At 43.6% G+C, this 144179-nt stretch overlaps 1 protein-coding gene across 5 annotated transcripts; it reads left to right on the forward strand.

Annotated features, from left to right (window-relative positions):
• Window positions 1-10868: 10868 nt before the first annotated feature.
• LOC140688319 (trafficking protein particle complex subunit 9-like) lies at window positions 10869-114787 on the forward strand. 5 transcript variants are annotated; one of them, XM_072946944.1, is made up of 3 exons: window positions 10869-11238; window positions 90421-90554; window positions 114261-114787. In XM_072946944.1, the coding sequence occupies exons 1-3, from the start codon at window positions 11148-11150 to the stop codon at window positions 114507-114509; spliced, it is 474 nt and encodes a 157-aa protein (XP_072803045.1). In that variant the 5' UTR covers window positions 10869-11147; the 3' UTR covers window positions 114510-114787. The 5 variants fall into 5 exon arrangements, with proteins under 5 accessions (XP_072803045.1, XP_072803049.1, XP_072803048.1 ...); XM_072946948.1 differs by lacking the exons at window positions 10869-11238; window positions 90421-90554 and adding exons at window positions 43455-43506; window positions 46661-46731; XM_072946946.1 differs by lacking the exons at window positions 10869-11238; window positions 90421-90554 and adding exons at window positions 97052-97301; window positions 101020-101090.
• Window positions 114788-144179: the final 29392 nt, after the last annotated feature.

Below are 144179 nucleotides of genomic sequence, written 5' to 3' on the forward strand. Positions count from 1 at the left end.
GGCTTCTTCTTAATTACTTTTAAACAACCCTTTCAGTGTATTTAGTCAGATACATTAAGATTATGCCCTTTTGATGTGCGGAGTAGCTAAGACTATAATTTTCAAATAAATTCTAGTGAGAGTGTTGTACTTGAAACCTAATTTGCATCAATCTTTGAAGATTTATGTTTCAGGAGCTTTGACTAAAGAACAACTGTCTTTATTCTATAATGAGAACTAAACGCTCAAGCAAAATGTAAGAGTTTGAGCAAACTGCCCCCGCCCCGTAGTGCTGGGTGGCTGCAGCTGTAACTGGAGTCAGCACTTACCTCTCCCAGTATGCTTGTGCTGATCTGCTCAAAGTGGTTCGTCCAACAGTTTGTCAGTAGTCTGTTGGACAAAGTCATAAAACATTGATTGAATGTTGCTAGAATGCAATATATTCTTATTAATATTAAGTAAGCACATATTGAATGCTTACTGTATGATGGAATTGTCCCTCAGCCTCACATGAATATTATTTCTCTTGAAACCTCACATATTTCCTTGTTATTCTCACTTTACAGATAAGGAGACTGAGAATTAGGTCTTCTCTCTTTTGGGGGGAGCTCATTATTAATGATGGGCAGTTGTAAGGAAAAAGATATTGATTCATCATGAGAAAACATTTTTGTGAGAGTCAGCAATGAAGAAAATGAACACTGAAGAAGGTGATCATTGTTCGAGTGAGACAAGCCCTGGGTTGTGCGGAGTCAGCATCCCTGTCCTAGACACCCCACGTGTAGAGCTGCGTGGTGGGTGAGGCGGCTCGGCCGTGCAGGGAAAGCGGATGCTGGGGCCTTAGGCTGTGCTCAGGCCTGGTTGGGCTTTCTCCTAAGGGGAGTGAACCATCATTGACAGATTTTAAGTAGGAGAGTGGGGTGCTCTCATAGTTCATATTTGTCTTCTAGAATGTTTGGAAACATTTAGAAGGCTTGGCAGGAGATGATGTGATGAGTCAGAGTAGGGTGGCTGCGAGGTGTAGCAGTGTCCAATTTTCAAGTGGTTTTCAGGCCCAGGCTTGTGGCTTAGTAGCCGTGTCAGTTTGAATGACGCACGCAAGGAAGTGAAACAATTTATCTAATCAATTGAAACAGTGATGTACCCAATTCCCAGGACTATTGTGGAGATCCAGTGAGATACACTGTGCAGTGTGCAGCGTGGTCTCCAGCACAGAGTCAGTGCTGAGTGAGTGCCAGTGAGTATCTGGTAGGTCAGTTGAGGGTAGTGGGACTCGGTGTCTGAGGATATCTGGTCCCTGAAGGAGGGGTCCATTCACATCTGTGAGTGATGGGCCTGAGTTGGGAGACGCAGGGAGACCTTACCCTCCGACCAGGGGCCCTGGTAAGGACGGCTATGGGAGGAACACCGTGAAGTCAGCTCTTTGCATGTGGAGTTGGAGCTGCCTTTGAGACAACTAACTGTAGTGTCACGAGCTTAAAGAGGAGATCTGGGCCCAGGTTGTGCATTTTCCTAAAATCTCAACTCCTAAGGACGCCGAAGTATTGATCACTGAACTTGAAGTCATACTTTAAAGGACAAACGAATAGTAGTATTATCTCTGTCATCAAAGCTCACGTCTATTTATTCATCACTCAGTTTGCTAATTGGGTACTTACAGAGCTCACTTCACCGTCCTCCCGTGGGCTCAGGCTCCACAGAAAAGAGCTGGTGAGACTCCCTCTTTTCTAGAATAAGACACATTTAGCTTGTAGACTTCTGTACCTCGCCAGACTTAGGAAATTAGTTTGTTGGTTTAATTGTATTTTCTGTTGGCCATGTCCTGACAGGAGAGAAATTTTACCTCATGGTCATGTTTCAATTAGCTGTTACTGAGAATTGCTGATCTGATACATAGTGTATGTATTACATTAACTTTGTAGAGTAGTTATCATTTTTCTCTCTTTGCCCTTTAATTCTGTTTGCCCCTTCAGTGTTCTATTCTTTTTGGGGTCTTACTTTTTTTTAATTAAAAAATGTCTGTTAGCAGTTAAGAAAAAAAAAGCAAAGAAAAAATGCACATGAGAACTAAATTTAGAAAATGTCTAGTGTGTTTTCTGTCTCGGCAATGGAGGGTTCTAGAAACTCCTGAAAACCTTCATTACACAAGTTCCTTAAAATGCTGATTGAGAAATAAAACCTTCCTTCCTCATCTTTCAAGCTGCACAACAAATTGTCAAGAAAGTGAGGGAAAATTCTCAGAAGCCAAGACAAACGAGAAAGCAGGGTTTCTGAGAGATACGTGAGCGTTAGAAGCCGTGGTGTGCTGGTTGGCTCCTGAACTGATTTTCAGTTGCCTTGACAGGAGGGAAGGATGTGAGCCCCAGACCTCTCACACTAGGAGTTGGATGGGTGATCATATAATGGGCCAAGCCCATCCTGAGAATCTTGCTTTACTAAAGGGTGAAATAGGAAAAAAAATTCCTCAAGACAAGAAAGTAAGAAAAGTCAATTTTGTTGGAAGAGGGGAAAAATAACAAATCCAAAGTAAGGATATAGTTTAAAGCTGTTCTGGCATGAGAGTGACCACAAACTCCTGGCAGAAAAGCACAGCTACTCCTTGATTGATAAGTTGTGTTTTGAATGAATCAGTGAACAGCTATTCCGAAAAAGGCCTCCAGAGTCTTGTGGATCAAGATACTGGACAGCAAACACCTCTCTTCCAAGGTCTCATTCAAATAACCAGAAAGGTTTTAAAGGAAACTAACAATAATCTGAGTTGTATTTATTGACATTACTATATGCTAAGAATTCAGAGGTGACTATGGAGTTGTCTCCTCTTTTATGGACCTTATTTTCTCTTTGGGGAGAAAAATGACATAGTTGGGTATCTTGGTGGAGGGAGGTGTTAGTCTGTTGCAATTAGCCAGGAGAGGAGATTAAGAAAACAGTGAAGGGTGGGTGAACTTTTTAGCTGAGGACAGTCTTGTTCACTTGGCTTTTAATTGCAGGCTCAATGAGCTGTCACTGGAGGGACTAGATCTTACGGAGGATGGACTTAGCTCAGGCCTCATTGGAATGGACAAATGAACCTGGAGAAAGACAGTCAAATCTGTGCAGACATTAAAGTTCACTTGAACGTGCTGCATCCCTGAGCCAAAGATAGGACAAATATGCAGCAATTCTTGAGGACAGAAGAGTGGTTTTTAAGGTTCTCCAAGAATGAATCCCATGGAACCGAGATGGCCAGTGGTCAAACTGAGACTTTGTTCTTTGGACGGTGTACCCAGCAAGGGTATTGGCCTTTTATATGTTTCCATTTGTCTTTAATACATGTCTGTTGATGAGGACATGGGCACAAATGTTTGACACCTCGTCGAGGCGATTTTGGATACCTGCCTAGAAGCACGGGCACAGTTGCGGCTGCTTCATACATCTTGCAGCCCGTCCCTTTCCCCGGCTCCGTGATCACGGCAGAGTGGTTCCTTGTTGACCTGTCCGTTTCCTCTGTGACATCATAACCCATGAAAAGACCGGAGCATATTAACTTGGCTTTGTTAAAGTCAAAGAAACAGATCAAATATGGAGTCAGATTTGTTCTTTCCTATTTCAGTAGTACCATGGAGATGGCAGTTTGGGCAGCTTTTTGTAGTGTCCTGGAGGCTTTCTCTCTCAGCTTCTGGGCGCCTCTATTGAAAACCCTTCATTGCTGTCTGGCCTGCTGGTAATGCACACTGCCTGTTTTGCCCTGAAGATGTGTTCTGTTTATAAATTCATCTCTACTCCTTGGAAAACAACTCAAGAAAAACTCAGTTGGTTTTCCACCAGCCATGGGCAGGGGTGAGGTAAACTGTGTTATTATTTCATAAAATAATAGTAATAATAGTAATAGTCATAGTAGTAGTACTTGTAGTAATAGTAATAATAATAATAATAATAATAATAATAATAATAATAATAATAATAATAATAATATTAATAGAAGTCTTAAAACAGGACAGAGCACATTGGAGAGAGTCAAAAAATGCTTTCTGGCTTAAATCAAAAGTGATGACTAGTGATTCCATGGCTGCTGTATTTGCTAAGCTAATTACTCCTTTGCTCCATTACACATTTCTTTTATCTGAAAAAGAAATACAAGGAAATGGTTTAAAAAAAACTCAAACAGAGCACAAAAATACACAAGTGAAAGAAGTTTTCCCTCATCCTCTGTTCTTTCAGCCCTCTCTGGAGATGCCTCTGTTTACTATCCTTTGGGTGCTTTTCCAGATATGCTTTGCACATTCCCACCTATGTATGTAAATTCCTTTAAAATTTTAGTTATTTTTAACTTAAAGGGATTTAAATCCTCAAGTGGCTTCTGGCCGGGTAATATAACAGAACAAATCTGACTCCATATTAGATTTGTTCCTTTGAATTTAACCCTGTGCTCTGTCACCTAGGTTTCATCTTGCTTGTAAAACAATGTTGCCAAGAGCCTGAAATAAACAGGAGACCCTATTCTGAAGGCTCTGACCTTTAAGGATATTTAACACTTTTTCATTCATTAAAAGATAGCAAATTGCAGAATAGAAAATAACGTTTCTTTTGTTGGAGGTTTACAGGGATCTGACCCACGCAGATAGCTGCAAGAACAAAGGATTCTAACAAGAAGGAATTCCTACACTAAGAAGTTTGCACTAACCAAGCACATAGGAAAGGAGCCTGAAATGTGACTTGGGGTGATGGTTTTCCAGGACATTAGTTTGCCATCTAGGTCTACAGAAACTTGCTATTCCATGCCCCAACATCTGGTCTCCCAACTTATTGTCCTGTCCTGCACTGAGGAGAATGAATTTGGACTTGGTAACACTCCTATCTACCTAGAAAGCTGGGCACTGGAGCTGAGTGTTATGGAAACAGGCCAGCCAAGAAAAAAGCACCAATCGGAGTGTTGGAGTACTCAGAATTATTATGCCGGTGGGCTCAGAGGGGCTTCGGCTCCGAAGTTTTGAGTACCTCCAAGACGTGCACATGAGGTTTTAAAGGCTTAATTACAAGTAAGGGGGGATTAGCCAATAAGGCTCAAAGAACAAAAAGCAAGGAATAAGTACACTGGAGCTTATCAATTTGTAACAGATCACATTACTGACACTTGTTGAGCTTGGAATTACGAGTTAGGTTGTTAGGCCAATAAACTGACACTAAACTTCATATTTACGAGATAGCCCAGCAGAATTTAGATCAGTAAACCGACACTTATCACACTTAGATTTGTGACTTAGCTTGTTAGCCCAGCTGGACTTTTCCTTCACATGAGGACAGCTCTCCCACACCCAGGGAACTACTGTGAGCCCTTGATGTTTCCACTAGGGTGGGGTATGGTTTACCCAGGAGGGATGGGGACTATGCACCAACACTCAGGCAGTCTGCTCTGTCTGGGGCTCTGATCTTGTACCATCCCGCTCCCCGCCAGCCCAACACCTGGGACAGTGGAGCTAAGGCAGAGATCCTGCCTGCCTGTTTCCCAGCGTGTAAAAGGGGAATATGTGCTCTTCCCAAGGTAGTTCTGAGCGACAACACCTGCGGGTGCTTGGTTCTCAGAGCAACAGAAAACCCAGCTCCGCGTGGGGGCAACGGGTGTGATCTCCCTAGGGTTTCTGCAGAAGCATCGGACGGAGGGTTGGATCACGGTGGTAAAATTGAGCTGCGGGGCTTGAAGGGTAACAGAAGGGTACAGAGGCAGGTCTGCCGCCTAGGGGTGCCCCAAAGGTAAAGCTTTTTTTCTCCAACTCCGCTAAGACCCTCCCTTCTCCAGAGCCCTTCCTTCTCTCTGCTCATCCTGTCCATCTGTATCCCTCCAATTTTCCCGTCCTCTCCACCCGCTCCCATCTTCTCCCTCCCTCGCTGTCCCACCTTCTCTCACAGAACCAAGAGAGGATCGCTGGCCCTCCTGCGCATGCGCAGTCAGTGCCAAGTGGTCCGCTGGTTGGGAGTTCCATATCCTAGCCGGGGATCGGGCCCAAAGGCTTCTCAACTACGTCGCCCGGTAGGCCTTTGGTTCCTGCCTGGGGCCGGGGCCTCTGACTGTGGAAGTGCAAGGTGGGGGGCTCCCAGGAAAGGGGTCAGGCGGCTGCGGGAGGGCGGTCCGCCTGTCACAGACCCCAAGGGCGCCAGGCAGCCCGTGTTCAGATGAATTGCTCAGGCCAGACCCCTCTGCCAGCGCCACCTGCCCCGGCGCCCCGGCCACAGTGTCCAGGGCCTGGTGTGCACCTGCCACCTCTCACGCAGCCGGGATCCCCTCAGTCCGCGGCTGGCGTCCCATTCCCCTCTCCCTCCCGCTAGTCCTCTCCTCCCGGGCTTCCTCTCCTCGTCCGCCTGCCCGTCCCCGCCCCTGGGCGGGCTGTGTCCCGGGCGGGCGGGGTCTGCGGACCCGGACGCGGGCGGGCGCCTGGGACTGGGGCTGGGGCTGTCCTCCGAGCGAGGCTGCAGCCCGCGTCCCCCTCCCCGCTTTCCCTGCCCCGCGACCCCGGGGCTGCCCTGCTCTCCCTTTCCCGCTCCCTGAGGACCAGCTCTGTGGCGTGGGCGCTGCTACCTGGGCTGAAAGCCTCCGGCTCTAACGCCCAGCTTCTCCTGGTGGAGTTGGGAAAAGGGAGCGTCACTGCTAAGCGAGGTTCTGTCTCCCCCCTCCATGTTTCTGCCGCAGGTAAGTACCTTGAACACTTTCAGGTGTTATGATGGAGGTGCTTGTTGATGTCACGTGTTTTTATAGTGAGAGGGATTACAGTGGTGAAAGCAGGGCTTGGTTCTGTTAAAAATGTGCTGAAGGCATGAGGCTGTGACATCCTCCTTCCTTCCCTCTCCCAGGGTGAAAGGAGTGATCCTCGATTTTCATAAGATAGTTACAGTCCCTAGCTAGCCCAGCCCAGCTAGTGTGTGTTAACAGGAACAGCACCACCAGAGGCCTTGGAGACCCAGGGATATTGCAGTCCTAAAGTGCTCCTGGCATAGTTTGGCTTGTTTAGGTTTTTTGTTTTTCTTAAATTGTGGGACAGACTAGTGTATAAACTGAAAAATAATTGTCAAGAAATAATTTTCATAGGACAGTTTTATTGTGATATAGTTCACACACCATGAATTCCATCCATTTAAATGGTACAATTCAGCAGGTTTTTGCATATTCACAGTGGTGCATGCATTATTATTCCAGAACGTTTTCATCACTTCAGAAAGAGCAGTGGAAATGAATGACCTATCCACCCCTCCCAAGTGGTGGTTCTAAAGAAATTTCTTGGCTATTCCTGACCATAAATTAACTTGTTATATTCCAAGAAAAATCTGGTAGGAATTCTAACCAGAATTGAAATGAATCTGTCTATCAAAACAGGAAGAATTTATACCTTTATGGCATAAACTTCTTCTACCCATGAATATATCTGGGACCCTATCTTTTCATCTGACCAGAGCCTGGCCCATGTGAAGTCCTCACTACTTTTTGGGCTTGTGAATGATGAGATTCTATACATCGTTAGTTGCAACTGTAGCCTTTCACAGAAGAGAAAATTAACCTCAGTGAAGCAAGTGACTCTCTGATGGTCAGAAAGAGTGACAGCCAGTGCTGGAGTGATCCAGTGGACTTGGTGCTTGCAACCAGAATTCTCCACCACATACAGTTAAGGGGATTAGAGAGTTCTTTTATTTTTTCTTAATGGCGTTGCATTTATTTTTACTTATTTTTTAAAATTATTTTTTATTTAAGTGTAGTCAATTTACAATGTTATTTTCAAGTGTGCAGCAGAGATTCAGTTATAAACATATACATATGTATATATATATGTTTTAGATTGTTTTTAGTATAAATCACTACAAGAAATTGAATATAGTTCCCTGTGTTATATAGCAGGTCCTTGTCATTTATTTTATATTTACTAATTTGTATCTGTTAATCCCCCCTTTCCTGCCTGCTAAACACAGTTTGCATTCTATGTCCATGTGTCCATTACTAGGAGCACCGTTTTTCCTAGTAATATATGCTCTTTTGCTGCTTTCAGTTTCAGTAATTCCATCTTATCTGTGGGCGCTTTTCTTCTGGTGGCCTTTATGTGGTTTGCACACGTGGTAATAGAGATCTTTATTTGGGAGAACTCCAGGTCTCGTGTAGTCCCTGGTACAGAATGCCCACTGAATTGATGATTGAACTGGGAAAAAAGCACAGTAAATGCTGGAATTTCCACTATGGTTGAGAATTCCAGGTTTCAATAACCTGTTTAGACAACCTTAATATTGGCTGCACCCATACTGGGTAATTTGGTGGAAATTCATGGTATGGTGGTGTAGAGACAGGGAATTGTATGCTTATTCTCTTTCTGTTTTATTACACTCATTCTCCTGGGCCTCCCAGATCCTCCCCCAGAAGGGCCCAGGGCTGGCTTGGTGCTGCGCTGAGGCAATATTTGTTAATAAGGCCCTTTCCTCTACTCATCTGAGCCTCCGGTTCTTTCTCTGCACAATGAGGGCTAAGACTTGATAACTACTTTTCAGTTTCTTTTAAAGCCATGTTTCCTTTGAGAAACAGAAAATGCAAATCTCTCCTCTCAAACCAACCCTTTAGATTTTGAAAAGTCCTCCAAGGAGTGACATAGCTCTTTGTGGAAAATGAATGTGATTGTGATTCCAGGTGACACAGAAAAGACTCTTCAGAGATTGATTGCAGGGAGAGGGCAGGAAAGGGGCAGTATGTCACACGTTCTAGTGTGAGCACTGGAGCAGGGGCTTGGATTTAAATATGGTGTCTGACGTGGCCTCTCTCTAATCTTGTAGAATGTGATAAACTACTCTACCTCAGTTTCTTGATGTGTCAAGTTGGGGTGATAATATTTTAAGGCTTTTGTGAAACATTATGCACATAAGCCATTTGTGTATGGGTAGAAACAAGACCTGCTAGGGATTCAGGGATTTGTTTAAAAAAAAATCTTGTCCATAGCACTCTGTCTGTGTGTATTTAGTAGTTCCTGAAGGGTGAGGGTGAGTCTAAAGTCCATCGTGGGACAGGTGGCCCATGATTCTCTGTGCCCCTGAATGCCCCCTCCTCCCCAGTCCTCTTCCTCAGTCCAGGATGAAGTTCCCTAGTAGATTTACTCAGAGGTCTTGTGAAAATGGCTATTCATTTTATTGTTTCACCAAGAAGGGCTGCCATCATGATCTCTGTGGTCAGGTTTTGAAGGGCTGCCATCATATCTGGTAAGAATTCTATGGAATTGGGTGTTTCTATTTAATGAAAAGAAAAAAATTACAAATAGAAAATTTGAACAAGGATGGTCACATGGGCTCTTGGAAGTGGACACCATTAGAAGTTGGAGGGACTAGTGGGCTCAGTGGGAATGTTAACTGAGTGTATCTCATGGGCTGGGCATTGTCCTATTTGTACCGTGTGTTCCTTATTTGAGACAGTGAGCTCACCTAACCTCGAAAACCTCTTTAAAAAATTAGACTTTTTATTTTGAGATGTAATGTAGATTCCCATGTGGTAGTAAGAGATAATATGGAGAGAGCCTATGGACTCTTTGCCCAGTTTTCCTTAATGGTTCCATCTTGCAATATTGGGGTACAATTCATTACTGACTCACTAACAATTTGAGGTTTGTGTTGTTGCCCTCATTTCTATCCATGATTAAATTGGGGCTTAGAGAAGCACACAGGCCTGCCCAGGTCACCCACATTGTTAGTGCAGAGTCTGGTGAACGTGGGCTTGGGATTCCCAGGAAGTATCATTATGATGGTCTTTGGCAGGGAGCAGCATTCACTTTGCTTGTTTATTCATTCATTCAAAAAACATTTATTGAGTAAATTCTGTGGGTCAGATGCTTTCTTAGGGTTATCTGATTCTTCAGCAGTACTGAGAACCAGGTAATGTTTATATTTATTAAACTGAGAAAATTAGCTCTGAGAGGTTATAACTCCCCCAAAGGAAGAATAGCTCATAAAGGGGGGATAGTACATTTGTACAGTCACCACTTTTTATGCAGGTGGTACCCTAGGCATTTTACATTTGCAAACATCCGTAATCCAGATATATTCTTGCAAGGCAAGGATTTTTTTTTAATTGATGTATAGTCAAGTTTTCAATGTTGTGTCAATTGCAAGGTGATTTTTGACTTTTGAATTAAAAAATACTTTTTCAGGAGGGAAATTAGGTGTATTTATTTGTTTGATTTTTTAAAATGAGGTACTGGGGTTTGAACCCAGGACCTCGTACATGCTAAGCATGTGCTCCACCAATGAACAGTACCCTCTACCCCAAGGCAAGTTTTCTTATCCATTACTATGAAGCTAAGGGGTTCAAATAAATTGAATAGAATTCCAGATCTTTTGATCCTACTGTGATCCTTTTCTTTATATTCTGCTGAAGGGGTTTGGGGAAAGCATATCCTTTGTTCATTTCTTTATTCAGCATTTTTGAGTAGTGACTTTATATCAGAGCCTTGCTAGGTGCTTGGAAATATAAAATAAGAAATGACCCTTCTCTGCAGGGGCAGGAAGCCTAGACCAAAAGCTGGGTAATGTGATCGAGCTGCAGTAGCCATGTGCAGACTATGAGGACAAGCTGTACCCCCGGATTTGCTTTGGCTTCCCTTGCCTTCTGTCTGGTACACACCAGGTCACCGCAACCCAGATGGGCTCATAGCACACAGCAGAGTATGTACCTCGATCTCCTCTCCTGTCTCGGCAGGGCCTGCAACATGAGCATCCCTGACTACGTGCAGTGTGCTGAGGACCACCAGACTCTTCCCGTTGTAGTCCAAACCATGGAGATCATCTCAGAGGAGAATTTCTTTTGCATCTATCAGCTACTCACCTCGGTGAGCCATATCAGCCCATGTGGCTCCCAGTGGACACTCTGTATCCACTACAGGCACCGCTATGTGCCCGAGAATGGGTGGAGCGTCTTCCAGAAACACTGCAAGGTCGTGGGCCTTGTCACCATTACCGACTGTCTCTCTGCCAAGGCCTTGGAGAAGCTCCACGTGCAGAGGAGCTGTATGGCACCTCGATAATGACTCTCAGCTCTTTGTCTTTGTACTGCATGTGGAGGAAGTCGAGCAGCCGCGCACCGACGTTGCCTTCAAATTTAGAGGACTGCAGGGTGGTGGAGAAGAGGATCGAGGACTTCACTGAGTCACTCTTCATCTTGCTCAAGTCCAAGTGGCTGGATGGTGGCCACAAGAATTCTGGGGACAAGATCCCCCTCCCCTGCATCCCGTTTGAGAAGGAGGACTTCATGGGACTGGACACAGACAGCAGGTAAGTTTACCTGGAGGCCAGTCCACCCTGGCTTTGTGCCGGATTGCTTCCCTACATCCAGAAAGGGATCAGCAAGGAAGAAGTCTGTCTTGTAGCCAAGGGGGGATGGAGATGCAGCCCGCCGGTTTACAGACATTTCAAAGTGAATCCGCCTTTGTTTCAGAGAGATCCTTTTAGGGTTAGTGTGGACACTTACTCCCGCTTTACAGCCAGGAACATGGTGGGACCCCTGGGGTTGCTGTCCAATAAAGTAGCCAAAGCCACTGATGCTAGGAGCACTGGGGAGGAGGCTGGACTGAGCTGAGATGTGCTGTAGGTCAAATGCACATCAGACACTGAGGCTTGTCTAGTAAAAGTATATAAACTATCTCTTTACTTCCTATATTGATTACATGTCAAAATGATAGTATTTTACATACAGTAGATTAAGTAAGATCTGTTCTTAAAATCAGTTTCTAGTATTTGTTTTTTGTTTGTTGGTTTGTTTCTTTGTTTACCATTTTAAACGTGGCAAATGGGAAACGTTATTTACATGGCTCTCATTTCATTTCTGTTGGGCAGCCTGTCCTGGGACAGTCTAATCCCTTTGCTTATAGATGAGATGCTTAACCCCGAGAGGCGGAACGAGGAGCTGGTTGAGCTGGGGCTGGAGCCGGTGTCTCCTGCCTCCCAGGCCCAGCACCTATTCTGCTCAGGCCCTTTCTTCTTGCCCGACAGCCACCATGCCAAGTTCGGACATCAGAAACACCGCCGGGGACTTCCGAATGAACTCCTTATGCAGGGAAAGGCGTATAACGGTGTATGGGACAGAGCAGGGAAATGTTCATTCTCACTTTTTCCCTGTGATTAAGTCAACGGCCCCACATTGCCTCGGAAGTACAGACGAGCTCTTCTGGGCTGCCTACCCCCCCAACTTCAGCTCTGTTTCCCGGTGTATCTGTTGTGCTGTCCCTCAGGCAGAAGAGGGTGAGATGCGTTTTCCGAGACGTGGAAACCTTTGCTGGGGAGAGTGAGGGAAGCTGTGTCCCCCCGGCCTACGGCCTCTGTCCTTGAGTCTGGAGAGGGCTCATGGTGGTCCCACAGGTGACGGTCGGAGAACCTGGCACATGTTTCTGGGCCCGCTGTGAAGGAAGTGCTCTGTGACTCTTGAACATAGCTAAGATCAGATCCTACTCTCTGGTTGTTGGTAAGTTGGAGGAGAAGATGCTAGAGAATTGATAAAAAGAATGTCTAGACCAGCCCTGTGAGTGAGAAGCACAGGGGACACGAGTCCCACCTGCGAGAGACAATGTAGCGGGCTCTGGATGAATTTTCTGTTCCTCCCAGACATACCTCTATGACTTAAGGAAGGGGAGAGGCATGCTGTAGCCATGATCTGTACTTGTCCTCTCAGGGCCCTGTGATCTACATGCCCGCACTCCCCATCTGCTTCTTAAGATGAGCTGGCATGTATAGGAGCCTGGGCACTGCTGAGGGCATAGCTGCCAGCACCGTGCTACACCAAGTCTGGCTCCGTTCACCTCTCCTGTCAACACCTGCTGAGGCCCCAGGCATTAGTCAAGGTAGGTGCATCGGTGCAACATAAGCAGGGACCACTTCTCCCCCTGGACAGACTGGTGAGTGAGCAGTGGAAGCCTGGAGCCCTGCCCCAGCCCCCACGCCAGTGCCTCCTCTTTTGTCATAGGAGGCACTGGTGATATTTTTGCTCAACAAATGCTTGTCTCTGAGTCTGCAGCCCGACCAGAGAATGCCAGATTGTTTTTGTCTTTTGAAGTCTGCCCTTGGGACTTGGCGGAGTATCCGGATGTGTAATTAGCCCACAGTGGTTGACACTGTCCCCATTGTTTACCCAGAACCTCGTGTACCAGGCATGGCTCCCAGTATCGAAATACAGCAGCGCATTAAACCTCCCTCCTTTTGGGTCTGTCTGTTCTGGTACCATAAGGGCTCAGCCAGCTTCTGAACGTCAGTGAGATAACGCGGCCAGTGAGCTCGGGTCAAGCACATTCTCCTCCAGTCACTTTTACCCCATTGTTGCTTTTAGTATTCCACAGTCATTAATTATTTAAACAATTCTTTGCTACAGGAGCAGAGCCTAATTCTCTCCTGCTACTCTTGGTGGAAGTGAGTAAAACGGTCCAGACTGAAATGCGACCACAATTTGTAGCTCAAAAGCTGCCTTGAAGCTTGTAGGTGGAATTTTGGTTAGGGGCGCTGACCACGTTGGGGTCCCCCGGCAGCGCCGCTCCCCTCAGCTCCCTGCTTTCCCTGGAGCAGGGGGTGAGGGTGGGTCTCACCATCCCCTCGTCCCTGGCCTCACACACTCACGTAAATTCTTGTACATGCTGTCAAAATCATTTTTGTTCTTGTGTGTTTCTAATTTTCTCTTGTTCCTCTTTTCCTTTTTCTTTATTCATTTTTCATTTGTACTGCCCAGTGAGCATGTTGTTGCATCTGAAAATGTGGGCTGTGCACACCCTGCATTGGAAATAGCCAGATTGCCCTCCATACTGTCTCCATCGCTTTAAAAAGCAAAATCTTAATATCTGTCTTGATCCATGTATTATCCTAGTCATTTTGTATTTTCTAACGTTTTGGAATATTTGCTTTGTTAGCACATTACCCACTGGTGTTAGATACCTGTTAAAATCCTTGCTTTGAGGGACCTGTTTGGTCCTCCTTTTATTTGGTGACAAATGCGCCCTTATTAAATTTGTTTGATTGTTTTGAAGAAGTAAGATGCGAATTGATTTTGTCGGCTGCTCAGGGATTCTTTTCATGGAGTATTTAAACTTGTAAGGTCAAACTCTGCAGCATTTTGCTCGATTCCTGCTTTTACACAAACGTGCTCGGCACGCGGTTCCTGGCTGTCGCTGTGTGACGTGCGTGACGGCGCTTCCTGGCCGGCGGTCACTGGTGAGGAAGTGGCCGCCATGGAGGTGACAGCTGCAGGGGACGCTGTTGGAGGAAGCGGTCACCGTTTGGTTCTTTAATTTTTTTTTTTTGCATTCAACTTCCCCGTGCCATTTACTTTACTTTGCCTTCATAAAGGGGCAGAATTGGGTCTAAAATCCATGACACTATTTGTTCCCTTTACGAGGCTGGTTTTTCTGGGTATCAGGACAACATGACCTTCTCCTAAGTAGCTGGCTCACCTGGATCTGTTGGACACAGGGACAGCTAAAAGGGCCGTAGCTTCCTCTCTGCTCCAGCCAGTGGGCATTCAGAGCTGGGTCTGTGGTTTGCCTCAGCAGCCGTGCAGACCTCCCTGCCCCGGCCTTTACTTTTAACCCATGTTGGCAGTAAAGAGTTGAATCCGTTTCTGTTGCAGCTGACATCCACCACTGACAGCCGTGTCGTTAGTTTGTGGTAGTCAGTCTCCAACACCCCAGACAACCGTGAAGGAAGATGATTTGGCCGACCTAGGACCCTGGATTCTCACCCTCACCATGGTTCATCTCACCCGGTGGAAGGGTGTGGCCACCACCATCATGCTGACCATGAGGTCTTGTTTCTCCTTTCATGCTCTGGTCCAAATGTGGACACTTCATTTTTCACTGAATTTGTCTCGCTTGAGACAGGCCAGAATATCTGAATGAGTCCATCACATTCTGGGTGGGGAACAGAACAGAAGTAAGTGTCGCAAGTAGATGGAGTCTAGGCTGTCCGGGTTGGCAAATGCAGGCTGGGATCTGTGATGGCTGGGCTGTACACTGGACACAGGTCTTTCCCGTGGCTCCCGAGAGCCCAGGAGTTGGAGTGATAACAGCCTTGCGTGGGTTCCCCCATCCTCATCTGCTCACTGGCAAGTGTGTCTGCTAATTAGGAGCTCCCCCAGACATCGGGCCCTCAAAGCTCAGACCACGGGAAAATCTTGAGTCCCTTCTCCTGGGCCTCCTGTGTGAGAATCCAGTGCCTTCTGAGGTGACCAGCGGCAGGAGATGCCTCCCCCTCCAGGGAGCACCCTACGGCGGACTGTTAGTGAACCATGCTGTGAGCTTGTGTGTTTCCGGCCATGGTCCCTGCAAAACCACACTTGAGATCAGCTTATTGGCGAAAATAACAGGACTGATTCCAGGGCAGGGCCGGGGGGAGGGAACAGTGGAAATTGAATGTGACCTGAGACAACTAGGTGGGTGCTGAGGCTGTTACTAAAATGGGGAGTCTGGGAGCTACCTGCCAGGAATCGAATTCCAGAGTAAATGGTGGACATGAGGCATTTTTAAGATGCCATTTTTCATCCAAGTTAGGACTTCAAAGAGGCACTCGGCTCTATGAGACTGGGGCTCAGGTGAAGGAGCTGGACTAGAGATACAAGTTGGGAGTCCTCATTCTTAGCTGGTGTTCACAGCCTTGCATGTGCATTAGATCATCTCGAGAGCTGCAGACTGAGGCTGAGGGAGGGGAGGGCTGTGCCTCGGTTGGAGGAAAGCCCAGACCATGCAGCTTTGGTGTGTCAGCCAGCGGCGTTTGTCATTTTCAGAGCAATCCCATTTATCCTTAAGGGGCCTGGGGGTCAGCAGGGTCAGCCAGAAAGAAATCCAAAGGGACAGTCTTGGCCACGTGTGCGTCTTAGGAAGGTGCAGAGGCTGCAGGATACCGAAGGTTAGAATCCTCAGAAGCTGGAGTTGGAGTGGGGAGAAGGTATTCACAGTCACCTGTGAGGGAGGGAGGGAGGCCTAGGGAGTCCCCACCCTACCGGACTCGCTTTCCCATGAACAGGAGGCAGTCAGACAGAGGATCTGAGGTAAGAAGGATGGGCACTGGGAGGGGAGCCAACCTGGAGAATGGTGCTTGGAAAGTTCTGGAATAGTCTCCCTGAAAAATAGAGTTAAAAATACCCAGACTCTTAAGAATATTGTTAGTGACTTGGGAGGAGGCAGTTGTTTTTCTGGCCTCCTAAGTGTAAGTCATGTATCCAGGGATACACAGAAGATACGGGCAGTCTGTTCCGGGGACTTGATCCTTACCAGGGGGATCAGTGCAAGTTTAAAGGGGCAGAAGGGCAGCGGAGCGAAACTAGCCAGGCCCCGTGTCAGGTAGCAGTCGGCCGCCCTACTTGCGTGTTTCATTCACATCCATGACTCCCAGGTGGGCGCTGACAGCCCCCTTTTGGGGATTGGGAAGCCTTCTCAGAGGGGTTAAGGAATTGGTTTGTTTAGCGGTTGATAAATGCTGTAGCAGGATTCAAGCAGAGCCTTGTCAGACTTCAAGGTCATGTTCTCTCTACTGTTTCCAGTACTTCCCTGTTATACCTGGAATGGTGAAGTGGGTCAGATTTGGAGCCTTTCAGAAAAAGTATGATTTAAGTGCCTCAGGACTGTTTCACAAAGCTCAGCGTTCTTTGATGGTTCTGAAGCATGCAGTGCTTTTCGCCCCACAGAGGTAACGTCTAACTCCATTGTCGATGATGTGGTTGCAAATGATATACAGGTGTAAAACCACACTTCGCAGCTTCTAAAGGGAAACTCTCCAATTCTCCCTTGGTCGGCTTTCTTCCACGGAGTGTAACTGTGCTGCAGCATAGGCCTGAGCTTCCGTAAGGAGTGAGGATTTAATATCCGATGTTAGCATAAAATGGTCAGATGAAGAAAACCGACATTGACAATTTATTTTTGGGTTTCATTTGTCAAGATATACTATCAGTTAATGGCCCATATAGCAAATGAAATTCAGTATAGGACATTGCATTTCTTCCTTTCTATTTAGAGTTCTCTTACCGAATAAGGTTGCCTGCTTTGGAACATCAGTTTCACCACCACGGCACCTATCAGTGTGTTGGTGTGATTGCATTTACAGAGTGAATCTAATCTGGTCTTCCTCAGCCCCAAACACTCCAGTGCAGAATCACGGGCTGTAGCCATCTGTTAGTCACGCAAATACTTCTAAAATTATATGATGCCAGAAAAGAAAGAAGAGAGAGAGAGAGAGATTGCCTTTATCAAAGTTCCTTTCAGTTCTAACTGCAAACTGTTGTTGAGCAGCTCTTGTTTCCTTTGGATACGAATATATACATTTCTTTGCATGTAACCTAGGTTTTGGACTAGAACACCAAGTTCTTGCTGTCCCCAAGCCACAAAAATAGTAGCCAAATTGCACACGTGTGAAATAGTTTATACTTTTTTCTGAGAAAGTATCCTTGAATTTGGGACTTGGACTGTGATTTCTGCTTTTTGCTTCCCTCAACCGTCTTGTAATCTCTCACTCCTTCCCACGTGGTTCCCAAGTGTTCGTGGTCTCAAAGGAGCGGGCAAACACCCAGTTGGTCACCATGTACTGCTGCTATAGATAGAGACCAGACAAGACCTAAAGGACATTATCAGAGAGGAATTCCTGGAAGAAATGGGCTCTACATTCAGTTGTGAGGACAGAGTAAGAGTCAGCCAGGAGAAGGAGTCAAGAATGTGGCTCAGATCGCAGGTGCAGCCCGGGCAGAGGCCTGGAGGCTTTTGGCGTGGGCACCCGTGGAGAGTGCCCTGTGTGGTCCAGGGTGGAGGGAGCCCCTGCTGGGGAGGACACTGGAGAGAGTCCGGGATGTAGGGCTTTGGAAGAAGTTGAGTTTTACTAGAACTGACACAGTAGGCAGTGAAGGGTGTCAACAGAAGTGACCCTCAGGAAAGGTACTTCTGGTTTTGCTTCTGATATTCTACAGACCGAAGGATCGGGACGGGCGAGAGCAGGTATGTCTGTCCCTTTGAGACCCAACCGGTCATTCATTTGTTCATTACACGTGCACTTCTGTGAGTCTAGGGGAGAGAGCGTGTAGCCACATTAGTAAGCAAAATTTATTTGCTTCTTGAGAGCTTAGCATTGTCAGAAGTTGACTTAGCCTAGAATGTTCTAGGAAGAGAGGAACAAATTGTGGAGGTTGGAGGGAGGGAAGGCTTCCTTGGGAAACAGTCAAAATGAGACTGGAGCAAGTGGGAAGTAGGAGCATGTCAGGGGCCCCTGTGGTCACTGGGGACCTGTGTACTTAGGTGAGGATGGGCGAGCAGGGTCTGGGGTGGGGCTAGAACTCTAACAGGGAGCCTCTAAAGTGTTTGAAGTGGGGGTTGATGTAATCAAATTTGTGCTTTGGGAAGGCTGTCGTGGCTTTGTGTGTGTGTGTAGCGGGAAAGAGGTGGAGGGTGCCACCAACTGGGGGATCATTAGAAGACCATTCACAGGCTGGGATATGGGCATCGGGGCTACTTGGGGATGGCAGGGGCAGTGTGGATGCCGGCTTTCCTTATTGGGGGACTTGTTAGCGGGCCGACCTAGAGGTATTTTGTGGCTGGAAGAAAGCTGATGGAGGCCGCCAGGTGGATTTTCCTCTTCTCTCCTTCCCTGCCTAGTGTGATGATCTTAGCTCAGCCAACATTTGGAACAAAAGAGCTAATTTCCAGGGTTGCCCAGGACTTTGTAGAGCTCCTTCGAGTGAGATCTGATCGGATTTAGGTTTGTGTTCAGATCTGGATGTTCACTTAGCTAGAAACGTCCTGTCATTTCGATTTCCATAGGGGTTTTTTACTTCATAAAGATTGCTTTCTTGGTGAGAGGAAATTTAATACAGCTGTTGTCTTTTTCAAAAAAATCATATCATTTAAGAACTTTTATATTCAAAAGAATAGAAATATATAAAATATTTAAGGAAGTCTTTGGTGTAGTTTCTTTGCTTTCTGAGCTAATGTGGAGTTAGAGCCTTTGCATTACTTAATAGCACATCCTTGTCAGTATTTAAAGAGCTGATAGTGGGCGCCCCAGGCCCCACCTCTCAAAGAATCGTTAAAGTTTTCTCTGAAATAGTGAGGTCATAAAGGTCTTGTTTTCAGAAATCAAACGGTTTATAATACGCAGCATAGCCACATTTATAAAATAATAATTAGTTCAAAATTAAGAAAGTGGAGGATAATTGATTTTTTTCAAGCCTATACATAAACTTTCTTGTGCTAATGTTGCAACTGGAAATTTTGAAAAGAAAAATCCTACTGCAATATCATCTACATGGAATACATATATGAGTTTTATGCTTGAAAAGTAACTGCGCAGTGGTTTTCAAAGTCAGGAGCATTCCAGCTCAGATACTGGCAGTGATGGTTGCTGGTTTTCAATGAAAGAGCCTAAATTTGCCTTCTTAGCTTTTTATTTTTGTATTGAGAAGGTTGATTAGTGCTTTGCGAGCATGATTTTGGGGCAAATTGAGGGCAGATGTCGTGTTCCAGCAGTGAGATATTTCCATGCATTTTATTTTCTGGACATCACCAGGGCACATGTGGGGTTTGTGCCTGCAGGCTGGAATGCTGCAGGACTCCCTAATCCATCACCATTATGTCCTGGAGCTGCTCAGGTCATTGAATGCTTTTCTGTTGCTTGGAGGAAAGGTGGTCTGATGGAGATGATCAGATGTGCAGTTAAAGTGCTATTACTTGAAATAAGAGTAACCTAGAAACATTGCTCTAACAATACAGGATGAGGGAGGAGAATTGTCTGAGCTACTTGCAGTGGGGAGTCTTCTCATGTTTCTCCCACACCGTGAATCCTGCCAATATCCGCCACAGTCCTGCACGGTAGTCCTGCCGAAGCAAGCAAGCACTTTGCTCAGAAACGCACTGAATTTCCTTGTGCCTCTGTTTGTTGGCTTTTTTTTGAAAGCACATTTTGCCCTTTGCTTAAATGCCATCCATGCTAGTCAACTCTTACACTCATTTTTCTGGAACTCGTCCATAAATAGCTGCTGAATGGATGAACAGAATGTAGTATCTCCATGTAGTGGAAGATTATTCACACGTAAGAGTGAATAAAAAAGAAAAAAAAAAGAGGAAAATGAAAAGGGCCACCTGTTTTTGGAAGTCCACCCTGACTGTTCAACCCACACTTTTCCCTTTGAAACCCAATCACTTATGCTCCACTCTACTCTTTTTGATAGTGCTTACCACCTTCTAATAATCTTTAACGTTTTCAAAAAAAAAAAAGAAAGAGATGCTGATACCACTTCAAAATATACAAGCCTTGATAACAGCTTGTTAATTGAAAGGAAGCAGACACAAACGGTCAAATATTGTTGATTTCAGTGATCTGAAATGCCCAGAAAAGGCACATGCAGAGGCAGAGAGCAGGTGATGGCTGGAAGGGGCTGGTTGGAGGGGGATTAGGGAGTGACTGCTAGTGATAGGCGGATTATTTAGGGGTGATGAAGTGTTCTGGAAATATAAGGTGATGGGTGCTACACAACCGTGAGTTTGCAGAAGACTGCTGAGCGCTGTGTCTGGGAGTGCCTGTTGTTGGGGCATCTTTATTTTGTTCTCATCCTGCAATGTGAAGAGCCATCTTCTTCTGTGGCTGTTCTACTCCTGTGAGTGGTGAGGGTCAGAGACTTTGCAGAGTCATGTTTCTTTTTTCCCCCTGGGTGAGTGTAGGCAAAAAAAGATTTAAACCTAAGAAAGTGCTCCATCTGCAGAAATGTCTTTTTGTTTTGCATGGTGTAAAAACCTTGAGAGCTTTTAATCGTTGAGGCCAGTCTGTGGGAGGAAATAGCCCGTGAAGCCTGTTTGAGCCCGGGAAGCACCGTGCATCTCTCCCAGACACGGGTGGGGATTTCACCCCCGTTCAGGCAGTGAAGGGCCCAGACCCGTGAGCAGACTTGACAATCGTGAATATTTACGTGTATCCGCTGCTTCATCTTGGATATTAATTTCAAGCTGAGTCAGTTTGTGGCGGCAGCCTCATCCTACATCAGGAATTTATAGTATCTGCTCTTTGAGGTGAAGACCTGACAGACTTGATTATTTAACAGTCTGCCTTGAATTGATATCTCAGATTCCTTTGTCAAAAGCAAAACAGCAGAAATACAGACGTCCTTTAATGCCAATGTGACCTGGAACGGGATTAGCCTCTGTGCCTCAGTCGCCTTATCTGTGAGTGGGTAAGATGATAACAGTGCTTCCCTCAGAGGAGCTGGTGAGGGGAGAGTCAGAAGCACAAATGGAGGACTTACACGAGGTGCTCATGAATGACCTAATTTAGTGCTGTCAGTCTGGTGAGGCCTCAGGGGCAGAGATGTCAGAACAGAGCAGTCCTAGCCGGAGCTCGATCCGTGATGGCAGCTGTTATGATCAGTATCACCACTGTTGATTATCAGGTAGTTTATGACTTGGTAATATGAATTCATGAATAATGTTAAAGAACTAGATATCTCAGATCCAGTTTACATAGTCCTCAAAATTTCCTCTGAGAATTAGATGGTATCTTCCCCATCTTAAATCTGAGATGAGTCTCTAAAAAAGTCTGTATTCCTCCATCTTTTTGCTTTAATTCCCCATTTCTTAAAAAACAAAGTTTTTAAATGGAGTTACTGGGGACTGAACTGAGTGCCTCATGCATGCTAAGCACATAGTCTCCCACATGAGGTATAACCTCCTCCCTGATTTTTTTTTAATTTACTTTCTTAATTTACGGAGTTTAGAGGCCTCTAATTCTTTTTCTGGAGACTTGTCCATGAACCTGTAAATCTATAATTAATGGACAAAATTTGGTTTATTAAAAAAATCAATAGAATATTGTGCAATCCATCCAAAAAGAAATGCTCATTGACTTAAAATGTTTCTCCTTTAAGGTGATTTCTCCTTTGTGGTCTAGCTTAATTTATTAACAGGCATCCTCATCATCATAATGACCAAAGTCGCTGTGAGTGGACACCTACCTAAGGCTAAAATGTTTTCCTCATGTTTTAGTTCATAGCAGGTGTTTGATTGTAGGTATCAGTGTCTCCTTTTTTGCAGCTGAGGGATTGAGAGGTGGAGCAGCTTGTCCCAAATTACACGCAGCAGGCTGTGGCTAGCTCGGTGCTGGAACCCAGGCTGCACAGGATGCTTTCTCAATTGCTCCTCTAATCAGCCTCCCGTTAAGTGGTTACCCAAACACCTGTGACTCCATAAATGGCCGAGTTTAGTGATCTCAGCTTGATGATGCCTTCAAAGGAGAGACACCATTGAGAAGGTGAGACAGAGTGGCAGAAATTACAATTGTTTATTTTCACAAATTTATAATTCTCAGGTAATTACTTAAAAAGTTAATTTTATATTTTAGTGCTCTGTAAGCACTAAAAACATAACATTAAAAATAATTATAGTGCAAAAGAGAAGTGGGCTCTGAAAGTCCAACCACTGCTATTGATGTTACTTGTTTTTCTCTAGTGGCCCTTATTGACAGAAATACTTACAAAGACTGAATTGGTTTTATGTAGTCTTAATATGGAAGAAAAGATTGTCAGTGAATATTGTAAGTAAAGTCTTTACTCTTTTCTTTCCTGTTGATGAATATGTAAGTTGTTTTCATGGCTTAAGTACATTTCCTCATTTGTGAAATTTTAGTAATATTGTTTAATTTGTCTGACTATGAGAGTTAGACGCCTTGTATACAAAGAACACAAGAGGTGCTTAATAAAAGTGCTGTCACAATGACAGATATTTTAGATTGATCAACTCTGAATACTAAAGAGTGTCGCTTATTTCTGATGCATATTTAATATGTATATGTATGATATATTTGAATATGGTTTAAAGTAACAAGGATTCATTTTTTTTTTGGTGTAGTATGAAGTTTTAATGAAATCTGTATCATTCTAGTGAGACAGGGACTAGTTAAATTGCCTTAATCAGATGACCTTGAAGATTATTTACACAGAATATGTATTGTTACAAATCAGAATTTATGTTGCCGTGTAACCGTCCACTCAGATATTTAAATTCGTGGGATTCTGACCAGATCAATTAAGTTTAGTAAAATCCACATTGATCATTTTCAGGGAATAAGCTCCTCTCTTTTGGGATTAAAGAAAATTTTGATTTTTTTCTACACTCTTAACAGGTTTAAAATATCAAAACATTGTTTTGACACATTACTTTTTTAATAGAGAGAATAAAGCTCATGCTGTTTTATTATGTAAATAAATATTTTTGTATGTCGACAAACTTATATGATATCCTGGATCTTTGAGAAGTATTTTGCAAGATATTAGATAACCTACTGTTGGAAAAATACAAACGTGACTTTTATGAACATAGGCGTAGTACAGATCTGTTGGTTTTTGCTACAGTGCAAGACATGAGGCCTAGGATGCCTTTGCTGCCGATTACCAGGAGGACACAATCCATGTCTCAGTTTCCCCTCCTGTAAAATGAAGTGGCTGAACTGGATTCTTTCCTCTTCTAAGATGAGTTTCCATGAGCCTATGTCTTCTGTTTATATTCAGGAGTATTAGCAGTATCAAATTAAATACTGAATATCCCTCCCTTCCCCCGAATCAAAGTGCAGTATATGCTACATAAGCTTTTAGTTATCTGATTCTCCTTTCTGATCCTACAGGCAGTTTTTGTGTTGCATCTTTCCCGGCAACCTGGAAGGTCATTTTAGCCATAGGTGGCACTGTTGCACCTTCTTACAGTCTTAACATTCCTGTTTGTAAAAGAAGGCTTAAATAACTTTATTTTATTTTGATTTCTTTACTTAATGCTTCAGAAGAGCCCAATGTCTTTTATGTGTGTCTACCTGGAAAAGTTATTCTGCTTATATCTTAGATTTATTCTGTCATCTCACTGTGAACATTTCAGACTTGCTGTGCAAGCAATGGGAAAATCGGGCTTTTCTTCTAGTGTTAGAAACCAGTGAGCCGGGATTTTATAAAACAGCTAGAAGCGGCATCTGGACGACCTTAAAGGTGAAAAGTGTATTGAGTTCCCTGAGTTTTGACCCCGCCGCTGTGTGTTAATTGGTGGTAGGAGATTTGGTACATATACGAAGGGTTGTAGTTTTTTGACTTGGGTTTGGTTGCACGTGCTGCCACTGAGCCACGTGAGCCTGAGACAGTTCGTTTTGAGTTTTTCCCTCGTCTGTGAGATGGGGACATTCATATATGAATTGTAGAATTGTGAGAATTAGAAATTATGTGCAGTGTTTACCACAGTGAGTATGTCAAGAGGGCTCTTAAACTTTAGCTGCTGTTTTGTGTGAAGCCATCATTTGAGAGTCTTTGGCAATTACTAAGAAACAGGAAAATAAGAAGAGCTGATTTTATGATGAAAGATATTTGAGGAGGTTCCATAGTTCCTATACCCATAATTTAGCATCAGCAGAGTCAGGACAGTTACACAGTCGCCCTGAACCAATGTTAAGCCACAGAATTATTTGTTGCTTCATATATTTTGGGGCTTAAGGAGATCCAATACTTATACACATGTTGTCTCCAGCAGCCAACTGAGAGATGACACAAAAGAGTAGACAGGCGATAAATGTCTTCTTTGTTACTGATGAAGCCACGTTCTTCATGAACTTCAAGGCTGTGGGAAAATGCGTGTCATGATACTGTGTCCCAGAAATACAGACTCACCCTGTCCCATGTAGCTCTGGGCCACAGCAAGCCTTCCCTTGAGAGGACCTGCCCCTTCATGCACAGGGCTTTCCTGCCATGGAGCTGAGCATCCCAGGTGCTTCCCAATGGTGACCAACACTGGAGTGAAAGGAAGGGTTTCACATGCCCCGCTTGTCTCCCCGGACTCACACCTCACTCTGTTAGTGTGATGAGTGCTAGCTGTGGGCCAGGGGCCAGGGGTGTGAAGGGAGAAGCACTCTCCATGGCCCAAAAGAGTGGTTAGGAGGCATCCCCTCCCTCAGTTTAAACAGGTGGTGGGATGGAACATAAGGGTACTCCCCAATTGTTTATAAAAGGAGAAATAAGGATGTTCTTTGGGACTTAGGCTAGCCAGGAAACACATAAGATGATTAGAGGGGAGACTTGTAAATCACTTTGATATTAAGTTGACATTTGTTGAACACCCAAAATGTGCTACATACTTTTCTGAGCATTTTACAGAAATGAATCCTTCAATCTTCTCAACAAGCGAGTAAGGAAGGTTTCATTGTTATCCCAGTTTTACAGTGTGGAAATTGAGGCACACAGAGGGTAATTAAGTTGGCAAAATCACAGAACTAGTAATTGGCAGAGCTGGTATTTAAACCCTGGCTGTCTGGTTTTGAGGCTCCCAGAGATGGGCTTTTTGTGTTTAGCGTTATCAGCATCCCTGAATCTTTGTACCTCTGTGCATCATTTAGCCTATAAAGGACAGGGAAAGGAGAGTTACATGGGTGCTCATAGTCATGTCTTGCCGCTGTCCACGGAGAGTGCACCGTGATTGGCGTTAATTGTCTTCTGGGCAGTAGATCTGTTCGTATAATAGAAATTTAGTTCATTGAGTTAATCTAGAAACCCTTCCTGCTCCGTTTCTGTCCATGCTTGCCATGTGACTGCCTGCCCGTTATTGGGCAGTGGAGGAGAAAATGTACTCATGGTTGAACTCTGATATTTCAGTCTGGTTCATAGATTCACGTCTTCTGTTACATTAATAAGCTAAGTTTCTGGTTTTCTTGCATCAGTGTCTCATGACTTTGGTTAATGTGAAACCAGTCCATGGGAGCCCAGGGGTGATGATGGTATAATTTCTGAGCACGCTGTGGCACTTCTACCCATGCAGACGTGGCTGAAGGATGTCCACCTTCCTCACTGATTTCCCCCAACAGCAGGGTCCTCTCCCACCCCTGGATGTGAGGTTGGGAGCTCTCTGAGTAGGCCAGTCAGAGACCCAGTTAACCAATCAGAAAATGATGAAGTACCTGGAAGTGGGTTTAATAGAAGAAAAGGGCTTCCAGGTAGTCAGATGGGCTGTTCGAGTCCATTTGGTGAAAAGCTGTCCACTGTCTGTGGTTTAGCTGCTTCTTTGCTATTGAAAAGTCTGGAGTAGATGAAGGGATTTTAAAAAGCAGAAAGGAGTGATTTCAGGTGGTACGTCCACACTGGTGAGAAGTGATGGATGACCACCAGTGTGAGGCATAGACAGAGTCTTACAAACTTCATAAAACAGCATTAAAAGCTCTGCCATCTGAGTGCACTTCATATGGGGTCCAGATCATCACTGGTGACGCAGTGAGGGCAAGTAACTGATGATGGCAGAAAGAACATGGGCGCATCAAAAAGGTCTCGTTCACGTTCCCTGTTTAAGGGATGCGGCACAGTGTAATATATTTGAGCTGGTTTTTCACTGAAAAATTTTTAGTGTTTTCTGGGACTCCCCAGTACCCCAAGGGTCCATGCAGCTGGGTGTCCCCTCAGTGCAGCTCTGTCAGCGCTTGCCCTGGGCTGACGCGGTGTCACACGGAGTAGGACGGTCAGCGTCCCCGGCTCCTCTGAGCTCCGTCTCCTCATCCGCAGAGCCGGGTTTCTCATCCGTGTCTACTTAGTAGGGTTGTTGTGAATCACACGTGAAGCTTCAGGGGTGACTTGTGGTTGTCTCTGTGATTGGCATATAGTGAATATTTGATAGAAACACTTGTTTTTTTAGTATAATTGTAGTACCTAGGTTGCAGTGGTTTTTAGTCTGCGTTTTTTTATAACTTTATTCTTATTTTTTTTGTTTTGCAACTTTGTTTATTTATTTTTATTTTTATTTTTTAACATTTTTTTTTGATTTATAATCATTTTACAGTGTTGTGTCAAATTCCAGTGTTCAGCACAATTTTTCAGTCATTCATGGAAATATACACACTCATTGTCACATTTTTTTCTCTGTGATTTATCATAACATTTTGTGTATATTTCCCTGTGTTTATTCTTTTTTTTTTACATTTTTTATTGATTCATAATCATTTTGCAGTGCTGTGTCAAATTCCAGTGTTCAGCACAATTTTTCAGTCATTCATGGACATATACACACTCATTGTCACATTTTTTTCTCTGTGATTTATCATAACATTTTGTGTATATTTCCCAGTGCTATACAGTGTAATCTTGTTTATTTATTCTACAATTTTGAAATCCCAGTCTATCCCTTCCCACCCTCTACCCCCCCCCCGGTAACCACAAGTCTGTATTCTCGGTCCATGAGTCTAATTCTGTCCTGTATTTATGCTTTGTTTTTGTTTGTTTTTGTTTTTTAGATTCCGCATATGAGCGATCTCATATGGTATTTTTATTTCTCTTTCTGGCTTACTTCACTTAGAATGACATTCTCTAGGAGCATCCATGTTGCTGCAAATGGCATTATGTTGTCGGTTTTTATGGCTGAGAAGTATTCCATTGTATAAATATACCACATCTTCTTTATCCAGTCACCTGTTGATGGACATTTAGGTAGTTTCCATGTTTTGGCTATTGTAAATAGTGCTGCTATGAACATTGGGGTGCAGGTGTCATCCTGAAGTAGTTTTCCTTCTGGGTACAAGCCCAGGAGTGGGATTCCTGGGTCATATGGTAAGTCTATTCCTAGTCTTTTGAGGAATCTCCACACTGTCTTCCATGGTGGCTGCACTATTCTTATTTTTAAATATGCACTTAGTTTATTTATTTTTTTGGAGGTACTGGGGACTGAAGCCCGGACATTGTGCATGCTAAGCAGGTGCTCTACAACTGAGTAAAACACACCCTCCTTTTCTGCACTTGAATATAAATATTGCTATACACAAAATAGCTCTTAAACACCATCATGGGACCTAGTCACTGTATAGACAATTGAACACGTATGCTATTTCAATAGGAATAAATGTTGATGAGACATACATTTCTGAATCTGTTAATGTGCTTAAAAACGATCATAGGTAGTGATAAACACGAATCTTTGATCCAGTACTTCTTAGGGTCTGTTTTGCCATCAAGGGAAATTACATTCTACAGAGAAGGCTAATTGGGTCTCTTTGATATTTGGATGGTTTAGCAGATGATGAAGACTTTCAAAAGCTGAAAGTTTTGTATTTTAAATTAACTACAAAGTTATCTTCTACAAGTTGTAAGTACTAAGCTTGTGAAGTGCTCAGTAATCCAGGGGGTATGTGTCTGTGTCTGTGTGAACGTTTGTGTGTGTGATATCAGGAAGATAGAAAGAAGTTCCATATAGACTTCTGATAACTTTCTCCTCCATTTCAAGGTGTAGGCATATATTTACATAAATAAATTGATATTCTTTTGTCATTTGGCATGTTGGGAATAAGACTTTCTCATACTTGTTTCAGAAGCGTTAGGGAGGTTGAGCTTAGGAAATGGGAGGATATAGAGACAGGGAGGTTCTTTAAACTGTGCAGAATGAGAAATAGTAACTTTTCTCTTTTCTTCTAGAGCAAACTGGCACTGAATTGTAACATAATATTACTCAGAATTGCTTTTCTGATCAGATACAAGTACCTCAGATTTTTTAAGGCAACATGAAAGATGAAATATGTTTTAGCATTTATCTTTAAAAGAAGTTTTATTTTTCAAGTAAAAGGTTATAGCCTGTTCTTTCTTCCAGCGGTACAAGAAATTCTCATTGATCTATCTAAATGACCTCTGTGCTTAGATTCTTTGTGTTTTTTTTTTCTTTAAGTGCTTGTTTCATTGTGGTTTGAATGAATGTTTAAAATTTCTGGATTTTGATCTTTAGAACATGCTGATTTATCAAAACTGTTAAAAACCTGATTGTTCTCTGCTCCTGGTTTGGTGGGACAACCTACTGATTTCTGTTGTCTGTTCAAGAGGGAAATTCTTCCTCTAGCCTGCAGATCATTAAGTGAATGGTTTGCAGTGTGCCTTTAAAATTATTTGTATGCATTGAGAATGTTTGTCCAGTGAAATTTAAATTCACTCATTGTAATGACTTTGCTTTGATTCTGTGGTTTTGATCCTCTCCACAAGAATTTGAATTCTCTGTTGCATTTTGTATACGTGTTCTTAACAGGGGAAGAAATTTTACATTTTTTACAGAGGTGGGTTTTCCTATCCCCTCTGAATGCCTTCTAAAATTGATACATTAAAAATCTGTTATTGCAGTGCATAATTATTTCATAAACTATTTTTTGGCATAATCAGAAACAATGACCAAGAATGATAATAAAAAATACGAAAATCTTCCTTCCTTTGAAGAATAGAAATCAGGTAGTCAGGCTCCCTCATGCTTTGTGCCTGACACAATTACTCTCATGTCATTGTGTATCGTGATTCGGAGATGGAGTTGCTTCAGGTTTATAGATTTTTGTTTTAAAATTTGTGTTGAATACTTTCTCCAGACTGATGTTTCCTGTTGTGTTTGTGGAAAGAGTAGAAGGGAAAAAAATACTTTGTTTTGTTTTCAGGAGGCCTGAGTTGATGAGAAAAGTGTTGAGGGTGGGCTGAGGAAAAGAGTGACACTCCCTCTCCTCCTGGCTGTAATTGATGAACAAAGAAATCAATTAAGTATATCGATATTTGACCAATAGAATTTAGCGAGCCCAAACTGGCTAGAAATGCACAACGGAAATTACTGAATTCAGCTGCAGAATGAGGTGCTTTACCAAGTAGAAGCAGCAGAGAGCAATCAGAAAAATCAGTAATATGATGAGATATAAAAGGAATATTATATCTTTTATTTCTGAAACTTTTCTACGGAAAGTTGTGTAGAGCTAAAATTAAGTTTCAAGCATCAGGAGTTAAGAGAGTGGGTGGTTCCGTAGGATCGTTATTCTCGGATGTGCGTAGACCCTGCTAGAGTGGCTGAAGATGGCAGGAAGAGACCCACATCCAGGATTAGTCATCCTAGGGTGTCCTCCATAATGGTTCCATGTGGGAGCCCATGATTGGGTTAACAAATTATAACACAGCACAGTCGCCTCTGAACTTTAAGAGGAAAAAATATGCTTTGATACTGCTTTGCAAGCAAGTTCCTGTGCATCTTCACTCCAGTCTCCTTTCCTTAAAAAGCAGAGACAATGCTTTGCTTGTGTAGTTGAGGTTTTAGGTAGCACTCTGCTGGTTGCAAAGCAAGGACCGAGACCCTCAGCTATAAACGCTGGGCTTGTGTGTTGTTAGTCTATTATCCCCAAAACAAAGACCTGGCTGGTCTGGTGGTGTGCTTTGTAATGAACATATCTAAAAGTGTATCTTGTTCCCCTCACCCCATGACTTCCCTAAACATACACTAATCCTTTGTACTCATTGTATATTCTACAATCTCTGCCTCATCCTGTCTTTCCCGAATTTCCTCCTTACTATCTCACAACTGTTAACGAATTTTTCCTTTGATTATACACAATAAATATGGGAACATTTGAGAGGCTCATGGAGATGGCTCCCTAATCCCTCTCGATTTCTTGACTTTTTCCACAGAGTCTTGAATAATCATTCCGTGTCGGTAAGACTTCTACCAGCCAGAACCCACAGTTCCAGGTGAGAAGGATGCAGGCTTTATCTCTCCTACCGGAGGGAGAGACAGAAGAGAATTGAGATATGCTCCCCCGTGATCCCTTCCTGCCCCAGGTCTACTGCAGTTCACCTGCAGCCTTCTGGCCTCTGCTCACACTGCCTCTGTCCCAGGACTAAACTCATCCTTTTCTTCCCTTGTCAACATTTCCGGTACCTTTCAGAACTTGGTCTCTTCCCTGCAATTCAACCCTGGCAGATGTGATGGTGGTCAGCGTGCTGGTGGGCAGTCCTTTGGGGACCCCCAGGAGCCATGCTGATTCTCCTGAGTCTATCAATCTGGGTTACAGAATAGTCGAGCACCGAAGGAAGCCCATTCATGTGATGTCAACACAGCATTTCATCACTTTCATTTTATTTTTAAATTTTCGGTGGAGAAAATATTTGTAGCAAACTCTTCCAGATATTCGCCGCCTGCTTTCCTCACCACCATTTCCTTGTTGGCTCTGGTGCTAGTTTTATGAATCAGGATTCTTCTCTGCTCATTTCTGGCAGCAGGGCTTGCCGAATCCTTGATCTGCATTTGAAGCAGAATGCTTCTTCGTGATGTCAAGGTGATTCTCCTATTTCTGAATATTTCGTGTACACTCAGCAACTGTTTCAAGTGAAATGCTCTTGTCCAATTTCGGTTAACTCACATTTGCTGATCTCCTGCTTTCATGCTGAGGGCAGTTTCTTTTTCCTCTAATAAAAGTTAGCAATTTGCATTTACTCTGGAAGGTACTGCCCCGAGATGCTTTTGTTCTTAACAGTTTTAATACAATTCACCCATTAAAATGTACATCGGTTTTTACTCTATGCCCAGAATTGTGCATCCCATTCAATCTTAGAACATTTTCATCCCCCCAACAGAATGCCCCGTATGCATAAGCAGACATTCCCATCTTCCCCATCCTCCCCCAGCCCCAAGGAGCCACTTTTCTCTCTGTGGATTTGCCTGTGCTGGACATTTAATGTAAATCGAGTCACTTCATGTAAGTGGAACCGTCTATTGTGACCGACTACTTTCACACTGAGTAACGTTTTCAATGTTTGTCCATGTTGTGGCCTGAGTCACTATTCTATGCTTTGCTATTGCTGAATAACATTCCACTGTATGGCTGGGCCCCTCTGTTTACCCATTCACCAGGTGATAGGCATTTGGGTTGTTTCTGCTTTTTGGCTGTGATGAGTAATGTCGCCGTGGACACTCATGTGGGATTTTTTATGTGGATATCTGTTTTCAGTTCTCTTTCGTGTGTGCCCAGAGAGCAGAATTGCTGGGTAAGTCAGAAACGAAATGTTCAACTCTCTGAGGCCCTGCCAGGCTGTTTTCCAAAGTGGCCACGCTGTGTTACGTCCTCACCAGCAAGGGCTGTGCGCGCCACTTCCTCTGTGTCCTCATTAGTGCTTGTTACCATTTTTTTTATTGTAACCTATTGTTGTGAGTGTGAAGCGGCTTCTCCTAGTGGTTTTGACTTGATTTTCCTTACAGCTAATGCTATTGAACATCATTTCATTGTGCTTATTGGACATTTCTATGTTTTTCTTGAAAAATACCTTTTCAGAACATTTATTAATTTTTTAATTGAGTTGCCTTTTTATTGTTGAGTTGTAGGGGGTTTTTTTCTTCATTTGGAGATACAAATTCCTTATGAGATAAATGATTTGAAAAAATTTTCTCTAGTGTGTTGTTTTTTCACTTTCTGAATGGTGCCCTTTGAAGCAAAGTTTTAAATTTTGATGAACTCCAATTTATCTCTGTTTTCTTTGTTCCATGTGTTTTGGGGTATTATTTTAAATCTGAAGTATTTTATTTAAGCTTTTATGTATAAAATATCTAAATTTGTAGAAACAGTCTAGGAGATGGGTGCGGTTGTTTTCCCCCGTCTTTGGATAGGAGACTGAGGTGCAGAAAATTTCACTGAAATATCAGTGTCACAGCTACCCAGTGCTGTGGGAGTTCAGACCCCTCATGTTTTTCCCCAGAATATGTGATCTTCACCACCATGCTCCACTACTGCCTGGAATCATTAATGAAAACATCTTTCCTTTTTTGATTTCTTGTTAGTTTGTTTTCTCATTGGGGACCTCATCTCCTTATTTTCCTTTCGGATGTCAGTGTAGATTTATTATAGGGCTCATGTAGGCAGAAGCATTGCTATCAGTTAACTTCTATATTACTCACTCTCCAGTGATGATTGTTGCTAGTTGACCTAACCAAGTCATGCTTAAGTCTTTCCTGCTCATGACACTAAAAACAGTCATGACTTACAGAACGCTCAAAGAAGAAAGTACTTGATTGATTTTATTTTGCTACCCAATCAAACCAATCAAGTAAAAACCCCAGTGTTGACACAGACTATAAGCCCTCCAGAATAGGGTCACTGTCTTCCTTGTGTTTCATTTATTTGGTCACAGTGTCTGGATAGTGCTTTGCTGTCCAGCAGTTTTGTGAGGATACTGTGCTCGTGAATATTTGTAAGCACAGAATTTTGACAACAGACTGTGTTGTTCATTTCACAAGGGAAAAGATAATATAGAAATACTGCTCAGATCTATTTTAAAATTAAGCTTGGAAATTTGACAAGAATTCAAGAAGCCATACAAAGCTCTTTTTCACTAATTTTAGATCTATCTTAGACACTTTATGGTTACATAGCAGAGTAACTTATCAAGTAGTTTTGACAAGAGGAGTGTTATATTGATTATTTGATTTAGTTGAAATATTCTACCAGGGATAAAGTCATAAGTGCCCATAAATGAACAAATATGTTTGTATTTCTATGCAACATGGGAGCAGACTACATATGTTTCTATATAATATATATGACTGTGTGTTTTAATCTGCCTGTCAGTGCTTTTTATAGTTTTTCAGCAATGTTATAACTTCAGAATTCTTCTAAGTTATTCACTCCCGATATTACTGCAGTTTGTACTGTGTATTCTATCTTATGGATGGGATTCCACTGTCCCCTCAGTGAGGAATTTCCTCTCCTATTCCGTTAGTAGCAGAGTTAAAGGAACTGTGATTTCTAGGCCTTTGCTTTCCATGTGTTTGCAGTTGGCTGTAAATCACGAATTTCCCTTTCTTGAGTTTTCATTTTTCAATAAGAATTTTTAAAATAATTGTTAATATGTTTCACCAGTCTCCCTAGAAACTTGATGTGTTTGTGCTTTTCAGTTTTCAATTTATGAAAATTGTAAATGCACACTTGTTTTTAAGTAGTCCTTTTTCACTAGATATTTGTTTACTTCTTTAGAGTTAAAATAATTTTTTCCCAATGAATGAATCGGTGTTCATGTTTTAAAAGATAACTTACTTTTTATTTTTCTTATTCTAACAGGTATATTTGTTGTACAGAATTTAGAAAATAAGGATAAACAAAATAATAACTTAAAAATGGCCTCTAATCTCACTTGGAGATACAGATGTAAGGTTTGAAATTGAGAATTACAAGTCCTCTCACGTTGTACTTCTCTTTCAAGTACGTTTTGGTTACTGAGACCCTCGAATTCCCATATGAATTGTAGCAGCAGCTAGTCAGTTACTGCAGAGGAGCCCGCTGGGATTGTGATCGAGACCACGTTGTATGTATGCATCGCTCTGGAGAGCACTGCCATCCCAAGAATGCTGTCATCTGATCCAGGAATCTGCGTGGTGTGTCTTTCCAGGTATTTAGGTATTCTTTAATTTTTTTCAGCAATGTGTATGGTTTACATAGTATTATTTTATTTATTTTTTGCCTTTATACTGAGGACAAGTGTGCAAGGTACCAGGATTAGAATTGTATTATAGCCCCGCAACTTGCTGCCACCATGGACGCTGCGGTCTCTCTTTGCCCTTTGTAAAATCTCGCACAAAATAGGACCTAAGTAACTCTCTCTTGAAAGAATGATTATATGATTGCTGGATGATGCTTGAGAGTCCTTGTGATGATGTCTTTTTCCCAGACTTTCGTCTCTTCTTAACTATGCCCTTTCCCTTCCTTTCTTCCAGCCTGTGTTTCAGCGTGCCTGTGGCATTGATTTTTCTTGTCTGTGGACTCATCCTTTCACTAGTTCATGATAATGTTACATGTGGGCTGTGGAAACTTGCTAGATGTCAAGAAAGAGCAAATCCATTGCATGCTAGATTTTTTAGAGTGTGTTATTGTATTATCGATTGAAATGAAATCAGGCTGACCCATTGAGCCATCCCCTGAGCTCTTTTCGCCTTCCTACAGGTGATACTGCTCTCGTTGCTGCATGTGCCCTTCCCTCAGACTCGGTTTTGGAGTTGAGTAAGTCACCATCACTGGAGCCCTCTCATTAAAAGATGAAGAAAACCTTTGCTCCTTCTCCCTGGTTGGGGACTTGGATGAGATGAGGTAACAGATAAAGAATGGAGCCCCACCTCATTCTGACCACCGCTCTTTCCGTTCATTTCTCCAGGGGAAGGGTACAATTCAAAAATATAAAGATTGTGAGCTAATGAGATAGACAAGACAACCGATCATTTATTAAATATCCTTTCATGCCAGAAACAAATGTATTATACACACAAAAAGCACATAAATTACGGTAGTACTGTGGTTACAAACGTGGGTCCGAGTTCGATTCCTGCTCTGGAGTGACAAGTCCTGTGAGATGGAGAAATGGTAGATCGGCTTAGCCTCTCTTGGACTTGTTTTCTGTCCTGCAGAGATGGGGTTCGCTAGGCATCCCTACCCCGTAGAGGTGCTGTGGGGTGTAAATGACGTGAGTGGGCATCCCGAGCACACCTGCTCGTTCCTCGTAAGTGCAGGATAGCACAGCTTTTGCGGTGATGCCTTTATGACCACACCGTGTAGACTCTCAGTGCTCCGAAGGGATGCCTTGTGGATTGGAGATGGGATTCTCACTTCTGTAAATACCCAAGAATTGGGTTATTGGGCCTTGCTGATTTGAATCTATTCTTTAGAAAGTACATAATGTAGATATATTTTTCAAACATGCATGCTTTTTTTCTTTTATTATTTATACTTCTACCCTCTCATCTCTTGGTGTGACATTTCATGGAATCCAGGAAACAGTCCTAAGCCACCTGCCTCTTCACACTTCTTTGTGGTGGTTTTCTTCCCTGACTAGAAGAGGGTTTTGCATAGGAAATTTTGTTTGCTCCCCTTCTCTTGGAGTCTCCCTGTTTGTCTGCCCATCTCTCACCTGTCCATCTGTCCATTTCTCTACCCACTCATTCTTCTGACTTGTTCCAAGAAGCATTTCAGGCAGCTTACAGAAGAACAGATACCAAATAAACAGGTGAGAAAATGGGGCCAATTTCAGACAGTGAGGCTTGCAGTTGAGCCTGTGTGAGATTTGCAGGCATGAGACACACGCCTCTGCCTTGTGCCTTAGAAGATAGACAGCATCAATATGCCTGAGGCTCCCAGCAGACACAGGGAAACAGGGTTTGTGGGAGATGCTTACTGTCTGTGAAATAAATAAGTGGCTTAGGAGAAGCCCAGACTTTCCAACTACTAAGGCTTAGGAGAATATATTGAGTGTCTTCCAAAATCAGATTATTGCATCTTTTCTTTTTCAGAGTTTTATGTATAGTTGGTTTACATTCTATACCTGGAAATTTCTCCAAAACTGCTGCCCACGTGAGTCCCATGACTCGGGAATGGGGTGGTTCTGCTCATTGACGGGTGTTGGCCAGAAACGGAAAATGACAGCCTCCAAGGAGCCTGGGATTAAGCAGTTATGTTTTGTCAGTGCTGTAGATTTCAGAAAATACTTTTACCATTTCTCTCCGCCTGAGGAAGCAGCGTGCTCTCTTCCCAGCATCAGGAGCTCAGGGCCACGTGATGGTGGGGGCTGACTGCACTGCCGTCCAAACAGCTGTGCTAGTCACTGCAGGTGTGGTGCTTTCACGTAGTGCATTTCATGTTCTTTAATAGGTTTCAACAGGTAGTTAATTAACTGAGTTAATTAACATTTAATAAATATAATGCTTTGTTGAAAAGACAGTTATAGGCAGAATATAAGTTGTGAACAATATAAAAACTGTTTCAATACTGAAATTTCAGTAGGGAAGATTCAGTTTATCTTATTTCCGCCTCTCTTTAAAAGAGAAAAGAAACAAGACAGAAAAAGCAGAGGATGATTTCTGTTCTTCCTCTCGGCTTGCAGGTGCCTTCACCTCCAGTGGCATCCATCCAGACACCAGCACTGACACTGGCCGTGCTCAGAACTGCCTCAGCCCTGAAGACACAACTGACAAATGGAAGGGGGACGCGCCCTGTTACAGCGGGTGCTTTCAATTTTTGGGTCCTTATGTAACTGCGCGGTGTTATTCAGGATCACCCATTCTGCACTGTGTGACGGTGCTTCGGTGTCTCCTAGTTATTTGTTTCTGTAAGTACTCATGTATTTTTTCCAATGTGTGTTACTAGACATCTAAAAATGCATTTTTCAGATGAAAAATAATGTGTATTTAATATAAAATTCTGAAAAAAGGGTCAAAAGGGTCTATCCTGTTCCCAGTATTCAGAGATAATAATTAACACTTTAAAATCTATTTTCTGTTCTTTTCATCAGTGTGTATTACCTCTGTCATAAAAACCAGCAAGCACTGCGTGCCTGTTTGCTGTGTGGAGACCTCCATTTTCCATTCGGCTTATGACAATTTTTTTTACAGTATTCTATCTCCGCTGGCATGATTTTTAATGACCATTATAGCATTCTGTCTTGTGGAGTCCTCGTCCATTTTACGTTGGACTTAAGTAAACTTTTATATTCCAAGTAAACTTAACTGGAATACTGAAAAGAGAACTGTGGTGGTACCGAAAGTCCCCTACTTCCCTTCCCCTTTTTTCCTGAGAGTAAAAACTGCTGACAATGTGGAGTATATATTTCATGACCTTTATGCCTATGTCATATATATATACACATACATAAACGTATATGAGAAATCTATGTATATGTGTGTGTATATATGCTTTATTGAAAAATAAGGCCATACTATATGTTTTCTGCAGCTCGGTTTATTCACTCAGGTATATATCACAGACGTCCTCTCCCTCCAGACTCACCCGGTCCTTTCAGATAGAGTAGAGTGGTCTCCTGATGTGCAGGTTTGGTCTCTTGTGTAAGGACACCTTTCGTGGGAGAGAACTGTGGACAAGGCCTTGGACCACTCCGAAACACCAGAACTTTAGTGGCCACAGCTCACCGTGATTTACCGCATCATTGTCTTGATGGTGGACACTTAAGTTTTCTCCATTTTCCACTGTCAGGAAGGGTGTCTGACTGGCATCCTTCTTGTACAAACTTTCCTGTGATCTTGTATAAGTATTCCTTTAGTTAAGGTTTCTGGAAATTTAGTCCTTGGATGTGACAACTACATAAATCACAGGCTCCTTTCAAGTGAATCTAGAAATTCCTTCTCCTGTGGGGAATGAAAAGATGTAGAATAACTTATGTAACCAATTCTCTATCCGTGGGTATGATTCCACTTCAGCTTTTCTTCCCACCAATGTAAACAGTGCTGTGTAAATTCTCTGATGAGTACATCTATTTGAACTGATTCTTTTTGTAAATGAAACGATTCCTAAAAGTGAAGTTCAGCCTGTGTGTACACACGTTTTCCAGGGTTTACATATCCATTGACATGTCGTCCTCCAAAATATCGCTCACAGTTTGTTGTCTCAAAGATGGACACTAGCTAGAATATCTTTTAAAAATATTTGCCAATATGATGAGCAAAATGATTTTCATTGTTTTAGTTTGCACTTTATGACCAGTGTGGTATTCAGCATTTTTCACTCATTAGCCATCTGACTTTTAAAAAGTGAATGATCCCTTTTGTCCTTTGCAAATATTTAAGTGAGGCAGCTTCTTGTTGCTTTGTGACAGCTCTATGTATATTATGAACATTAGCCCCTTGTCTTCATCAACATGTATCACAGAGCTTTCCCTTGTCATTTTTTGCCTTTCATTTTGTTCAGTAGGTTCATTTTTGTTATGGCCCAAAATAAACTTTAGATAGTAAATGTCTTCTTTTTCGGTTTTATTCTTGATATTATTCTTAGAAATGCTTTCTTATAATGGTATAAATTTCTTCTGTAGGTTTTCTTAATCTCTAAGATGGAGATGATAATAGTGCTTGTCATAGTGAGGAGAAGCTGAATTGATATGAGCAAAGAGTTGTATTTGCTCTTATTAGTACTTTCTAATATTTACATCACTTTCTGTAATTTTTCTTGCGGTCATTTTGACCGGAATAGAATTTGTTTTTTCAAGGGGATTCTGTGATTGTCCCAAGACAATTATTGAATTCCTACTTTGCTCTTTAATTTGAAATCCCACCTGTAAAAATACTTATGTACACTAGAGTCTCTTTTTGAGCTCATGATTTATTTCTGTCAATCTTACTTTCCTACACTAGCACTATAACTTACATATTGTAAAAATTTATTTAATATCTGACAGTGCAAATTTTTTGATTTGCTTTTCGATCCCTATTTTTCTTTGCTAGTATTATCACTTCATTTTTCCTGAAGAATTCTAATATAATTTTTTCAAGTTAAAAAAAAGGATAATTGTTGTCATGGGATTTTTTAGTAATTTTGAATTATCTTTAGGAGAACGTACATCTTTACAAAACTGTTTTCCTCCATACAAAGGTTGATGTCTCTACTTTCACACTTCTTACTTTACCCCTCAGTACAGTCCTGTACTTCCTCCATATACAACATGGGCATTGTTTTTGAGTTTATTCCAGATTATTGTTGATGTTTTTGTTAATTTTTTAAGTGAGAAATTTTTGCTATTATATTTTTTAACTGTTAAAACTGACACCTAGGAAGGCAGATTCGGTATGTAAATACTCACTTTGTAACTTCTCATTTAAAATTGTAAGTATTAAGTACTCGATACACAATCCTTTCTTTTCTGTTTTTAAAAATTTGTTTCCAAGATTCTCAAAATGGTCATAGCTAAGTAGTATAGGTGGGGAGAGAGATGGAGAGAGGTAGTGTGGCTCATGTACAAACTGTGAGCACTTTCATGGCTGCCTTTATGCTGGAAAAGCTGCTGAAGAGTCCAGGTTAGACCAGGGGTGGCTTTGTATGCACTTGAAAGCCAGCTTTCCTGCCTGTATGGTGAAGCCTGGTGGGCGTGGCAGGTAGATGATCAAGGTCGAATGGAGGTTATTGGCTGCACAGAGCGCTGTGTCTGAGAACTGGAGGCCATCGCCATGGGAAATGCTTGGTGCCAGGAACAATGCAGAGGCGCTGGGGACCCTGTGTGTTAAGGATTTTCCAGCCCTCGGAGTGGGAAGTTCAGACTCTGCATTCAGATCTGAGTTTGAATTCATCCTCTTTAGTTTACTTGTCCTCTGACTTTGGTCAAGCTATATACCCTCTTTCACTTCCTGTTTCCTTGTCTCTCAAAGTAGGAGAATTACAGCCTGCTGCTAGAGTGTTTGATCAGGTTAAATAATTTGTGTCTATAAGATGTCACGTACAGTCACAAGCTCAGTGAGAAAAGGGCTGTTGCCTGTTCTTCTGCAACTCAGTGCTTGACAAGACATGGGGGAAAGCCAGTCCGTAATTTGTGTGTGATGCAAGTAGGAACAAAAATAATGTCTTGCCTTTCCCTAGCAGTACTCTTACAGCTTTGCTTCATTTACATCTTTCCTCCTTTCCTTTCCTCTTTCCCATCCTCCACCAAAAGAGCCTGAGACTCTCTCAGAATAATAGATTCAAATTAATTTAAAGGTAGGCTCATTCTCACGAAATAATAGTAACATAAAAAAAAATCTGTGCACATCCCAGAATACGTTGTATTTGATTTACACACACACACGTGTGCACACACACACACACACACACAATCAGGCTACCTCCCACTTGCAGAGGGAGAAGGACCACTTTTTCTGAGTTTTCACTCACTGAGCGTGAGAACAATGTCTCTTACACAGACTTTCACCAGGCTTCGTGCATGGTGTTTTTAATTGAATTTCGGCTTTGTAGCCATAGATATAGTCTCCTAATAGAAGAGAGAAAGTGGAGACATAGACATTCTGCTGAGATATTGGTGTTATCATATTTTAGTTGGAACGGACTTAAGACAGCATAGAGTCATAACATTTCATGGGTGAGAATCCATGATGTTGTCACTTGGACAAGAACCTGGATCTTCTGCCATCTTGTCCACGTGGTTGAAGAGGCAACTGGGCAGGGGATGGCAGGCATCCTTCTTGCTTGAGTTCCATGTTCTTGCTAGTTTTCATTGCTCAGCTGCCTTTAGTTTATGTCCATGAGGCCTCACATGGGAAGGTCACTCTGTCCTGATAGAATGAGTTTCTTATCAGCAAAAAGCTCTGGACCCACTCATATTTCCCAGAGTTTTCTGCTGATCTGCTGACACTTTATATAATTGAGACTTAAGAAAATACTGAATATAAAATCCTTATTGTTATTGTTTGCCCTCGAGTTCCATGGGAATGAGGTGCTCTCTCAGGCTGTCTAAAGTTAGATCTGAACAATGATAGGGTGATAGGTTGTGCTGCTTTACCTCCAAAGTCAAAGGGGATTTCCACCTTAGCTTTTAGAATCAGGCAGATTAGTTCAAATCTTGCCTTTACCAATTATTATCTTTGTGTCTTGGGGGAGAAACTGTACTTTTTTGTGTCCAAATTTGTTTATCTGTAAATAAGTTCAGTATTTATTTTAAGGTTTCTGTTTCAGAATTGAATGAGCTAATACTCTCATTTATACCTAAAATAGTGATTGCATGGTTCTATGCTGGTGCCTTGGTAGTTGATTACTAAGGGACTCCGCAGTGAGAATGGGGGTGGGGGACTCCGGGGTAATAGAGCTTATATTCCAGGATATGCTTGTAAAAGACTGGATGTGCAGTGGATTTTTAGTAAATATCTACTCCTTTCCTAATCTGCATTGATTGTATATATATCTTTATACTAATATATGAACAATTTTTATTGCAATTTAAATATCTTTGTAGTACTTACAATATGTAGCTTTAAAAAATACGTGAAATAAAAAGATTTGACTTTTATTTTCTTTTCAATAAGCATAACAAAACAAAATAAAAAGAAGAAAATGTTTGAAGGAGTAGAAATAATTTTATTTCTTGGAATCAGTTCCGTATAATAGGTTTTTTGTTCGTGTTGTTAAACATCATAGAAAACTGATAAGTTGTGACATTCTGGAAATGAGGAAACAGTGGAGACATACTACCTCTAATGCAGTCACTTTGTTACCAAGTCCAAACTCGTTCTGCTTGCTGCATGACAGGCCAATAAATGGGGAGATGAGATGTTGGAGTAAGGAATAGTGACTTTATTTGAAAAGACGGCAGACCCAGAAAATGGCATATTGTTATCCAGTAGAACTCTCTTCCCCAAGGCAGAATTCAGTCTCCTTTTATACTAAAAAGCGGCGGGGATGTGGCTGGTTGTTGCAAACTTCTTGCTGTACGAATTGTTTCTATTTGAAACCTTTTGTTCCTGCAGCTGTTCATGTGGGTCAAATTATGGTGCCCCCGTATAACCTCCAAAAAAAAAGAATTTTTTGCAACTTGCCATCTGTACATAAGTGTAGAAGAGCTAATATCCTTAAAGATCAGAGCCCGGAGAATAGGCCCTCCTGGGTATTTCAGGCTAAAGGCAACATTCTTTTACAAAAGGTGCAGAAACAGCAAGTCTGAGCCTAGAAAACAAGGTACAGGTTTAAAGTCAGACGAACACATCTAACATGGAGTGAAATTTGTTCTTTTCTATTAGAATTACTTTTTCTACCTCATAAATAATTTTAGTAAGAAACATGAGCAATTTTTTTTATTTTTGCTTCTTAATAAAGGACTAAAACTACACTTTAGTGAGCAGGGATGCTGTGCGTGCTTTGGGGTCACAGCAAACTCTTGTTGGGGGTGCTCGACCCTGCAACATGTCTGATGCCCCGTGAGTGTTGGTGAGGGTCGCCCTAACCAGGGGCTCTCTTCAGGAACCACCATATGGGCATTGACCTCTGGAGACCTGTTTTTCAGCTGCAGGAAAATTTTTCAGAATCTGTGATGGGAAAATCACTCCAGCTGGGGATAATCAGGGAATAAAGGAAGAGGAAAAGGGCTTGAATTAGAGTAGAAGAGAAAGACAGAAGATCAGGGAGCCTGGGGGCTTGGCAGCGGGGCCTCGGGAGAGAGAGTAGCAGAGAAATGGAAGTGACCGTCTACGGAACCAGCTCCTGCACCTTTCCCCGCACCCAAGCCACACAGCTCTTAATTGGACCCAGGAATCTCTCCTGTCTGGATGTCACCCTGGGCAGAACCTTGAGAATTGAAGGTAAGGGGTGGGCAGCACTCACCTAGCGAGTCACTGAGGACTTTGATCAAGCCCACATTGACATTCCCAGTCATATGCCTTCACCTGTTCTTTATCTCAGGATCTGAGAAGCAGGAGCAAGGAACACAGGGAGAGATCCAGGAAGACATCTGACTGTGTTAAGAGACGACAGTCACAGCGACACTGGGAGTGAAAACACTTGTAGCAAAATAAAATAAATTCAAAACTATTGCATCAGAGCTGCATGTGTGAGAGAGCCTAAGCCTGTCTCAGAGTGCAGGGGACAAGAGGAAAGGAATGGTAAAATTAACACTGATAATTGAAATTTTGTTAAATAGCCTGCTACAGTTAATTTTATCACGTGAATGTATGCAGGTTTATTTCTATGAGCATTTATAGGTTCACAAAACCCCACCAGCCCGTCTTGCCCCCATCGGGGATGGGATTTCTCAAGCACAGTGCCCCTCCTGCTTGCGTGGACCACGCTGCGGGTCCTCGCCTGGGGCCGCACTGCTACAGGACACTGAGTCCCCGAGGCACGATCTGGGATACATGACAGGAACATCTGTGCTCTTGGCTGAGGGCCTCCGTTTCACCCTGCTGTGTAAGAACGCCGGTGACTCAGTTAGAAGCATGCATCCAAGCCGTCCTTCCGTGTCATCACCATGTAGAAGCAGTGTCTGAATCTTCTGAATTTCTGCAGAATGCGGTTTACAGTCACCTTCAACAAGTGAGTGTGTGTCCTCTTTCAAGTGGAGGAATTACTGCCATTTTCCTGGAACTTACTCACCACTAGTCCATCTGATTTTTCTGTGCTAGGATTCAGTATGGCCTGCTAATAACTCTGCAGTCAGATCTAGAAACCCTGATGAAGAGGATTATTTATTTTCTTTCTTTAGATGATAGAATTTTATTTTCAAAATTGTGAGTTTTCTGTTCTTGGAGGAATTTTTTCGGGGGTTGGAGAAACAACTTTGCTCTTACCATCTTTGTGACCTGTTGCTATATGCGTCTCACCTGTCTTCTGTCACTTGTGAGGCGGTTCCATTTGTGACCCTGTCCTGGTTGTTCATATAATAAAACATAAAATCTGTAAAAGTACAGTCCCTTTTACTCCGAAGACATTCCACAAATACTCCTTTAATCTGTGTGTGGTTTTAACAAGACACAATCATTAGAACATATACTTGCAGGTTGCCAGTGCAAAATCCCCAAATCAGTTGTCTAGCTCAACATCTAAAATCTTTCTAATCTACGTTGGATTTGTATGGATAAGTGAAGTTGTTTGCTAAGAACTCAAGACCAGGTTTATAATACAGGCTGATTTAGCTCAGCAGGTCCTCCCAAGCTGAAGCTCTGCCAGAGTGCAGGGCCAAGGGGAGAGGGCGGGTCCTGCCCTCCCTGAGCTGACAGTTTCATGGCAAAGACCTTCACCAGGTGAAGAAATTGAAGTTTCTTCTAAGAAAATTGGGTCTGAAGAGTCCAAAAAGCGCGGGATTGACACAATCCCATTTGTCTAAAGTAGGGAAGAGTGGCTGTGGGGCCACTTGGGAGACTCATGGGTCCAGGTGCGCAGTGTTGGTGGCTTCCACTTGAGTGGTAGGACAGTCAGTGGGTAAAAGCGAACAGATTGAAGGCATGTTTTGATGGTTAAAATGAAAGGATCAATGCTGTCTGTGAAGGTAGGATGGAGTAAGGCCCAGGTTTCTGGGTGGATTAATGAGTTAAATAATGGTCCTGCTGTGTTCTGAGGACGGAAAGCTGCAGAGGGAGTTCTGGGGGAAAACTGATGAGTTCAGCTGTGGTTAAAGTGAAAAGGTATTAGATGTGTGATCTGGGAGCTCTGGTGAGAGCCAGTAGTGAGTAGGGGGCGGGGAGAGAGACTTTCAAATCATTTTGTCTTCTGAACATACATATAAGAATGAGTAATGACATAACCCCTCTATATTCTGGATTTAAAACCCAGTAACATTTTGCTATATAGGCTGCAGTGGTTCTCAATTTTTTAATAGAAATAAAATAAATTGAAACAAAACAGTGGAGTTAATGAACATCTTAGAGTTGATGTGTGTCCTTGTATGTATTTTCATACCTCATCTGTTTATAAACATAATCTACAAAAAGTTAACTTGCTTAGCATAACTGTTAAATAGAGGGACGTGACACACTCTGTTGGTGGCTCAAGGTGATTTCTTGGGCAAATTATGTAGCCTCTCTGTGCCTTAGTTGCATCTTCTGTGACTGCCCCCGGGCCCCTCATCACAGCTGATTCCCTAGAATAGATGTTGGGAGGGAGGCTGCTGAAGGGAGTAAGAGGTGGCAACTGCTAGGGACACTGAAGAGAGAGACAAAAACAGATTAAAGCCAAGAAACTGAGTGCTAATACACTCAAAGGAGAAAGAATCCCGCAGTGTTTTGAGCCCCTTAGCATAAGGGAAACAAAATCACGTGGATCCAAACTCTTGAGCATATGAGTATTGTGGGTGGGAGGGTGTTATCAGAAAAGGGTTGAAAGAGGCCTTTTGGTTTCCCTTAACGTTTCCAGTAAGGATGGGGCACAGAAGCGAAAACCACCCGCTTCACAGTAGAAGGTGCTGTTTTGTGCAAAACTGACGAAGGTTGGAGACCAGTGATCAGTTGTGCTGGCAAATGAAGAGACTTCTGGATTGGGGCACTTGCTGTGACTTCCAGGTGACCTCCTGGCTGGGGGCTGTGAGGCGGGCAGTAGGTTTGCAGTGTGACCTGGGCATAATCCCTGGCTCTGAGGCCCCTGCAAGTTTCTGCAGCAGCTGCTCTTGCCCTGCGATGGGAGGGCATAAAAGGGCATTGTAGCACACGAGGGCAGGAAGGGGCTGCTTTAAAAGCAGACATGTAGCCTCCTGCAGCTGCAGACCTACAGGCAGTTTGGTTCATTGTCGTGGAGTGGACTTTGGAGGCCTTAGTGTCGTCTTAAGACTTGTTTTCCCTTGGGGACCGGGTTTGCCTTTGCATATTAATATTGAAGGTTTGGGCTTCTGGCAAAGCTGTTTTCACAGATGGGTATATACGTAACATATCGTATAAAATAAAACGTTTTTATTTAATATGTGGGACTTTGCAGTTTTTGGGAACAGCTCTTTTGACCTGGTCTCCACGGAGGACACTAGCGGTCGGCAGAGCGTGCGGGAGGGCAGGCAGCCTGCAGTGCTGCTGCGGGGGGTTCTCCCCAGCATGGTGCTCTGCTGAGTTCACTCTTCTATGAGTTTGGTTGCCAGAGGAGCAGACAGCATAGTAATGAGTTCTGGTGGGATTGTATAATGACAGGAAGAAAGAGGGAGCCGTAGTTCTTCGGGACTACTACACTCTTTTGGTTCCTGATCCAGTGTGTCCCATTACAGAATTGATGAGTTGTGTCTATTTTGGGACTTGATTGAAATAAACGTGCAGCCTGAATGTTAAGAGTTATGTTTTATTTGTCAGGAGGACTCGAGCCAGGATGACCGCCTCTCGGAACACTCTGAGGGACTGCTCCCAAGAGTAGGGGAGAAGCTAGGATTATATAGGAGCTTTACAACAAAGACCAGGTAGTTAGAACAATAAAACATTGCTTGTTATCTAAAGAAAGCCAGGTATCTCACGTTCAAGAATTTAGTGCTTTTCAATATATGGGAGGAAGCCAACATTTGGGCTCACTGAATATATTCTTTAGACAATCACCTAGCTATCTAGGGCCAGTAATCTGTCCTTTCTTATTCTGAGTCTGCTCAGAGGGCACCGTTGTGAGTGGCTGCAGGCCTGTTTTCACTGGGGTGCGGCAGCAGTCGCTGATGACTTGTTTTCAGCATTCTTTGTTTAGTGACATGGTTGCAGTATTTTCATTCACATTGTAGTATTTTCGTTCACAGAAAATTATGATATTACCCTGATTATGGATAATCTGGAACCTTGGAAAGGAACCGAGATGGAATTACTGCAGGTAACTTCTACTTTAATAAGCCGTGTGCAAACATGAACACGGAGGAAGCATACAAAAGGATTCGGTGGTGAATGGGAAGGGTTTCTGCACGTTACAGGAGAAGGCAAGGCAGAATTCCTCTTCTTTGTGGGCAGGGACGTGAGTCCAACTTTCCTTTCTGAAGTGCGTTCTGAGAACAGTTTATGGTAATTAAGGAACATAGACAAACGGTGGCACACATTGCATTTAAGAGCTGGCCGGTTTCAAACTTGGGTATTGGACAGGTGGATTTCATAGGCAAGTGGTCAGGTGGATGGGACAGAGATGGAGCCCAGGCCTGGGGCCATATTCACGTTGAAATCGCCATTACCTCACCATAGCACCTTGGACTAGAATGTAACCACTCTTAACCTGTTGGTGAATCTGTGAAATGGGCATGAAAATATTCGTTACTTTCTGGGATTGTTGTAAGTTCTAAAGGGTATTATAGCACACATGAAACACTTAACACACTGGCACTTAGCAGTTGACACTTTGTGCGGCCACCAAGCTTGGCGTGTGTCAGAGCCGTAAAGGCAGTATTTATCTGTTGAGGATGCACTGGTAGCCCCTTGGCTAGGTTGTGAATTTGGTGATTTCCTTTAATACTTGTAACTCTGTGTTCCATGGGCAGTTATTTTCATAGACAGATGAGGAATCTCAGGGTAAAAAAGACTGTAATTTGCCCAAAGTCAGACCATAATTTTGGGTGCAGGGGCCTCGGTTCAGCATGGGCCCCTGGGACTTGTGCCTTCTCCGTTCAGCACCAGAGCCAGATGTGGGCTCGGCTGTTTCCCTGCCCAAAATATCCGGCAGGCCGCAAGACACAACTGGCCCCGTGCTGCTTGAGCAAAATCTCCGGAGGAGAGGCAGTTACAAAAGGGATAAACATAAAAACAGACGACAGCAAACTGTGATCAGCTCTGAGAAGGAAAGGAACACGTCTCGCCGTGCAGAGCTGGGAGCTTTCCCGTCTGGGCTGCTCTGGGGGTGTTCATCTCAGCTAAACAAGTTCTGCTGTTGCACCAAGGCAGGAAGGCAGGGCGCGTGTGGGCAGGTAGACAGGGCCTCATTGATCGTACTCATTCCCCATTAAGCGACAGCTCTCACGGGCACTTAACTAATAAACAGATGTTGGCCATAATCGTCACGCATTTTGACTGGTAGCTTTATTGGCGCCAACTTTGAGAGGAGGTCATTGAAGCTGGGGAGTTTGCTGCATGCCCGTGATTACTATGGAAATATTCCCACTGGTCTTTCAACCTAGACTGGTGTGGCTGTCATGTCCCGGCCCTGTGAATGGCATCGTGTAGCTTCTCCCAATTGCCCCAAATAACTTACATTGATATGCTTAATTCGTAGGAAATGGTATGTGGTAATAAGGGAAAAAAGGCAGTAAGAAATTGTTTGGAAAACTAGAAAAATACCTATTCTTTCCCAGCTGGGGGAGCGTACCCTGTATCACCCACCCTAATCACTGCCTGTCACCTCCTTCCTGCCGACTCCATGTTCAGAAGCCACTCTGAGCCTTGGGAGAACATTTTGCCTCATGAAACTTTTGACTAGGACCCGTGACTTCTCTGTCCCTGGTTAACTCTCTCTTCAAAACCATGTAAATTTTTTGCAGGCTCCTCCACTCAGATGTAAGAATAGCCTCTTTAAACTTCTTGATGCAGCTCCTTAATGAAGATCTTGCGATGGAAACCTAGCCAAAACCTGGGAGGTATGCACATAGTGACTGCAACCACAGCACTTTGTGAGTTCAGAATCAGTGGGGTGGGTGACTCAGGAAAGGCTTTTTTAAGGTAATAAGGGGAAAGAGAAAGGACGCAGGCTATGTGAGAAAGAAACATCTTGGGCACAGCCAGCAAGACACCTGTGTTCAGGATGGGGTGTGGCGAGTGCAGAGTTCTCACAAAAAAAGAACTGATGTGATGGGAGGGAGGACAGTTGGGTACTTTATTGGGGAGGAAAAAAGTGGGCTGAACATTTCCTGGTTGAACAAGAGGATTGTGACATGATGTGCTTGTATTTTGGAGAGAAGGGTTTTGTGGGGACAGGCCTAGGAGTACGCTGTCTGGCTGGGGAGTCAGCACAACAGAGAAACACAGAGAACCGGGCAGACCCCAAGACCCATGCTGGGGGAGAGGCTGCCTGCAAGCTGGAGCCCTGGAGGCTGCTTCTGTCCCTTAGCTGGGGTCTCAGACCTCCCTTCACAGACCAGTCCTGTTGATAGAAGAATAAAAAAACGTTGGGCATGAGAAGGGCTGTGTCCCAGGCTTTTGTTGAGTCCCTGGGATGTGCCCCACCAGATTTTGTTCCTTGACTTCATGCAGTAAAGAATTCAAGAGCAAGCCAGTGTTGAGTAAAGGTATATTTATTCAGAGAGATACATTGATAGGCAAGAGAAACTTCACGAGCTGTGGGGGTTTGATGCTCAGATTAGAAGTAGGTACACACTCCACACATTGTGGGCCTTCCCCAAAGAGGGAAAGAGTGGTGACCGCGAGGTGGCGCTGTGTTGCTTGTTTTCTTGGGCTTGGTGGTTTCATATGCTAATAAGTAGAAGGACCAGCCTTAGGGCAAGGGGCTGGGATTTCCAAGGAGTTGGCCATTTCCCAGGAGTTGGCCATTTCCCACCCTTTGACCTTTTGCGGCTATCATTGGGACTGCCATGGTGCCTGGGGCATGTTATTCACCACGTTACTATTACAGTGGGTGTTTACTGAATCTCAAGATCTGCTAGAAGTTAAATCTCTTCATCCTGAGCCTCAAGACCTATTGGGGTTTGAATCCTTCACCATTTCTATGTTAATTGCGGTGGCCTTCCTTGAATGGCTGTGCTCTTCCCCCTTCCATCCTGTCTCACTGTGATGACACAGAGACAGCAAAGGCCAGGCCCTACCTGTGCTCCTGCATTTAAAGGCTGCAGGTTTGGGGTGGGCTTATGATGACTCTGAGTGTTGAGAAGGATATTTCAGATTTTCCCACGTGAGACATGGGGACCTGCCAGCAGCCACTGCAGATTAATCCCACGGGCATTATCCCTTGTGTTGTTATGGAAACAACAGGCCAGCCAAGAAACAAGAATCACTCAGAGGGTTGGAGTATTGAGATTTATTACATTGGCGGGCTCTGAGGGGCTTCTTTTCCAAAGCTCTGAGCCCCTCCAAGATGTGCAAATGATGTTTTATACGGTTAATTACAAGTATGGGACTATTAGCCAATAAGGCTCAAACAACAAAAAGCAAGGTATCAGTACACTGAAGCTTATCAATTTGGAACAGATCCCGTTACTGACAATTGTTCACCTTGGATTTTCGGGTTAGCTTATTTGCCCAGTAAACTGAAACTAAACTTCAGATTTACCAGGTATCCCAGCAAAACTTAGATCAGTAAACCGACACTTATCACACTTAGATTTGTGACTTAGCTTGTTAGACCAGCTGTGGTTTTCCTTCACAGTGTCACTTATCTTTTCTATTTTTCTTTTTTGCTTTTTTTAAGTATTTAATCCAAATTTAATATCAGGGTTTTTTGGGAAAGAAATTTCTCTTTTTCTTTTCTTTGGTGATCTTTTATGGGGGCAGGTAATTAGACGTATTTATCTGTTAGTGGAAGCCCTGGGGCTTGAACCCAGGACCCCGTGCACGCTAAGCACACGCTCTACCACCCACCCCATCATCTTTTCTTTTTGGTTTAGCTGCCAAGAATCCTACAGCTGAATTTCTAGTCAGCCTTTAACACTTGCTCTGACTTCATGGAATCCATTTTTATGAGTTTATCTCCCCCTGGTTTCATTTAAGTATTGAATCTCCATTTTCTCTTCATTCTCAGGTTTGCCTTTTCGTTGTTAAGGTTGTTAAGCTGTTTTTAAAAGAATTGTTTAAATTCTCTTTAGCAAGAGGCTGAATGTGAATAAATATGTAAACAAACAGCACAATTAAATGCTTTTATACATTCTAAACTATTTAGTAGTTACTTAAAAACCGAATTGAATATTAAAGTGATAACATTTTAGAAATATTTTTTAATTTTTTAGAAAGATATAGCTGATTTAAAATATGATATTAGTTTCAGGTGTACAATAGATGCTCCATTTATAGTTACTGTAAAACATTGTCTGTATTCCCTGTGTTGTAAGGTACATCCCTCTAGCGTGTTTACATTACATGTTGCAGTTTGTGTAAGAAAGTTGGGTAATGCAGAGTCTGGGACGTGGCTGTGTCTGACCCAGGTTCACGCTCACCCTGCCTGTCAGAGCTCAGGCCTTCACTCCTGTCTGCAGGGGAGCGAGTGGAAGCAGCTCTCATCAGTGCTGGCACCACCCTCTGAGTGGCAGTGACAGCAGTCACTGTGTGTGGACGTGCAAAGTGTTTTTCCAAGAGCTTTATATGCGTTTCTGAATTTAATAATAAAAGCCCTCCTGTGAGGAAGCGTTTTAAGCTTTTAATGTATAATACATCTTATTTTGATATTGATAGATTTCAAACCACCAGAAAATTTAAAGGAGTAGTAAAATAAAACCTTAAATACAGTTCACCTTAAAGGGCACTATTTGACTTTTTGTGTCTGGCTTTTTAGCATAAAGTTTCAAGGTTCATCCATATTGTAGCCTGAATTAGTACTTTATTCTTTTTGTTTGATAATATCATTTTCCTTTTTTTCGTTTTTGGTCTATTTAAAAATATTTTCATTGAAGTCTAGTCAGTTTATAATTTTGTGTCAGTTTTTTGTGTGCAGCACAACATTTCAGTTAATTAGGAACATACCTGTATTCATTTTCATACTCTTTTTAAACACAAGATACTATGAGATATTAAATATATTCTCCTGTGCTATACAGTATAAACTTGCTGCTTATTTGTTACATACTCAGTATCTGCAAATCTTGAACTCCCAATTTATTCCTTCCCACACCCTCTCCCCTCTGGTAACCATAGTTTGGTTTCTATGACTCTGTGTCTGTTTCTGTTCTGTAGATAAGTTTATCTTTTTGTTTCTTTCTTTTTTTTTTAGATTCCACCTGTGAGCAATCTCATATGGTATTTTCCTTTCTCTTTATAGCTTACTTCACTTAGAATGACATTCTCCACGTCCATTGATGTTGCTGCAAATTGCATTATTTTATTATTATTTTATGGCTGAATAGTAGTCTATTGGACAAATATGCTACAACCTTTTTATCCAGTCATCTCTCAGTGGACATTTCGGTTTTTTCCATGTCTTGCTATTGTAAATAGTGCTGCTGTGAAAATTGGGGTGTAGGTGTCTTTTTGAATTAGGGTTCCTTCTGGATATATGCCCAGGAGTGGCATTGCTAGTTCATATGGGAGGTCAATTTTTTGTCTTTAGAGGAACATCTATACACTTTTCCACAATGGCTCCACCAAACTGAATTCCCTCCACAGTGTAGGAGTGTTCCCAATTCTCCGCAGCCTCTCCAGTATTTATTGTCAGTGAACTTCTGAATGATGCCTATTCTGACTGGTGAGAGGTGATACTTGATTGCAGTTTTGATTTGCATTTCTCTGATAATGATATTGAACATTTTTTCATGTGGCTACTGGCCATTTGTACGTCTTCATTGGAGAAATGTTTCTTTAGGACTTCTGCCAATTTTTGAATTGATTGTTTGTTTTTTTTCATATTAACTGTAACAGCTGCTTACATATTCTGGGAATTAAGCCCCTAGCAGTTTCATTTATTGCAAATATTTTCTCCCATTCCATAGGTTGGTTGTCTTTTTGTTTTGCTTACTGTTTCCATAGCTGTGCAAAAGCTTGTAAGTTTAATTAGATCCCTCTTGTATATTTTTGGTTGTTTTTCTATTGCTTGAGTAGACTGATCTAGGAGAACATTGCTGAGATGTATGTCAGATGTTTTGCCTATGGTTGCTTCTAAGAGGTTTATAGTGTCTTGTTTACATGTTTAAGTCTTTAACAGATTTTAATTCTTTTCTGTGTATGCTGTGTGGCAGTAGTCTAGCTTCAATGATTAACATGCAGCTGTTCAGTTTTCCCTACACCATTTGCTGAAGAGGCTGTCTTTACTCCATTGTATGTTGTCACCTCCTTTGTCAAAGTTTCAATGACCAAAAGTTTGTGGGCCTATTCTTGGTAATTTTGTTTATCCGTTCATTGATGGATGGATATTGTTAGTAACTTTTGGCTACTCTGAATGATACTGCTATGAATATTGATGTGAAATTTTTTATGAGAATATGTTTTCATTCTTTTGGCTGTACATTTGGCCCGCCATATCTGTAGTTTCCACTACATGGATCTAGATGGCTGATTGTAAAGGGACTCAAACATCCTTGGATTATGGTATCCAGGGTGTGGGGTTCCTGAAACCAACCACCCAAGGGTATTGAGGGATGACTCTACATATAGGAGTGGAATTGCTGAGCCATACAACTCTAAGCTTTTGAGGAAATACCAGACTTCTCCAAAGAAGCTGCAGCATTGTCCCTTTCCCCTGGCCGCATATGAGGTTTCTCTGCCTCCTGAACGACATTTGTTATTGTCCATGTTTTGGTTATAACCATCCTAGTGGGTGTAAAATGACATCTCATTTTGTTCTTGATTTCGCTAGTGATGCTGAGCATCGTTTCATATGCTTATTGGCCATTTGTATATCTATTTAAATTCATGGTAAATTTAAAAATTGTGTCTATTTTCTTGTATTGCTCAGTTGAAAGCATTCGTTATATATCCTGGATACTACTCTCTTATTAGATACATGCTTTGCAAAATTTTTCTTCTATTCTGCAAACTGTCTTTTCACTATATTTTTTTAAACATTAAAACAATTTCTTTACAGGGGAGGTAGATAGATGAAACGATTTATTTTATTTTTCTTACTAAGCACGTCCTCTCTGACTTGAGATAACCATTTCCCCTGTCATTTCACTTTCTTGATGATGTCCTTTGTAATAAAAAGATTTTAATTTTGGTGAAGTCCAGTTTATCTGCTTTTTTCTTCTATCACTTGTGCTCTTGGTTTTGTATCTAGGAAACCAAAGCCTATCCTAGGCCCACAAAGATTTATACTGTGTCTTCTTTTAGAAATTTTATGTTTAAATTTTACATTTCTGTCTGTGATCTATTTTGAATTAATTTTATTTGTTATATAAAATATGGGTGTTCAGATTCCAGATTGATTCTTTTGCCTGCAGATACCCAGCTGTCCCTGCACCATTTGTTGAATAGTCTATTCTTTCAATGGAGTGTTTTTGGCCCCCAGGTGGAAAACTGTCTGTAAATGAAAGTTTTCCCCGTGGGTTTTTATTGTGTCTCTTAAATTTATTTATCCAAACTTATGCCAGTTTCATACTGACTTAGTGCTATAGCATTTTAGTACACTTTAAAGTGAGTCCTCCAACTTTACTCTTCTTTTTCAAGGTTGTTTTTGCTGTCCTGGGCCCCTTGCACGTCCATATGAATTTTGGGTTCAGTTTTTCAATTTTTGCAATGAAGTTGGCTGGAATTTTGATAGGGATTCCACTGAATATATAGATCACTTTGAGGAGTCTTAACATTTTTAATAATATTGTCAATCATTCCATGAAAATGGAATGTCTTCCATATATGTAGATCTTTTAAAATTTATTTTGTTGATACTTCAAAAAGTTCAATGTACAAATCTTGTAAATTTTTGTTAAATGTATCTCTCACTTTATTTTTAATGCTGTTGTAAAAGGAAAGGCTGAGTTTCTTATGGGTGGTACTATATATCAATCTTCTTATTTCTAGAATTCCTTCACAGCAAATACCCTAGGTATATATTTGCTACATAAATCTATCCACAACTATTCCCCGCCCCGTGTTATAAGAAACCAAGACCCAAGGTAAGCTACTTGAAAACACCTATGTGGAAGTGAGAAATGAGACCCATGGTTGGGGCTTTGTGCAGATGATACTGAGAGCTTATTCAGAATGGCTTCTTCTTAATTACTTTTAAACAACCCTTTCAGTGTATTTAGTCAGATACATTAAGATTATGCCCTTTTGATGTGCGGAGTAGCTAAGACTATAATTTTCAAATAAATTCTAGTGAGAGTGTTGTACTTGAAACCTAATTTGCATCAATCTTTGAAGATTTATGTTTCAGGAGATTTGACTAAAGAACACCTATCTTTATTCTATAACGAGGACTAAATGCTCAAGCAACATGTAAGAGTTTGAGCAAACTGCCCCCGCCCCGTAGTGCTGGGTGGCTGCAGCTGTAACTGGAGTCAGTGCTTACCTCTCCCAGTACGCTAGTGCTGATCTGCTCAAAGTGGTTCATCCAACAGTTTGTCAGTAGCCTGTTGGACAAAGTCATAAAACATTGATTGAAGATTGCTAGAATGCAATATATTCTTACTAATATTAAGTAAGCACACAATGAGTGCTTACTGTATGATGGAATTGTCCCTCAGCCTCACATGAATATTATTTCTCTTAAAACCTCATATATTTCCTTGTTATTCTCACTTTACAGATAAGGAGACTGAGAATTAGGTCTTCTCTCTTTTGGGGGGAGCTCATTATCAATGATGGGAAGTTGTAAGGAAAAAGATATTGATTCATCATGAGAAAACATTTTTGTGAGAGTCAGCAATGAAGAAGATGAACACTGAAGAATGTGATCATTGTTCGAGTGAGACAAGCCCTGGGTTGTGCGGAGTCAGCATCCCTGTCCTGGACACGGCACGTGTAGAGCTGCGTGCTGGGTGAGGCAGCGCGGCCACGCAGGGAACGCGGATGCTGGGGTCTTAGGCTGTGCTCAAGCCCGGTGGGGCTTTCTCCTAAGGGCAGTGCACCATCATTGACAGATTTTAAGTAGGAGAATAGGCTGCTCTCGTAGTTCACATTTGTCTTGTAGAATGCTTGGAAAAGTTTAGAAGGCTTGGCAGGAGGTGATGTGCTGAGTCAGAGTAGGGTGGCTGCGAGGTGTAGCAGTGTTCAATTTTCAAGTGGTTTTCAGGCCCAGGCTTGTGGCTTAGTAGCCGTGTCAGTTTGAATGACACACACAAGGAATTGAAACAATTTATCTAATCAATTGAAGCAGTGATGTACCCAATTCCCAGGACTGTTGTGGAGATCCAGTGAGATACACTGTGCAGTGTGCAGCGTGGTCTCCAGCACAGAGTCAGTGCTGAGTGAGTGCCAGTGAGTATCTGGTAGGTCAGTTGAGGGTGGTGGTACTCTGTGACTGAGGATATCTGGTCCCTGAAGGAGGGGTCCATTCACATCTGTGAGTAATGGGCCTGAGTTGGGAGACGCAGGGAGACCTTACCCTCCGACCAGGAGCCCTGGGCAGGACGGCTATGGGAGGAGCACCATGAAGTCAGCTCTTTGCAGGTTGAGTTGGGAGTGCCCTTGAGATATCTACGCAGAGTCACGAGCTTAAAGAGGAGGTCTGGGCCCAGGCTGTGCATTTTCCTAAAATCTCAACTCCTGAGGACACCGATGTATTGATCACTGAAAGTGAAGTCATACTTTAAAGGACAAATGAATAGTAGTATCATCACTGTCTACAAAGCTCACGTCTATTTATTCATCACTCACTTTGCTAATTGGGTACTTACAGAGCTCACTTCACCGTCCTCCCGTGGGCTCCGGCTCCACAGAGAAGAGCTTGTGTGTCTCCTTCTCTTCCAGAAGAAGACACATTTAGCTTGTAGCCTTCTGTACCTTGCCAGACTTAGGATATTAGTTTGTTGGTTTAATTGTATTTTCTGTTGGCCATGTCCTGACAGGAGAGAAATTTTACCTCATGGTCATGTTTCAATTAGCTGTTACTGAGAATTGCTGATCTGATACATAGTGTATGTATTATATTAACTTTGTAGAGTAGTTATCATTTTTCTGTCTTTGCCCTTTAATTTTGTTTGCCCCTTCAGTGTTCTATCCTTTTTGGGGCCTTATTTTTTTTTAATTAAATAATGTCTGTTAGCAGTTAAGAAAACAAAAGCAAAGAAAAATGCACATGAGAGCTAAATTTAGAAAATGTCTAGTGTGTTTTCTGTCTCGGCAATGGAGGGTTGTATAACCTCTTGGAAACCTTCATTAGACAAGTTTCTTAAAATGCTGATTGAGAAATAAAACCTTCCTTCCTCATCTTTCAAGCTGCACAACTCATTGTCAAGAAATGGGAAATCCTCAGAAGCCAAGACAAACGAGAACACAGGTATTCTGGGAGATAAGTGAGCGTTAGAATCCGTGGTGTGCTGGTTGGCTCCTGAACTGATTTTCAGTTGCCTTGACAGGAGGGCAGGAGTTTAGCCCCAGGCCTCTCACACTAGGAGTTGGATGGGTGATCATATAATGGGCCTTGCCCATCCTGAGAATCTTGGTTTACTAAAGGGTGAAAGAGGAAAAAGAAAATTCCTCAAGACAAGAAAGTAAGGAAAGTCAATTTTTTGGAAGAGGGGGAAAATAACAAATCCAAAGTAAGGATATAGTTTAAAGCTGTTCTGGCATGAGAGTGACCACAAACTCCTGGCAGAAAAGCACAGCTACTCCTTGATTGATAAGTTGTGTTTTGAATGAATCAGTGAACAGCTATTCCGAAAAATGCCTCCAGAGTCTTGTGGATCAATATACTGGACAGCAAACACCTCTCTTCCAAGGTCTCATTCAAATAACCAGAAAGGTTTTAAAGGAAAGTAGCAATAATCTGAGTTCTATTTATTGACATTACTATATGCTAAGAATTCAGAGGTGACTATGTAGTTTTCTCCTCTTTTATGGACCTTACTTTCTCTTTGGGGAGACAAAATGACATAGTTGGGTATCTTGGTGGAGGGAGGTGTTAGTCTGTTGCAATTAGCCAGGAGAGGAGATTAAGAAAACAGTGAAGGGTGGGTGAACTTTTTAGCTGAGGACCGTCTTGTTCACTTGGCTTTTAATTGCAGGCTCAATGAGCTGTCACTGGAGGGAATAGATCTTACGGAGGATGGGCTTAGCTCAGGCCTCTTTGGAATGGACAAGTGAACCTGGAGAAAGACAGTCAAATCTGTGCAGACATTAAAGTTCACTTGAACGTGTTCCATCCCTGAGCCAAAGATAGGACAAATATGGAGCACTTCTTGAGGGCAGAGGAGTGGTTTTTAAGGTTCTTCAAGAATGAATCCCAGGGAACCGAGATGGCCAGTTGTCAAATTGAGACTTTGTTCTTTGGACGGTGTACCCAGCAAGGGTATTGGCCTTTTATATGGTTCCATTTGTCTTTAATACATGTCTTTTGATGAGGACGTGGGCACAAGTGTTTGACACCTTGTCGAGGCGATTTTGGATACCTGCCTAGAAGCACGGGCACAGTTGCGGCTGCGTCATACATCTTGCAGCCCATCCCTTTCTCCGGCTCTGTAATCACGGCAGAGTGGTTCCTTGTTGACCTGTCCATCTCCTCTGTCACATCATAACCCATGAAAAGACCGGAGCATATTAACTTGGCTTTGTTAAAGTCAAAGGTACAGATCAAATATGGAGTCAGATTTGTTCTTTCCTATTTCAGTAGTGCCATGGAGAAGGCAGTTTGGGCAGCTTTTTGTAGTGTCCTGGAGGCTTTCTCTCTCAGCTTCTGGGCGCCTCTGTTGAAAACCCTTCATAGCTGTCTGGCCTGCTGGAAAAGCACTCTGCCTGTTTTACCCTGAAGATGTGTTCTGTTTATAAACTCATCTCTACTCCTTGGAAAACAACTCAAGAAAAACTCAGTTGGTTTTTCACCAGCCATGGGCAGGGGTGAGATAAACCATGTTATTATTTCATAAAATAATAGTAATAATAGTTATATTAATAGTAGTAGCAGTAGTAGTAGTAGTAATAATAATAATAGTAATAATTATATTAAAAGAATTCTTAAAACACGACTGCACATTGGAGAGAGTCATAAATGCTTTCTGGCTTAAATCAAAAGTGATGACTTAGTGATTCCATGGCTGCTGTATTTGCTATGCTAGTTACTCCTTTGTTCCATTACACAGTTTTTTTAACTGAAAAAGAAATACAAGCAAATGGTTAAAAAAAAAACTCAAACAGAGCACAAAAATACACAAGTGAAAGAAGTTTTCCCTCATCTTCTGTTCTTTCAGCCCTCTCTGGAGATGCCACTGTTTGCTATCCTTTGGGTGCTGTTCCAGATATGCTTTGCACATTCCCACCTATGTATGTAAATTCCTTTAAAATTTTAGTTATTTTTAACTTAAACGGATTTAAATCCTCAAGTGGCTTCTGGCCGGGTAATAGAACAGAACAAATCTGACTCCATATTAGATCTGTTCCTTTGAATTTAACCCTATGCTCTGTCTCCTAGGCTTCATCTTGCTTGTAATCAATGTCGCCTGGAGCCTGAAATATACAGGAGAGCCTATTCTGAAGCCTCTGACCTTTAAGGATATTTAACACTTTTTCATTCATTTAAAGATAGCAAATTGCAGAATAGAAAATAACGTTTGTTTTGTTGGAGGTTTGCAGGGATCTGTCCCACGCAGATAGCTGCAAGAAGAAAGGATTCTAACAAGAAGGAATTCCTACACTAAGAAGTTTGCAACAACCAAGCACATAGGAAAGGATCCTGAATTGGGACTTGGGGAGATGGTTTTCCAGGACATTAGTTTGCCATCTAGGTCTACAGAAACTTGCTATTCCATGCCCCAACATCTGGTCTCCCAACTTATTGTCCTGTCCTGCACTGAGGAGAAAGAATTTCGACTTGGTAACACTCCTATCTACCTAGAAAGCTGGGCACTGGAGCTGAGTGTTATGGAAACAGGCCAGCCAAGAAAAGCACCAATCGGGGTGTTGGTGTACTCAGAAGTATTATGCCGGTGGGCTCAGTGGGGCTCCTGCTCTGAAGTTCTGAGCACCTCCAAGACGTGCACATGAGGTTTTAAAGGCTTAATTACAAGTAAGGGGGAATTAGCCAATAAGGCTCAAAGAACAAAAAGCAAGGAATCAGTACACTGGAGCTTATCAATTTGTAGCAGATCACATTACTGACACTTGTTGAGCTTGGAATTACGAGTTAGGTTGTTAGCCCAATAAACTGACACTAAACTTCAGATATATGAGATAGCCCAGCAGAATTTAGATCATTAAACCGACACTTATCACACTTAGATTTGTGACTTAGCTTGTTAGCCCAGCTGGACTTTTCCTTCACATGAGGACAGCTCTCCCACACCCAGGGAACTACTGTGAGCCCTTGATGTTTCCACTAGGGTTGGGTATGGTTTACCCAGGAGGGATGGGGACTATGCACCAACACTCAGGCAGTCTGCTCTGTCTGGGGCTCTGATCTTGTACCATCCCACTCCCCGTCAGCCCAACACCTGGGACAGTGGAGCTAAGGCAGTGATCCTGCCTGCCTGTTTCCCAGCGTGTAAAAGGGGATTATGTACCTTTCCAAGGTAGTTCTGAGCGACAACACCTGCGGGTGCTTGGTTCTCAGAGCAACAGAAAACCCAGGTCCGCGTGGGGGCAATGGGTGTGATCCCCATAGAGTTTCTGCAGAAGCATCCCATGGAGGGCTGGATCAGGGAAGTAAAACTTGAGCTGCGGAACTTGAAGGGTTACAGAAGGGTACAGAGGCAGGTCTGCCGCCTAGGGGTGCCCCAGAGTTAAAGCTTTTTCTCTCCAACTCCGCTAAGACCCTCCCCTCTCCAGATCCCTCCCTACTCTCTGCTCATCGTGTCCATCTGTATCTCTCCAATTTTCCCGTCCTCTCCACCCGCTCCCATCTTCTCCCTCCCTCCCTCCCTGTCCCACCTTCTCTCACAGAACCAAGAGAGGATCGCTGGCCCTCCTGCGCATGCGCAGTCAGTGCCAAGTGGTCCGCTGGTTGGAAGCTCTATATCCTAGCCGGGGATCGGGCCCAAAGGTTTCTCAACTCTGTCGCCCGGTAGGACTTTGGTTCCTGTCTGGGGCCGGGGCCTCTGGCTGTGGAAGTGCAAGGTGGGGTGCTCCCGGGAAAGTGGTCAGGCGGTTGCGGGAGGGCGGTCCGCCTGTCACAGTCCCCAAGGGCGCCAGGCAGCCCGTGTTCAGATGAACTGCTCAGGCCAGACCCCTCTACCCGCGCCACCTGCCCCGGCGCCCCGGCCACAGCTGCCAAGGGCCAGGTGTGCCCCTACCACCTCTCACCCAGCCGGGATCCCCTCAGTCCGCGGCTGGCGTCCCCTTCCCCTCTCCCGCCCGCGAGTCCTCTCCTCCCTGGCTTCCTCTCCTTGGCCGCCGGCCCGTTCACGCCCCTGGGAGGGCTGTGTCCGGGTGGGCGGGGACTGCGGACCCGGACGGGGCGGGGGGCTGGGGCTGGGGTTGGGGCTGGGGCTGACCTCCGAGCAGGGCTGCAGCCCGCGTCCCTCCCCTTTCCCTCCCCCCCGGGGCAGCCCTCCTCTCCCTTTCCCGCTCCCGGAGGACCAGCTCAGTGGCCTGGGCACTGCTCCCTGGGCTGAGAACCTCCGGCTGTAACGCCCTGCTTCTCCAGTTGGAGTCGGAAAAAGGGAGCCTCAGTGCTGAGAGAGCTTCTGTCTCCTCCCTCAGTTTTTCTGCTGCAGGTAAGTACTTTTAACACTTTCAGGTGTTATCATGGCTGTGCTTGTTGATGTCACGTGTTTTTATAGTGAGAGTGATTACAGTGGTGAAAGCAGGGCTTGGTTCTGTTAAAAATGAGCTGAAGGCATGAGGCTGTGACATCCTCCTTCCTTCCCTCTCCCAGGGTGAAAGGAGTGATCCTCGATTTTCAAAAGATAGTTACAGTCCCTAACTAGCACAGCCCAGCTAGTGTGTGTTAAGAGGAACAGCACCACCAGAGGCCTTGGAGACCCAGGGATATTGCAGTCCTAAAGAGCTCCTGGCACTGTTTGGTTTGTTTTGGTTTTTTGTTTTTCTTAAATTGTGTGATAGACTAGTGGTATAAACAGAAAAATAATTGTCAAGAAATATTTCTTCATGTAACAGTGTTATTGTGATATAGTTCACACACCATGAATTCCATCCATTTAAATGGTACAATTCAGCAGCTTTTAGCATATTCACAGTTGTGCAACCATTATTATTCCAGAACGTTTTCATCACTTCAGAAAGACCAGTGGAAATGAATGACCTATCCACCCCTCCGAAGTGGTGGTTCTAAAGAAATTTCTTGGCTATTCCTGATCATAAATTAACTTGTTATATTCCAAGAAAAGTCTGGTAGGAATTCTAATCAGAATTGCAATGAATCTGTCTATCAAAACTGGAAGAATTAATGTCTTTATGGCATAAACTTCTTCTACCCATGAATATATCTGGGACCCTATCTTTTCATCTGTCCTGTGACTGGCCCATGGGAAGTCCTCACTACTTGTTGTACTTGTGAATGATGAGATTCTATACATTGTTAGTTGCAACTGTAGCCTTTCACAGAAGAGAAAAGTAACCTCAGTGAAGCAAGTGACTCTCTGATGGTCAGAAAGAGTGACAGCCAGTGCTGGAGTGATCCAGTGGACTTGGTGCTTGCAACCAGAATTCTCCACCACATACAGTTAAGGGGATTAGAGTGTTCTTTTATTTTTTCTTAATGGCGTTGCTTTTATTTTTACTTATTTTTTTAAATTCTTTTTTATTTAAGTTTAGTCAATTTACAATGTTAGTTTCAGGTGTACAGAAGAGATTCAGTTATAAACATATGCATATGTATATATATGTTTTAGATTGTTTTTAGTATAACTCATTACAAGAAATTGAATATAGTTCCCTGTGTTATACAGCAGGTCCTTGTCATTTATTTTATATTTACTAATTTGTATCTGTTAATCCCCCCTTCCCTGCCTGCTAAACACAGTTTACTTTCTATGTTCATGAGTCCATTTATAGAAGCACCGTTTTTCCTAGTAATATATGCTCTTTGGCTGCTTTCAGTTTCAGTAATTTCATCTTATCTGTGGGTGCTTTTATTCTGGTGGCCTTTATGTGGTTTGCACACGTGGTAATAGAGATCTGTATTTGGGACAAATTCAGGCCTCTGTAGTCCCTGGTACAGAGTGCCCACTGAATTGATGCTTGAACTGGGAAAAAGGCACAGTAAATTTTGGAATTTCAACTATGGTTGAGAATTCCAGGGTTCTATAACCTGTTTAGACAACCTTAATATTGGCTGCACCCATACTGGGTAATTTGGTGGAAATTCATGGTATGGTGGTGTAGAGACAGGGAATTGTATGCTTATTCTCTTTCTGTTTTATTACACTCATTTTCCTGGGCCTCCCATATCCTCCCCCAGAAGGGCCCAGGGCTGGCTTGGTGCTGCGCTGAGGCAATATTTGTTAATAAGGCCCTTTCCTCTACTCATCTGAGCCTCCGGTTCTTTCTCTGCACAATGAGGGCTTAGACTTGATAAGTACTTTTCAGTTTCTTTTAAAGCCATGTTTCCTTTGAGAAACAGAAAATGCAAATCTCTCCTCTCAGCCCAACCCTTTAGATTTTGATAAGTCCTCCAAGGAGTGACATAGCTCTTTGTGGAATATGAATGTGATTGTGATCCCAGGTGAAACAGAAAAGACTCTTCAGAGATTGATTGCAGGGAGAGGGCAGGAAAGGGGCAGTATGTCACACTTTCTAGTGTGAGCACTGGAGCAGGGGCTTGGATTTAAATATGGTGACTGACGTGGCCTCTCTCTAATCTTGTAGAATGTGATAAACTTCTCTACCTCAGTTTCTTGATGTGTCAAGTTGGGGTGATAATATTTTAAGGCTTTTGTGAAACATTATACACATAAGCCATTTGTGTCTCGGTAGAAACAAGACCTGCTAGGGATTCAGGGATTTGTTTAAAAAAAATTTTGTCCATAGCAGACTGTCTGTGTGTATTTTAAGTTCCTGGAGGGTGAGGGTGAGTCTGAAGCCCATTGTGGGACAGGTGGGCCATAGTTCTCTGTGCCCCAGATTACCCCCTCCTCCCCAGTCCTCTTCCTCAGTCCAGGATGAAGTTCCCTTGTAGATTTTCTCAGAGGACTTGTGGAAATAGCTTTTCATTTTATTGTTTCACCAAGAAGTTCTGCCATCATGATCTCTTTGGTCAGGCTTTGAAGGGCTGCCATCATGATATCTGGTAAGAATTCTATGGAATTGGGAGTTTCTATTTAATGAAAAGGAATAAAAATTACAAATAGAAAATTAGAACAAGGGTGGTTTCAGGGGCTCTTTGAAATGGACACCATTAGCTTTGTTAGCTTCAGGTGCTGTGGCCTGTTGCCACGAGGACCCATTCTCTTGCTCTGAAGTTGGAGGTACCAGTGGGTCCAGTGGGAATGATAACTGAGTGTATCTCATGGGCTGGGCATTGACCTATTTGTACTGTGTGTTCCTAATTTGAGACAGTGAGCTCACCTAACCTCAATAACCTCTTTAAAAAATTAGACTTTTTATTTTGAGATGTAATGTTGATTCCCATGTGGTAGTAAGAGATTATATGGAGAGGGCTTATGGATCCTTTTGCCCAGTTTTCCTTCATGGTTCCATCTTGCAATGGTGAGGTACAATTCATTACTGACTCACTAACAATTTGAGGTTTGTGTTATTGCCCTCATTTCTATTCATGATTAAACTGGGGCTTAGAGAAGCACACAGGCCTACCCAGGTCACCCACTTTGTTAGTGCAGAGTCGGGTGAACGTGGGCTCGGGATTTCCAGGCAGTACCATTATGATGGTCTGTGGCAGGGAGCAGCATTCACTTGCTTGTTTATTCATTCATTCAACAAACATTTATTGAGTAAACTCTGTGGGTCATATGCTTTCTTTGGCTTATCTGATTATTCATCACTACTGAGAATCAGGCAATGTTTATACTTTTTAATCTGAGAAAATTAGCTCTGAGAGGTTATAACCCTCCGAAAGGAAGTATAGCTCATTAAGGAGGGATAGTACATTTGTACAGTCACCTCTTTTTATGCAGGTGGTACCCTAGACATTTTACATTTGCAAACATCCGTAATTCAGATATATTCTTGTAAGGCAAGGATTTTTTTTTTAATTGAAGTATAGTCAAGTTTACAATGTTGTGTCAATTGCAAGGTGTTTTTTGACTTTTGAATTAAAAAATACTTTTTCAGGAGGGTAATTACGTGTATTTATTTGTTTCATTTTTTAAAATGAATTACTGGGTTTTGAACCCAGGACCTCGTACATGGTAAAAATGTGCTGTACCACTGAACTGTATCCTCTTCCCCTAGGCAAGTTTTCTTATCCATTATTATGAAGCTTAGGGGATCAAATAATTTGGATACAAATCCAGATCTTTTAATCCTACTGTGGTCCTTTTCTTTATATTCTGCTGAAGGGGTTTGGGGAAAGCATTTTCTTTGTTCATTTTTTATTCAGCATTTTTGAGCAGTGACTTTGCATCAGGGCCTTGCTAGGTGCTTGGAAATAGAAAATAAGAAGTGACCCTTCTCTGCAGAGGCAGGAAGCCTAGACCAAAAGCTGGGTAATATGATCCGAGATACATTAGCCATGTGCAGACTCTGAGGACAAACTGTACCCCCGGATTTGCTTTGGCTTCCCTTGCCTTCTGGCTGGTACACACCAGGTCACAGCAACCCAGATGGGCCCGTAGCACACAGCAGATTATGTACCTCGATCTCCTCACCCCTCTCGGCAGGGCCAGCAACATGAGCATCCCTGACTACGTGCAGTGTGCTGAGGACCACCAGACTCGTCCCGTTGTGGTCCAATCCATAGAGATCATCTCAGAGGAGAATTTCTTTTGCATCTATCAGCTACTCACCTCGGTGTGCCATATCAGCCCATGCGGCTCCCAGTGGACATTCTGTATCCACTACAGGCACCACTATGTGCCCGAGAATGGGTGGAGCGTCTTCCAGACACACCGCAAAGTCGTGGGCCTTGTCACCATTACCAAATGTCTCTCTGCCAAGGCCTTGGAGAAGCTGCACGTGCAGAGGGGCTGTATGGCACCGCGCTTAATGACTCTCAGCTCTTTGTCTTTGTGCTGCATGGGGAGGTAGCCGAGCAGCCGTTCACCGACGTGTCCTTCAATCTACGAGGACTGCAGGGTGGTGGAGAAGAGGATCGAGGACTTCACTGAGTCACTCTTCATCTTGCTCAAGTCCAAGTGGCTGGATGGTGGCCACAAGAATTTTGGGGCAAGATTCCCCTCCTCTGCATCCTGTTTGAGAAGGAGGACTTCATGGGACTGGACACAGACAGCAGGTAAGTTTACCTGGAGGCCAGTCCACCCTGGCTTTGTGCCGGATTGCTTCCCCACATCCAGAAAGGGATCAGCAAGGAAGAAGTCTGTCTTGTAGCCAAGGGGGGAGGGAGGTGCAGCCCGCTGGTTTACAGACATTTCAAAGTGAATCCGCCTTTGTTTCAGAGAGATCCTTTTAGGGTTAGTGTGGACACTTACTCCCGCTTTACAGCCAGGACCATGGTGGGAACCCTGGAGTTGCTGTCCAATAAATTAGCCAAAGCCACTGATGCTAGGAGCACTGGGGAGGAGGCTGGACTGAGCTGAGATATGCTGTAGGTCAAATGCACATCAGACGCTGAGGCTTGTCTAGCAAATATATATAAACTATCTCTTTACTTCCTACATTGATTACATGTCAAAATGATAGTATTTTACATACAGTTGATTAAGTAAGATCTGTTCTTAAAATCAGTTTCTAGTATTTGTTTTTTGTTTGTTGGTTTGTTTTTTTGTTTCAAATATTAAACGTGGCAACTGGGAAACTTTCTTTACATGGCTCTCATTTCATTTCTGTTGGGCAGCCTGTCCTGGGACAGTCTCATTCCTTTGCTTTTGGATGAGATGCTTAACCCCGAGAGGCGGAACGGGGCACTGGTTGAGCTGGGGCTGGAGCCGGTGTCTCCTGCCTCTCAGGCCCAGCACCTGTTCGGCTCAGGCCCTCTCTTCTTGCCCGACAGCCACCATGCCAAGTTAGGACATCAGAAACACTGCCAGGGACTCCCGAATGAACTCCTTATGCAGGGAAAGGCGTATCACGGTGTATGGGACAGAGCAGGGAAATGTTCATTCTCAGTTTGTCCCTGTGATTAAGTCAAAGTCCCCACTTTGCCTCGGAAGTACAGACGAGCTCTTTTGGGCTGCCTACCCCCCCACCTTCTGCTCTGTTTCCCGGTGTATCTATCGTGCTGTCCCTCGGGCAGAAGAGGGTGAGATGTCTTTGCCGAGAAGTGGTCCCCCTTTGCTGGGGAGAGTAAGGGAAGCTGTGTCCCCCCGTCCTATGGCCTCTGTCCTTGTGTCTGGAGAGGGCTCATGGTGGTCCCACAGGTGACGGTCTGAGAACCTGGCACATGCTGCTGGGCCCGCCGTGAAGGCAGTGCTCTGTGATTCTTGAACTTACCTAAGATCAGATCCTACTTTCTGGTTGTTGGTAAGTTGGAGGAGAAGATGCTAGAGAATTGATAAAAAGAATATCTAGACCAGCCCTGTGAGTGAGAAGAGAAGTGGACCCGAGTCCCACCTGCGAGAGCCCACCTAGCGGTCTCTGGATGAATTTTCTGTTCCTCCCAGATATACCTGTATGGCTTAAGGAAGGGGAGAGGCTTGTCGTGGCCATGATCTGTGCTTGTCCTCACAGGGCCCTGTGATCTACATGCCCGCACTCCCCTTCTGCTTCTTGGGGATGTGCTGGTATGTTTAGGAGCCTGGGCACTGCTGAGGGCATAGCTCCCAGCACCGTGCTACACCGAGTCTGGCTCTGTTCACCTCACCTGTCAACACCTGCTGAGGCCCCAGGCATTAGTCAAGGTAGGTGCATTGGTGCAACGTAAGCAGGGACCACCTTCTCCCCCTGGACAGACTGGTGAGTGAGCAGTTGAAGCCTTGAGCCCTGCCCCAGCCCCCACGCCAGTGCCTCCTCTTTTGTCATAGGAGTCACTGGTGACATTTTTACTCAACAAATGCTTGTCTCTGAGTCTGCAGAGCCACCAAAGAATGCCAGATTGTTTTTGTCTTTTGAAGTCTGCCCTTGGGACTTGGCAGAGTAGCCGAATGTGTACTTAGCCCACAGTGTTTGACACTGTCACCATTGATTACCCAGAACCTCATGTACCAGGCATGGCTCCCGGCATCAAAATACAGCAGCGCATTAAATCTCCCTCCTTGTGGGTCTGTCTGTCCTGGTACCATAAGAGCTCAGCCAGCTTCTGAACGTCAGTGAGATAACGCGGCCAGTGAGCTCAGGTCAAGCACATTCTCCTCCAGTCACTTTTACCACATTGTTGCTTTTAGTATTCCACAGTCATTAGTTTTTTAAACAATGCTTTGGTGAAGGAGCAGAGCCTAATTCTCTCCTGCTACTCTTGGTGGAAGTGAGTAAAACGGTCCAGAATGAAATGCGACCACAATTTGTAGCTCAAAATCTGCCTAGATGCTTGTAGGTGGAATTTGGGTTAGGGGCGCTGACCACGTTGGGGTCGTCCGGCAGCACCGCTCCCCTCAGGCCCCTGCTTTCCCTGGAGCAAGAGGTGAGGGTGGGTTTCACCATCCCCGTGTCCCTGGCCTCACACACTCACGTAAATTCTTGTACATGCTGTCAAAATCATTTTTGTTCTTGTGTGTTTCTAATTTTCTCGTCTTCATCTTTTCCTTTTTCTTTATTCCTTTTTCACTTGTACTGCCCAGTGAGCATGTTGTTGCATCTGAAAATGTGGGCTGTGCACATCCTGCATTGGAAATAGCCAGATTGCCATCCGTGCTGTCTCAATCATTTTAAAAAGCAAAAACTTAACAGCTGTCTTGATCCATGTATTATCCTCGTCATTTTGTATTTTCTTAATTTTTGGAATATTTACTTTGTTTGCACATTACCCACTGGTTTTTGATACCTGTTAAAATCCTTGCTTTGAGGAACCTGTTTGGTCCTCTTTTTATTTGGTGACATATGCGCCCTTATTAAATTTGTTTCATTGTTTTGAAGAAGTGAGATGTGAATTGATTTAGGCGGCTGCTGAGGGATTCTTTTCATGGAGTATTTAAACTTGTAAAGTCAAATTCTGCGGCAACTTGCACGATTCCTGCTTTTATACAAACGTGCTCGGCACGAGGTTCCTGGCTGTCGCTGTGTGACGTGCGTGACGGCGCTTCCTGGCCGGTGGTCACTGGTGAGGAAGTGGCCGGCTCGGGGGTGAGCATCTGCAGGGGACGCTGTTGGAGGAAGCAGTCACCGTTTGGTTCTTTAATTTTTTTTTTTTTGCATTCAACTTCCCCGTGCCATTTACTTTACTTTGCCTTCATAAAGGGGCCGAATTGGGTCTAAAATCCATGCCACTATTTTGTTCCCTTTACGAGGCTGGTTTTTCTGAGTATCAGGACAACATGGCCTTCTCCTAAGTAGCTGGCTCACCTGGATCTGTTGGACACAGGGACAGCTAAAAGGGCCATAGCTTCCTCTCTGCTTCAGCCAGTGGGCATTCAGAGCTGGGTCTGTGGTTTGCCTCAGCAGCCGTGCAGACCTTCCTACCCAGGGATTTACTTTTAACCCATGTTGGTAGTAAATACCTGAATCCGTTTCTGTTGCAGCTGACGTTCACCACTGACGGCCGTGTCATTAGTTTGTGGTAGTCAGTCTCCAACACCCCAGACAACCATGAAGGAAGATGATTTGGCCGACCTAGGACCTTGGATTCTCACCCTCACCATGGTTCATCTCACCCGGTGGAAGGGTGTGGCCACCACCATCATGCTGACCATGAGGTCTTGTTTCTCCTTTCATGCTCTGGTCCAAATGTGGACACTTTATTTTTCACTGAATTTGTCTCACTTGAGACAGGCCAGGATATCTGAATGAGTCCATCACATTCTGGGTGGGGAACAGAACAGAAGTAAGTGTCGCAAGTAGATGGAGTCTAGGCTGTCCGGGTTGGCAATTGCAGGCTGGGATCTGTGATGGCCGGGCTGTACCCTGGACACAGGCCTTTCCCGTGGCTCCCATGAGCCCAGGAGTTGGAGTGAGAACAGCCTTGCCTGGGTTCCCACATCCTCATCTGCTCACTTTCAAGTGTGTCTGCTAATTAGGAGCTCCCCCAGACCTCGGGCCCTTCAAAGCTCAGACCACGGGAGAACCTTGAGTCCCTTCTCCTGGGCCTCCTGTGTGAGAATCCAGTGCCTTCTGAGGTGGCCTGTGGCAGGAGATGCCTCCCCCGCCGGGGAGCACCCTACGGAGGACTGTTATTCAGTGCACCATGCTGTGAGCTTGTGGGGTTCCGACCATGGTCCCTGCAGAACCACACTTGAGATGGACTTATTGTCATAAATAACAGGACTGATTGCAGGGCAGGGCCGGGGGGAGGGAAGAGTGGTAATTGAATGTGACCTCAGACAACTAGGTGGGTGCTGGGGCTGTTACTAAAATGGGGAGTCTGGGAGATACCTGCCAGGAATCGAATTCCAGAGTAAATGGTGGACATGAGGCATTTTTAAGATGCCATTTTTCATCCAAGTTAGGACTTCAAAGAGGCACTCGGTTCGATGAGCCTGGGGCTCAAGTGAAGGAGCCGGACTAGAGATACACGTTGGGAGTCGTCATTCTTAGCTGGTGTTCACAGCCTTGCATGTGAATTAGATCTTCTCGAGGGCTGCAGACTGAGGCTGAGGGGGGGCAGGGCTGTGCCTGGGTTGGAGGAAAGCCCAGACCATGCAGCTTTGGTGTGTCAGTTAGCTGCATTTGCCATTTTCAGAGCAATGCTATTTATCCTTAAGGGGCCAGGGGGTGGGCAGGGCCAACCAGGAAGAAATCTGCAGGGAGGGTCGTGGCCACATGTGCGTCTTGGGAAGGTGCAGAGGCTGCAGGGTCTGGGAGGGTAGAGTCCTCAGAAGCTGAAGTTGGAGTGGGGAGTGGGGAGAATGTAGTCACAGTCACCTGTGAGGGAGGGAGGGAGGCCTAGGGAGTCCCCACCTTACCGGACTCTCTTTCCCATGAACAGAAGGCAGTCAGACAGAGGATCTGAGGTGAGAAGGGATGGGCAAAGGGAGGGGAGCCAACCTGGAGAATGGTGCTTGGAAATTTCTGGAGTAGTCTCCCTGAAAAATAGAGTTAAATATACCCAGACTCTTAAGAACATTGTTAATGACTTGGGAGGAGGCAGTTGTTTTTCTGGCCTCCTAAGGGTAAGGCATGTATCCAGGGATACACAGAAGATACGGGCAGTCTGTTCCAGGGGCTTGATCGTTACCGGGGGAACAGTGCAAGTTTAAAGGGGGAGAAGGGCAGCGGAGGGAAACTAGCCAGGCCCCGTGTCAGGTACCAGTCGGCCGCCCTAGTTGCGTGTTGCATTCACATCCATGCCTCCCAGGTGGGCAGTGGCAGCCCCCTTTTGCAGATTGGGAAACCTTCTCAGAGGGGTTAAGGAATTGGTCTGTTTAGCGGCTAGTAAATGCTGTAGCAGGATTCAAGCAGGGCCTTGTCAGACTTCAAGGTCATGTTCTCTCTACTGTTTCCAGTACTTCCCTGTTATACCTGGAATGGTGAAGTGGGTCAGTTTTGGAGCCTTTCAGAAAAAGTATGATTTAAGTGCCTCAGGACTGTTTCACAAAGCTCAGCGTTCTTTGATGATTCTGAAGCACGCAGTGCTTTTCGCCCCACAGAGGTAACGTCTAACTCCTTTGAAGATGACGTGGTTGCAAATGATGTACAGGTGCAAAACCAGACTCTGCAGCTTCTGAACGGAAACTCTCCAGTTCTCCCTTGGTCAGCTTTCTTCCGCGGGATGTAACTGTGCTGCAGTGTAAACCTGAGCTTTCCGTATGGAGTGAGTGTTTAATATCCAAAGTTAGCATAAAACGGTCAGATGAAGAAAACCGACGTTGACAATTTATTTTTGGGTTCCATTAGTCAAGATATACTATCAATTAATGACCCATATAGCAAATGAAATTCAGTATAGGACATTGCATTTCTTGCTTTCTATTTAGAGTTCTCTTACAGAATAAGGTTGCCTGCTTTGGAACATCAGCTTCACCACCACGGCACCTATCAGTGTGTTGATCAGTGTGTTGGTGTGATTGCATTTACAGAGTGAATCTAATCTGGGCTTCCTAAGCCCCAAACACTCCTGTGTAAAATCACGGGCTGTAGCCATCTGTTAGTCACGCAAATACTTCTAAAATTATATGATTCCAGAAAAGAAAGAAGAGAGAGAGAGAGATTGCCTTTATCAAATTTCCTTTCAGTTCTAACTGCAAACTGTTGTTGAGCAGCTCTTGTTTCCTTTGGATATGAATATATACATTTCTTTGCATGTAACCTAGGTTTTGGACTAGAACACCAAGTTCTTGCTGTCCACAAGCCACAAAAATAGTAGCCAAATTGGACCCGTGTGAAATAGTTTATAATTTTTTCTGAGAAAGTATCCTTGAATTTGGGACTTGGGCTGTGATTTTTGCTTTTTGATTCCCCCACCCGTCTTGTAATCTCTCACTCCTTCCCACGTGGCCCCCAAGGGTTCTTGGTCTTATTAGGAGCAGGCACCCAGTTGGTCTCCATAAATTGCCGCTATAGATAGAGCCCAGACAAGACTTAAGGACATTATCAGAGAGGACTTCCTGGAAGAAATGGGCTCTAAATTCAGTTGTGAGGACAGAGTAAGAGTCAGCCAGGAGAAGGAGTCAAGAATGTGGCTCAGGTCGCAGGTGCAGCCCGGCCAGAGGCCTGGAGGCTTTTGGTGTGGGGACCCGGGGAGAGTGCCCTGTGCAGTCCAGGGTGGAGGGAGCCCCTGCTCGGGAGGACACTGGAGACAGTCCGTGGTGTAGGGCTTTGGAAGAAGTTGAGTTTTACTAGAACTGACACAGTAGGCAGTGAAGGGTGTCAACAGAAAGTGACCCTCAGGAAAGGTACTTCAGGTTTTGCTTCTGATATTCTACAGACAGAAGGATCGGGATGGGCGAGAGCAGGTATGTCTGTCCCTATGAGATCCAACCCGTCATTCATTTATTCATAACACGTGCACTTCTGTGAGTATAGGGGAGAGAGGGTGTAGCCACGATAATAAGCAAAATGTATTTGCTTCTTGAGAGCTTAGCATTGTCAGAAGTTGACTTAGCCTAGAAAGCTCTAGGAAGAGAGGAACAAATTGTGGAGGTTGGAGGGAGGGAAGGCTTCCTTGGGAAACAGTCAAAATGAGCCTGGAGGCAAGTGAGAGGTAGGAGCATGTCAGGGGACCCCTGAGGTCACTGGGAACCTGTGTACTGAGGTGAGGCTGGGCAAGCAGGGTCTGGGGTGGGGCTAGAACTCTAACAGGGAGCCTCTGAAGCATTCAAAGTGGGGTTGATGTAATCAAATTTGTGCTTTGGGAAGGCTGCCGTGGCTCTGTGTGTGTAGCGGGGATGAGGGGGTGGGTGCCACCAACTGGGGGATCATAAGAATACCATTCACAGGCTGGAATATGGGCATCGGGGCTACTTGGGGACGGCAGGGGCAGTGTGGATGCCAGCTATCTTTATGGGGGGCTTGTTAGCGGGGCCGCCCTTGAGGCACCTTGTGGCTGTAAGAAAACTGATGGAGGCTGCCAGGTGGACTTTCGTCTTCTCTCTTTCCCTTCCTTGTTTGATGATCTTAGCTCAGCCAACATTTGGAACAAAAGAGCTAATTTCCAGGGTTGCCCAGGACTTGTTGAGCTCGTTCGAGTGAGATCTGATTGGATTTAGGTTTGTGTTCAGATCTGGATGTTCACTTAGCTAGAAACGTCCTGTCATTTCGATTTCCATAGGGGTTTTTATTCTTGATAAAGATTGCTTTCTTGGTGAGAGGAAATTTAAAACAGCTGTTGTCTTTTTCAAAAAATCCTCTTTTAAGAATTTTAATATTCAAAAGAATACGAATATATAAAATATTAAAGGAAGTCTTTGGTGTGGTTTCTTTGCTTTCTGAGCTAATGTGAAGTTAGAGCCTTTGCATTACTTAATAGCACATCCTTGTCCGTATTTAAAGAGCTGTTAGTGAGCGCCCCAGGTCCCACCTCTCAAAGAATCGTTAAAGTTTGCTCTGAAATAGTGAGGTCATAAAGGTCTTGTTTTCAGAAATCAAACGGTTTATAATACACAGCATAACTCCATTTATAAAATAATAATAAGTTCAAAACTAAGAAAGTGGAGGATAAATGATTTTTTTAAAGCCTAAACATAAATTTTCTTGTGCTAATGTTGCAAGTGGAAATTTTGAAAAGAAAAATCCTACTGCAATATCATCTATTTGGAATACATATATGAGTTTCACGTTTGAAAAGTATCTGCGCAGTGGCTTTCGAAGTCAGGAGCATTCCTGCTCAGATACTGGCAGTGATGGTTGCTGGTTTTCAATGGAAGAGCCTAAATTTGCCTTCGTAGCTTTTTGGTTTTTTTATAGTGAGAGGGTTGAGTAGTGCTTTGCCAGCATGATTTTGGGGCAATTTGAGGGCAGATGTCGTGTGCCAGCAGTGAGAAATTTCCATGCATTTTATTTTCTGGACATCACCAGGGCACATGTGGGGTTTGTGCCTGCAGGCTGGAATGCTGCAGGACTCCCTGATCATTCACCTTTATGTCCTGGTGCTGCTCCGGTCAGTGAATGATTTTCTGTGGCTTGGAGATAATGTGGTCTGATGGAGATGATCAGATGTGCAGTTAAAATGCTATTACTTGAAATAAGAGTAACCTAGAAACATTTCTCTAACAATACAGGATGAGGGAGGAGGATTGGCTGAGCTGCTTGCAGTGGGGAGTCTTAGTTGACTCCCTCACCGTGACTCCTGCCAATATCCACCCCAGCCCTGCACGGTAGTCCTGCCGAAGCAAGCAAGCACTTTGCTCAGAAACAGACTGAATTTCCTTGTGCCTCTCTTTGTTGGATTTTTTTGAAAGCACATTTTGCCCTTTGCTTCAATGCCATCCATGCTAGTCACCTCTTACACTCATTTTTCTGGCCTCGTCCATAAATAGCTGCTGAATGGATGAACAGAATGTAGTATCTCCATGTAGTGGAACATTATTCACACGTAAGAGTGAATAAAAAAGACAAAAAAGAAGAGGAAAATGAAAAATGCCACCTGTTTTGGGAAGTCCACTTTGACTGTTCAACCCACACTTTTCCCTTTGAAACCCAATCACTTATGCTCCACTCTACTCTTTTTGATAGTACTTACCACCTTCTAATAATCTTTAACGTTTTCAAAAAAAAAAAAAGAAAGAGATGCTGATACCACTTCAAAATGTACAAGACTTGATAACAGCATGTTAATTGAAAGGAAGCAGACACAAATGGCCACATATTGTTGATTTCAGTGATATGAAAAGCCCAGAATAGGCACATGCAGAGGCAGAGAGCAGGTGATGGTTGGAAGGAGCTGGTTGGAGGGGGATTAGGGAGTGACTGCTAGTGACAGGGGGATTCTTTTGGGGTGATGAAGTGTTCTGGAAATAGAAGGTGATGAGGGCTGCACAACCGTGAGTGTGCAGAAGACTGCTGAGCACTGTCTCTGGGAGTGCCTGTTGTCGGGGCATCTTTATTTTGTTCTCATCCTGCAATGTGAAGAACCATCTTCTGCTCTGGCCATTCTACTCCTGTGAGTGGTGCGGGTCAGAGACTTTGTAGAGTCATGTTTCTTTTTTCCCCCTGGCTGAGTGTAGGCAAAAAAGGTTTAAGCCTGAGAAAGTGCTCCATCTGCAGAAATGTCTTTTAGATTTGCATGGTGTAAAAATCTTGAGATCTTTTAATCATTGAGGCCAGTCTGTGGGGGGAAATACCCCGTGAAGCCTGGGTGAGCCGGGGAAGAGCCGCGCTTCTCTCCCAGACACGGGTGGGGATTGCACCCCCGTTCAGGCAGTGAAGGGCCCAGACCCGTGAGCAGACTTGACAATCGTGAATGTTTACGTGTATCCGCTGCTTCATCTTGGATATTAATTTCAAGCTGAGTCAGTTTGTGGCGGCAGCCTCATCCTACATCAGGAATTTATACTATCTGCTCTTTGAGGTGAAGACCTGACAGACTTGATTATTTAACAGTCTGCCTTGAATTGATATCTCAGATTCCTTTGTCAAAAGCAAACAGCAGAAATACAGAATTCCTTTAATGCCAATGTGACCTGGAACGAGTTTAGTCTCTGTGCCTCAGTGGCCTTATCTGTGAGTGGGAAAGATGATAACAGTGCTTCCCTCAGAGGAGCTGGTGAGGGGAGAGTCAGAAGCACAAATGGAGGACTTACAAAAGATGCTCTTGAATGACAGAATTTAGTGCTCTCAGCCTGGTGAGGCCTGAGGGGCAGAGATGTCAGAACAGAGCAGTCCTAACCGGAGCTCGATCCGTGATGGCAGCTGTTATGATCAGTATCACCACTGTGCGTTATCAGGTAATTTTAAGACTTGGTAATATGAATTCTTGAATAATGTTAAAGGACTAGACATCTCAGATCCAGTTTACATAGTCCTCAAGATTTCTTCTGAGAAATGGATGGTTTCTTCCCCATCTTAAATCTGAGATGAGTCTCTAAAAAATTCTGTATTCCTCCATCTTTTTGCTTTAATTTTCCATTTCCTAAAAAACCATGTTTTTAAATGGAGTTAATGGGGACTGAACTGAGTGCCTCATGCATGTTAAGCACTTACTCTCCCAAATGAGGTATAATCTCCTCCGTGATTTTTGTTAAAATTTACTTTCTTAGTTTACAGAGGTAAGAGGCCTCTAATTCTTTTTCTGGAGACTTGTCCATGAACCTGTAAATCTATAATTAATGGACAAAATTTGGTTTATTAAAAAATCATTAGAATATTCTGCAATTCATCCAAAAAGAAATGCTCATTGACTTAAAATGTTTCTCCTTTAAGGGGATTTCTCCTGTTTGGTCTAGCTTAATTTGTTAACAGCCATCCTCATCATCATAAATGACCAAACTCACTGTGAGTGGACACCTACCTAAGGCTAAAATGTTTTCCTCATGTTTTAATTCATAGCAGGTGTTTGATTGTAGGTATCAGTGTCTCCTTTTTTGCAGCTGAGGGATTGAGAGATGGAGCAGCTTGTCCCAAATTACACGCAGCAGGCTGTGGCTAGCTCGGTGCTGGAACCCAGGCTGCACAGAATGTATTCTTAATTGCTCCTCTTATCACCCTCCCGTTAAGTGGTTACCCGACCACCTGTGACTCCATAAACGGCCGAGTTTAGTGATCTCAGACTGATGAGGCCTTGAAAGGAGAGACACCATTGAGAAGTTGAGACAGAGTGGCAGAAATTAAAATTGTTCATTTTCACAAATTTTTAATTCTCAGGTAATTACATAAAAAGTTATTTTTTTTATTTTAGTGCTCTGTAAGCACTAAAAACAAAACATTAAAAATAATTATAGTGCAAAAGAGAAGTGAGCTCTTAAAGTCCAACCACTGCTAATGATGTTGCTTGTTTTTCTCTTGTGGCCCTTTTTGACAGAAATACTTACAAAGACTGAATTGGTTTTATGTAGTTTTAATATGGAAGAAAAGATTGTCAGTGAATATTGTAAGAAAAGTCTTTACTCTTTTCTTTCCTGTTGATGAATATGTACTTTATTTTCATGGCTTAAGTACATTTCCTCATTTGTGAAATTTGAGTAATATCGTTTAATTTGTCTGACTGTGAGAGGTAGATGCCTTGTATACAAAGAACCCAAGAGGTGCTTAATAAAAGTGTGCTGTCACAATGACAGATATTTTAGAAGGATCAACTCTGAATACTAAAGAGTGTCGCTTATTTCTGATACATATTCAATATGTATTTGTATGATATATTTGAATATGGTTTAAAGTAACAAGGATTCATTTTTTTTTTGGTGTAGTATGAAGTTTTAATGAAATCTGTATCATTCTAGTGAGACAGGGACTAGTTAAATTGCCTTAATCAGATGACCTTGAAGATTATTTACACAGAATATGTATTGTTACAAATCAGAATTTATGTTGCCGTGTAACCATCCACTCAGACATTTAAATTCGTGGGATTCTGACCAGATCCGTTAAGTTTAGTAAAATCCATATTGATCATTTTCAGGGAATAAGCTCCTCTATTTTGTGATTAAAGAAAATTTTGATTTTTTTCTACATTCTTAACAGGTTTAAAATATCAAAACATTGATTTGACATGTCACTTTTTTAATAGAGAGAATAAAGCTCATGATGTTTTATTATGTAAATAAATGTTTTTGTATGGCAACAAAATTGTATGATATCCTGGCTCTTTTAGTATTTTGCAAGATACTTAGATAACCTACTGTTGGAAAAATACAAACGTGACTTTTATGAATATAGGCCTAGTACAGATCTGTTGGTTTTTGCTACAGTGCAAGACATGAGGCATAGGAGAACTTTGCTGCTGATTGCCAGGAGGACAGATCCCATGTCTCAGTTTCCCCTCCTGTAAAATGAAGTGGCTGAACTGGATTCTTTCCTCTTCTAAGATGAGTTTCCATGAGCCTATATCTTCTGTTTATATTCAGGAGTATTAGCAATATCAGATTAAATACTGAATATCCCTCCTTTCCCCTGAATCAAAGTGCAGCATGTGCTATATAAGTTTTATTTATCTGATTCTTGTTACTGATCCTACAGGCAATTTTTGTGTTGCATCTTTCCTGGTAACCTGGAAGGTCATTTTACCCATAGGTGGCACTGTTGCACCTACTTACAGTCTTAACCTTCCTGTTTGTAAAAGGAGGCTTAAACAACGTTATTTTATTTTGATTACTTTACTTAATACTTCAGAATAGCCCAATGTCCATTATGTCTGTCTAACTGGAAAAGTTATTCTGCTTATATCTTAGATTTATTCTGTCATCTCACTGTGAACATTTCCGACTTGCTGTGCAAGCAATGGGAAAATCGGGCTTTTCTTCTAGTGTTAGAAACCAGTGAGCCGGGATTTTATAAAACAGCTAGAAGCGGCATCTGGAGGACCTTAAAGGTGAAAAGTGTATTGAGTTCCCTGAGTTTTGACCCCGCCGCTGTGTGTTAATTGGTGGTAGGAGATTTGGTACATATACGAAGGGGTGTAGTTTTTGATATGGTTTGCCTGCACGCGCTGCCACTGAGCCACTTGAGCCTGAGTCAGTTCGTTTTGAGTTTTTCCCTCGTCTGTGAGATGGGGACATTTGTATCTGATTTGTAGAATTGTGAGAATTAGAAATTATGTGCAGTGTTTACCACAGTGTGTATGTCAAGAGGGCTCTTAAACTTTAGCTGCTGTTTTGTGTGAAGCCATCATTTGAGAGTCTTTGGCAATTACTAAGAAACAGGAAAATAAGAAGAGCTGTTTTTATGATGAAAGATATTTGAGGAGGTTCCATAGTTCCTATACCCATAATTTAGCATCAGCAGAGTCAGAACTGTTACACAGTCGCCCTAAACCAACGTTAAGCCACAGAATTATTTGTTACTTCATATATTTTGGGGTTTAAGGAGATCCAATACTTATACATATGTTGTCTCCAGCAGCCTACTGAGAGATGACACAAAAGAGTAGACAGGCAATAAATGTCTTCTTTGTTACTGATGAAGCCACGTTCTCCATGAACTTCAAGGCTGTGGGAAAATGCGTGTCATGATACTGTGTCCCAGAAATACAGACTCACCCTGTCCCATGTAGCTCTGGGCCACAGCGAGCCTTCCCTTGAGAAGACCTGCCCTTTCATGCACAGGGCTTTCCTGACATGGAGCTGAGCATCCCGCGTGCTTCCCAATGGTGACCAACACTGGAGTGAAAGGAAGGGTTTCACATGCCCTGCTTGTCTCCCTGGACTCACACCTCACTCTGTTAGTGTAATGAGTGCTAGCTGTGGGCCAGGGGCCAGGGGTGTGAAGGGAGAAGCACCCTCCATGGCCCAGAGGAGTGGTTAGGAGACATCCACTCCCTCAGTTTAAACAGGTGGTTGGATGGAACATAAGGGTGCTCCCCAAGAGTGTGTAAAAGGAGAAATAAGGATTTTATTTGGGACTTAGGCTAGCCAGGAAACAGATAAGATGATTAGAGGGGAGACTTGTAAAACAATTTGATATTAAGTTGACATTTGTTGAACACCCAAAATGTGCTACATTCTTTTCTGAGCATTTTACAGAAATGAATCCTTCAATCTTCTCAACAAGCGAGTAAGGAAGGTTTGATTGTTATCCCAGTTTTACAGTGTGGAAATTGAGGCACACAGAGGGTAATTAAGTTGGCAAAATCACAGAACTAGTAATTGGCAGAGCTGGTGTTTAAACCCTGGCTGTCTGGTTTTGAGATTCCCAGAGATGGGCTTTGGGTGTTTAGCATTATCGACATCCCTGAATCTTTATACCTCTGTGCATCAGTTAGCCTAGAAAGGACAGGGAAAGGAGTGTTACACAGGAGCTCATAGTCATTTCTTGGCCGCTGTCCACGGAGAGTGCACCGTGATTGGCGTTAATTGACTTCTGGGCAGTAGATCTGTTCGTATAATAGAAATATAGTCCATTGAATTAATCTAGAAACCCTTCCTGCTCCGTTTCTGTCCATGCTTGCCATGTGACTGCCTGCCCGTGATTGGGCCGTGGAGGAGAAAATGTACTCATGGTTGAACTCTGATATTTCAGTCTGGTTCATAGATTCACGTCTTCTGTTACATTAAAAATTTAAGTTTCTGGTTTTCTTGCATCAGTGTCTCATGAGCTTGGTTAATGTGAAACCAGTCCATGGGAGCCCAGGGATGATGACGGTATAATTTCTGAGCACGTTGAGGCACTTTTACCCGTGCAGACGTGGCTGGAGGATGTCCAGCTTCCTCACTGATTTCCCCCAACAGCATGGTCCTCTCCCACCCCTGGATGTGAGGTTGGGAGCTCTCTGAGTAGGCCAGTCAGAGGCCGAGTCCACCAATCAGAAAATGATGAAGTACCTGGAAGTGGGTTTAATAGAAGACAAGGGCTTCCAGGTTGTCAGATGGGCTGTTCGAGTCCATTTGGTGAAAAGCTGTCCACTGTCTGTGGTTGAGCTACTTCTTTGCTGTTGAAAAGTCTGGAGTAGATGAAGGGATTTTAAAAAGCAGAAAGGAGTGATTTCAGGTGGTACGTCCACACCGGTGAGAAGTGATGAATGACCGCCTTTGTGAGTCATAGACAGTCTTACAAACTTCATAAACCAGCTTTAAAAGCTCTTCCATCTGAGTGCACTTCATATGGGGTCCAGATCATCACTGGTCGCACTGTGAGGGCAAGTAACTGATAATGGCAGAAAGGACACGGAGGCATCAAAAAGGTCTCAGTCACTTTCCCTGTTTAAAGGATGCAGCACAGTGTAATATATTTTAGCTGGTTTTTCACTGAAAAGTTTTTAGTGTTTTCTGGGACTCCCCAGTGCCCCAAGGTTCCATGCAGCTGGGTGTCCCCTCAGTGCAGCTCTGTCAGCACTTGCCCTGGGCTGACGCGGTGTCACGGGGAGCAGGACAGTCAGCGTCCCCGGCTCCTCCGAGCTCCGTCTCCTCATCCGCAGAGCCGGGTTTCTCATCCGTGTCTACTTAGTAGGGTTGCTGAGAATCACACGTGATGCTTCAGGTGTGACTTTTGGTTGTCTCTGTGATTGGCATATAGTTAATATTTGATAGAAACACTTGTTTTTTTAGTATAATTGTAGCACCTAGATTGCAGTGGTTTTTAGTCTGCATTTTTTATAACTTTATTCTTATTTTTAAATATGCACTTATTTTTATTTATTTTTTTTGGAGGTACTGGGGACTGAAGCCAGGACATTGTGCATGCTAAGCAGGTGCTCTACAACTGAGTAATACACACCCTCCTTTTCTGCACTTGAAGGTAAATATTGCTATACACAAAATAGCTCTTAAACACCATCATGGGACCTAGTCACTGTATAGACAATTGAACACGTATACTATTTCAATAGGAATAAATGTTTTTGAGACATACATTTCTGAATCTGTAAATGTGCTTAAAAACGATCATAGGTAGTGATAAACACGAATCTTTGTTCCAGTACTTCTTAGAGACTGTTTTGCCATCAAGGGAAATTACATTCTACAGAGAAGGCGAATTGGGTCTCTTTGATATTTAGATGGTTTAGCAGATGATGAAGGCTTTCAAAAGCTGACAGTTTTGTATTTTAAAGTAACTACAAAGTTACCTTCTACAAGTTGTAAGTACTAAGCTTGTGAAGTGCCCAGTAATCCAGGGGGTATGTGTCTGTGTCTGTGTCTGTGTCTGTGTGAACGTTGGTGTGTGTGATTTCAGGAAGGTAGAAAGAAATTCCATATAGACTTCTGATACCTTTCTCCTCCATTTCAAGGTGTTGGCATAGATTTACACTAATAAATTGATATTCAGTTGTCATTTGGCATATTGGGAATAAGACTTTCTCATACTTGTTTCAGAAGGATTAGGGAGCATGAGCTTAGGAAATGGGAGGAGATAGAGGCAGGGAGGTTCTTTAAACTTTGTGCAGAATTAGAAACAGTAACTTTTCTCTTTTCTTCTAAAGCCAACTGGCACTGAATTGTAACATACTATTACTCAGAATTGCTTTTCTGATCAGATACATGTACCTCAGATTTTTAAATGCAACATGAATGATGAAATGTGTTTTAGCAGTTATTTTTAAAAGTAGTCTCTTTTCAAGTAAAAGGCTATAGCCTGTTCTTTCTTCTAGCGGTACAAGAAATTCTCATTGTTCTGTTGCAATGATCTATGTGCTTACTTTCTTTTTTTTTTTTCTTTAAGTGCTTTTTTCATTGTGGTTTGAATGAATGTTTAAAATTTCTGGATTTTGATCTTTAGAACATGCTGATTTCTCAGAACTGTTAAAAACCTGATTGTTCACTGCTCCTTGTTTGGTGGGGCTCCCTATTGATTTCTGTTGTCTGTTAAAGAGTGAAATTCTTCCTCTAGCCTGCAGATCATTAAGTGAATGGTTTGCAGTGTGCCTTTAAAATTATTTGTATGCATTGAGCATGTTTGTCCAGTGAATTTTAAATTGACTCATTGTAATGACTTTGATTTGATTCTGTGTCTTTTGCTCCTCTCCACAAGAATTTGAATTCTCTGTTGCATTTTGTATACGTGTTCTTAACAGGGGAAGAAATTTTGCATTTTTTACAGAGGTGGGTTTTCCTATCCCCTCTGAATGCCTTCTAAAATTGATACAATAAAAATCAGTTATTGCAGTGCATAAATATTTCATAAATTATTTTTTGGCATAATCAGAAACAATGACCAAGAATGATAATAAAAAATACGAAAACCCTCCTTCCTTTGAAGAATAGAAATCAGGTAGTCAGGCTCCCTCATGCTTTGTGCCTGACACACTTAATCTCATGTCATTGTGTATCATGATTCGGAGATGGTATTGTTTCAGGTTTATAGATTTTTGTTTTAACATTTGTGTTGAATTCTTTCTCCAGGCTGATGTTTCCTGTTGGGTTTGTGGAAAGAGTAGAAGGGAAAAAAATACTTTGTTTTGTTTTCAGGAGGCCTGAGTTGATGGGAAAAGAGTTGAGGGTGGGCTGAGGAAAAGAGTGACACTCCCTCTCCTCCTGGTTGAAATTGATAAACAAAGAAATCAATTAAGTATATCGATATTTGACCAAAAGAAGTTAGCGAGCCCAAACTGGCTAGAAATGCACAATGGAAATTACTGAATTCAGCTTCAGAATGAGGTGCTTTACCAAGTAGAAGCAGCTTAGAGCAATCAGAAAATCAGTAATATGATGAGATATAAATGGAATATTATATCTTTTATTGCTGAAACTTTTCTACGTTAAGTTGTGTAGAGCTAAAATTAAGTTTCAATCACCAGGAGTTAAGAGAGTGAGTGGTACTGTAGGATCGTTATTCACGGATGTGCCTAGACCCTGATAGAGTGGCTGAAGATGGCAGGAAAAGACCCACATCCAGGATTTTCATCCTAGGGTGTCCTCCATAATGGTTCCATGTGGAAGCAGATGATTGGGTTAACAAATTGTAACACACCCCAGTCGCCTCTGAATTTTAAGAAGAAAAAATATGCTTTGATACTGCTTTACAAGCAAGTTCCTGTGCATCCTCACTCCAGACTCCTTGCCTTAAAAAGCAGAGACAATGCTTTGCTTGTGTAGTTGAGGTTTTAGATAGCACTCTGCTGGTTGTAAAGCAAGGACCGAGACCCTCAGCTATAAACGCTGGGCTTGTGTGTTGTTAGATAATGTATTATCCCCAAAACAAGGACCTGGCTGGTCTGGTGGTCTGCTTTTTAATGAACATATCTAAAAATGTATCTTGTTCCCCTCACCCCATGACTTCCCTAAAGATACACTAATCCTTTGTACTCATTGTGTATTCTACAATCTCTGCCTCATCCTGTCTTTCCCGAATTTCCTCCTTACTATCTCACAACTGTTAACGAAGTTTTCCTTTGATTATACCCTATAAATATGGGAGCATTTGGGAGGCTCATGGAGATGGCTCCCTAATCCCTCTCGATTTCTTGACTTTTTCCACAGAGTCTTGAATAATCATTCCTTGTCAGTAAGACTTCTTCCAGCCAGAACCCACAGTTCCAGGTGAGAAGGATGCAGGCTTTATCTCTTCTACCGGAGGCAGAGACAGAAGAGAATTGAGATATGCTCCCCCGTGATCCCTTCCTGCCCCAGGTCTACTGCAGTTCACCTGCAGCCTTCTGGCCTCTGCTCAGAGGGCCTCTGTCCCAGGACTGACCTCAGCGTTTTCTTCCCTTGTCAATATTTCCTGTGCCTTTCAGAACTTGGTCTCTTCTCTGCAATTCAAACCTGGCAGATGTGATGGTGGTCAGCGTGCTGGTGGGCAGTCCTTTGGGGACCCCCAGGAGCCATGCTGATTCTCCTTAGTCTCTCAATCGGGGTTACAGAACAGTCAAGCACCGAAGGAAGCCCATTCTCGAGATGTCAACAGAGCATTTCATCACTTTCATTTTATTTTTCAATTTTTGGTGGAGAAATTATTTGTAGTGAACTGTTCCAGATATTTGCCGCCTGCTTTCCTCATCACCATTCCTTGTTGTCTCTGGTGCTAGTTTTATAAACCAGGTTTCTTCTCTGGTCATTTCTGGCAGCTGGGCTTGCCGAATCCTTGATCTGTATTTGAAACAGAATGCTTCCTCGTGATGTCAAGGTGATTTTCCTATTTCTGAATATTTCGTGTACACTCAGCAACTGTTTCAAGTGAAATGCTCTTGTCCAATTTCGGTTAACTCACATTTGCTGATCTCCTGCTTTCATGCTGAGAGCAGTTTCTTTTTCCTCTAATAAAAGTTAGCAATTTGCATTTACTATGGAAGATACTGGCCCAAGGTCCTTTTGTTCTTAAGAGTTTTAATACAATTCACCCATTAAAATGTACATCGGTTTTTACTCTATGCCCAGAATTGTGCATCCCATTCAATCTTAGAACATTTTCATCCCCCCAACAGGAAGCCCTGTACGCATAAACAGACATTCCCATCTTCCCCATCCTCCCCCAGCCCCAAGGAGCCACTTTTCTCTCTGTGGATTTGCCTGTGCTGGACATTTCATGTAAATCGAGTCACTTCATATAAGTGGAAACGTCTATTGTGACTGACTTCTTTCACACTGAGTACCGTTTTCAATATTTGCTCATGTTGTGGCCTTAGTCACTATTCTATGCTATGCTATTGCTGAATAACATTCCACTCTATGGCTGGGCCCCACTGTTTACCCATTCATCAGGTGATACGCATTTGGGTTGTTTCTGTTTTTGGCTGTGATGAGTAATGTCGCCGTGAACACTCATGTGGTATTATTTATGTGGATATTTGTTTTCAGTTCTCTTACGTGTGTGCCCAGAGAGCAGAATTGCTGGGTAAGTCAGAAACGAAATGTTCAACTCTCTGAGGCCCTGCCAGGCTGTTTTCCAAAGTGGCCACGCTGTGTTACATCCTCACCAGCAAGGGCTGCGTGCTCCGCTTCCTCTGTGTCCTCTTTAGTGCTTGTTACGCTTTTTTTTTTTATTATACCCTATTGTAGTGAGTGTGAAGCGGTTTCTCCTAGTGGTTTTGACTTGATTTCCCTTACAGCTAATGCTATTGAACATCATTACATTGTGCTTTATGGACATTTGTATATTTTCCTTGAAAAATACCTTTTCAGATACTTTATTAACCTTTTAATTGAGTTGCCTTTTTATTGTTGAGTTGTAGGGTTTTTTTTTCTTCATTTTGAGATACAAATTCCTTACCAGATAAGTGATTTGAAAACATTTTCTCCTCTGTGTTGTTGTTTCACTTTCTGGATGGTGCCCTTTGAAGCAAAGTTTTAAATTTTGATGAGCTGCAATTTGTCTCTGTTTTCTTTGTTTCTTGTGCTTTTGGGGTATTATTTAAACTCTGAGGTATTTTATTTAAGCTTTTATATATAAAATAACTTAATTCTTAGGACCGTTATAGGAGATGGGTGCAGTTGTTGTCCCCAGTCTATGGATAGGAGACTGAGATGCAGAAAATTTCACTGAAATATCAGTGTCACATCTACCTAGTGCTGTGGGATTTCAGACCCTCATGTTTGTCCCCAGCATTTGTGATCTTCACCACCATGCTCCACTACTGCCTGGAATCGTTAATGAAAATGACTTTCATTTTTTGATTTCTTGTTAGTTTGTTTTCTCATTGGGGACCTCATCTCCTTATTTTCCTTTCGGATATCAGTGTAGATTTATTTTAGGTCTCATGTAGGCAGAAGCATTGCTATCAGTTAACTTCTTTATTACTCACTCTCCAGTGATGATTGTTGCTAGTTGACCTAACCAAGTCATGCTTAAGTCTTTCCTGCTAATGACACTAAAAACAGTCATGACTTATAGAATGCTCAAAGAAAGTACTTGATTGATTTTATTTTGCTACCCAATCAAACCAATCAAGTAAAAACCCCAGTGTTGACACAGACTATAAGCCCTCCAGAATAGGATCACTGTCTTCCTTCTGTTTCATTTATTTGGTCACAGTGTCTGGATAGTGACTTGCTGTCCAGCAGTTTTGTGAGGATATGGTGCTCGTGAATCATTGTAAGGACAGAATTTTGACAACAGACTGTGTTGTTCATTTCACAAGGGAAAAGATAATATAGAAATACTGCTCAGATCTATTTTAAAATTAAGCTTGGAATTTTGAGAAGAATTCAAGAAACCATACAAAGCTCTTTTTCACTAATTTTAGATCTATCTTAGACACATATGGTTACATAGCAGAGTAAGTTATCAAGTACATTTGACAATAGGAGTGTAATATTGATTATTTGTTTTAGTTGAAATATTCTACCTGGGATAAAGTAATCAGTGCCCATAAATGAACAAATATGTTTGTATTTCTATGCAACATGGGAGCAGAGTTCATGTTTCTATATAATATGTATGACTGTGTGTTTTAATCTGTCTGTCAGTGTTTTTATAGTTTTTCAGCAATGTTGTAACTTCAGAATTCTTCTAACATATTCACTCCCGATACTACTGCAGTTTGTACTGTGTATCCTATCTTATGCATGGGATTCCACTGTCCCCTCAGTGAGGAATTTCCTCTCCTATTGAGCTAGTAGCAGAGTTAAAGGAACAGTGATTTCAAGGCCTTTGCTCTCCACGTGTTCGCAGTTTCCTGTCAATCACGATTTTCTCTTTCTTGTGTTTTCATTGTGCAATTAGAATTTTTGAAAATAATTATTAATATGTTTCACCAGTCTCCCTAGAAATTTGATGTGTTTGTGCTTTTCAGTTTTCAATTTATGAAAATTGTAAATGCAGACTTGTTTTTAAGTAGTCCTTTTTCACTAGATATTTGTTTACCTCTTTATAGTTAAAATAATTTTCCCCAATGAATCAATCGGTGTGCATGTTTTAAAAGATACTTTAGTTTTTATTTTTCTTATTCTAACAGGTATATTCGTTGTACAGAATTTAGAAAATAAGGATAAACACAATAATACCTTAAAAATGGCCTCTAATCTCACTTGTAGATACAGTTGTAATGTTTGAAATTGAGAATTACAAGTCCTCTCACTTTGTTCTACTCTTTCAGGTACGTTTTGGTTACTGAGACCCTCGAATTCCCATATGAATTGTAGCAGAAGCTAGTCAGTTATTGCTGAGGAGCCTGCTGGGATTGTGATCAAGACCACGTTGTATGTGTGCTTCACTCTGGGGAGCACTGCCATCCCAAGAATATTGTCATGTGATCCAGGAATTTGCGTGGTTTGTCTTTCCAGGTATTTAGGTCTTCTTTAATTTATTTCAGCAATGTGTATGGTTTACATAGTATTATTTTACTTTAATTTTTGCCTTTATACTGAGGACAATTGTGCAAGGTACCAAGATTAGAATTGTATTATAGCCCCGCAACTTGCTGCCACCATGGACGCTGTGGTCTCTCTTTGCCCTTTGTAAAATCTCACACAAAATAGGACCTAAGTAACTCTCTCTTGAAAGAATGATTATATGATTGCTGGATGATGCTTGAGAGTCCTTGTGATGATGTCTTTTTCCCAGACTTTCCCCTCTTCTTAAATATGCCCTTTCTCTTCCTTTCCTCCAGCCTGGGTTTCAGCCTGCCTGTGGCATTGATTTTCCTTGTCTGTGGACTCTTCTTTTCACTAGTTCATGATAATGTTACATGTCGGCTGTGAAAACTTGCTAGATGTCAAGAAAGAGCAAATACATTGCATGCTAGTATTTTTAGAGTGTGTTATTGAATTATCAATTGAAATTAAATCATGCTGACCCATTGAGCCATCCCCTGAGCTCTTTTCGCCTTCCTACAGGTGATACTGCTCTCGTTGCTGCATGTGCCCTTCCCCCAGACTTAGTTTTGGAGTTGAGTAAATCAGCATCACTGGAGCCCTCTCTTTAAAAGATGAAGAGAACATTTGCTCCTTCTCCCTGCTTGGGGCTTGGATGAGATGAGGTAACAGATAAAGAATGAAGCCCCACCTCATTCTGACCACTGCTCTTTCCGTTCATTTCTCCAGGGGAAGAGTACAATTCAAAAATATAAAGATTGTGAGCTAATGAAATATACAAGACAACCGATCATTTATTAAATACACTTTCATGCCAGAAACAAATGTATTATACACACAAAAAGCACATAAATTACGGTAGTACTGTGGTTACAAACGTGGGCCGAGTTCGAGTCCTGCTCTGGAGTGACAAGTCCTGTGAAATGGAGAACTTGTAGGTCGGCTTAGCCTCTCCCGGACTTTTTTCTTTCCTGCAGAGACAGGGCTCGCTAGTCATCCCTCCCCCGTAGAGGTGCTGTGGGTTGTAAACGACGCGCGTGGGCAGGCCAAGCACAGCTGCTCGTTCCTCGTAAGTGCAGGATAGCACAGCTTTTGCGGTTACGGCTTTATGATCGCACCGTGTAGACCCTCAGTGCTCCGAAGGGATGTCTTGCAGATTGGAGATGGGATTCTCACTTCTGTAAATACCCAAAGATTGTGTTATTGAGCCTTGCTGATATAAATCTATTCTTTAGAAAGTACATAATGTAGATATATTTTTCAAACATGCATGCTTTTTTTCTTTTATTATTTATACTTCTACCCTCTCATCACGTGGTGTGACTTTTGATGGAATCCAGGAAACAGTCCTAAGCCACCTGCCTCTTCACACTTCTTCGTGATGGTTTTCTTCCTTGACTAGAAGAGGGTTTTGCATAGGAAATTTTGTTTGCTCCCCTTCTCTTGGAGTCTCCCTGTTTGTCTGCCCATCTCTCACCTGTCCATCTGTCCATTTCTCTACCCACTCATTCTTCTGACTTGTTCCAAGAAGCATTTCAGGCAGCTTACAGAAGAACAGATACCAAATAAACAGGTGAGAAAATGGGGCCAAGTTCACAAATTGAGGCTCGGAGTTGGGCCTGTGTGAGAGTTGCAGGCGTGAGACACATGCCTCTGCCTTGTGACTTATAAGATAGACAGCATCAATGTGCCTGAGGCTCCCAGCACACACAGGGAAGCAGGGTTTGTGGGAGATGCTCACTGGCTGTGAAATAAATAAGTGGCTTAGGAGAAGCCCAGCCTTTCCAAATACTAAGACTTAGGAGAATATTTTGAGTGTCTTCCAAAATCTGAGTATTGCATCTTTTCTTTTTCAGAGTTTTATGTATAGTTGGTTAACATTCTATAACTGGAAATTTCTCCAAAACTGCTGCCCACGTGAGTCCCATGACTCGGGAATGGGGTGGTTCTGCTCATTGACGGGTGTTGGCCAGAAACGGAAAATGACAGCCTCCAAGGAGCCTGGGATTAAGCAGTTATGTTTTGTCAGTGCTGTAGATTTCAGAAAATGCTTTTACCGTTTCTCTCCATCTGAGGAAGCAGCGTGCTCTCTTCCCAGCATCAGGAGTTCAGGGTCTCGGGATGGTGGGGGCTGACTGCACTGCCGTAAAGACAGCTGAGCTAGTCACTGCATGTGTGGTGCTTTCACGTAGTGCATTTCATGTTTTTTAAAAGGTTTCAACATGTAGTTAATTAACTGAGTTAATCAACGTTTAATAAATATGAGGCTTTTTTGAAAAGACAGTTATAGGCAGAATATAAGTTGTGAACACTTTAAAAATGGCTTCATTACTGAAATTTCAGTAAGGAAGATTCAGTTTATCTTATTTACGACTCTCTTTAAAAGTAACAAAGAAACAAGACAGAAAAAGCAGAGGATTACTTCTGTTCTTCCTCTCGGCTTGCAGGTGCCCTCACCTCCAGTGGCATCCATCCAGACACCAGCACTGACACTGGCCGTGCTCAGAAATGCCTCAGCCCTGAAGACACAACTGACAAATGGAAGGGAGCCGCGTCCTGTTACAGCGGGTGCTCTCACTTTGTGGGTCCTTATGTAACTGCGTGGTGTTATTCAGGATCGCCCTTTCTACACTGTGTGACGGTGCTGCGGTGTCTCCTAGTTATTTGTTTCTGTAACTACTCATGTATTTTTTCCAATGTGTGGTACTAGACATCTAAAAATGCATTTTTCAGATGAAAAATAATGTGTATTTAATATAAAAGTCTGAAAAAAGAGTCAAAAGGGTCTATCCTGGTCCCAGTACTCAAAGATAATAATTAACACTTTAACATCTATTTTCTGTTCTTTTCATCAGTGTGTATCAGCTCTGTCATAAAAACCAGCGAGCACTGTGTGCCTGTTTACTGTGTGGAGACCTCCATTTTCCATTCGGCTTATTACACATTTTTCTACAATATTCTATCTCCCCTGACATGATTTTTAATGACCAGTATAGCATTCTGTTTTGTGGAGGCATCGTCCCTTTTACTTTGTACTTAAGTAAACTTTTAAATTCCAAGTATACTTAATTGAAATTCTGAAAAGAGAACTGTGGTGGTACCGAAAGTCCCCTACTTCCCTTCCCCTTTTTTCCTGAGAGTAAAAGCTGCTGACAATGTGGAGTATATATTTCATGACCTTTATGCCTTTGTCATATATATATACACACATACATACACGTATATGAGAAATCTATGTATATGTGTGTGTATATATGCTTTATTGAAAAATAAGGCAATACTATATGTTTTCTGTAGCTCGGTTTATTCACTAACGTATATATCATAGACCTCCTCCCACTCCAGACTCACCCGGTCCTTTCAGATAGAGTAAAGGGGTCTCCTGATGTGCAGGTTTGGTCTCTTGTGTAACGACACCTTTCGTGGGAGAGTACTGTGGACAAGGCCTTGGACCACGCTGAAACGCTGCAACTTTAGTGCCCACAGCTCTCCGTGATTTACCGCATCATTGTCTTGATGGTGAACACTTAAGTTTTCTCCATTTTCCACTGTCAGAAAGGGTGTTTGACTGGCATCCTTCTTGTACAAACTTTCCTGTGATCTTGTATGAGTATTCCTTTAGCTAAGGTTTCTGGAAATTTAGTCCTTGGATGTGACAACTTCATACATCACAGGATGCTTTCAAGTGAATCTTGAAATTCCTTCTCCTGTGGGGCATGAAAAGATGTAGAATAACTTATGTAACCAATTCTCTATCGCTGGATATGATTTCACTTCAGCATTTCTTCCCAACATTGTAAACAGTGCTGTGCAAATGTTCTGATGAGTACATCTTTTTGAACTGATTTTTTCTAAATGTAACGATTCCTAAAAGTGGAGTTCAGCCTGTGTGCACACACGTTTTTCAGAGTTTACATATCCATTGACATGTCATCCTCCAAAAGATCGCTCACAGTTTGTTGTCTCAAAGATGGACACTAGCTATAATATCTTTTAAACATATTTGCCAATATGACGAGCAAAATGATTTTCATTATTTTAGTTTGCACTTGATGACCAGTGAGGTTTTGAGCATTTTTCACTCATTAGCCATCTGACTTTTAAAAAGTGAATGATCCCTTTTGTCCTTTGCAAACATTTAAGTGGGGGAGCTTCTTGCTGCTTTGTGACAGCTCAATGTGTATTATGAACATTAACCCCTTGTCTTCATCAACATGTATCAGAGAGCTTTTACTTGTCATTTCTTGCCTTTCATTTTGTTCAGTAGGTTCATTATTGTTGTGGCCCAAAATAATCTTAAGATAGTAAATGTCTTCTTTTTGGGTTTTATTCTTAGAAATGCTTTCTTATAATGGTATAAATTTCTTCTGTAGGATTTTTTAATCTCTAAGATGGAGATGATAATGGTACAGTGAGGAGAAGCTGAATTGATATGAGCAAAGAGTTGTATTTGCTCTTATTAGTACTTTCTAATATTTACATCATTTTCTGTAATTTTTCTTGTGGTCATTTTGACGGGAATAGAATTTGTTTTTTCCAGGTATTCTCTGATTGTAACAAGACAATTATTAAATTCATACTTTGCTTTTTAATTTGAAATCCCACCTGTAAAAAATACTTATGTATACTAGAGTCTCTTTTTGAGCTCATGATTTATTTCTGTCAATCTTACTTTCTTACTCTAGCACTATATCTTACATATTGTAAAAATTTATTTAATATATTACAGTGCGAATTTTTTTATTCTTTTTTCGATCCCTACATTTCTTGGCTTGTATTATGACTTTATTATTCCTGAAGAATTCTAATATAATTTTTTCAAGTTAAAAAAAAACAGATAAGTGTTGTCATGGGATTTTTTAGTAATTTTGAATTATCTTTAGGAGAACGTACATCTTTAAAACTGCTTTCCTCCATACAAAAGTTTGATGTCTCTACTTTCACACTTTTACTTTACCCCTCAGTACAGTCCTGTACTTTCTCCATGTACAACATGGGCATTGTTTTTGAGTTTATTCCAGATTATTGTTGATGTTTTTGTTAATTTTTTAAGTGAGAAATTTTTGCTATTATATTTTTTAACTGTTAAAACTGACACCTAGGAAGGCAGATTCGGTTTGTAAATACTCACTTTGTAACTTCTCATTTAAAATTGTAAGTATTAAGTACTTGTTACAGAATCCTTTCTTTTCTGTTTTTAAAAATTTGTTTCCAAGATTCTCAAAATGGTCATAGCTAAGTAGTATAGGTGGGGAGACAGATGGAGAGAGGTAGTGTGGCTCATGTACAAACTGTGAGCACTTTCATGGCTGCCTTTATGCTGGAAAAGCTGATAAACAGTCCAGCTTAAACCAGGGTGGCTTTGTATGCACTTGAAATCCAGCTTTTCTGCCTGTATGGTGAAGCCTGGTAGGCGTGGCAGGTAGATGATCAAGGTCGAATGGAGGTTATTGGCTGCACAGAGCACTGTGTCTGAGAATTGGAGACCATCGCCATGGGAAATGCTTGGTGCCAGGAACAATGCAGAGGAGCTGGGGAACCTTGTGTTAAGGATTTTCCAGCCCTGGGAGTGGGAATATCAGACTCTGCATTCAGATCTGAGTTTGAATTCATCCTCTTTAGTTTACTTGTCCTCTGACTTTTGTCAAGCTATATACCGTCTTTCACTTCCTGTTTTCTTGTCTCTCAAATTAGGAGAATTACATCCTGCTGCTAGAGTGTTTGATCAGGTTAAATAATTTGTGTCTATAAGATGTCACATACAGTCACAAGCTCAGTGAGAAATGGGCTGTCGCCTGTTCTTCTGCAGCTCAGTGCTTGACAAGACATGGGGGAAAGCCAGTCCCTAATTTGTGTGTGATGCAATTAGAAACAAAATTAATGTCTTGCCTTTCCCTAGCAGTATTCTTACAGCTTTGCTTCATTTACTTATTTCCTCCTTTCCTTTCCCCTTTCCCATCCTCCACCAAAAGAGCCTCTCAGAAAAATAGATTCAAATTACTTTAAAGGTTGGCTCATCCTCATGAAATGATAGTATCATTAAAAAAACTGTGCAAATCCCAGAATATATTTTATATGATTTACACACACACATGTGCGTGCAAACACACACACACACAAAATCAGTCTACCTCCCACTTACAGAGGGAGAAGGTCCACTTTTTCTGAGTTTTCATTCACAGAGAGTGAGAACAATGTCTCTTACACAGACTTTCACCAGGCTTCGTGCATGGTGTTTTTAATTGAATTTCTGTTTGTGGCCATAGATATAGTCTCCTAATAGAAGAGAGAAAGTGGAGACATAGACATTCCGCTGAGATATTGGTGTCATCATATTTTAGTTGGAAAGGACTTAAGACAGCATAGAGTCGCAACATTTTATGGGTGAGAATCCATGATGTTGTAACTTAGACAAGAACCTGGGTCTTCTGCCATCTTGTCCACGCGGGTGAAGAGGCAACTGGGCAGGGGATAGTAGGGATCCTTCCTGCTTCACTTCCATGTTCTTGCTAGTTTTCATTTCAGCTGCCTTTAGTTTATGTTCATGAGGCCACTCATGGGAAGGTCACTCTGTCCTGATAGATTGAGTTTCTTATCAGCGAAAAGCTCTGGACCCACTCATATTTCCCAGAGTTTTCTGCTGACCTGCTGACACTTTATATAATTGAGACCTAAGAAACTACTGAATATAAAATCCTTATTGTTATCGTTTCCCCTCGAGTTCCATAGGAATGGGGTGCTGTCTCAGGCTGTCTAAAGCCAGATCTGAACAAAGATAGGGTGATGGGCTGTGCTGCTGGACCTACACAGTCGAAGGGGATTTCCACCTTAGCTTTATAATCAGGCAGATTAGTTCAAATCTTGCCTTTACCAATTATTATCTTTGTGTCTTGGGGGAGAAACTGTACTTTTTTGTGTCCAAATTTGTTTATCTGTAAATAAGTTCAGTATTTATTTTAAGGTTTGTGTTTTAGAATTGAATGAGCAAATTCATTCATTTATACCTAAAATAGCGATCGCATGGTTCTATGCTGGTGCCTTGGTAGTTGATTACTAAGGGAATCGGCAGTGAGAATGGGGGTGGGGGACCCCGGATAATAGAGCTTATATTCCAGGATATGCTTGTAAAAGACTGGATGTGCAGTAGATTTTTAGTAAATATCTACTCCTTTCCTAATCTGCATTGATTGTTTATATATCTTTATACAAATATATTAACAATTTTTATTGCAATTTATATATTTTTGTAGTATTTACATTATGTAGCTATAAAAATACATGAAATAAAATGATTTGACTTTTATTTTCTTTTCAATAAGCAAAACAAAATAAAATAGAAAAGAAAAAAGTCTTGAGGGAGTAGAAATAATTTTATTTCTGTGGAATCAATTCTGTATAATAGGTCTTTGTCATGTTGTTAAACAGCATATAAAATTGATAGGTTGTGACATACTGGAAATGAGGAAACAGTGGAGACATACTACCTCTAATGCAGTCATTTTGTTACCAAGTCCAAACTCGTTCTGCTTGCTGCATGACAGGCCAATAAATGGGGAGATGAGATGTTGGAGTAAGGAATAGTGACTTCATTTGAAAATCTGGCAGACCCAGAAAATGGCATATTGATATCCAGTAGAACTCTCTTCCCCAAAGCAGAATTCAGTCTCCTTTTATACTAAAAAGCGGCGGGGATGTGGTTGGTTGTTGCAAACTTCTCGCTGTACGAATTGTTTGTCCTTGGAATCCTTTGTTCCTGCAGCTGTCCATGGTGGGTCAAATTAAGGTGCCCCCGTAAAACCTCCAAATAAAAGAAAGGTTATTATCTATTTTGCAACTTGCCATCTGTACATAAGTGTAGAAGAGCTAATATCCTTAAAGATCAGAGCCCGGAGAATAGGCTGTCCTGGATATTTCAGGCTAAAGGCAACTTTTTTTTACAAAAGGTGCAGAGATAGCAGGTCGGAGCCTAGAAAACAAGGTACAGGTTTAAAGCCAAACGAACACATCTAACATGGAGTCAAATTTGTTCTTTTCTTTTACAATTTCTTTTTCTAACTCATAAATAATTTTAGTAAGAAACATGAGAAATTCTTTTTATTTTTGCTTCTTAATAACGGATTACAACTACACTTTAGTGAGCAGGGATGCTGTGCGTGCCTTGGGGTCACAGCAAACTCTTGTTGGGGGTGGTCGACCCTGTAACATACCGGATGTCCCGTGAGTGTTGGTGAGGGTCCCCCTAACCAGGGGCTCTCTTCAGGAACCACCATTTGGGCATTGACCTCTGGAGACCTCTTTTTCAGCTGCAGGAAATTTTTTCAGATCTTGTGATGGAAAAATCTCTCCAGCTGCAGATAATCAGGGAATAAAGGAAGAGGAAAAGGGCTTGAAGTAGAGGAGAAGAGAAGGACAGAATATCAGGGAACGTGGGGGCTTGGCAGCGGGGCCTCGGGAGAGAGAGGAGCAGAGGTGTGGAGGGTCCCGGCTACGGAACTAGCTCCTGCACCTTTCCCCGCACCCAAGCCACACAGCTTTTAATTGGGCCCAGGACTCCCTCCTGTCTGGATGTCACCCTGGGCAGAACTTTGAGAATCGAAGCTAAGGGGTGGTCAACACTCACCTAGGGGGTCACTGAGGACTTTGGTCAAGTCCACATTGACTTTTCCAGTCATGTGCCTTCACCTGTTCTTTATCTCAGGATCTGAGAAGCAGGAGCAAGGAACTCATGGAGAGATCCAGGAAGATATCTGACTGTGTTAAGAGACGACAGTCACAGTGACACGTGGAGCGAAGACACTTGCAGTAAAGTAAAATAACTTCACAACTATTGCATCAGAGCTGCAAGTGTGAGAGAACCTAAGCCTGTCTCAGAGTGCAGGGGACAAGAGAAAAGGAATGGTAAAATTACCACTGACATTTGAAATTTTGTTAAAAAGAATGCTACTGTTAATTGTATCACTTGAATGTATGCAGGTGTTTTTCTATGAGCATTCATAGGTTCACAAAACCCCACCAGCCACTCTTGCTCCCATCTGGTGTGGGCTTTCTCAAGCACAGTGCCCTTCCTGCTTGGGTGGGCCACGCTGCTGGTCCTCGCCTGGGGCCGGACTGCTACAGGACACTGAGTCCCCGAGGCACGACCTGGGATACATGACAGGAACATCTCTGCTCTTGGCTGAGGGCCTCCGTTTCCCCCTGCAGTGTAAGAATGCCGGTGACTCAGTTAGAAGCATGCATCCAAGCCATCCTTCCGTGTCATCACCATCTAGAAGCGGTGCCTGAATATTCTGAATTTCTGCAGAATGTTGTTTACAATCACCTTGAACAAGTGAGTGTGTGTCCTCTTTCAAGTGGAGGAATTACTGCCGTTTTCCTGGAACTTACTCACCACTAGTCCATCTGATTTTTCTGTGCTAGGATTCAGTATAGCCTGCTAATAACTCTGCAGTCAGATCTTGAAACCCTGATGAAGAGGATTATTTATTTTCTTTCCTTATATGATAGTATTTTACTTTCAAAATTCTGAGTTTTCTGTTCTTGGAGGAATTTTTTTGGGGTTTGGAGAAACAACTTTGCTCTTACCATCTTTGTGACCTGTTGCTATATGCATCTCACCTGTCTTCTGTCACTTGTGAGGCGCTTCCATTTGTGACCCTGTCCGGGTTATTCATGTTATAAAACATAAAATCTGTAAAAGTACAGAACCCTTTTACTCCGAAGACATTCCACAAATACTCCTTTAATCTGGGTGTGGTTTTAACAAGACACAAACATTAGAACATATACTTGCAGGTTGCCAGTGCAAAATCCCCAAATGAATAGTCTAGCTCAACATCTAAAATCTTTCTTATCTACCTGGGATATGTATGGATAAGTGAAGCAGTTTGCTAAGAACCCAAGACCAGGTTTAGGATACAGGCTGATGTAGCTCAGCGGGTCCTCCCAAGCTGATGCTCTGCCAGAGAGTGGGGTTGAGGGGAGAGGGCGTGCCCTGCCCTCCATGAGCTGACAGTTTCATGGCAAACACCTTCACAAGGTGAAGAAATTGGAGTTTCTTCTATGAACAGTGGGTCTGAAAAGAGCCCAAAAAGCATGGGAGTGACACAATCCCATTTGTCTCAAGTAGGGGAGAGTGGCTGTGGGGCCACTTGGGAGACTCGTGAGTCCAGGTGGGCAGTGTTGGTGGCTTCCACTTGAGCGGTAGGATAGTGGGTAAAAGCGAACAGATTGAAGGCATGTTTAGATGGTAAAAAGAAAGATTTAAAGCTGTCTGTGAAGGTAGGATGGAGTAAGGCCCAGGTTTCTGGGTGGATTAATGAGTTAAATGATGGTCCTGCTGTGTTCTGAGGAGGGAAAGCTGCAGAGGGATTTCTGGGGGAAAACTGATGAGTTCAGCTGTGGGTAAAGTGAAAGGTTGTTAGATGTGTGGTCTGGGATCTCAGGTGAGAGCCAGTAGTGAGTAGGGAGAGGGGAGAGAGACTTTCAAATAATTTTATCTTGTGAACATACATATAAGGATGAGTAATGACACACTTAACCCCTCTATATTCTGTATTTAAAACCCAGTAACATTTTGTTATATTGGTTGCAGGGGTTCTTAATTTTTTAATACAAATAAAATAAATAGAAACAAAATAGTGGAGTTAATGAATATCTTAGAGTTGATGTGTGTCCTTGTATGTATTTTGATTTCTCATCTTTATAAACATAATCTACAAAAAGTTAACTTGCTTAGAATAAGAGTTAAACACAGGGACATGACACACTCTGTTGGGGGTTGAAGGTGATATCTTTGGCAAATTATATAGCCTCTCTTTGCCTTTGTTTCATCTTCTGTGAATGCCCCCGTGCCCCTCATCACAGCTGATTTCCTAGACTAGAAGTTGGGAGGGAGGCTGCTGAAGGGAGTAAGAGGTGGCAACTGCTAGGAACAAAGAAGACAAAGACAAAAACAGATTAAAGCCGAGAAACTGAGTCCTAATACCCTCAAAGGAAAAATAATCCCGCAGTGTTTTGAGCCACTTATCCTAAGGGAAACAAAATCACGTGGATCCAAATCTCTTGAGCATATGTATATTGTGGGTGGGAGGGTATCATCAGAAAAGGGTTGAGAAGAGGCTTTTTGGTTTCCCTTAACGTTTTCAGTAAGAATGGGGTGCAGAAGCAAAAACCACCCGCTACACAGTAGAAGGTGTTGTTTTGTGCAAAACTGACCAAAGTTTGGAAACCAGTCATCAGTGGTGCTGGGAAATGAAGAGGCTTCTGGATTGGGTGGGGCACTTGCTGTGACTTCCAGGTGACCTGCTGGCTGGGGTCTGTGAGGCGGGCAGTAGGTTTGCAGTGTGACCTGGGCATAATCCCTGGCTCTGAGGCTGCTGGTCTGACTAGCAGACCTGGGCAGATGCAGTCCTATTGGGGCATCTCGCGATGTGGCCTGGGACACCTGCCATGCTGAGGGCGAGAGGAGGGATCCCCTAAGGGGGTGTCCCTGTGAAGAGTAGAAACGTCCTCCTGCAGGGGAGGAAGAGCCTCTGAGCAGCGGGCCAGATGCACAGGCAAGAGCAGCCTGAGCACGGAGATTTCGGGGACCTGGAAGTCATAAAGTGGCCCGAACAGCCTTGTTCCTGAGAAACTGGAGGGAAAAGATGCTGCAAATGCAGGCTAATTTCAGACCCTGTGGTGGGTCATGAGTGATAGGAAAGAACTGGTCAGGCAGGCACGAAAGAACCCTGTGGTTGTCCCAGTTGGGGCGCCACACCAGAGGGAGGAGCAGAGTTATAGACTTTGTCACTTTTTATCTGTGTGACTTTGAACAATAACACCCCACCTCTCTCTATATATATCTTCATCTGTAAAGTGACAGAGTGACAACTCGTGTCATCAGAAGGCTTAGTTTAGCTCTGATCCTCATTGTCCAGTCCTGTCAGTGCTGCCCTGCAAGGTTCTGCAGTGGGTGCTCTTACCCTGAGATGGGAGGGCGTAGAAGGGCATTGTAGCACCCGAGGGCAGGAAGGGGTTGCTTTAAAAGCAGACATGTAGCCTCCTGCAGCTGCAGACCTACAGGCAGTTTGGTTTATGGTCGTGGAGAGGACTTTGGAGGTCTTAGCATCGTCTTAAGACTTGTTTTCTCTTGGGGACCTGATTTGCCTTTGCAGATTAATGTTGAAGATTTGGGCTTCTGGCAAAGCTGTTTTCAGAGATGGGTATATATGTAACATATAGTATAAAATGAAAGGTTTTATTTAATATTTGGGACTTTGTAGCTGTAGGGAACAGCTCTGTTGGCCTGGTTTCCACGGAGGACACTAGCGGTCGTCAGAGCGTGCGGGAGGGCAGGCAGCCTGCAGTGCTGCTGCGGGGGTTCTCCCCAGCAGGACGCTCTGCTGAGTTGACTCTTCTCTGAGTTTGGTTGCCAGAGGAGCAGACAGCAAAGTAATGAGTTCTGGTGGGATTGTATAATAACAGGAAGAAAGAGGGAGCCGTAGTTCTTAGGGACTACTACACTCTTTTGGTTCCTGATCCAGTGTGTCCCATTACACAATTGATGAGTTGTGTCTGTTCTGGGACTTGATTGAAATAAACGTGCAGCCTGAATATTAAGAGTTATGTTTTATTTGTCAGAAGGACTCGAGCCAGGATGACCGCCTCTCAGAACACTCTGAGGGACTGCTCGCAAGAGTAGGGGAGAAGCTAGGATTATATAGGAGCTTTACAACAAAGACCAGGTAGTCAGAACAATAAAACATTGCTTGTTATCTAAAGAAAGCCAGGTATCTCAAGTTCATGAATTTAATGCTTTTCAATATATGGGAGGAAGCCAACATTTGGGCTGACTGAATATATACTTTAGACAAGCACCTAGCTATCTAGGGCCAGTAATCTGTCCTTTCTTATTCTGAGTCTGCTCAGAGGGCACCGTTGTGAATGGCTGCAGGCCTGTCTTCACTGGGGGGTGGCGGCAGCCGCTGATGACTTGTTTTCAGCATTCTTTGTTTAGTGACATGGTTGCAATATTTTCATTCAATTTGTAGTGTTTTCATTCACAGAAAATTATGGTATTACCCTGATTATGGATAATCTGGAAGCTTGGAATGGAACCGAGATGGAATTACTGCAGGTAACTTCTACTTTAATAAGCCATGTGTAAACATGAACACGGAGGAAGCATACAAAAGGATTCGGTGGTGAATGGGAAGGGTGTCTGCACGTTACAGGAGAAGGCAAGGCAGAATTCTTCTTCTTTGTGGGCAGGTATGTGAGTCCAACTTTCCTTTCTGAAGTGCTTTCTGAGAACTGTTTATGGTAATGAACCAACATTGACAAACGGTGACACACATTGCATTTAAGAGCTGGCTGGCTTCAACTTGGGTATTGGACAGGTGGAATTCATAGGCAGTGGTCAGGTGGATGGGACAGAGATGGAGCCCAGGCCTGGGCCCATATTCAGGTTGAAATCGCCATTTACTCACCATAGCGCCTTGGACTTGAATGTAACCTCTCTTAAACTGATGGTGAGTCTGTGAAATGGGCATGATAATATTCGTTACTTCCTGGGCTTGTTGTAAGTTCTGAAGATTATTATAGCACACATGAAGCACTTAACACACTGACACTTAGCAGTGTACACTTTGTTCGACCACCACGCTTGGTGTGTGTCAGAGCCTTAAAGGCAGCATGTGTCTGTTTAGGATGCACTGGTAGCCCCTTGGCTACTTTGTGAATTTGGTGATTTCCTTTCATACTTGTAACTCTGTGTGCCATGGGCAGTTATTTTTATGGACAGATGAGGAATCTCAGGGTAAAAAAGACTGTGTAATTTGCCCAAAGTCAGACCATAATTTTGTGTGCAGGGGCCTCTGTTCAGCATGGGCTCCTGGGCCTTCTGCTCTCTCCGTTCAGCACCAGAGCCAGATGTGGGCTCGGCTGTTTCCCAGCCCAGAATATCCGGCAAGCCACAAGACACACCTGGTCCTGTGCTGCTTGAGCAAAATCTCCGGAGGAGAGGCAGTTACAAAAGGGATAAACATAAAAACAGACGACAGCAAATTGTGATCAGCTCTGAGAAGGAAAGGAACACGTCTGGCCATGCAGAGCTGGGAGCTTTCCCGTCGGGGCTGCTCTGGGGGCGCTCATCTCAGCTAAACAAGCTGTGCTGCTGCACCAAGGCAGGAAGGCAGGGCGCGTGTGGCCAGGTAGACAGGGCCTCGTTGATCGTACTCATTCCCTATTAAGTGTCAGGTGTCACAGGCACTTAACTAATAAACAGATGTTGGCCAGAATCATCACGCATTTTGCTTGGAAGTTTTATTGGTGCCAACTTTGAGAGGAGGTCATTGAAGCTGGGGAGTTTGCTGCATGCCCGTGATTACCATGGAAATACTCCCACTGGTCTTTCAACCTAGACTGGTGTGGCTGTCATGTCCCAGCCCTGTGAATGGCATCGTGCAGCTTCTCCCAAGTGGCCCAAATGACTGACATTGATATGCTTAATTCGTAGGAAATGGTATGTGGCAATAAGAGAAAAAGGTAGTAAGAAATTGGAAAACTAGAAAATAACCAATTCTTCCCCTGCTGGGGGACAGTACCCTGTGTCTCTCACCCCACTCACTGCCTGTCACCTCCTCCCTGCCGACTCCGTGTTCAGAAGCCACTCTGAGCCTTTGAAGAACATTTTGCCTCATGACACTGTTGACTAGGACCTGCGACCTCTCTGTCCCTGGTTAACTCTCTCTTCAAAGCCATTTAAATTTCTTGCAGGCTCCTCCACTCAAATGTAAGAATAGCCCCTTTAAACTTCTTGATGCAGCTCCTTAATGAAGATCTTGGGAAGGAAACCTAGCCAAAACCTGGGAGGTATTCACAGAGTGAATGTAACCTGAGCATTTTTTGACGTTCAGAATCAGAGCGGTGGGAGACACAGGAAGGCCTTTTTAAGTTAGAAAGTGGAAAGAGAAAGGACTCAGGATGTTTGAGACTGAAACATCTCGGTCCCAGCCAGCAAGGCACCTGCGTTCAGGATGGTGTGTGGGGAGTGCAGAGTTCTCAAAAAGAAAGAAGTGGTGGGATGGCAGGGAGGACATTTAGGTACTTAACTGGGGGAGGAAAAAGTTGGCTGAACAATTCATGGTTGAACAAGAGGATTGTGACATGATGTGCTTGTATTTTGGAGAGAAGGGTTTTGTGGAGCCAGGCCTAAGGAGAAATCTCTCTGACTGGGGAGTCAGCACAACAAAAAAACACAGAGAACCAGGCAGACCCCATGGCCCCTGATGGGGGAGAGGCTGCCCACCAATTGGAGACCTGGAGGCTGCTTCTGTCCCTTAGCTGGGGCCTCAGACCTCACTTCACATCCCAGTCCTGTTGATACAAGAAAAAATATGTGGGGCATGAGAAGGGCTGTGTCCCAGGCTTCCGTTGAGCCCCTGGGATGTGCCCCACCAGATTTTGTTCCTTGGCTTCATGCAGTAAAGAATTCAAGAACAAGCCAGTGTTGAGTAAAGGTAGATTTATTCAGAGAGATACATTGACAGGCATGAGAAACGTCACGAAGTATGGGGATTTGATGATCAGATTAAAAGTAGGCACACACTCCACAGAAACAGTGTGGGCCTTCTCCGAAGAGGTAGAGAGAGGAGTTCCTGGGATGTGGCTCTGTGTTGCTCCTTTTCTTGGGCTTCGTGGTTTCATATGCTAATAAGTAGAAGGACCAGCCTTAGGGCAAGGGGCTGGGATTTCCAAGGAGTTGGCCATTTCCCACCCTTTGACCTTTTGTGGCTAGCCTTGTGACTGCCATGGTGCCTGGGGCCGTGTTATTCACCATGTTACTATTACAATGGGTGTATAATGAAGCTCAGGATCTACTAGAAGTTAAATCTCTTCATCCTGAGCCTCAAGACCTATTGGGGGTTGAATTCTTCACCATTTTGATGTTAATTGCTGTGGTCTTTCTTGAATGGCTTGCTCTGCCCCCTTCCATCCTGTCTCACTGTGATGACACAGAGAGAGCAAAGGCCGGGCCCTGCGTGTGTTCCTGCATTTAACAGCGGGAGATGTAGGGTGGGCTGAGGATGACTCTGAGTGGTGAGAAATATGTTTCAGATTTTCCCACATGAGACATGGGGACCTGCCAGCAGCCATCGCAGATTTATCTCACGGGCATTATCGCTTGTGTTGTTACGGAAACAACAGGCCAGCCAAGAAATAAGCAGCACTCAGAGGGTGGGAGTACTGAGATTTATTATGCCAGCGGGCTCAGAGGGGCTCCTGTTCCCAAGCCCTGAGCACATCCAAGACGTGCACATGAGGTTTTATAGGGTTAATTACAAGTATGGGGCTTTTAGCCAATAAGGCTCGAACAACAAAAAGCAAGGAATCAGTACACTGAAGCTTATCAATTTGGAACAGATCACGTTACTGACAATTGTTGACCTTGGATTTACGAGTTAGCTTGTTAGCCCAGTAAACTGACACTGAACTTCAGATTTACGAGTTAGCCCAGCAAAACTTAGATCAGTAAACCGACACTTATCACACTTAGATTTGTGACTTAGCTTGTTAGCCCAGCTGGGGTTTTTGTTCACAGTGTCACTCATCTTTTCTATTTTCCTTTTATTTTTAAAGTATTTAATCCAAATTTAATATCAGGATTTTTTTGGAAAGAAATTTCTCTTTTTCTTTTCTTTGGGGCTCTTTTGGGGGGTAGGTAATTAGGTATATTTATCTGTTAGTGGAGGCCCTGGGGCTTGAACCCAGGACCCTGTGCACACTAAGCACACGCTCTACCACCTGCCCCATCATCTTTTTCTTTTTGCTTTAGCTGCCAAGAATCTTACAGCTGAATTTCTAGTCGGCCTTTAACACTTGCCCTGACTTCATGGAATCCATTTTTATGAGTTTACCTCCCCCTGGTTTCATTTAAGTATTGAATCTCCATTTTCTCTTCACTCTCAGTTTTGCCTTTTTGTTGTTATGGTTGTTAAGCTGTGTTTAAAAAATTGTTTAATTTCTCTTTTAGCAGGAGGCTGAAGTAAATAAATATGTAAACAAACATCACACTTAAATGCTTTTATATATTCTAAGCTGTTTAGTAGTTAACTAAAAACCAAATTGAATATTAAAGGGATAACATTTTTAAATTATTTTTTAATTTTTTATAAAGACATAGCTGATTTAAAATATATGTTTCAGGTGTACAATAGATGCTCCATTTATAGTTACTGTAAAACATTGTCTGTATTCCCTGTGTTGTAAGATACATCCCTCTAGAGTGTTTACATTACATGTTGCAGTTTGTATAAGAAATTTGGGTAACGCAGAGTCTGGGACGTGGCTGTGGCTGACCCAGGTTCACGCAAACCCTGCCTGTCAAAGCTCAGGCCTTCCCTCCTGTCTGCAGGGGAGCGAGTGGAGGCAGCTCTCATCAGCGCTGGCACCACACTCTGAGTGGCATTGACAGCAGTGACTGTGTGTGGACGTGAAAATTGTTGTTCCAAGAGTTTTACATGCTTTTCTGCATTTAATAATTAAAGCCCACCTGTGAGGAAGGGTTTTAAGTTTTTAATGAATAATACATTTTATTTTGATATTGATAGACTTCAAAACTCCGGAAAATTTACAGGAGTAGTACAATAAATGCTTAGATACAGTTCACCTTAAAGGGCACTATTTGCCCTTTTGTGACGGGCTTATTTTAGCATAAATTTTCAAAGTTCATTCATATTGTAGCCTGAATCAGTACATTATTCTTTTTGTTTGATAATATCCTTTTCCTTTTTTTTCGTTTTTGGTCTATTTAAAAATATTTTCATTGAAGTCTAGTCAGTTTATAGTGTTGCGTCAGTTTCTTGTGTACAGCACAAAACTTCAGTTAAATAGGAACATACCTGCATTCATTTTCATATTCTTTTTAAACATAAGTTACTATAAGTTATTAAATATATTCTCCTGTGCTATACAGTATATACTTGCTGTTTATTGTATACATACTCAGCATCTGCAAATCTTGAACTCCCAATTTATTCATTCCACACCCTCTCCCCTCTGGTAACCATAGTTTGGTTTCTATGTCTCTGTGTCTGTTTCTGTTCTGTAGATAAGTTTATCTTTTTGTTCCTTTGTTTTTGTTTTTTTTTTGTTTTGTTTTAGATTCCACATGTGAGCGATCTCATATGGTATTTTTCTTTCTCTTTCTGGCTTATTTCACTTAGAATGTCATTCTCCTGGTCCATTCATATTGCTGCAAATGGCATTATTTTATTATTATTTTATTGCTGAATAGTAGTCTATTGGACATATATACTACAACCTCTTTATCCAGTCGTCTGTCAGTGGATATTTAGGTTGTTTCCATGTCTTGATATTGTAAATAATGCTGCTGTGAACATTGGGGTGAAAGTGTCCTTTTGAATTACGTTTCCTTTCGGATATATGCCCTGGAGTGGGATTGCTGTGTCATCTGGGCCCCCAAGGTTTTGTCTTTTGAGGAACCTCTATACAGTTTTCCACAATGGCTCCACCAAACTGCATTCCCACCACAGTGTAGGAGTGTCCCCAATTCTCCACAGCCTCTCCAGCATTTAGTGTCTATGAACTTCTGAATGATGGCTATTCTGACTGGTGGAAGGTGATACTTGTTTGCAGTTTTGATTTGCATTTCTCTGATAATGATATTGAGCATTTTTTCATGTGCCTATTGGCCATTTGTATGTCTTCATTGGAGAAATGTTTCTTTAGGTCTTCTGCCCATTTTTGGATTGAATTGTTTGTTTTTCTTTTTTATCAAGTGTAAAAGCTGTTTACATATTCTGGGAATTAAGCCCTTGTCACTTTCATTTAATGCAACTATTTTCTCCCACTCCATAGGTTGTCTTTTTGCTTTAATTTTTGTTTTCTCTTCTGTGCAAAAGCTTGTAAGTTTAATTAGAACCCACTTGTATATTTTTGCTTGTATTTCTATTGCTTGAGTAGACTGCTCTTGGAAAATATTGTTGAGATATATGTCAGATGTTTTGCCTATGTCTTCTTCTAAGAGGTTTATAGTGTCTTGTCTACAATTTTAAGTCTTTAAGCCATTTTGAATTCATTTTTTTGTATGTTGTGAGGGGGTAGTCTAACTTCATTGATTTACATGCAGCTGTGCAGTTTTCCCTGCACCATTTGCTGAAGAGGCTGTCTTTGCTCAATTGTATGTTCTCACCTCCTTTGTCAAAGATTCAATTACCAAAAGTTTGTGGGACTATTCTTGGTAATTTTGTTTATCCATTCATTGATGGATGGATATTTTTAGTGACTTTTAGCTACTCTGAATGATACTGCTATGAATATTGATGTGCAAGTTTTTGTGAGAATACATTTCCATTCTGTTGGCTGTACAGTTGGCCCACCATATCTGTAGTTTCCACTTCATGGATCCAGATGGCTGATTGCAAAGGGACTTGATCATCCTTGGATTATGGTATCCAGGGTGGGGGTTCCTGAAACCAACCCCCCGAGGACACTGAAGGATGACTCTACATGTAGGAGTGGAATTGCTCAGCCACATAACTCTAACCTTTTGAGGAAACATCGGGCTCTTCCAAAGAAGCTGCACCATTGCCCCTTTCCAACGGCTGCATATTGAGGGTATCCATTTCTCTGCCTCCTGACTGACACTTGTTATTGTCCATGTTTTGATTATAACCATCCTAGTGAGTTTAAAATGAGATCTCATTTTGATTTTGATTTCGCTAGTGATGCTGACCATCTTTTCAGATGCTTATTGGCCAATTGTGTATCTATTTAAATCCTTGGCAAATTAAAAAATTGGGTCGATTTTCTTTGTATTGTTCAGTTGTAAGCATTTGTTTTATATCCTGGATACTAGTCTCTTATTAGATATATGCTTTGCAAGATTTTTCTCCTATTCTGCAGATTGTCATTTCACTTTAATTTTTTTAAACATTAAAACAATTTCTTTATAGGGGAGGTAATTAGATTTATTCATTTTGTTTTTCTTCCTTAGCACGCACTCTATCATTTGAGCTACCCCTTTCCCCTTTCATTTCACACTCTTGATGTTGTCCTTTGTAACAAATGATTTTAATTTGATGAAGTCCATTTTATCTATTTTGTTTTATCACTTGTGCTCTTGGTATTGTATCTAGGAAGCCATAGCCTATCCTATGACCACAAAGATTCATACTATGTCTTCTTTTAGAAAGTTCATATATTTAGTTTTTACGTTTCTGTCTGTGATCCATTTTGAATTAATATTTGCTATATAAAATACGGGGTCCAGATTCCAGATTCATTCTTTTGCCTTCAGATACCCAGGTGTCTCTGCTCCATTTGTTGGATAGACTATACTTTCAATGGAGTGTTGTTGGCACATTTCTGGAAAACTGACTGTAAATGTAAGTTTCCCCCCAGGATTTTTTATTGTGTCTCATAGATTTCTGCATCCAAACTTATGACAGAAGCATAATGACTTGAGTGCTATAGATTTGCTGTAACCTTTGAGTGAGTCCTCCAAATTTGCTCTTCTTTTTCAAGATTGTTTTGGCTGACCTGGGTCCCTTGCTTTCAATATGAATTTTGGGATCAGTTTTTCAATTTTTGCAAAGAAGTCAGCTGGAATTTTGATAGGGATTCCATTAAATATGTAGATTACTTTGGGAAGTCTTAACATTTTTAACAATATTTTCTACCATTGCATGATCATGGGATGCCTTCCATATATGAAGATATTTTAAAATTTTTTTGGTGATACTTCAAAATATTCAATGTACAAATCTTGTAAACTTTTGTTAAATGTATCTCTCATTTTATTTTTTATGCAGTTGTAAATGGAACGGCTTAGCTTCATAAGGGTGGGACTATATATATCAATTTATTTATTTCTAGGATTCCTACATAGCAAATACACTAGGTTTATATTTGCTACATTGATCTATCCACAATTCTTCCCACCCCCGTGTCATAAGAAACCAAGACCCAGCTTAAGCCATCTGAACACCTATGTGGAAGTGAGAAATGAGACCTTTGGGTGGGGTTTGTGTAGATGATACTGAGATCTTATTCAGGATGGCTTCATCTTAATTTCTTTTAAACAATCCTTTCAGAGTACATAGTCAGATACATTAGGAAAATGCTGTTTTGATGTGCGGAGGAGCTAAGACTGTAATTTTCAAGTAATTTCTAGTGAGAGTGTTGTACTTGAAACATAATTTGCATCAATCTTTGAAGATTTATGTTTCAGGAGCTTTGAGTAAATAATACCTGTCTTTATTCAATAACTACAACTAAATGCTCAAGCAACATGTAAGAGTTTGAGCAAACTGCTCCTGCCCCGTAGTGCTGGTTGGTTGCAGCTGTAACTGGAGTCAGCGCTTACCTCGCCCAGTACACTTGTGCTGATCTGCTCAAAACAGTTCGTCCAACAGTTTGTCGGTAGTCTTTTAGACAAAGCCATAAAGCATTGATTTAAGGTTGCTGGAATGTAATCTATTCTTATTAATATTAAGTAAGCACATATTGAGTACTTACTGTATGTTGGGAATTGTCCCTCAGCCTCACATGAATATTACTTCTAATAAAACCTCTCATATTTCCCTGTTATTTGCACTTTACAGATAAGGAGACTGAGGATTAGGTCTTCTCTCTTTTGGGGGGAGCTCATTATCAATGATGGGAAGTTGTAAGGAAAAAGATATTGATTCATCCAGAGAAAATATTTTTCTGAGATTCAGTATTGAAGAAGGTAACCACTGAAGAGGGTGATCATTGTTTGAGTGAGACGAGCCCCGGGTTGTACGGAGTCAGCATCCCTGTCCTGGACGCTGCACGTGTAGAGCTGCGTGGTGGGTGAGGCGGCGCGGCCGCGCAGGGAAAGCGGATGCCGGGCCGTTGGGCTGTGCTCAGGCCCGGTGGGGCTTTCTACTAAGAGCAGTGGACCATCATTGACAGATTTTAAGTAGGCTAGTGCGATGCTCTCGTAGATCACTTTTGTCTTGTAGAATGCTTAGAAACATTTAGAAGGCTCGGCAGGAGGTGATGTGATGAGTCAGAGTAGGGTGGCTGCGAGGTGTAGCAGTGTTCAATTTTCAAGTGATTTTCAGTCCCAGATTTGTGGCTCAGTAGCCGTGTCACTTTGGATGACACACCCAAGGAAGTGAAACAATTTATCTAATCAATAGAAGCAGTGATGTACCGAACTCCCAGGACTGCTGTGTAGATCCAGTGAGATAACGTGTGCACAGTGTGCAGCATGGTCCCCAGCACAGAGTCAGTGCTGAGGGAGTGCCAGTGAGTACCTGGTAGGACAGGTGTGGGTGGTGGATCTCGTTGACTGAGGAAATTTGCCCCTGAAGGAGGGGTCTTGTCACATCTGTGAGTGATTGGCCTGAGCTGGGAGAGGCAGGGAGACCTTGCCCCCGACCAAGGGCCCTGGGCAGGATGGCTATGGGAGGAACACCGTGAAGTTAGCTCTTTGCAGGTGGAGTTGGAGGTGCCCTTGAGACATCTAAGTGCAGTGTCACAATCACAGAAGTGGTCTGGTCCCGGGCTGTGCATTTTCCTGCTGAGATATTGATCTCTGAACGCGAAGACATACTTTACAGGACAAGTGAATAGTAGTATCATCTCTCATCCAAGCTCACATCTCTTTATTCATCACTCACTTTGCTAATTGGGTACTTACAGAACACACTTCACTGTCCTCCCCTGGGCTCAGGCTCCACAGAAAAGAGCTGGTGAGTCTCCCTCTTTTCCAGAAGAAGACACACTTAGCTGGTAGACTTCTATACCTCGCCAGACTTAGAATTTTAGGTTGTTGATTTAATTCTATTTTCTGTTGGTCATCTCCTGACAGGAGAGACGTTTTACCTCATGGTCAGGTTTCAATTAGCTGTTACTGAGAATTGCTGGTCTGATCCATAGTGTATTTATTCTATTAACTTTGTAGAGTACTTATCATTTTTCTGTCTTTGCTCTTTAATTTTGTTTGCCCCTTCAATTTTCTATCTTATTTGGGACCTTATTTTATTTTTTAATTAAAAAATGTCTATTAGCAGTTAACAAAACAAAAGCAAAGAAAAAATGCACATGATAGCTAAATTTAGAAAATATCTTGTGTGTTTTCTGTCTCAGCAATGGAGGGTTCTAGAAACTCGTGAAAAGCTTCATTACATAAGTTCCTTTAAATTCTGATTAAGAAATAAAACCTTCCTTCCTCATCTTTCAAGCTGCACAGCTAATTGTCAAGAAAGTGAGGGGAAATTCTCAGAAGCCAAGACAAACCAGAAAGCAGGGATTCTGGGAGATACGTGAGCCTTAGAAGCCCTGGGGTGCCGGTTGGCTCCTGAACTGAGTTTCAGTTGCCCTGGCAGGAGGGCAGGAGGTGAGCCTGTGGCCTCTCACACTGGGAGTTGGATGGCTGTTCTTATATAAGGCCAAGCACATCCTGAGAATCCTGCTTTATAAAAGGTTGAATTAGAAAGAAAAGAATAAAGGCATTCCTCAAGGCAAGGAAGTAAGGAAAGTAAAATTTTTTGGAAGCGGGAAAAATAACATATCCAAAGTAAGGATTTAGTTTAAAGCTGTTCTGGCATGAGAGTGACCACAAACCCATGGCAGAAAATCACAGCTCCTCCCGGAAAGAGAAGGTGTGTTTTGAATGAATCAGTGGACAGCCATTCTGAAAAAGGCCTCCAGTCTTCTGGATCAAGATACTGGACTCAAACACCTCCCTTCCATGGTCTCATTTAAATAACCAGAAAGGTTTTAAAGGAAAGAAGCCATAATCATAGTTCTATTTATTGACATTACTTTATGCTAGGAATTCAAAGGTGACTATGGAGTTGTCTCCTCTTTTATGGACCTTACTTTCTATTTGACATAGTTGGGGAACTTGGTGGAGGGTGGTGTTAGTATGTTGCAATTAACCAGGAGAGGAGTTTAAGAAAGCAGTGAAGGGTTGGTGACATTTTTCGCTGAGGACAGTCCTGTTCAGTTGGCTTGTAATTACAGGCTCGTTGAGTTGTCACTGGAGGGAATTAATCTTAAGGAATTTGGACTTAACTCAGGCCTCTTCAGAATGGACAAGTGAACCTGGAGAAAGACAGTCAAATCTGTGCAGACATTGAAGTTCACTTCAACATGTGGTATCCATGAGCCAAAGATAGGACTAGTAGGCAGCACTTCTTGAGGACAGAGGAGTGGTTTTTAAGGTTCTTCAAGAATGAATCCCAAGGTACCGGGATGGCCAGTTGTCAAACTGTGACTTTGCTCTTTGGACGGTGTATCCACCAAGGGTATTGGCCGTTTATAAGTTTCCATTTCTCCTTAATACATGTCAGGTTATGAGGACGTGGGCATAAACGTTTCACACCTTGTCAAGGTGACTTTGGGTACCTGCCTAGAATCATGGGCACAGTTGCGGCTGCGTCATACATCTTGCCGCACATCCCGCTCCCCGGCTCCGTGATCACGGCAGAGTGGTTCCTTATTGAGCTGTCCATCTCCTCTGTGACATCGTAACCAAACAAAAGATTGGAGAGTATTAGCTTGGCTTTTTTCTTTTCTAACATTCCCTTCAAATTATGATGACTGATAGTGGACCCAGTTACGTTTGCAGATGATTTACAAGTAGGGCTGTCAGTACAAACCTTGTAATCCCCGCTGTGTGATCTAGAGAAGAAAGTTACACTCTTTCCAAATTGTTTTGATGCACTTATGTGGGAAAATGATGTATGTTTGAATATGTATTTCCTCTCTTAATCATCATGGCTAGAGATGAATATTTGTAGACATGGAATGAGTACTCTGTATTTGAACTGTATGGTCCCCTAAATTCTCCCCAGCTTTTTAAAGTCATCACTGGAGTGCTACCTCCAGAGTGCCGCAAAGCATCCAACACTGCCTGCTCTTCGGACACTGTAAGTTTCCAAGTTGGAGAAGGCTGCTGGCTGGTGAGGCATTCTCTCGCACATCTCTGGTTGGGTGATGTGAGCTGAGAACACAAGAATTGGCAGACAGTAACTAACCACGATCACGTCCATTTCTGGAACACTCATGGAGGATTTTACACCTATGCTAGTGGAATACGTTATTTCATTTAGTTTTCCCAAAAATCATAATTAGATTTTATCACCTGTATTAAAAAGGAAACTGTCAAAGCGAGTGACGTGCAGACTTTGGACTGGAACACGGGTCTTTCTGATCCCTGTCTCTGTTCCCTCCCCGGCCTATCCTTGCAAATGACCAGGAGACTCTTCCTCAGTCTTGAGTTTCCCTCTGATGTTACCGCTCTCTTTGTTTCTAAGAGAGGAAAACAAGTCTAAACTTACTTTCCAGTTGGAAATGGAATGGAGGGTTAACGTTGGAAGCCGGGAGAATCTGTCCTGTGATGAAGTGGTCTCCGAGCCACTTCCACTGGGATGTCACATCACTGTCTGGGCCCCTTGCTCAGCCTGTGCACAGGTGACAGCGCAGTTGTGCCGAGCAGTCCTCCCGGACAGGGCAGTGGGTTGGAAATGAGTTTGGGGATTTGGTTTCATTACACAAGTTCCTGAGGGCCTTGACCTGGCACTTCGAGTGGGAGCATTCCCTGTCCCACAGACTGTGCTCTGGGCCCGTGCAGACCTGACGTGGCCTCAGCCTGAGTCTCAGGGCCCGTGGTGATGAGGAGCATTTTAGCCCAGGGTCTGCCGGAGGCTCTGAGACTACTGGGCTGTGGGACTTTGTCCAGGATGATAATAATTCCTCCCCGAGTTTCAGATTTCCTTGCCTGTGAGCCGGGGTAGTAGTTGTTTCTGAGATGATTGTAATGATTCAGTAATGGGCGCAGCGTGTGCTGACAGGTAGCTGGGTGCTTTAGGAGCAGAAGTCGCAGTCACTCTGTCAGCCTCTCCCTGTGCGCTCTGTGCTTTGAGAAGTTGTGTGTTTGGTGAAAGTCCCGCCCAGACCCTAGGGTCTAGATGAACTGTTGTTCCTTTACTTTCCCTTCCTTTTCCTCTTTCCCTTCTCTGTGTCCCATGTTTAGGTAGCAGGTTCCTCTATTTCAGGGAATACGGGCTTTTCTAGTAAAGGGACAGGTGGAATGCGGAGAGGTGGGGCCCAGCGGGGGTCTGGAGTGTCTGCACAGTGCTGCTTCCCTGCGTTTCTGCATCTGGTCCCATCAGTGCACTAAGTCAGCCTTCCTCTTCCTTCCTGTGTCATCGGGTCTCTGTTTTAAGGGAAAACCATTTTTATGGGTCTTTTTTCACTTACGTGTTTCATTCAGATGCTTGTTGCTTTTCTCCCTGTGCTTCAGCGTTCTGAGGAGAAAATTCAGCCGTGCAGCATCCTCTCCGAGCTCTACGAGTTGATCGGCTTCCACTGCAAGTCCACCTTCTTCAAGCGGGTGGCCCCCGTGCGGCACGCGGCCCCCGGCATCCCGGAGCCTGGCGGGAAGGCCTGCTCCCGACTCTTCCTGCAGACGCTTCCTGGCTACAGTCTGTCACTGGACTTGCAGGACTTCAGCAAATGTGTTGGAACTAAAACATTGCTTCAGCCCCATTAACCATGCCTGGTTTGGGCCCTGCTGTCCTGCCTCATCAGGGTGAATCTTGATTCATTTAGAACAGGGCTCAGCAGACTTTTCCTTTCAAGGGCTTGGGGGTAAATATTTCAGGGTCTGAAAACCTCCTGATCTCTGGTGCAGCTGCTCAGCTCTACTGTTTAGATGCCAGAACAGCCAGATAGTCCACACACCCATAGAGCTTTATTAACAGCGGTGGCTGGGGCTGGATTGGGTGTATGAACTGCAGTTTGCCCCCACAGCCTCCTCAATATTGACACCTGCACCAGAGTGTACATTTGTGACAATGGGTGAACCTACACTGACATGTCATCATCACCCATAGCCCATAGTTGACACTAGGATTTACACATTGTGTTGTGCACTCTGTGGGTTTGGACAGATGTACAATGACATGTATCCACCATCACAGCATCATACAGAGTCGTTTGTCTTAGTGACCTTAAAATGCTCCGTGCTGCACCTCATTCATTGCTCTTTCCCCTCTAGCCTCTGGCAGCCACTGATCTTTCAGTCTCTGTGTTTTTCCCTTTCCCAGAACACCATACAGTTGGAATCAGACAGTTGCTGAAACTTCCCAGATTGGCTTCTTTCACTTGGTAATATGCATTTAAGGTTCCTCCATGTCTTTCCATTCCTTGATAACTCATTTCATTTTAGCACCAAATAATAGTCCATTTTCTGGCGGGACCACAGTTTATTTATCCATTCACCTACTGAAGAAGAGCTTAGTTGCTTCTGAATCCTGTTGAGTATGAATAAAGCTGCTATTAACATCTGTATGCAGATTTGTGTGTGAACATAAGTTTCCATTTCATCGAGTAAACACCAAGGAGCACAGTTGCCGGATCATATGTTAGAATTACGTCTAGCTCTGTAAAAAATTGCCAGACCATCTTCCAAAGTACCTGGGCCATTTTTCATTCCCACCAACAATGCATTATAATTTCTGGTGCTCCACATCCTCACCAGCATTCGGTGCTGTCAGTGTTCTGCATTTTGGCAGTTCTGACAGGTGTGCAGTGGTATCTCGCTGTTTCAGTCTGCATCCCCTTGATGACAGGTGCTGTGGAGCATCTTTCCAAAGGCTTCTTTGGCATCCAGATTTCTTCTTTGATGAGGTGTGTGTTCAGGCATTTTGCTCATTTTTTAATCAGGTTATTCATCCTTCTTGTTGAGTGTAAAGAAACTTTGGTATATTCTGGATTTCAGCCCTTTATCAGTGTGTCCCTGCCCTTCACCTTCAGTGCCAGAGTTGTCCTTTGGGTCTCAGTGGAGTGTCAGATCTTCAAAGAGATTCCCTGTCTTCCCTCAGCCTAAATACTGTCCTTGTATTTTTCACTTTCATTGACTCATTTTGTTCTTTTTAAATAGCATTTCCCATAATTTGTAAGTATATTAAAGAGAAAAGGGCAATGATTGAACACCGCCTGCCCCACCAGGCTGTGTGCCCTGTGAGAGCAGAGGCCCTGTCCCCACTCACCGTTTCCCATGACAGCACATGGCACATGTCCATGTAAAAGTGTGTAACGTGGGGCCAAACCTGATGAGCAGCTATGACGACATGTGTTGTCTACCATTTATTGAGTAGACTTTGTTTCTGATCTTAATTATTAAATCATATGAATGAAACTTGGTTGTTTTGAAAAATAAAACAACAAAGCACACCTCAATGTGATTGGTAATTTCTACTTAGATTTCTGACCCAGGAGGGGATGTTCACCATCATTGTGTGGAGGAGGTTGGGAAGGTAAAGTAAGAGAGTGAGATCAAATAAAGTAAAAATGATAACAGTAAGTTGGCTTTATTTTCACTGAAATAAAAGTTATTTTAAACCCTATCTCAGCTGTTGTTCTGTTGTTTTAAACATTTCTCATAGAATTAAATGGAAGCCCACTAAACCCTGAAAGGGAAACTGTGTGCTCAGGTCCTGAAAATTGTTTATGTCTATTTCTTGAGATACAAATTTCCCTGCTGGTTACAGAAATTCGAGGCGGGAACACAACACTGCACTGCATGTGTCTGCCAGCTTCACGGGCTGCTCAGTGTCAATTTCATTTTCTTGGGTTGCAGTTTAGGACGGATTTCCATGAGAAATATTGCTCAGAATTTTCCTGAATGAAGGATTGAAATTTCCACAGGCAATATTATGAAAGAGAGTGACAAGGCACAAGGGTTTAACATTAAAAGAATAGTTGATATAATAAACTCTCACTATGGGGAATATTTTTAATAAAAGCAAGTTGAAAATTTTATCACTAGGTCAAATGGCACAAATCCGTCTGAAGAAAAAAGATACAAATTTTATAGAAGAAGTGGTTTGAATCAAGTAGAAATTATGATTTCTACACTATTTGTTGTAAGAACTTATACTCAGTCTTATCATAATTGCCGGTGGTAGGAAGTGGATCATTATTTATTTATTAAAAAAACCCCACAAGGTGCTATTTGCCCCATTCTTGATGCGGCAGTCCTGTGGTTACTTAAGTTGGGAAATTTAGGAAACTTAGCTAGGTTTTCCGGACATTGATTTCAGCCACTTTTACTTTACTAAAATCTCTTCTTTTGTGTCGGCATATGGTCCATACATATATATGGGGAGGAACAAGCTCCAACTCGGTTTTATAGTGCAAACCGCAGGGACTTCAAACCGGCACTAGGAAACAGACTGAGAAACCAGAGTAAGGGTTTCTCCTGCAACCCGTTCCCTTTGTGCTGGATGAACGAACGTCTCTCCACATGCTCAGTTCTGAGAGATAAGTGTGTGTGAAAGCCGTCCTTCACCTAGCTTGAATGGAACACAAAGTTTCTTTTCTGTTGCCAACTCCACTCCATACATATATATAGGGAGGTACAAGCTCCAACTCGGTTTTACAGTGAAAACGGCAGGCACTTCAAACCCGCACTAGGAAACAGACTGAGAAACCAGAGTAAGGGTTTCTCCTGCAACCCGTTCCCTTTGTGCTGGATGAACGAAAGTCTCTCCACATGCTCAGTTCTGAGAGATAAGTGTGTGTGAAAGCCGTCCTTCACCTAGCTTGAAGGGAACACAAAGTTTCTTTTCAGTTGCCAACTCCACTCCATACATATATATGGGGAGGTACAAGCTCCAACTCGGTTTTACAGTGAAAACGGCAGGCACTTCAAACCGGCACTAGGAAACAGACTGAGAAACCAGAGTCAGTGTTTCTCCTGCAAACCGTTCCCTTTGTGCTGGATGAACGAACGTCTCTCCACATGCTCAGTTCTGAGAGATAAGTGTGTGTGAAAGCCGTCCTTCACCTAGCTTGAAGGGAACACAAAGTTTCTTTTCAGTTGCCAACTCCACTCCATACATATATATGGGGAGGTACAAGCTCCAACTCGGTTTTACAGTGAAAACGGCAGGCACTTCAAACCGGCAGCAGGAAACAGACTGAGAAACCAGAGTAAGGGTTTCTCCTGCAACCCGTTCCCTTTGTGCTGGATGAACGAACATCTCTCCACATGCTCAGTTCTGAGAGATAAGTGTGTGTGAAAGCCGTCCTTCACCTAGCTTGAAGGGAACACAAAGTTTCTTTTCAGTTGCCAACTCCACTCCATACATATATATGGGGAGGTACAAGCTCCAACTCGGTTTTACAGTGAAAACGGCAGGCACTTCAAACCGGCACTAGGAAACAGACTGAGAAACCAGAGTAAGGGTTTCTCCTGCAACCCGTTCCCTTTGTGCTGGATGAACGAACGTCTCTCCACATGCTCAGTTCTGAGAGATAAGTGTGTGTGAAAGCCGTTCTTCACCTAGCTTGAAGGGAACACAATGTTTCTTTTCAGTTGCAAAATCCACTCAATACATATATATGGAGAGGTACAAGCTCCAACTCGGTTTTACAGGGAAAACGGCAGGCACTTCAAACCGGCACTAGGAAACAGACTGAGAAACCAGAGTAAGGGTTTCTCCTGCAACCCGTTCCCTTTGTGCTGGATGAACGAACGTCTCTCCACATGCTCAGTTCTGAGAGATAAGTGTGTGTGAAGCCGTCCTTCACCTAGCTTGAAGGGAACACAAAGTTTCTTTTCAGTTGCCAACACCACTCCATACATATATATGGGGAGGTACAAGCTCCAACTCGGTTTTACAGTGAAAACGGCAGGCACTTCAAACCGGCACTAGGAAACAGACTGAGAAACCAGAGTAAGGGTTTCTCCTGCAACCCGTTCCCTTTGTGCTGGATGAACGAACGTCTCTCCACATGCTCAGTTCTGAGAGATAAGTGTGTGTGAAAGCCGTCCTTCACCTAGCTTGAAGGGAACACAAAGTTTCTTTTCAGTTGCCAACTCCACTCCATACATATATATGGGGAGGTACAAGCTCCAACTCGGTTTTACAGTGAAAACGGCAGGCACTTCAAACCGGCACTAGGAAACAGACTGAGAAACCAGAGTCAGGGTTTCTCCTGCAACCCGTTCCCTTTGTGCTGGATGAACGAACGTCTCTCCACATGCTCAGTTCTGAGAGATAAGTGTGTGTGAAAGCCGTCCTTCACCTAGCTTGAAGGGAACACAAAGTTTCTTTTCAGTTGCCAACTCCACTCCATACATATATATGGGGAGGTACAAGCTCCAACTCGGTTTTACAGTGAAAACGGCAGGCACTTCAAACCGGCACTAGGAAACAGACTGAGAAACCAGAGTCAGGGTTTCTCCTGCAACCCGTTCCCTTTGTGCTGGATGAACGAACGTCTCTCCACATGCTCAGTTCTGAGAGATAAGTGTGTGTGAAAGCCGTCCTTCACCTAGCTTGAAGGGAACACAAACTTTCTTTTCAGTTGCCAACTCCACTCCATACATATATATGGGGAGGTACAAGCTCCAACTCGGTTTTACAGTGAAAACGGCAGGCACTTCAAACCGGCACTAGGAAACAGACTGGGAAACCAGAGTAAGGCTTTCGCCTGCAACCCGTTCCCTTTGTGCTGGATGAACGAACGTCTCTCCACATGCTCAGTTCTGAGAGATAATTGTGTGTGAAAGCCATCCTTCACTTAGCTTGAAGGGAACACAAGGTTTCTTTTCAGTTGCAAACTCCACTCCATACATATATATGGGGAGGTACAAGCTCCAACTCGGTTTTACAGTGAAAACGGCAGGCACTTCAAACCGGCACTAGGAAACAGACTGAGAAACCAGAGTAAGGGTTTCTCCTGCAACCCGTTCCCTTTCTGCTGGATGAACGAACGTCTCTCCACATTCACAGTTCTGAGAGATAAGTGTGTTTGAAAGCCGTCCTTCACCTAGCTTGAAGGGAACACAAAGTTTCTTTTCAGTTGCCAACTCCACTCCATACATATATATGGGGAGGTACAAGCTCCAACTCGGTTTTACAGTGAAAACGGCAGGCACTTCAAACCGGCACTAGGAAACAGACTGAGAAACCAGAGTAAGGGTTTCTCCTGCAACCCGTTCCCTTTGTGCTGGATGAACGAACGTCTCTCCACATGCTCAGTTCTGAGAGATAAGTGTGTGTGAAAGCCGTCCTTCACCTAGCTTGAAGGGAACACAAAGTTTCTTTTCAGTTGCCAACTCCACTCCATACATATATATGGGGAGGTACAAGCTCCAACTCGGTTTTACAGTGAAAACGGCAGGCACTTCAAACCGGCACTAGGAAACAGACTGAGAAACCAGAGTAAGGGTTTCTCCTGCAACCCGTTCCCTTTGTGCTGGATGAACGAACGTCTCTCCACATGCTCAGTTCTGAGAGATAAGTGTGTGTGAAAGCCGTCCTTCACCTAGCTTGAAGGGAACACAAAGTTTCTTTTCAGTTGCCAACTCCACTCCATACATATATATGGGGAGGTACAAGCTCCAACTCGGTTTTACAGTGAAAACGGCAGGCACTTCAAACCGGCACTAGGAAACAGACTGAGAAACCAGAGTAAGGGTTTCTCCTGCAACCCGTTCCCTTTGTGCTGGATGAACGAAAGTCTCTCCACATTCACAGTTCTGAGAGATAAGTGTGTGTGAAAGCCGTCCTTCACCTAGCTTGAAGGGAACACAAAGTTTCTTTTCAGTTGCCAACTCCACTCCATACATATATATGGGGAGGTACAAGCTCCAACTCGGTTTTACAGTGAAAACGGCAGGCACTTCAAACCGGCACTAGGAAACAGACTGAGAAACCAGAGTAAGGGTTTCTCCTGCAACCCGTTCCCTTTGTGCTGGATGAACGAACGTCTCTCCACATGCTCAGTTCTGAGAGATAAGTGTGTGTGAAAGCCGTCCTTCACCTAGCTTGAAGGGAACACAAAGTTTCTTTTCAGTTGCCAACTCCACTCCATACATATATATGGGGAGGTACAAGCTCCAACTCGGTTTTACAGTGAAAACGGCAGGCACTTCAAACCGGCACTAGGAAACAGACTGAGAAACCAGAGTAAGGGTTTCTCCTGCAACCCGTTCCCTTTGTGCTGGATGAACGAACGTCTCTCCACATGCTCAGTTCTGAGAGATAAGTGTGTGTGAAAGCCGTCCTTCACCTAGCTTGAAGGGAACACAAAGTTTCTTTTCAGTTGCCAACTCCACTCCATACATATATATGGGGAGGTACAAGCTCCAACTCGGTTTTACAGTGAAAACGGCAGGCACTTCAAACCGGCACTAGGAAACAGACTGAGAAACCAGAGTAAGGGTTTCTCCTGCAACCCGTTCCCTTTGTGCTGGATGAACGAACGTCTCTCCACATGCTCAGTTCTGAGAGATAAGTGTGTGTGAAAGCCGTCCTTCACCTAGCTTGAAAGGAACACAAAGTTTCTTTTCAGTTGCCAACTCCACTCCATACATATATATGGGGAGGTACAAGCTCCAACTCGGTTTTACAGTGAAAACGGCAGGCACTTCAAACCGGCACTAGGAAACAGACTGAGAAACCAGAGTAAGGGTTTCTCCTGCAACCCGTTCCCTTTGTGCTGCATGAACGAACGTCTCTCCACATGCTCAGTTCTGAGAGATAAGTGTGTGTGAAAGCCGTCCTTCACCTAGCTTGAAGGGAACACAAAGTTTCTTTTCAGTTGCCAACTCCACTCCATACATATATATGGGGAGGTACAAGCTCCAACTCGGTTTTACAGTGAAAACGGCAGGCACTTCAAACCGGCACTAGGAAACAGACTGAGAAACCAGAGTAATGGTTTCTCCTTCAACCCGTTCCCTTTGTGCTGGATGAACGAACGTCTCTCCACATGCTCAGTTCTGAGAGATAAGTGTGTGTGAAAGCCGTCCTTCACCTAGCTTGAAGGGAACACAAAGTTTCTTTTCAGTTGCCAACTCCACTCCATACATATATATGGGGAGGTACAAGCTCCAACTCGGTTTTACAGTGAAAACGGCAGGCACTTCAAACCGGCACTAGGAAACAGACTGAGAAACCAGAGTAAGGGTTTCTCCTGCAACCCGTTCCCTTTGTGCTGGATGAACGAACGTCTCTCCACATGCTCAGTTCTGAGAGATAAGTGTGTGTGAAAGCCGTCCTTCACCTAGCTTGAAGGGAACACAAAGTTTCTTTTCAGTTGCCAACTCCACTCCATACATATATATGGGGAGGTACAAGCTCCAACTCGGTTTTACAGTGAAAACGGCAGGCACTTCAAACCGGCACTAGGAAACAGACTGAGAAACCAGAGTAAGGGTTTCTCCTGCAACCCGTTCCCTTTGTGCTGGATGAACGAACGTCTCTCCACATGCTCAGTTCTGAGAGATAAGTGTGTGTGAAAGCCGTCCTTCACCTAGCTTGAAGGGAACACAAAGTTTCTTTTCAGTTGCCAACTCCACTCCATACATATATATGGGGAGGTACAAGCTCCAACTCGGTTTTACAGTGAAAACGGCAGGCACTTCAAACCGACAGTAGGAAACAGACTGAGAAACCAGAGTAAGGGTTTCTCCTGCAACCCGTTCCCTTTGTGCTGGATGAACGAACATCTCTCCACATGCTCAGTTCTGAGAGATAAGTGTGTGTGAAAGCTGTCCTTCACCTAGCTTGAAGGGAACACAAAGTTTCTTTTCAGTTGCCAACTCCACTCCATACATATATATGGGGAGGTACAAGCTCCAACTCGGTTTTACAGTGAAAACGGCAGGCACTTCAAACCGGCACTAGGAAACAGACTGAGAAACCAGAGTAAGGGTTTCTCCTGCAACCCGTTCCCTTTGTGCTGGATGAACGAACGTCTCTCCACATGCTCAGTTCTGAGAGATAAGTGTGTGTGAAAGCCGTCCTTCACCTAGCTTGAAGGGAACACAAAGTTTCTTTTCAGTTGCCAACTCCACTCCATACATATATATGGGGAGGTACAAGCTCCAACTCGGTTTTACAGTGAAAACGGCAGGCACTTCAAACCGGCACTAGGAAACAGACTGAGAAACCAGAGTAAGGGTTTCTCCTGCAACCCGTTCCCTTTGTGCTGGATGAACGAACGTCTCTCCACATGCTCAGTTCTGAGAGATAAGTGTGTGTGAAAGCCGTCCTTCACCTAGCTTGAAGGGAACACAAAGTTTCTTTTCAGTTGCCAACTCCACTCCATACATATATATGGGGAGGTACAAGCCCCAACTCGGTTTTACAGTGAAAACGGCAGGCACTTCAAACCGGCACTAGGAAACAGACTGAGAAACCAGAGTTAGGGTTTCTCCTGCAACCCGTTCCCTTTGTGCTGGATGAACGAACGTCTCTCCACATGCTCAGTTCTGAGAGATAAGTGTGTGTGAAAGCCGTCCTTCACCTAGCTTGAAGGGAACACAAAGTTTCTTTCAGTTGCCAACTCCACTCCATACATATATATGGGGAGGTACAAGCTCCAACTCGGTTTTACAGTGAAAACGGCAGGCACTTCAATCCGGCACTAGGAAACAGACTGAAAAACCAGAGTAAGGGTTTCTCCTGCAACCCGTTCCCTTTGTGCTGGATGAACGAACGTCTCTCCACATGCTCAGTTCTGAGAGATAAGTGTGTGTGAAAGCCGTCCTTCACCTAGCTTGAAGGGAACACAAAGTTTCTTTTCAGTTGCCAACTCCACTCCATACATATATATGGGGAGGTACAAGCTCCAACTCGGTGTTACAGTGAAAACGGCAGGCACTTCAAACCGGCACTAGGAAACAGACTGAGAAACCAGAGTAAGGGTTTCTCCTGCAACCCGTTCCCTTTGTGCTGGATGAACGAACGTCTCTCCACATGCTCAGTTCTGAGAGATAAGTGTGTGTGAAAGCCGTCCTTCACCTAGCTTGAAGGGAACACAAAGTTTCTTTTCAGTTGCCAACTCCACTCCATACATATATATGGGGAGGTACAAGCTCCAACTCGGTTTTACAGTGAAAACGGCAGGCACTTCAAACCGGCACTAGGAAGCAGACTGAGAAACCAGAGTAAGGGTTTCTCCTGCAACCCGTTCCCTTGTGCTGGATGAACGAACGTCTCTCCACATGCTCAGTTCTGAGAGATAAGTGTGTGTGAAAGCCGTCCTTCACCTAGCTTGAAGGGAACACAAAGTTTCTTTTCAGTTGCCAACTCCACTCCATACATATATATGGGGAGGTACAAGCTCCAACTCGGTTTTACAGTGAAAACGGCAGGCACTTCAATCCGGCACTAGGAAACAGACTGAGAAACCAGAGTAAGGGTTTCTCCTGCAACCCGTTCCTTTTGTGCTGGATGAACGAACGTCTTTCCACATGCTCAGTTCTGAGAGATAAGTGTGTGTGAAAGCCGTCCTTCACCTAGCTTGAAGGGAACACAAAGTTTCTTTTCAGTTGCCAAATCCACTCCATACATATATATGGGGAGGTACAAGCTCCAACTCGGTTTTACAGTGAAAACGGCAGGCACTTCAAACCGGCACTAGGAAACAGACTGAGAAACCAGAGTAAGGGTTTCTCCTGCAACCCGTTCCCTTTGTGCTGGATGAACGAACGTCTCTCCACATGCTCAGTTCTGAGAGATAAGTGTGTGTGAAAGCTGTCCTTCACATAGCTTGAAGGGAACACAAAGTTTCTTTTCAGTTGCTAATTCCACTCCATACATATATATGGGGAGTTACGAGCTCCAACTCGGTTTTACAGTGAAAACGGCAGGCACTTCAAACCGGCACTAGGAAACAGACTGAGAAACCAGAGTAAGGGTTTCTCCTGCAACCCGTTCCCTTTGTGCTGGATGAACGAACGTCTCTCCACATGCTCAGTTCTGAGAGATAAGTGTGTGTGAAAGCCGTTCTTCACCTAGCTTGAAGGGAACACAATGTTTCTTTACAGTTGCAAAATCCACTCCATACATATATATGGAGAGGTACAAGCTCCAACTCGGTTTTACAGGGAAAACGGCAGGCACTTCAAACCGGCACTAGGAAACAGACTGAGAAACCAGAGTAAGGGTTTCTCCTGCAACCCGTTCCCTTTGTGCTGGATGAACGAACGTCTCTCCACATGCTCAGTTCTGAGAGATAAGTGTGTGTGAAAGCCGTTCTTCACCTAGCTTGAAGGGAACACAAAGTTTCTTTTCAGTTGCCAACTCCACTCCATACATATATATGGGGAGGTACAAGCTCCAACTCGGTTTTACAGTGAAAACGGCAGGCACTTCAAACCGGCACTAGGAAACAGACTGAGAAACCAGAGAAAGGGTTTCTCCTGCAACCCGTTCCCTTTGTGCTGGATGAACGAACGTCTCTCCACATGCTCAGTTCTGAGAGATAAGTGTGTGTGAAAGCCGTCCTTCACCTAGCTTGAAGGGAACACAAAGTTTCTTTTCAGTTGCCAACTCCACTCCATACATATATATGGGGAGGTACAAGCTCCAACTCGGTTTTACAGTGAAAACGGCAGGCACTTCAAACCGGCACTAGGAAACAGACTGAGAAACCAGAGTAATGGTTTCTCCTTCAACCCGTTCCCTTTGTGCTGGATGAACGAACGTCTCTCCACATGCTCAGTTCTGAGAGATAAGTGTGTGTGAAAGCCGTCCTTCACCTAGCTTGAAGGGAACACAAAGTTTCTTTTCAGTTGCCAACTCCACTCCATACATATATATGGGGAGGTACAAGCTCCAACTCGGTTTTACAGTGAAAACGGCAGGCACTTCAAACCGGCCCTAGGAAACAGACTGAGAAACCAGAGTAAGGGTTTCTCCTGCAACCCGTTCCCTTTGTGCTGGATGAACGAACGTCTCTCCACATGCTCAGTTCTGAGAGATAAGTGTGTGTGAAAGCCGTCCTTCACCTAGCTTGAAGGGAACACAAAGTTTCTTTTCAGTTGCCAACTCCACTCCATACATATATATGGGGAGGTACAAGCTCCAACTCGGTTTTACAGTGAAAACGGCAGGCACTTAAAACCGGCACTAGGAAACAGACTGAGAAACCAGAGTAAGGGTTTCTCCTGCAACCCGTTCCCTTTGTGCTGGATGAACGAACGTCTCTCCACATGCTCAGTTCTGAGAGATAAGTGTGTGTGAAAGCCGTCCTTCACCTAGCTTGAAGGGAACACAAAGTTTCTTTTCAGTTGCCAACTCCACTCCATACATATATATGGGGAGGTACAAGCTCCAACTCGGTTTTACAGTGAAAACGGCAGGCACTTCAAACCGGCAGTAGGAAACAGACTGAGAAACCAGAGTAAGGGTTTCTCCTGCAACCCGTTCCCTTTGTGCTGGATGAACGAACATCTCTCCACATGCTCAGTTCTGAGAGATAAGTGTGTGTGAAAGCCGTCCTTCACCTAGCATGAAGGGAACACAAAGTTTCTTTTCAGTTGCCAACTCCACTCCATACATATATATGGGGAGGTACAAGCTCCAACTCGGTTTTACAGTGAAAACGGCAGGCACTTCAAACCGGCACTAGGAAACAGACTGAGAAACCAGAGTAAGGGTTTCTCCTGCAACCCGTTCCCTTTGTGCTGGATGAACGAACGTCTCTCCACATGCTCAGTTCTGAGAGATAAGTGTGTGTGAAAGCCGTCCTTCACCTAGCTTGAAGGGAACACAAAGTTTCTTTTCAGTTGCCAACTCCACTCCATACATATATAAGGGGAGGTACAAGCTCCAACTCGGTTTTACAGTGAAAACGGCAGGCACTTCAAACCGGCACTAGGAAACAGACTGAGAAACCAGAGTAAGGGTTTCTCCTGCAACCCGTTCCCTTTGTGCTGGATGAACGAACGTCTCTCCACATGCTCAGTTCTGAGAGATAAGTGTGTGTGAAAGCCGTCCTTCACCTAGCTTGAAGGGAACACAAAGTTTCTTTTCAGTTGCCAACTCCACTCCATACATATATATGGGGAGGTACAAGCCCCAACTCGGTTTTACAGTGAAAACGGCAGGCACTTCAAACCGGCACTAGGAAACAGACTGAGAAACCAGAGTTAGGGTTTCTCCTGCAACCCGTTCCCTTTGTGCTGGATGAACGAACGTCTCTCCACATGCTCAGTTCTGAGAGATAAGTGTGTGTGAAAGCCGTCCTTCACCTAGCTTGAAGGGAACACAAAGTTTCTTTTCAGTTGCCAACTCCACTCCATACATATATATGGGGAGGTACAAGCTCCAACTCGGTTTTACAGTGAAAACGGCAGGCACTTCAATCCGGCACTAGGAAACAGACTGAAAAACCAGAGTAAGGGTTTCTCCTGCAACCCGTTCCCTTTGTGCTGGATGAACGAACGTCTCTCCACATGCTCAGTTCTGAGAGATAAGTGTGTGTGAAAGCCGTCCTTCACCTAGCTTGAAGGGAACACAAAGTTTCTTTTCAGTTGCCAACTCCACTCCATACATATATATGGGGAGGTACAAGCTCCAACTCGGTGTTACAGTGAAAACGGCAGGCACTTCAAACCGGCACTAGGAAACAGACTGAGAAACCAGAGTAAGGGTTTCTCCTGCAACCCGTTCCCTTTGTGCTGGATGAACGAACGTCTCTCCACATGCTCAGTTCTGAGAGATAAGTGTGTGTGAAAGCCGTCCTTCACCTAGCTTGAAGGGAACACAAAGTTTCTTTTCAGTTGCCAACTCCACTCCATACATATATATGGGGAGGTACAAGCTCCAACTCGGTTTTACAGTGAAAACGGCAGGCACTTCAAACCGGCACTAGGAAGCAGACTGAGAAACCAGAGTAAGGGTTTCTCCTGCAACCCGTTCCCTTGTGCTGGATGAACGAACGTCTCTCCACATGCTCAGTTCTGAGAGATAAGTGTGTGTGAAAGCCGTCCTTCACCTAGCTTGAAGGGAACACAAAGTTTCTTTTCAGTTGCCAACTCCACTCCATACATATATATGGGGAGGTACAAGCTCCAACTCGGTTTTACAGTGAAAACGGCAGGCACTTCAATCCGGCACTAGGAAACAGACTGAGAAACCAGAGTAAGGGTTTCTCCTGCAACCCGTTCCTTTTGTGCTGGATGAACGAACGTCTTTCCACATGCTCAGTTCTGAGAGATAAGTGTGTGTGAAAGCCGTCCTTCACCTAGCTTGAAGGGAACACAAAGTTTCTTTTCAGTTGCCAAATCCACTCCATACATATATATGGGGAGGTACAAGCTCCAACTCGGTTTTACAGTGAAAACGGCAGGCACTTCAAACCGGCACTAGGAAACAGACTGAGAAACCAGAGTAAGGGTTTCTCCTGCAACCCGTTCCCTTTGTGCTGGATGAACGAACGTCTCTCCACATGCTCAGTTCTGAGAGATAAGTGTGTGTGAAAGCTGTCCTTCACCTAGCTTGAAGGGAACACAAAGTTTCTTTTCAGTTGCTAATTCCACTCCATACATATATATGGGGAGTTACGAGCTCCAACTCGGTTTTACAGTGAAAACGGCAGGCACTTCAACCCGGCACTAGGAAACAGACTGAGAAACCAGAGTAAGGGTTTCTCCTGCAACCCGTTCCCTTTGTGCTGGATGAACGAACGTCTCTCCACATGCTCAGTTCTGAGAGATAAGTGTGTGTGAAAGCCGTTCTTCACCTAGCTTGAAGGGAACACAATGTTTCTTTACAGTTGCAAAATCCACTCCATACATATATATGGAGAGGTACAAGCTCCAACTCGGTTTTACAGGGAAAACGGCAGGCACTTCAAACCGGCACTAGGAAACAGACTGAGAAACCAGAGTAAGGGTTTCTCCTGCAACCCGTTCCCTTTGTGCTGGATGAACGAACGTCTCTCCACATGCTCAGTTCTGAGAGATAAGTGTGTGTGAAAGCCGTCCTTCACCTAGCTTGAAGGGAACACAAAGTTTCTTTTCAGTTGCCAACTCCACTCCATACATATATATGGGGAGGTACAAGCTCCAACTCGGTTTTACAGTGAAAACGGCAGGCACTTCAAACCGGCACTAGGAAACAGACTGAGAAACCAGAGAAAGGGTTTCTCCTGCAACCCGTTCCCTTTGTGCTGGATGAACGAACGTCTCTCCACATGCTCAGTTCTGAGAGATAAGTGTGTGTGAAAGCCGTCCTTCACCTAGCTTGAAGGGAACACAAAGTTTCTTTTCAGTTGCCAAATCCACTCCATACATATATATGGGGAGGAACAAGCTCCAACTCGGTTTTACAGTGAAAACGGCAGGCACTTCAAACCGGCACTAGGAAACAGACTGAGAAACCAGAGTAAGGGTTTCTCCTGCAACCCGTTCCCTTTGTGTTGGATGAACGAACGTCTCTCCACATGCTCAGTTCAGAGAGATAAGTGTGTGTGAAAGCCGTCCTTCTCCTAGCTTGAAGGGAACACAAAGTTTCTTTTCAGTTGCCAACTCCACTCCATACATATATATGGGGAGGTACAAGCCCCAACTCGGTTTTACAGTGAAAACGGCAGGCACTTCAAACCGGCACTAGGAAACAGACTGAGAAACCAGAGTAAGGGTTTCTCCTGCAACCCGTTCCCTTTGTGCTGGATGAACGAACGTCTCTCCACATGCTCAGTTCTGAGAGATAAGTGTGTGTGAAAGCCGTCCTTCACCTAGCTTGAAGGGAACACAAAGTTTCTTTTCAGTTGCCAACTCCACTCCATACATATATATGGGGAGGTACAAGCTCCAACTCGGTTTTACAGTGAAAACGGCAGGCACTTCAAACCGGCACTAGGAAACAGACTGAGAAACCATAGTAAGGGTTTCTCCTGCAACCCGTTCCCTTTGTGCTGGATGAACGAACGTCTCTCCACATGCTCAGTTCTGAGAGATAAGTGTGTGTGAAAGCCGTCCTTCACCTAGCTTGAAGGGAACACAAAGTTTCTTTTCAGTTGCCAACTCCACTCCATACATATATATGGGGAGGTACAAGCTCCAACTCGGTTTTACAGTGAAAACGGCAGGCACTTCAAACCGGCACTAGGAAACAGACTGAGAAACCAGAGTAAGGGTTTCTCCTGCAACCCGTTCCCTTTGTGCTGCATGAACGAACGTCTCTCCACATGCTCAGTTCTGAGAGATAAGTGTGTGTGAAAGCCATCCTTCACCTAGCTTGAAGGGAACACAAAGTTTCTTTTCAGTTGCCAACTCCACTCCATACATATATATGGGGAGGTACAAGCTCCAACTCGGTTTTACAGTGAAAACGGCAGGCACTTCAAACCGGCACTAGGAAACAGACTGAGAAACCAGAGTAATGGTTTCTCCTTCAACCCGTTCCCTTTGTGCTGGATGAACGAACGTCTCTCCACATGCTCAGTTCTGAGAGATAAGTGTGTGTGAAAGCCGTCCTTCACCTAGCTTGAAGGGAACACAAAGTTTCTTTTCAGTTGCCAACTCCACTCCATACATATATATGGGGAGGTACAAGCTCCAACTCGGTTTTACAGTGAAAACGGCAGGCACTTCAAACCGGCACTAGGAAACAGACTGAGAAACCAGAGTAAGGGTTTCACCTGCAACCCGTTCCCTTTGTGCTGGATGAACGAACGTCTCTCCACATGCTCAGTTCTGAGAGATAAGTGTGTGTGAAAGCCGTCCTTCACCTAGCTTGAAGGGAACACAAAGTTTCTTTTCAGTTGCCAACTCCACTCCATACATATATATGGGGAGGTACAAGCTCCAACTCGGTTTTACAGTGAAAACGGCAGGCACTTCAAACCGGCAGTAGGAAACAGACTGAGAAACCAGAGTAAGGGTTTCTCCTACAACCCGTTCCCTTTGTGCTGGATGAACGAACATCTCTCCACATGCTCAGTTCTGAGAGATAAGTGTGTGTGAAAGCCGTCCTTCACCTAGCTTGAAGGGAACACAAAGTTTCTTTTCAGTTGCCAACTCCACTCCATACATATATATGGGGAGGTACAAGCTCCAACTCGGTTTTACAGTGAAAACGGCAGGCACTTCAAACCGGCACTAGGAAACAGACTGAGAAACCAGAGTAAGGGTTTCTCCTGCAACCCGTTCCCTTTGTGCTGGATGAACGAACGTCTCTCCACATGCTCAGTTCTGAGAGATAAGTGTGTGTGAAAGCCGTCCTTCACCTAGCTTGAAGGGAACACAAAGTTTCTTTTCAGTTGCCAACTCCACTCCATACATATATATGGGGAGGTACAAGCCCCAACTCGGTTTTACAGTGAAAACGGCAGGCACTTCAAACCGGCACTAGGAAACAGACTGAGAAACCAGAGTTAGGGTTTCTCCTGCAACCCGTTCCCTTTGTGCTGGATGAACGAACGTCTCTCCACATGCTCAGTTCTGAGAGATAAGTGTGTGTGAAAGCCGTCCTTCAACTAGCTTGAAGGGAACACAAAGTTTCTTTTCAGTTGCCAACTCCACTCCATACATATATATGGGGAGGTACAAGCTCCAACTCGGTTTTACAGTGAAAACGGCAGGCACTTCAATCCGGCACTAGGAAACAGACTGAAAAACCAGAGTAAGGGTTTCTCCTGCAACCCGTTCCCTTTGTGCTGGATGAACGAACGTCTCTCCACATGCTCAGTTCTGAGAGATAAGTGTGTGTGAAAGCCGTCCTTCACCTAGCTTGAAGGGAACACAAAGTTTCTTTTCAGTTGCCAACTCCACTCCATACATATATATGGGGAGGTACAAGCTCCAACTCGGTGTTACAGTGAAAACGGCAGGCACTTCAAACCGGCACTAGGAAACAGACTGAGAAACCAGAGTAAGGGTTTCTCCTGCAACCCGTTCCCTTTGTGCTTTATGAACGAACGTCTCTCCACATGCTCAGTTCTGAGAGATAAGTGTGTGTGAAAGCCGTCCTTCACCTAGCTTGAAGGGAACACAAAGTTTCTTTTCAGTTGCCAACTCCACTCCATACATATATATGGGGAGGTACAAGCTCCAACTCGGTTTTACAGTGAAAACGGCAGGCACTTCAAACCGGCACTAGGAAACAGACTGAGAAACCAGAGTAATGGTTTCTCCTTCAACCCGTTCCCTTTGTGCTGGATGAACGAACGTCTCTCCACATGCTCAGTTCTGAGAGATAAGTGTGTGTGAAAGCCGTCCTTCACCTAGCTTGAAGGGAACACAAAGTTTCTTTTCAGTTGCCAACTCCACTCCATACATATATATGGGGAGGTACAAGCTCCAACTCGGTTTTACAGTGAAAACGGCAGGCACTTCAAACCGGCACTAGGAAACAGACTGAGAAACCAGAGTAAGGGTTTCTCCTGCAACCCGTTCCCTTTGTGCTGGATGAACGAACGTCTCTCCACATGCTCAGTTCTGAGAGATAAGTGTGTGTGAAAGCCGTCCTTCACCTAGCTTGAAGGGAACACAAAGTTTCTTTTCAGTTGCCAACTCCACTCCATACATATATATGGGGAGGTACAAGCTCCAACTCGGTTTTACAGTGAAAACGGCAGGCACTTAAAACCGGCACTAGGAAACAGACTGAGAAACCAGAGTAAGGGTTTCTCCTGCAACCCGTTCCCTTTGTGCTGGATGAACGAACGTCTCTCCACATGCTCAGTTCTGAGAGATAAGTGTGTGTGAAAGCCGTCCTTCACCTAGCTTGAAGGGAACACAAAGTTTCTTTTCAGTTGCCAACTCCACTCCATACATATATATGGGGAGGTACAAGCTCCAACTCGGTTTTACAGTGAAAACGGCAGGCACTTCAAACCGGCAGTAGGAAACAGACTGAGAAACCAGAGTAAGGGTTTCTCCTGCAACCCGTTCCCTTTGTGCTGGATGAACGAACATCTCTCCACATGCTCAGTTCTGAGAGATAAGTGTGTGTGAAAGCCGTCCTTCACCTAGCTTGAAGGGAACACAAAGTTTCTTTTCAGTTGCCAACTCCACTCCATACATATATATGGGGAGGTACAAGCTCCAACTCGGTTTTACAGTGAAAACGGCAGGCACTTCAAACCGGCACTAGGAAACAGACTGAGAAACCAGAGTAAGGGTTTCTCCTGCAACCCGTTCCCTTTGTGCTGGATGAACGAACGTCTCTCCACATGCTCAGTTCTGAGAGATAAGTGTGTGTGAAAGCCGTCCTTCACCTAGCTTGAAGGGAACACAAAGTTTCTTTTCAGTTGCCAACTCCACTCCATACATATATATGGGGAGGTACAAGCCCCAACTCGGTTTTACAGTGAAAACGGCAGGCACTTCAAACCGGCACTAGGAAACAGACTGAGAAACCAGAGTTAGGGTTTCTCCTGCAACCCGTTCCCTTTGTGCTGGATGAACGAACGTCTCTCCACATGCTCAGTTCTGAGAGATAAGTGTGTGTGAAAGCCGTCCTTCACCTAGCTTGAAGGGAACACAAAGTTTCTTTTCAGTTGCCAACTCCACTCCATACATATATATGGGGAGGTACAAGCTCCAACTCGGTTTTACAGTGAAAACGGCAGGCACTTCAGTCCGGCACTAGGAAACAGACTGAAAAACCAGAGTAAGGGTTTCTCCTGCAACCCGTTCCCTTTGTGCTGGATGAACGAACGTCTCTCCACATGCTCAGTTCTGAGAGATAAGTGTGTGTGAAAGCCGTCCTTCACCTAGCTTGAAGGGAACACAAAGTTTCTTTTCAGTTGCCAACTCCACTCCATACATATATATGGGGAGGTACAAGCTCCAACTCGGTGTTACAGTGAAAACGGCAGGCACTTCAAACCGGCACTAGGAAACAGACTGAGAAACCAGAGTAAGGGTTTCTCCTGCAACCCGTTCCCTTTGTGCTGGATGAACGAACGTCTCTCCACATGCTCAGTTCTGAGAGATAAGTGTGTGTGAAAGCCGTCCTTCACCTAGCTTGAAGGGAACACAAAGTTTCTTTTCAGTTGCCAACTCCACTCCATACATATATATGGGGAGGTACAAGCTCCAACTCGGTTTTACAGTGAAAACGGCAGGCACTTCAAACCGGCACTAGGAAGCAGACTGAGAAACCAGAGTAAGGGTTTCTCCTGCAACCCGTTTCCTTGTGCTGGATGAACGAACGTCTCTCCACATGCTCAGTTCTGAGAGATAAGTGTGTGTGAAAGCCGTCCTTCACCTAGCTTGAAGGGAACACAAAGTTTCTTTTCAGTTGCCAACTCCACTCCATACATATATATGGGGAGGTACAAGCTCCAACTCGGTTTTACAGTGAAAACGGCAGGCACTTCAAACCGGCACTAGGAAACAGACTGAGAAACCAGAGTAAGGGTTTCTCCTGCAACCCGTTCCCTTTGTGCTGGATGAACGAACGTCTCTCCACATGCTCAGTTCTGAGAGATAAGTGTGTGTGAAAGCTGTCCTTCACCTAGCTTGAAGGGAACACAAAGTTTCTTTTCAGTTGCTAATTCCACTCCATACATATATATGGGGAGTTACGAGCTCCAACTCGGTTTTACAGTGAAAACGGCAGGCACTTCAAACCGGCACTAGGAAACAGACTGAGAAACCAGAGTAAGGGTTTCTCCTGCAACCCGTTCCCTTTGTGCTGGATGAACGAACGTCTCTCCACATGCTCAGTTCTGAGAGATAAGTGTGTGTGAAAGCCGTTCTTCACCTAGCTTGAAGGGAACACAATGTTTCTTTACAGTTGCAAAATCCACTCCATACATATATATGGAGAGGTACAAGCTCCAACTCGGTTTTACAGGGAAAACGGCAGGCACTTCAAACCGGCACTAGGAAACAGACTGAGAAACCAGAGTAAGGGTTTCTCCTGCAACCCGTTCCCTTTGTGCTGGATGAACGAACGTCTCTCCACATGCTCAGTTCTGAGAGATAAGTGTGTGTGAAAGCCGTTCTTCACCTAGCTTGAAGGGAACACAAAGTTTCTTTTCAGTTGCCAACTCCACTCCATACATATATATGGGGAGGTACAAGCTCCAACTCGGTTTTACAGTGAAAACGGCAGGCACTTCAAACCGGCACTAGGAAACAGACTGAGAAACCAGAGAAAGGGTTTCTCCTGCAACCCGTTCCCTTTGTGCTGGATGAACGAACGTCTCTCCACATGCTCAGTTCTGAGAGATAAGTGTGTGTGAAAGCCGTCCTTCACCTAGCTTGAAGGGAACACAAAGTTTCTTTTCAGTTGCCAACTCCACTCCATACATATATATGGGGAGGTACAAGCTCCAACTCGGTTTTACAGTGAAAACGGCAGGCACTTCAAACCGGCACTAGGAAACAGACTGAGAAACCAGAGTAATGGTTTCTCCTTCAACCCGTTCCCTTTGTGCTGGATGAACGAACGTCTCTCCACATGCTCAGTTCTGAGAGATAAGTGTGTGTGAAAGCCGTCCTTCACCTAGCTTGAAGGGAACACAAAGTTTCTTTTCAGTTGCCAACTCCACTCCATACATATATATGGGGAGGTACAAGCTCCAACTCGGTTTTACAGTGAAAACGGCAGGCACTTAAAACCGGCACTAGGAAACAGACTGAGAAACCAGAGTAAGGGTTTCTCCTGCAACCCGTTCCCTTTGTGCTGGATGAACGAACGTCTCTCCACATGCTCAGTTCTGAGAGATAAGTGTGTGTGAAAGCCGTCCTTCACCTAGCTTGAAGGGAACACAAAGTTTCTTTTCAGTTGCCAACTCCACTCCATACATATATATGGGGAGGTACAAGCTCCAACTCGGTTTTACAGTGAAAACGGCAGGCACTTCAAACCGGCAGTAGGAAACAGACTGAGAAACCAGAGTAAGGGTTTCTCCTGCAACCCGTTCCCTTTGTGCTGGATGAACGAACATCTCTCCACATGCTCAGTTCTGAGAGATAAGTGTGTGTGAAAGCCGTCCTTCACCTAGCATGAAGGGAACACAAAGTTTCTTTTCAGTTGCCAACTCCACTCCATACATATATATGGGGAGGTACAAGCTCCAACTCGGTTTTACAGTGAAAACGGCAGGCACTTCAAACCGGCACTAGGAAACAGACTGAGAAACCAGAGTAAGGGTTTCTCCTGCAACCCGTTCCCTTTGTGCTGGATGAACGAACGTCTCTCCACATGCTCAGTTCTGAGAGATAAGTGTGTGTGAAAGCCGTCCTTCACCTAGCTTGAAGGGAACACAAAGTTTCTTTTCAGTTGCCAACTCCACTCCATACATATATAAGGGGAGGTACAAGCTCCAACTCGGTTTTACAGTGAAAACGGCAGGCACTTCAAACCGGCACTAGGAAACAGACTGAGAAACCAGAGTAAGGGTTTCTCCTGCAACCCGTTCCCTTTGTGCTGGATGAACGAACGTCTCTCCACATGCTCAGTTCTGAGAGATAAGTGTGTGTGAAAGCCGTCCTTCACCTAGCTTGAAGGGAACACAAAGTTTCTTTTCAGTTGCCAACTCCACTCCATACATATATATGGGGAGGTACAAGCCCCAACTCGGTTTTACAGTGAAAACGGCAGGCACTTCAAACCGGCACTAGGAAACAGACTGAGAAACCAGAGTTAGGGTTTCTCCTGCAACCCGTTCCCTTTGTGCTGGATGAACGAACGTCTCTCCACATGCTCAGTTCTGAGAGATAAGTGTGTGTGAAAGCCGTCCTTCACCTAGCTTGAAGGGAACACAAAGTTTCTTTTCAGTTGCCAACTCCACTCCATACATATATATGGGGAGGTACAAGCTCCAACTCGGTTTTACAGTGAAAACGGCAGGCACTTCAATCCGGCACTAGGAAACAGACTGAAAAACCAGAGTAAGGGTTTCTCCTGCAACCCGTTCCCTTTGTGCTGGATGAACGAACGTCTCTCCACATGCTCAGTTCTGAGAGATAAGTGTGTGTGAAAGCCGTCCTTCACCTAGCTTGAAGGGAACACAAAGTTTCTTTTCAGTTGCCAACTCCACTCCATACATATATATGGGGAGGTACAAGCTCCAACTCGGTGTTACAGTGAAAACGGCAGGCACTTCAAACCGGCACTAGGAAACAGACTGAGAAACCAGAGTAAGGGTTTCTCCTGCAACCCGTTCCCTTTGTGCTGGATGAACGAACGTCTCTCCACATGCTCAGTTCTGAGAGATAAGTGTGTGTGAAAGCCGTCCTTCACCTAGCTTGAAGGGAACACAAAGTTTCTTTTCAGTTGCCAACTCCACTCCATACATATATATGGGGAGGTACAAGCTCCAACTCGGTTTTACAGTGAAAACGGCAGGCACTTCAAACCGGCACTAGGAAGCAGACTGAGAAACCAGAGTAAGGGTTTCTCCTGCAACCCGTTCCCTTGTGCTGGATGAACGAACGTCTCTCCACATGCTCAGTTCTGAGAGATAAGTGTGTGTGAAAGCCGTCCTTCACCTAGCTTGAAGGGAACACAAAGTTTCTTTTCAGTTGCCAACTCCACTCCATACATATATATGGGGAGGTACAAGCTCCAACTCGGTTTTACAGTGAAAACGGCAGGCACTTCAATCCGGCACTAGGAAACAGACTGAGAAACCAGAGTAAGGGTTTCTCCTGCAACCCGTTCCTTTTGTGCTGGATGAACGAACGTCTTTCCACATGCTCAGTTCTGAGAGATAAGTGTGTGTGAAAGCCGTCCTTCACCTAGCTTGAAGGGAACACAAAGTTTCTTTTCAGTTGCCAAATCCACTCCATACATATATATGGGGAGGTACAAGCTCCAACTCGGTTTTACAGTGAAAACGGCAGGCACTTCAAACCGGCACTAGGAAACAGACTGAGAAACCAGAGTAAGGGTTTCTCCTGCAACCCGTTCCCTTTGTGCTGGATGAACGAACGTCTCTCCACATGCTCAGTTCTGAGAGATAAGTGTGTGTGAAAGCTGTCCTTCACCTAGCTTGAAGGGAACACAAAGTTTCTTTTCAGTTGCTAATTCCACTCCATACATATATATGGGGAGTTACGAGCTCCAACTCGGTTTTACAGTGAAAACGGCAGGCACTTCAAACCGGCAGTAGGAAACAGACTGAGAAACCAGAGTAAGGGTTTCTCCTGCAACCCGTTCCCTTTGTGCTGGATGAACGAACGTCTCTCCACATGCTCAGTTCTGAGAGATAAGTGTGTGTGAAAGCCGTTCTTCACCTAGCTTGAAGGGAACACAATGTTTCTTTACAGTTGCAAAATCCACTCCATACATATATATGGAGAGGTACAAGCTCCAACTCGGTTTTACAGGGAAAACGGCAGGCACTTCAAACCGGCACTAGGAAACAGACTGAGAAACCAGAGTAAGGGTTTCTCCTGCAACCCGTTCCCTTTGTGCTGGATGAACGAACGTCTCTCCACATGCTCAGTTCTGAGAGATAAGTGTGTGTGAAAGCCGTCCTTCACCTAGCTTGAAGGGAACACAAAGTTTCTTTTCAGTTGCCAACTCCACTCCATACATATATATGGGGAGGTACAAGCTCCAACTCGGTTTTACAGTGAAAACGGCAGGCACTTCAAACCGGCACTAGGAAACAGACTGAGAAACCAGAGAAAGGGTTTCTCCTGCAACCCGTTCCCTTTGTGCTGGATGAACGAACGTCTCTCCACATGCTCAGTTCTGAGAGATAAGTGTGTGTGAAAGCCGTCCTTCACCTAGCTTGAAGGGAACACAAAGTTTCTTTTCAGTTGCCAAATCCACTCCATACATATATATGGGGAGGAACAAGCTCCAACTCGGTTTTACACTGAAAACGGCAGGCACTTCAAACCGGCACTAGGAAACAGACTGAGAAACCAGAGTAAGGGTTTCTCCTGCAACCCGTTCCCTTTGTGCTGGATGAACGAACGTCTCTCCACATGCTCAGTTCAGAGAGATAAGTGTGTGTGAAAGCCGTCCTTCTCCTAGCTTGAAGGGAACACAAAGTTTCTTTTCAGTTGCCAACTCCACTCCATACATATATATGGGGAGGTACAAGCCCCAACTCGGTTTTACAGTGAAAACGGCAGGCACTTCAAACCGGCACTAGGAAACAGACTGAGAAACCAGAGTAAGGGTTTCTCCTGCAACCCGTTCCCTTTGTGCTGGATGAACGAACGTCTCTCCACATGCTCAGTTCTGAGAGATAAGTGTGTGTGAAAGCCGTCCTTCACCTAGCTTGAAGGGAACACAAAGTTTCTTTTCAGTTGCCAACTCCACTCCATACATATATATGGGGAGGTACAAGCTCCAACTCGGTTTTACAGTGAAAACGGCAGGCACTTCAAACCGGCACTAGGAAACAGACTGAGAAACCATAGTAAGGGTTTCTCCTGCAACCCGTTCCCTTTGTGCTGGATGAACGAACGTCTCTCCACATGCTCAGTTCTGAGAGATAAGTGTGTGTGAAAGCCGTCCTTCACCTAGCTTGAAGGGAACACAAAGTTTCTTTTCAGTTGCCAACTCCACTCCATACATATATATGGGGAGGTACAAGCTCCAACTCGGTTTTACAGTGAAAACGGCAGGCACTTCAAACCGGCACTAGGAAACAGACTGAGAAACCAGAGTAAGGGTTTCTCCTGCAACCCGTTCCCTTTGTGCTGCATGAACGAACGTCTCTCCACATGCTCAGTTCTGAGAGATAAGTGTGTGTGAAAGCCGTCCTTCACCTAGCTTGAAGGGAACACAAAGTTTCTTTTCAGTTGCCAACTCCACTCCATACATATATATGGGGAGGTACAAGCTCCAACTCGGTTTTACAGTGAAAACGGCAGGCACTTCAAACCGGCACTAGGAAACAGACTGAGAAACCAGAGTAATGGTTTCTCCTTCAACCCGTTCCCTTTGTGCTGGATGAACGAACGTCTCTCCACATGCTCAGTTCTGAGAGATAAGTGTGTGTGAAAGCCGTCCTTCACCTAGCTTGAAGGGAACACAAAGTTTCTTTTCAGTTGCCAACTCCACTCCATACATATATATGGGGAGGTACAAGCTCCAACTCGGTTTTACAGTGAAAACGGCAGGCACTTCAAACCGGCACTAGGAAACAGACTGAGAAACCAGAGTAAGGGTTTCACCTGCAACCCGTTCCCTTTGTGCTGGATGAACGAACGTCTCTCCACATGCTCAGTTCTGAGAGATAAGTGTGTGTGAAAGCCGTCCTTCACCTAGCTTGAAGGGAACACAAAGTTTCTTTTCAGTTGCCAACTCCACTCCATACATATATATGGGGAGGTACAAGCTCCAACTCGGTTTTACAGTGAAAACGGCAGGCACTTCAAACCGGCAGTAGGAAACAGACTGAGAAACCAGAGTAAGGGTTTCTCCTGCAACCCGTTCCCTTTGTGCTGGATGAACGAACATCTCTCCACATGCTCAGTTCTGAGAGATAAGTGTGTGTGAAAGCCGTCCTTCACCTAGCTTGAAGGGAACACAAAGTTTCTTTTCAGTTGCCAACTCCACTCCATACATATATATGGGGAGGTACAAGCTCCAACTCGGTTTTACAGTGAAAACGGCAGGCACTTCAAACCGGCACTAGGAAACAGACTGAGAAACCAGAGTAAGGGTTTCTCCTGCAACCCGTTCCCTTTGTGCTGGATGAACGAACGTCTCTCCACATGCTCAGTTCTGAGAGATAAGTGTGTGTGAAAGCCGTCCTTCACCTAGCTTGAAGGGAACACAAAGTTTCTTTTCAGTTGCCAACTCCACTCCATACATATATATGGGGAGGTACAAGCCCCAACTCGGTTTTACAGTGAAAACGGCAGGCACTTCAAACCGGCACTAGGAAACAGACTGAGAAACCAGAGTTAGGGTTTCTCCTGCAACCCGTTCCCTTTGTGCTGGATGAACGAACGTCTCTCCACATGCTCAGTTCTGAGAGATAAGTGTGTGTGAAAGCCGTCCTTCAACTAGCTTGAAGGGAACACAAAGTTTCTTTTCAGTTGCCAACTCCACTCCATACATATATATGGGGAGGTACAAGCTCCAACTCGGTTTTACAGTGAAAACGGCAGGCACTTCAATCCGGCACTAGGAAACAGACTGAAAAACCAGAGTAAGGGTTTCTCCTGCAACCCGTTCCCTTTGTGCTGGATGAACGAACGTCTCTCCACATGCTCAGTTCTGAGAGATAAGTGTGTGTGAAAGCCGTCCTTCACCTAGCTTGAAGGGAACACAAAGTTTCTTTTCAGTTGCCAACTCCACTCCATACATATATATGGGGAGGTACAAGCTCCAACTCGGTGTTACAGTGAAAACGGCAGGCACTTCAAACCGGCACTAGGAAACAGACTGAGAAACCAGAGTAAGGGTTTCTCCTGCAACCCGTTCCCTTTGTGCTGGATGAACGAACGTCTCTCCACATGCTCAGTTCTGAGAGATAAGTGTGTGTGAAAGCCGTCCTTCACCTAGCTTGAAGGGAACACAAAGTTTCTTTTCAGTTGCCAACTCCACTCCATACATATATATGGGGAGGTACAAGCTCCAACTCGGTTTTACAGTGAAAACCGCAGGCACTTCAAACCGGCACTAGGAAGCAGACTGAGAAACCAGAGTAAGGGTTTCTCCTGCAACCCGTTCCCTTGTGCTGGATGAACGAACGTCTCTCCACATGCTCAGTTCTGAGAGATAAGTGTGTGTGAAAGCCGTCCTTCACCTAGCTTGAAGGGAACACAAAGTTTCTTTTCAGTTGCCAACTCCACTCCATACATATATATGGGGAGGTACAAGCTCCAACTCGGTTTTACAGTGAAAACGGCAGGCACTTCAAACCGGCACTAGGAAACAGACTGAGAAACCAGAGTAATGGTTTCTCCTTCAACCCGTTCCCTTTGTGCTGGATGAACGAACGTCTCTCCACATGCTCAGTTCTGAGAGATAAGTGTGTGTGAAAGCCGTCCTTCACCTAGCTTGAAGGGAACACAAAGTTTCTTTTCAGTTGCCAACTCCACTCCATACATATATATGGGGAGGTACAAGCTCCAACTCGGTTTTACAGTGAAAACGGCAGGCACTTCAAACCGGCACTAGGAAACAGACTGAGAAACCAGAGTAAGGGTTTCTCCTGCAACCCGTTCCCTTTGTGCTGGATGAACGAACGTCTCTCCACATGCTCAGTTCTGAGAGATAAGTGTGTGTGAAAGCCGTCCTTCACCTAGCTTGAAGGGAACACAAAGTTTCTTTTCAGTTGCCAACTCCACTCCATACATATATATGGGGAGGTACAAGCTCCAACTCGGTTTTACAGTGAAAACGGCAGGCACTTCAAACCGGCACTAGGAAACAGACTGAGAAACCAGAGTAAGGGTTTCTCCTGCAACCCGTTCCCTTTGTGCTGGATGAACGAACGTCTCTCCACATGCTCAGTTCTGAGAGATAAGTGTGTGTGAAAGCCGTCCTTCACCTAGCTTGAAGGGAACACAAAGTTTCTTTTCAGTTGCCAACTCCACTCCATACATATATATGGGGAGGTACAAGCTCCAACTCGGTTTTACAGTGAAAACGGCAGGCACTTCAAACCGGCAGTAGGAAACAGACTGAGAAACCAGAGTAAGGGTTTCTCCTGCAACCCGTTCCCTTTGTGCTGGATGAACGAACATCTCTCCACATGCTCAGTTCTGAGAGATAAGTGTGTGTGAAAGCCGTCCTTCACCTAGCTTGAAGGGAACACAAAGTTTCTTTTCAGTTGCCAACTCCACTCCATACATATATATGGGGAGGTACAAGCTCCAACTCGGTTTTACAGTGAAAACGGCAGGCACTTCAAACCGGCACTAGGAAACAGACTGAGAAACCAGAGTAAGGGTTTCTCCTGCAACCCGTTCCCTTTGTGCTGGATGAACGAACGTCTCTCCACATGCTCAGTTCTGAGAGATAAGTGTGTGTGAAAGCCGTCCTTCACCTAGCTTGAAGGGAACACAAAGTTTCTTTTCAGTTGCCAACTCCACTCCATACATATATATGGGGAGGTACAAGCCCCAACTCGGTTTTACAGTGAAAACGGCAGGCACTTCAAACCGGCACTAGGAAACAGACTGAGAAACCAGAGTTAGGGTTTCTCCTGCAACCCGTTCCCTTTGTGCTGGATGAACGAACGTCTCTCCACATGCTCAGTTCTGAGAGATAAGTGTGTGTGAAAGCCGTCCTTCACCTAGCTTGAAGGGAACACAAAGTTTCTTTTCAGTTGCCAACTCCACTCCATACATATATATGGGGAGGTACAAGCTCCAACTCGGTTTTACAGTGAAAACGGCAGGCACTTCAGTCCGGCACTAGGAAACAGACTGAAAAACCAGAGTAAGGGTTTCTCCTGCAACCCGTTCCCTTTGTGCTGGATGAACGAACGTCTCTCCACATGCTCAGTTCTGAGAGATAAGTGTGTGTGAAAGCCGTCCTTCACCTAGCTTGAAGGGAACACAAAGTTTCTTTTCAGTTGCCAACTCCACTCCATACATATATATGGGGAGGTACAAGCTCCAACTCGGTGTTACAGTGAAAACGGCAGGCACTTCAAACCGGCACTAGGAAACAGACTGAGAAACCAGAGTAAGGGTTTCTCCTGCAACCCGTTCCCTTTGTGCTGGATGAACGAACGTCTCTCCACATGCTCAGTTCTGAGAGATAAGTGTGTGTGAAAGCCGTCCTTCACCTAGCTTGAAGGGAACACAAAGTTTCTTTTCAGTTGCCAACTCCACTCCATACATATATATGGGGAGGTACAAGCTCCAACTCGGTTTTACAGTGAAAACGGCAGGCACTTCAAACCGGCACTAGGAAGCAGACTGAGAAACCAGAGTAAGGGTTTCTCCTGCAACACGTTTCCTTGTGCTGGATGAACGAACGTCTCTCCACATGCTCAGTTCTGAGAGATAAGTGTGTGTGAAAGCCGTCCTTCACCTAGCTTGAAGGGAACACAAAGTTTCTTTTCAGTTGCCAACTCCACTCCATACATATATATGGGGAGGTACAAGCTCCAACTCGGTTTTACAGTGAAAACGGCAGGCACTTCAATCCGGCACTAGGAAACAGACTGAGAAACCAGAGTAAGGGTTTCTCCTGCAACCCGTTCCTTTTGTGCTGGATGAACGAACGTCTTTCCACATGCTCAGTTCTGAGAGATAAGTGTGTGTGAAAGCCGTCCTTCACCTAGCTTGAAGGGAACACAAAGTTTCTTTTCAGTTGCCAAATCCACTCCATACATATATATGGGGAGGTACAAGCTCCAACTCGGTTTTACAGTGAAAACGGCAGGCACTTCAAACCGGCACTAGGAAACAGACTGAGAAACCAGAGTAAGGGTTTCTCCTGCAACCCGTTCCCTTTGTGCTGGATGAACGAACGTCTCTCCACATGCTCAGTTCTGAGAGATAAGTGTGTGT

The sequence above is a fragment of the Vicugna pacos genome, chromosome 22, assembly GCF_048564905.1.
Source record: "Vicugna pacos chromosome 22, VicPac4, whole genome shotgun sequence".
In the NCBI taxonomy this organism is placed as follows: Eukaryota; Metazoa; Chordata; class Mammalia; order Artiodactyla; family Camelidae; genus Vicugna; species Vicugna pacos.

Bases quoted from the DNA above. Each gene is read 5' to 3' on its own strand.
- LOC140688319 (XM_072946944.1), top strand. From the start codon at position 11,148: ATGGTGGCCACAAGAATTCTGGGGACAAGATCCCCCTCCCCTGCATCC. The intron at 11,239-90,420 runs GTAAGTTTACCT...CTCGGCTTGCAG, and splicing joins GGACTGGACACAGACAGCAG to GTGCCCTCACCTCCAGTGGC. The intron at 90,555-114,260 runs GTGGGTCCTTAT...CCTGTGCTTCAG, and splicing joins ACAGCGGGTGCTCTCACTTT to CGTTCTGAGGAGAAAATTCA.